This window comes from Rhinolophus sinicus, chromosome 8 (assembly GCF_057876585.1).
Source record: "Rhinolophus sinicus isolate RSI-liver-muscle chromosome 8, RSI-T2T, whole genome shotgun sequence".
Classification (NCBI taxonomy): Eukaryota; Metazoa; Chordata; class Mammalia; order Chiroptera; family Rhinolophidae; genus Rhinolophus; species Rhinolophus sinicus.
Window position 1 is genome coordinate 54,780,847 of NC_142508.1, and position 127,800 is coordinate 54,908,646.

General features: G+C 42.2%; 3 protein-coding genes across 9 annotated transcripts in view; 2 read left to right on the forward strand and 1 right to left on the reverse strand.

Annotated features, from left to right (window-relative positions):
- MPHOSPH6 (M-phase phosphoprotein 6) overlaps positions 1-12,095 on the forward strand; it is a 17,658-nt gene extending 5,563 nt beyond the window's left edge. The window contains exons 2-5 of the mRNA XM_019743738.3: positions 64-176; positions 8,081-8,171; positions 10,440-10,534; positions 11,353-12,095. Of these exons, the coding sequence (XP_019599297.1) occupies positions 64-176; positions 8,081-8,171; positions 10,440-10,534; positions 11,353-11,485 (432 nt within the window). The 3' untranslated portion in view covers positions 11,486-12,095. The remainder of the gene's footprint in view (positions 1-63; positions 177-8,080; positions 8,172-10,439; positions 10,535-11,352) is intronic.
- Positions 12,096-35,450: 23,355 nt separating this feature from the next.
- On the reverse strand, positions 35,451-85,217 carry HSD17B2 (hydroxysteroid 17-beta dehydrogenase 2). 2 transcript variants are annotated; one of them, XM_019743735.3, is made up of 5 exons: positions 84,769-85,217; positions 50,372-50,584; positions 44,834-45,019; positions 39,887-40,024; positions 35,451-35,899 (listed from the first exon to the last, which is right to left on the reverse strand). In XM_019743735.3, exons 1-5 carry the CDS (start codon positions 85,040-85,042, stop codon positions 35,526-35,528), a joined length of 1,185 nt encoding a protein of 394 aa, XP_019599294.2. In that variant the 5' UTR covers positions 85,043-85,217; the 3' UTR covers positions 35,451-35,525. The 2 variants fall into 2 exon arrangements, with proteins under 2 accessions (XP_019599294.2, XP_074170622.1); XM_074314521.2 differs by having other exon boundaries at positions 84,926-85,151.
- A 409-nt stretch (positions 85,218-85,626) lies between these two features.
- SDR42E1 (short chain dehydrogenase/reductase family 42E, member 1) lies at positions 85,627-118,149 on the forward strand. Of its 6 annotated transcripts, none has more exons than XM_019743724.3 (3): positions 85,627-85,645; positions 114,855-114,949; positions 115,501-118,149. In XM_019743724.3, exons 2-3 carry the CDS (start codon positions 114,882-114,884, stop codon positions 116,609-116,611), a joined length of 1,179 nt encoding a protein of 392 aa, XP_019599283.3. In that variant the 5' UTR covers positions 85,627-85,645; positions 114,855-114,881; the 3' UTR covers positions 116,612-118,149. The 6 variants fall into 6 exon arrangements, with proteins under 6 accessions (XP_019599283.3, XP_088656340.1, XP_019599282.3 ...); XM_019743723.3 differs by lacking the exon at positions 85,627-85,645 and adding an exon at positions 107,853-107,982; XM_019743728.3 differs by lacking the exon at positions 85,627-85,645 and adding an exon at positions 107,916-107,999.
- Positions 118,150-127,800: the final 9,651 nt, after the last annotated feature.

Here is a 127,800-nt window from a genome sequence, read left to right on the forward strand (position 1 = left end):
GTTTTCTTTAGCTCTTAAGTTGGGAAAATTAGTTGCTGACACTGATTTTGTTTGTTTTGACAGTTCATGCAAAGGGGACTGGACTCCGAAACCAAGAAACAACTAGAAGAGGAAGAAAAGAAAATCATTAGTGAAGAGCACTGGTACTTGGATTTGCCAGAGCTTAAAGAGAAGGAGTAGGTTGATTAGAAATTCTTTTGCTGACACTTTGGGCATTCAGAGGGAAATCCCTGTAAATGTGACTCATTCCAGTGTCCTAAAGCCCATGAAATAGCATCTGTTCGGTTTCTTGAGTTAGTTTTACCACTAGATTTCTTAAAATTATTAAACCTATAAGAGGTCTACTTGGATCTATACATTTTTACTGGCCGTCAGCCATCATTTATATGTTCTTTTTTTACATTGAATAAAGGAATCTAGCCCATATGTCTCTTGCAATAACTGGAGACCTTTATGCAAATCTGTAATGTACTCTCTATATTAAGTTCCAAAGATTACGTGTGTACTTCAAGCCTCTAACAGTTTTTTTTTTGTTGTTGTTTTTGTTTGTTTGTTTTTTAACAGAGTTCTTTATTAGGCTGAGCTTCTCAAAGGCAGGTCAAGAGCATTTTGTTTGTGTCTTTTCTTTTTTTTAAATGTTTACTATTAATGCCAATCATCTTAGCTAACATTTGTTGCATCTATAGTGTGTGCTAGGAACTGGTCTAAGCACTATACGTCTTAATTATTTAATCCTCATAGCAAACTTGAGAGCTGGCTACTATATTTCATCCATTTTATAGTTGAGGAAACGGAAGCTTAAGAGAGTAGCTTGCTCAGTCACCCAGCTCGTTGTTGCTAAGGCTGGGGTAATGCACTAGGTAGTTTCTCTCCTGCCTTTAAGCTTGGTTGATACTTGAGAAATAATTTTGAATAAAGAAGTGTTGGATTCACATCACCCATTAATTTATCTAAATTCTTCTGGAAGTTCGTGTCATTTCTTCTTGATGCTTTTCTTACCATAGTAAGCTCGGTGGAATGGTAGTTTTACTTAAACTTTGTCAAATGACTGAATGCTGCTTATTATCTTCAGGCACATTTATGTTTTTTCTTTTTGTTTTTAACATGTTACATTCCTTTGTTCACTTGACTAACGTCTGGATCTTTTGGGGAAGGTTAGATATCCTTCTCTAAAGATAGAAATATGTCGTACCAGCAGGGATGGAAAGAAAGGTGCTTTGTTTTCTGGGCTTGCTTCTCTTTGTACTTGCTTTCCTTTACTGCTTCTCTGAGGATGGAAGATACTCGTAAGGAAGGGGAAGATAATGCCAGAGATGGTTTTAATTTGGGAGCAGGGAGTGTAGAAAGGGGCCATTACTGGTAAGGAGCTGTAATTTAATTTTATGCCTTGACTAAGCTAGCACAAAGTAGCCCAGAGACCTGGTTACTTTTATTGATAGGCAGGACGATTTCTATCTTGTTTTCAGTATTCCCCTACCCCAATACAGCACATTATCCCCAGAACGATGACATTTAGATTCGTTTCATAGGAGATAAATGTCTCAGTTCTTTTGGGCTACTATAACAAAATACCACAGCCTGGGTAGCTTACACACAACAGAAATTTATTTCTCTCGGTTTTAGAGGCTGGATGTCTAAGATTAGGAGAATGTGCCTGAATTTAGATTCCCTCAGGGCGAGACAGTCCTGCAGCAAGTGTGGTGCTGGCTGAGCTAGATAGGGCCTGTGAGAGAGGACCCTACAGAGCAGTAGTTCTCAAAATTTGGGGCTCAAGGACCATTTACATTTTTTAAAATTACTTAGAAACCATAAAGAGCTTTTCTTTGTGTCATGTCAATATTTACTATGTAAGAAATTAAAACAAATTTTTTAAAATACTTAAATAAGAAACAACTGCACTCCTTAGCATAAATAACTCATTTTGCATGAAAAATAATTTCCAAGACAAAATAATATTAGGGAGAATAGTGGCATTGATTTACATTTTTGCAAATCTCTTTAATGTCTGGCTGACTAGAAGACAGCTGGAGTCTTTTAACTCCTACATTCCGCCTTGTAGCGTGTCATTTTGGTTGACCTATATAAAGTCCACCCTCACCCAGGTGATACAGTTAAAAAGGGAGGGGTGTTGTAATAGCTTTTTCAGATAATTCTTTGATGCTACTCCAAGACTCAGTAAGTTGTAGTTTCTTAAAAGTTACCTGAAGTGTGGAATCTGAAAACAATGAACTTTTCATAATCATTGGTCTACCTTATATTTTGAATAGATCTTTTGTTCATGCATAATTTCATAACATCATGTATTTCTCATTTGGAATATATTAGTTTAATGAGATATATAGATTTTTCAAATAACTCATTTCATTGTACAGTATCAAAAATCACATTCATTAATATCACCATGGGCTTCATCAGAAAAGCCTTTAAGTATTGGGAAGCTGTCAAGCCCAAAGTGACATATACAAGCTATTCAAAATTCTAATTTTTGCTTGGAAGTTTGAATTTTGTTATTGGGAACAAGTATTGTCAGTTGTTTCCCTTGAGGTGACAAGTTTACTTTATTCATTTTCAAGAAAATGTCTGCCAAATACTCAAGTCTGAATAAGCATAGTTAAGTGTACCAAGAAAAATGTAGCTAGTTTAACTCCCAACTTGATCACACAAGTGCATTTTCTCAAAACAGTCATCTTACCTCAGCAGTCACAAGTACCTTATATATACTTCCTATTTTGTGTAGGGAATATTTTATGAAGTGTAATCAAGGGCTGGAGATTAGTGACAAATTTTTACTGCTTAATCAAGCACATAATTATTGGCTTTTTTTTTTTTTTTTAACTGAAAGTCAACAGTGAACAATGCAATGACTGCTAGTACAGTCTGGTATCACTACATTAATTCATACTAAAATGCGATTTTACCCATAACCTCTTTTGCACACTGTACAAATGTCAACATAGTGAAAAAGACAATGTCTTAGTGTTATCGTGAAAGTAATTTTGACCTCCTACCATTATTACCTTCTCTCACACCTTTCCAGTCATAGAGGCCTCCTTTAGTCTAGAAATTCTGTCTCTCAGGCCACTTGCATTCCTACATTCGCCCCTCAGGGCCTTTACTTTTAACTAGTCCCTCAGGTGTTCTTCCCCTAGGTATGCTAATATCTTGTTCCTCACTGTTTTCTAGACTTTGCTCAAATGTCACCCCATCCAAGAGGCCTGCCTAGACCACACTTCATAAAGCAACCAAAGACAAATTCTTTAGATAAAAAGAATTTGTATGAGTTGGATAGAATTCTGTTTGCATGTCTCTTGGTTAAAGGTTGAAATTGCTGGATCATCAGGTTGGTGTATATTTAACTTTATGAGAAGCTTTCAGACCAATTTCCAAAGTAATTCTACCATTTTACACTTTCACTAAGGAAATGTAAGAATTCTGGTTGTTCTACACCCTTCCAATATTTGGTGTTCATCTTTTTTATTTTACCTATTCTCCTTATGGTTCTTAATTTGAATTTTCCTGGTGACTAATTTCCTGGTTACAAAATGCTTATGTGCTTATTAGCCATTTCCATATCTACCTTTGTGAAGTCCCTATTCAAATCTTTGGTCCATTTTTTTTCAATGATGTGGTTTTGTCTTTTTTTCTAACAGTCCGTATCACATATTTTCCCACTCCTCTATACATCTGTCATCTGTTTTATTTTTGATATATTTCACAGTAAGTAGCAGGCGTCAGTACATTTTTATCCCTTAACTAGAGTTCGATGTTTATATAGGATTTTTAATTTTCTTTTTAAAGTAGAGCTTACATACTTCTATACAGATAGAAGTTCTTTATATTCTGAATACAAATCCTTTGCCAGATGCATGTATTATGAATACTTTCTCCCAGTCTGTGACTTGCCTATTTATTTTCTGGGGTTTTTTGATGAGCAGTTATTAACTTTTTTTTCTTTTATAAAGGTAGTTCTTTCTAGATCCTGTTTAGTGAATCTTTGCCTGTACCTCGGTTGCAAATATATTCTCTGTGTTTTTGTCTAGAATTTTTGTTATATTAGCTTTTATATTTTTATATGTGATCTGTCTCTAATTTTTTGTGTATGGTGTAAGGTAGGAATTAAGGTTCATTTTTTTCTTTAGATAGACAGTGGTCCCAGTACCCTTTATTGAAAATACTACCTTTGACTCATGCATTGTTTTGATGCTCTGGTCAAAAATCAAAAGTCTAATTTTGGGCTTTATTCTGTTGCATTGATGTATTCCTCTATCCTGTTGGCTTGATGACTGGATTATAGTGAGTCTTGAAATCAGGTAGTGTAAGTTTTCCAATTTTATTCTTTTTCAAAATTGTTTTGCTAGCATACATCCTTTGCTTTCCCATATAAATATTAAAACCAGATTGTTAATTTCTCCCTACCATCCCCTTCCCCCACAAAAAAGTAGGACTTTAATTGGCATTGCACTGAATCTGTAGATCATTTGGAAAGAATTGATATCTTAACAAAAGTGTGCCTTCCAATCCATAAACACGATATATTTATTTATTTAGCTGTTATTTAATTTCTTTCAGCAGTGGTTTGTAGTTTTTGGTGTAGAGATTCTATATATATGTACCATTAAATACAGCTCTACATATTTCACATTTTTAAATCCTATTGTGGCCTTTTTCCCAAAAATTACTTGTTGTGTACGTAGAAATTGATGGTTATATGTTGACTTTGTGTTCTGTACCTGTGCTAAATTAACTCACTGACTCTAGTAGGTTTTTTTGTTTTGTTTAGTAGTTTTTTTGTTTTGTTTTGTTTCTGAAGATTCCTTAAGATTATCTACATATGTAATCATGTCACCTACAAAAAAAAGTTACACATTTTACTTTGTTTTCTTTCTTTATTTCATTGGCTAGGACCTCCAGTGCAGTGATGAGAATGAACAGCCTCAGATTGTTTCTGATCCTAGGGGAAAGCATAAACTTACACTATTTAGTATGAAATGCTGTGTGTTTTCACGGATGCCCTTTATCGGCATGAGAAAGTTTCCTTTCTCTTCCTAGTTTCTTGAGGAATTTCATGAATGATGTTGAGTTTTGTGAAATCATTTTTGATGAGATAATCATATGATTTTTCTTATTTCCTCTGTTAATGTGGAAATTATATTGATTTTTGAATGTCAAAACAACCTTTCATTTCTGAGACAAAACTGTTGGTATTTATTTGTAACATAATTTATTTTAATTTACTAATATTTAAATAGTGATTTTTGCATCAATATTCATAGAGGATGAATAGACTTCTTTAGTATATCTAGAACTATTCTGATTTCTTACTTCAGCTATTGCTTTTTTCTTCCTGTTCTAAAACTTCTGTTTGGTAATTTTTCATAGTTCCCATTTTTTAATTCAGGTTCCTATTTGTGTCTTCCTTACATTCATATTTTTCTTTAACTCCTTGAACAGATTTATAATAGCTGTTTTAAAGTTCTTTTCTACTAATTCTATCATCTTTCTTTTTGTATTGACTTGTTTTCCTTCTGTTAATGGGTCACATTTTTCTGCTTCCTTACATGTCTAGTAATTTTTAATTGTGTGTTACATATTGTGTTATATTGCTGAGCATCTGGATTTTGATGTTTTCCTTAATAAAGGGTTGAAATTTGTTCCATTAGGCAGTTAATTTACATGCCAATCAGCTTGAGCCCTGTTTTTGTTCGAGTAGCTTTTATAGCCTTTATCATAGAGCTAGAATAGCTGCACTCTTAAGGTGTGACCTTTCTGTTCATTGTCACAGGGTATTCAGCTTGGTCTCTCCACTCTGGGTAGACACAAGTCAAATATTTCCCTCCTCTGGGCAAGGTCTCGTCTTTGTGCAACATACAATTCCAGGGTAAATTTTGTTTCTCAGGTGTGGTGGACTGGAAAGTGGTCCCCAGATAATATCCAGGCTTTCATCCCTGGAATCTGTGTTACCTTATATGCCAAAATTGACTTTGCCAGTATGATTAATTTGAGGATCTTTAGACGGGGAAATTATTCTGGATTATCTGAGTGGGTCCTGAATGTAATTACATATATCCTTATAAAGGAAGGCAAAGAGAGATTTCATGCACACAGGGAAGGCAGAGTGACCATGGAGGGCAAAGACTAGAGTGATGCAATCACTATCCAGGGAATGCTGGCTGTCAGAAGCTGGAGAGGCAGGGAATGAATTCTCTCCTGGGGCCACTAGAGGGAGTGCAGCCCTGCCAACATCTGATTTTGGTCCAGTGAAAACGGATTTCAGACTTCCAGAATTATAAGAGCATAGATTTCTGTTGCTTTAATCCATCAATTCCGTGTTAATTTGTTACAGCAGCCCTAGGAAACTAATGCACCAGTTAATTCTTCTCCTCCTTGAAATCGTTATTTTTCCCTTGGCACTGTGGACTTACCCAGCTCATGTATAGCCTATTGCCATGTTTCCCTGAAAATAAGACCTAACTGGAACATAAGCCCTAGCATAATTTTTCTGGATGCTGGTAATATAAAATAAGCCCTAATACGGCTTTTGGAGCAAAAATGAATATAAGACCCAGTCTTATTTTAGGGGAAATGTGGTAGGGCTTATTTTATATTACAAGCATCCTGAAAAATCATGCCAGGGCTTGTTTTCTGGTTAGGTCTTATTTTGGGGGAAACACGGTATTCAGCCAAGGATTCAAAGGGACCTCATATTCATTTCTGGAATTCCTTTGTGCATCTCTCTTTCTCTGGTATCTTGACCCATATATTTTAGTCACCTCTGTAGCCCCAGACATCGATTTGTCCCTTCAGTTCAGTGAGACTGGGCTCTGTTTGAGCTCTCGCCCCCTGCTTCACAGTCTACAAATTGCATCCAGTCAGAAGGCGGGCATTCATGGGGCTCACTTCGTTTGGTTTTCTTCTCTCAGGAATCACAGCCCTATGCTTTGACTTGTTCACTGTTTCCTATTTTGTTCCATTCTCTAATTGGTTACAGTAGGAGGGGTAGTTTGGTACCAGTTACTCCCTTATGGCCAGGAGTGGATTAATCAGCTTTCTTTTTATTCATTATATAAGTATTTTATTTATTATCTGGCACCACTCTGTAGAATGTAACCTTCATGAGAGCAGAGGACCTCTTATTCACTGCTCTCTCTCCAGCTTCTAGAACTGCCTGGCATGCAGTTCGGTTTAATAAGTGTTTGCTGAGTGAGTAAATGAATGAGTGACTTTTGACAAGAAGCAGGGCCTACTTTCCACCAAGAAGCCATAAAGGCCAGGTATTTGCTTTCCTAGCATGCTTTATGTTTGATAGCAGGACTATAGTCAGGTATGCTTACCTGGGATTGGGGTCATAAACCGGTAACTCAGAGGAGAATCCCTTTTGGAGACCAAAGCATTCCACACCTGCATACTGTTTCCAGGGCCAGAGTAGTCTGCCTAATACCCTCTGTGGTGTCCTGTGTTTATCCCTCTCAGTAGCAGCAGTAGCGTCATTTTTATTAGTGTAGTTTTATAGCCTGGTATTACTTTTGGATCGACCACCTCTCCACCCTTATTTCTGCCCATTTTCCAGTTCTATTCATCCAGCTTTCCGAGTGATTCTGTGAGATACCCAGTAGACTTACAACGAATTCCTTCTCTGCTTAAGTCATCCAGGGTCAGTCGTCGTTCATAGCCAAGAGTTCCGACTAAGAAACTCTATTAAAGCCGCCCAGGACTCTGACTTCTGGGTATTTAATAAAAACTTGGTGGGGAGCATAAACGGCAAGGAAACTACTTCAAATTTGGAAAATTCAGGCTTATTATAAATAGTTTTGGTATCTACATTGTATAGGCATTTATGTACATTAAACGTAGTATTTAGAAGAGGCTGTGCCTCCAGACTGCAGCTCTTGTCTCCTAGTACCTTTGCTGGCCAAATTAGTCACTTTTTATTTCTAACCCTCGGTGAGAAATCTTACTGTGTTTTTACTTGATTCTACTGAGAATTGTAAGATCGATTTTTCATTTGAAATCTTGACTTATATTTGCTCTGCTTTGTTGCAAGTAGACATGCTATTAATACAGGTTCATTTTTCCCACTCAGGAGTTTCATAATAGAAGAGCAGAGTTTCCTGTTATGTGAAGATCTTCTCTATGGAAGAATGTCATTCAGAGGATTTAATCCTGAGGTTGAGGTATTAAATATAATTGCTTCAAATTTTTAAATTTTCCAATTGAATTCTTTCTGCTAATAATTGGGTTTAGGTTCCCGCCCCCCCCCACCAGGTACCATTTCTCCTCATTATATAGAAAATAACAAGCCTTGAAATATTGCCATAGCTATTTAAGGAAATCGCAGGCATTGCAGTCTAGTGTTATGGTAAAATTGAGTGGATAATTTAACAGCAGTATCCGCACCTGACAGTGCTATTGTCAGTGTTCGAATTTCAGCTCGGGTCTTTTACAGGAATGTCAGGATTTTATTCACATGAGGATGCTATTATGAAAAATTATTTCCTGGCATTTATAAATATACCTTTTCTAATGGAAAAATGTTACTTAAAAATTTAGTAGTTTGACTTTTTAAGGGATAGGTTTTAATCCAACCTTATAAATAGGTTTTTAAATGAATTCTTTGGGAAGTTTGTTTGAAAAGTAAACATTCGCCTTATAACTGAGCTATTTATTTGAATTTTCCTGCCTCAAGTTTATAAAGAAGCACAGGACTTCATTTAACAAATATTAGAACTCTGGCTGTGTATTAAAAGCCATCCAATCAGGTATGTGACCAACCAAATGGATTTTTGTGATATAAAGCATTAGTTGTATAGCTAACACGTAAAAGCCAGGGTTTCTTAGCCCTGGGCACTATTGACATGGAGCCAGATCATTCTTTGTGGTGGGTGCTGTCCTGTGCTTGTAGGACATCTAGCGGCATCCCTGGCCTCTGTCCTCTGCCCACTAGATGCTAGTTACATGCGTGCACACACACGTACATACACACACCAGTTGTGACAACCAAAAATGTCTCTGGACATTGCCAAAGGTCCCTCAGTGAGCAGAATCTCCTTGGTTGCAAACTATTTCTGGAAGGATGCCTGTGCAGGCCCACAGCAAACCAAGCTAAGTGCCACCGTTTACTTAAAGGTTTTTGGTTGGTTTCCTTTTTTTCCCCTTTTTGATATGATGATTAAGGTGTTCAATTTACTTTATACAAAATTGACACCAGAAGTGTTTATTTTTAATGTATATTCTCCTTGTTTGGGCCTGCATAAAGCTTTAGATTGGGAAGAGAGAGAACAGTGGGGCAAAGGGGAAAAAAGCGAAGATTGTGGTGTGTGATGGCCAGAGCCTGGGGCTGTGGGGAGACACGCACTCCAAAGTGTGTCTGGGACATGGGAAAAGGAGTTGCTATAGCCCTCAGTATTTGATGTGAGAGGTCACTGGAAAATGATTTAAATTACTGGCACTCTGTACCACTGAGTACATTCTCCCTGGGAAACTGTTGGCTTGCAGATCTGAGCTGTCGTAAAATGTCAGAACTAAGTTCAGTCAGTATGCCTGGGTATGAAAAAAAAATGATACCTACTTGAGAGTACTTATAAGCAGGATGTATTTAGAACACATTTAATATTGTATATATTTCTAGTGACACCTGGCATAAAATTTATTTGTTCAGTATTCTGTGCTTGTGGCACACCAGCCCTCTTGAGGCACTGGAAATGCAGTAGGGAACCCAAGTGTATACCCTCACAGAGCGTGCATTCCTGAAATTATTTTATTTTCACTCCTTTAAATGTGTAGCCTTTGATATAAATAAAGTATTACACTTTTTATATATATATATAAATCTGCCAGAGGGTAACTGTCAAGAAAAGGTTAATGTGAGAAAAAAAGTTGGAGGAGAAACCCATGGCACATGGATATCATGTTGGGATGCATTATCCACCCTTGTGTTTGGGGGTGAGACAGGTCCTCCCCATTGTTCCAGGGCCAGCCTTCCAGTTCTTCTATCCAGAAGATATTTGGTGCCCCCAGCACCACCACCAGCAAAAAATTGCATTGAAAATTACTCTTGACTATGGTACTTCTTCCATTTGACTCAAAGATTGGAGTTCGGAGGAAATCTGAAAGTTTACTTTTTCTTTCTCCCACTCACTAGAGTGTGTAGCAGTGTGCCTGCTTTACGTGTAAATAACTAATAAGATTTATTACCTTAAATACAGTTTGAATTCGTTAACAGGAGGTCTAATCTAATAGGGCTTTGCCTTAGTATTTGTTTAATTCAGAGCTGACTTATGTTAGCACATTGTGGAATTAAGTATTACAGAGAATCCCTTATAAATTTTGACTAGTCCTATAAATTCTGTGACTTCTGTTTCTCTACCTTCAAGTACATTTGACACCAGTTCCTTTCACAAGCCTTTTCCAGCCCTGATAGCCAGTGTTGGTGTATTTTCCAGAAATTAATGCTTCAGATGAATGCTAAGAACAAAGCAGAGGAAGTTGAAGATGAAACAGTGGAGCTCGACGTGTCAGATGAAGAAATGGCTAGAAGGTACCCATTACCTTGGAACAGCTTTGTCATCTGGGCCCAGCATGTCATCTGGGCCTTCACATGTGCTCTCCTCTTACCCCACGGTCTACCCGGCAGGAAGATGGCCATTTCTGCTTTCTCTACCATGGCCTGGGGGACCTTGATACCTGTCACAGGCTAGCAGTTGAGGGCTCATTTCTAGTGCTGCTTCCAATACATATTTCAAATATACATCTCAGTTTACTTAGGATAATCCAAAAATAAACAAGAGTGGAGAGTTTAATCATTCTTAGAGAAGCTCATAAACCAGACAGTTTATTTTAATTATAGTTTTGATTCTTCTCACTCTTTGTTGCATATTTGGTGATATTCTTTTTTTCTTTTTTTAATTTTTTTTATTGGGGAATTTTGAGGGACAGTGTGTTTCTCCAGGGCCCATCAGCTCCAAGTCGTTGTCCTTCAGTCTAGTTGTAGAGGGCGCAGCTCAGCTCCAAGTCCAGTAACCGTTTTCATCTTTAGTTGGAGGGGGCACAGCCCACCATCCCATGTGGGAATTGAACTGGCAACCTTGTTGAGAGCTCGCGCTCTAACCAACTGAGCAATCCGACTGCTACTCTGGAAGCTCAGCGGAAGCTCATTGTCTTCAGTCTAGTTGTGGAGGGCGCAGCTCACTGGCCCATGTGGGAATCAAACCGGCAACCCTGTTGTTCAGAGCTCATGCTCTAACCAACTGAGCCATCCAGCCACCCCATGTTGCATATTTGGTGATATTCTTGACAAGACTTAATTCCTACCTTTTTTATTTGAAATCAAATGTGTACTATCTGTCATCTTAACAGATACGAGACCTTGGTGGGGACAATTGGAAAAAAGTTTGCCAAGAAAAGAGACCGTGCCAATTATGAAGAAGATGAAAATGGAGACATAAAACCAGTGAAAGCAATGAAGACATTCTTAAAGCCCCAAGATTAAAATAGATGATGCCCTGAGATACGGCTCAGGGGTGCCTTCCTTGTGGGAGTTAATGTGTTTTGGAACTCATTCCCATGGTTTTGCTATAGTTGTTAATACTGTAATGTTTATTTGTAATGTTTATTGTAAAGAAATTTATAATTCTGGTAACATGCTGTTTTTGAAACAGATGTGTGATGGATGTTATACATCCTTTGCTTAGTGGTGTATAAAATTCATCAAGAATGGATTTTCAGTCCTTGATCTTCAAATGTACATAGGTACATAGTTTCTTCCTAAAGATTTTTTTGACCTCAGATTGTTTTTTAAATATATCTCTCTATTGACTGAACTTGAATTGACTCATAAATTAAGACCAGTGTTTAAATTGTTCTTGAGTATACAATTTATTAATCATGTCAAGCCGATTGGCACATACATTTTGGAGCCAAATATTATGACAGTTTATTATGTGTAAATTCATAAAGAACAAACATACCTTTCCAGCCTGAAATATTTGCATGCTTCTAAGAAAGTCATTGTCAGTTTGCGGAATTTATTTTCTTTTTGTATAAAGCCTTTACTTAATAAAAAAACAATTATTATTCTGTAATAAACATGTTTTCATATACTTTTTCTATTCTCTTATATTTTCAAATAATAATTTTAGTCTAGTTCCGTATTTATCCAAATAGTAAGAAAACAGCCGCTAATTTAGAATATGATGATATGTATGTATGTGTGTGTCTCTGTTTGGAGATATATACCTAGAACTTCTAAAAAAATACTGATTTCATTTCACTTTGTTCCTAGCAACTAAATGAGGTGTGTGTCTCCTCTCTCTGAATCTCCTTAGATTTTGATTGATCTGTGACCTCAACTCTCTGGTAAGTTACTGAAAGTCGTGAATTTGAAGTTCCTCTTGCTCTTTTTCATTTTGGAGGTGAGAACAATGCACCTTCCAACTCTCTACGTCCTGGGGCAGAAGCCAGAAGTTTTTCCCAGTGCTTTGCCAGCACCACAATCCAGGAATTTATGGCATGTCTTATTCATCCTCATGATATTCTGCACAGCATTACTTAATATAGACGATGCCATTTCGCTGTAAAAGAAATGGGACAGTGGGCTCGTGCCTCTGGAATTCACTGGCCTTAGCACACACCCCATCACAGGAGCAGCAGGCATCAGAGAATGGTGGAATGGTCTACTTAAGACTCAGTTATGGCCCTAAGTGAAATACAACACTGCATCTTACAAAATGTAATGTATGTTTTGAATCCATGACCACTCACTGGGGCTGTTGCTCTCATCATAGTCAGAATGTGTGGTCTGGAATCAAGCAGAGGTAGAGAGTAGCTCCCCTCACTGTTACACCCAATAACGCGTTCACAGATGTTTTGCTTCCTATCCCTCAGTTTTGAGCTCTGGAGGTCTGGGATACCCAAGGAGGAGTGCTCCCACCAGGGAACACAGCAGTGGTTCCATTAATAAAGAAATTGCAACAACCTGGTAATTTTACCACTAAACAGGCAAAGGAGTTTCTTCTCCTGGCCCATGCATGTGATCTTGGGAACAAAGGGGCATTGTGCTGTTCCTACACAATGGGTAATGGGGCAAGATGTGGAACCCACAGGCATCTTTTAGCACTTCTATGTCCAGTGACAAACTTTAATGGAAAACTACAACCACCTCAAAAAGGCAGGAAGATATAGACCCTTTAGGCAATGAAGTTTTGGGTCACCCTACAAGGTATGAAGCCTGAGCATCTGAGATCCCGTCTGAGGGAAGAGGAAACATGGAACATAAAGAGGAAGAATGAAGCTTATTAATTACATCCTTGTGATCAATTATAGAAACAAGTGACTGAGCAGTTAGGCGTATATTCTTCCTTGATGTATGTGTGCCCATTCCTTCTTTCTCCTCATTGCTCTTATTGTATACGGAATTTCAGTCTTGAAGTATTTAGTCTGGAGATACCAGAATATTCAGATGGATCTGGGACTCAATTCCAGTTAGTATAAGTAACATAGTCAGGGGATGAGTGAAGAGTGGGACTATCTCCCAGAAACATACGATGCTGGGACTTTTGTCTCCTCCTTTTGGAGAAAGGGTGAGAACGTTTTTTGCACAAAGGATGTTTGCGATCGTTAAGCAGAAATAGAGTTGTTTTTCTTGTTATGGGAAGTTTAAACATGTTTAGAAGTGTGTGCGTGTGGATGCTGAATGGCCCAAGGGGATGGACTGTAGCAGATACTAACCTGTTTCTCGGATTCAAACTCACCCTTTTATATCAGCTTTTGGTGCTGGGCTGGGGACTCAGCAAACCCCATTTCTCCTTTGCCACCTGGCTCCTTCTTGGGATCGGCCAGTGGAGGACCAGAGGGAGATGGCAAGACTAGAGGAGGAAGAAGGAACAGGTCCTTTCTGTCTGCTTCTCTGCTTACTGTTCTTGTCACCCCAAAACACCTCTTCACCCCAGCAGAGGCTGGTGTTTCAGTAACAGTCATTGATAGCATTCCGTGCTCCTTCCTCAGATATCTGCCGGGTCCCCTGGCCCATAGGACCCCCCACTCAGCTCAGACACCGGTATTAACCTTATCAGAGGTCGAGTTTCAGCTTTCTGGTCTCTCCAAGCTTCTAAAATTGAACAATTTCAACCTCTTCCCTAAGAGTGACAGCTTCCTGCGTGATATCCTAAATGTTCTCGTTTGGCTTTTTTAGTTCTTTAATCCCAATGAACAATTCTTTTTTAATTAATTAAGTGTATTGGGGTGACAAAATGAGGGTAAAAAAGATCAATGAACAATTCTTCATACTGAATTTGTTGAAATAAGGGTGGCTTTTATCTCTTGACTAGATTTTTCCTGATACAGACTCATCCCAAAGCATCTGTAAAATCACAGGTTTGGTGAGCTTGAAATGCTTTTTCTAATCAGCATTCAAGTTGACAGTTATTAAAGTAAAAATGTTCAGCCATGTACAACTTCCTGGAAGTTATCTGATGTAACCAGTAGTTACCACATTTTGGGAAACACTGCCCCCAGCACAGTAACACCCACTGACTTGGTTGCCACATCATTCATACTCATCTTTGTTGTCAAGTTACTGTCCTCTGGGGATTGTATCTTACCTTTTCATTTGCCCCTGTGCCTAGCAAGGAATGTGACCCATATTTAAGCTTTTAGCGAATGTTTCTTCAGTGAATAAATGATAGACGATTTGGAAACCAGTTGGCCTACAAAGCCTGTTTAAACCACAGTGCCATGGAAATGAAGACCAACAAAATGAGAAAACAGACTATTCAGTAAATGCTATATAGCAGGCGAGTCAGCCACCATCATTTGTCTTTTAGCAGAGACTCAAAGGTAGAGGCATGGAAAAGCCTTACTGTGAATAAAAAGGGACGTCTTCAGAGAATGCCTCGATTGGAGGCTGTTGGCGAGGCAAAGCTGTAGGTTGCTAACTAGAAGCAGGGTATCCTATGTGATTGGTTAGCGATGAATATTTGACTTTCTCTGGTTGGTCCTAAGTTGGAAGTGGGGACAAACATTAGGGAAACTGTCGGTTATTAATCAGATCTTTACCATATGGAGCCAATTGTTAAAGAAGTTACTGTTTAGCTTCCTAGATTGTTGCTAGAGGTAACCATCTGGCTTCCTCCAAGTCTGACATAGAGTCGGCTGGCTTCCTGAGTTTGTTGGAGAGAAAGGCGTTGGTTTCTTGGGCTGCTGCAGGTTATGGGTCAAAGTTGTTTTTATATATGGTCTGGCCATTGTCTGTACATTCAGTCTCTCAGTGCTCGTTTAGTTCTAATCACACTGTAAAATACAACAGTTTGACCATGTCTCTGTGGAAATATGCTCCTAATTTAAGAAGACTCCACTTGTGGGATCAAGGATGTTTGTGGCTCCAGCCCTTGTGCTGGAGACAGACACCTCAGCATTTAGTGCCTCAGAGACAAGGCCATCAAATCAGGCAATTGGAACCATTTGCTACCCCAGATCTTGGGGAGGAAAACTGACTACCGTTGGCGAATGGATATAAAATTCAATTTAACAGATAATTATCATTTCACTCATAGATATACAGCCACCCATTCACTGACATTTACGTTGGTTGATAAACCATCCAATTGGGCTATTTGGGGAGAGAGAGAAGATGTAGCTATAATAGTAGTTTCAAGAAAATCCCTAGAATCTTCCACTTTTTAAGATGACCTTTGTGAAGATACCAGTGTCTCCACTTGCCTGCCAACACACATTTTCCCACTCCTGGCCTCAGAGAATACACCGGTACCTTATCATTTGAGTCCAAGGTGTGTTGGCAGCTTCTTAAAGAGAGTCTTTCGTCAGGCATGCCTTCTCTTTGTAGGAATATCCTTCCATGAGCAGTTTATTAAAATTATTTGGTGATTCTGTGAGTTCTTATAAGCTATAAGCTTCTCACTACACAGTAAGTTCTAGTTTTGATTTTAATCATTGTGAAATCATTAACCCATAAATGTACCCTGTTTAGCTCTTTTTGGAGAAAGAAATCATTTGCACAGAAAGGATACCACTTTCCAAACCAACAGCTCAGTTTTACATCCTGAGTTTTCTTTCAACCTACGCAGATTTTGCTGTTTTCCATGTGGTGCTGTGTCGTCACTTGCCACAAGAAAAACAGATGCCCTGGGTTTCAGATGGTCATTGTAAAGCACCCCCTGGCCTGCTCTGTCCAAAATCACACTGTTCTCCATAAGGCATAGTTAATCTGGATGCTATCTCTTGGTAATATCTCTTCCATCAGCATTGAATGTGAGAAAATCCTGCCTTCCCGTGAGTCGCAGAGGTAACCCGATGTTGTTGCAAAATTGCAACAGGATCAAACGACCAGGTCATGATGACCATCGGACAAATATTGACACTGTGATTTCCAGTATCTTCTCTCTCTCCTCTACCACTCACGCAGGCTCTCACACCCACAATCCCCTCGCTGACTTCTGCCCTGACCATTGTCCCTGATGGTCACTTCCCCACTGTTACACTCATGTCAAATGGATTCTATCCTTGAACTTGACACTTCCCTGTTCCCACCTTGGACTCTCATTTAACCTCATTGGGATGGCCATAGTCAAAAATGGAGAATAACATAGCATCAAGTCTGCAGTTCAAAGCATAGACCAGGCATATGTTAGGAGGGTACTGTGCAAACCCACACTTGACCATTAGAGATTCTATCAGGTATTTAATCAAGAAGGGAACTGATAATGGTGGGACGAAGGTGTTACCTGGAGGAAAATAAAGCAAGGTGGAAGCAGTTGCTCTAATGGATGGGTCCCCAAAACAGTAACCACTCTGCTGTTCACGTTATGAAATGAGATCTGTCATTCAATGTCAGCCATGTACCAGGAACATTTCTGACATTATTCATTTAACTCAGCCAGGCAATAAATTATGGCCGAGGGTGTCAAGTATTGTCTCTATTTAACCCACGAAGAAACCGAGGCACAGAGACATTCAGTAACTCACCTAATGTCACACAAAACTGTTAAGTGATAGAGCGAGGATTTGAACCCAGATCTACTGACCTTAAATTCCATGTTCTTTCTCTTTTGTCACACTGTACAGGAAAGCAAAAGAATAGAATTGGGAAACAGCCCCATAAGACCCTAATTTTTTAGAAACAGAATCTTTCAGAATAACGTTGCCTTTTACATAAATTATCTTTTACAGATTATACAAGTTAAATTTACACTAGCAATCACTTTTTAACACAAATGATTAATATTGTAAATGGCTTATTCTCAATATTAGTAAACCCATATTAAGAAAGATTGTACATGTAAATCTATGGTAATAAAAATTGGGAAAACAATTAGTTGATGAATATTCACTGGGAATATAACCACATGACATCACATATTCACTTAGGTCATATTCTATAAAATAGTACCCAATTAAAGCAGAGATTATGCCTCAGTCTTCTTTATCTGGTTCGAACCCCAACTTCCTCGTGCAGAGCCTTGTAAAAAATAGGTGTTTAATAGATAATAGTGAATGAATGAAAATCCTGTTCCTAGTATTTACCCAAACTCACATAAAATTTTTTAATGACTCTCTCTGTGACTTTGTTTAATAAATATTGGACTCCTCAAGGATTTTGCAACTTGACTGTTTCGCAAGATAAGTTTATTTGCAGGCATACTCATAAATTCACAAACTCAAAATCTTCAGTTGTTCAAGTCTCCAGAGTAATGGAGTAGGATATTAGTATTTTCCCCCAGGAAGTCAGAATTATGAAATTCTTAGTTGGGGATGTACTGCTTCCTTCTGATTTAATCCAGGTATCTGATTCTACTGTCTTGTCAAGTGAAAGATGCAAAACATTTAAGGCTAGTTCTTCCTAGAAATTAACTCCAGGACCTGCTGCATCTGGTAAATCTGACTGGGGAAATTCTGAGGCAGATCATTAAAAGTGACAAATGGCTTCTTTCTGGCTGCCGATGGTAAAATACAAACAAGATAGAGAAAGTGCTGAAAGAACTATTTAGTTCTGTAACTGAATTCAGAGAAAATTTGAGGGCTCAGGGTGGTCTTCCTAGCAAGTAAAAGGTTCTCAAAGTAAGAAAATGCAAAGATCAAATCTGACGGTTTGTCAATAGAATTTGGTCTCAGGGTGAATTTGGAGGTAAATCCTCAAAATCTGGGATTCAGCTGTAAGACCATTTTCCCGTTTTGAGATGTCAGAAAGATTTAAGTGTGTGTCTCCTAGACCATCTTTGTCATATAAAAGAGATTCCAAGTATCTTAAGGGCATTGTCACTGAATTTGGAGGTACTTTGTTATGCAGCATTATATCCTGAAACACCAAGTTTAAGACGTTAGACAATCCTATGTGTACAAGGTGTGGAATCTCCATGTTTCTTTCATTTGCATTTTTCTGGCTACTATCAAGTTTGAGAAGCTTTTTTTTAATCCCTGTGAATCCCCTGTAAATTAGATGACAAGGTTTGGAAGGATGAGGGGCGGGGGGAGAAATCAGCTATATGGGATAAACTGCAGTGCAGATACTGCTGGAAAGAAATTTCAAGGGAAGAAAAGAATCCCAGAATGTTAGGTTGCTGGTTGACCCATCCTTATACAGGTTTGTGGTGCTACTGTAGCTGATTTCGGGAGACTTGTTCAATAGATCATGGCCTCTGCCCTTGGTTATGGGAACATTGGCATCTGGATTTCTAGAAATTACAATCCAAATCGCCAAATGTACAGTTCTGGGGTGGCTTCTATCATCTCTAGCAAAAGTGGCAGAAGCCTCGAGAGCCTCCAGCAGGAAAATAATGGAACAGGAAACCACTGAGTCAGAATCCTGCCTGGTTTTAAAAGACAGTGAGGCTGAAACTGTTTCTGCCCATGTTGAGACAGACACAGCTGGGTGCCAGCAGAGAGCTTCAAAACGCCCTGCAGGTCCCGTGGATTGGCAGTTAGCCATTCTTAAATCAGAAACTGGATATTTTCAATATGTATACCTGGGAGCAGAAGAGCAAAACAAAGAAATACTTGAAGTCTTCCTGAGTTCACTTCTCATAGTTGAAGAGATTACCAAAAACAAGGCCACTAATAGATGCCAACGATTTCAAAGGTGGGAGGAAACTAAGAAAAGCTCTCTCGTACATGTGAATTATGCACATTGGAAGCTTTTTGGCTTTAATACTAAAAGTGTTAGAATTTGTACTGTCTTAGTCCAAAAATTCTAATTCATATTGAATCAACTCAATCTAATGATTTGAATATGAGCTAACTCTTCATTTCCTTGATTAAGAATAAATACTTGTGCTCTCAAAAAAGAAAGAGGGGGGAGGAAAAATGGAAAACTCTTTCTTTACTGGACTTCCCTGAGAAGGGCCCAAGGAAGAGATCTGCTTCAAGATGAAGATTTTTAAAAGTAATTCTTTTAAAAGTTTGGGACCAAATCTTTACCATATAGGTATCTTTTATTTTGACAGCCTCTCAACTAGTAAAATGCATTACTGTTTTTAGTCAGTACTGAGGTATAATTTACATATGATAAGATTCACTTATTTTAATTCTACGGTTTGATGAATTTTGACAATTGTATTCACTTGGGTAACCATTACCACAATGAAGGTATGCAGTGTTTCCATCCATCCTAGAAATTTCCTCCAGCTTCTCGAGTCAATTCCCAACCTCCTGTCTAAGGCAACCACTGACCTGTTTCTTTTACATTACATTAGTTTTGCTTGTTTTAAAATATCATATAAATGGAATCTTACAGTACATTTTTTTTTGTACCCAGTTTCTTTTGCTCAGTGTAATGTTTTGAGATTTATCTATATTGTTGCCTGTTTCAGTAGTTTGATCCTTTTGAACTGATTTATGCTAAATCACTCTTAGTTCAAAGAAACTAATGTAGCCTAGCTCACTCTTTATTTTCTTGCTAAAGAATAAACAGAAAAGTAAAGAAAGGAAAAGAAAGAAATGCACCAGTACCCCTGAAACCTCTGAACCTGCAGAATTGATCCATTTATTTTGACAAATCTATCTTTGTCTAGAATCGTTCCCTGCCCTATCCTGATTCCCACACTCTCCTACAGGCTTCGGTTCTAGATAAAGACAGTAAGAGGGGAATCTAAAATGGATGGAAAAGACGGAAATAACAAGTATTCATTGTAATGCCAGACTCGCCTGCAGCAGCAGGGACTGTAACCTGTCTCACTAATCCTCTTATTATAAATTTTTATTGTTGACATTCTGACTGGCCACCACCTTGCAGAAGCACTGACCGAATGGAGGGAATTAATGTGGAGAACAAGTAGGTCTGAGTAGTGTAAGGAGCGGACTGCTGCAGAAGCTCTTTCTGCTCTGCCCATTTTCTTAGGTCTTACCATTCCGTGTACTGCAGCCGACTATCAACTGCCAGAATCCACATCTCTGTGCCAAAGCCTTTTTCCAAATTTGTGGAAGAGCATTCTGCCTGGGCACAGCACCCTGGAAGTGCCAGAGACTTAACTTCTTCTGGAAGCAGCCCTCAAGCAATCACTGATCAGAGTTGGTATCAAAACACCCCATCATCACTCAGCAGGGATGTTTGGAGGTGTGTGTGCATAACAGTACTTCAGAGAATTTTCCCAGGAATTGGGCTCCAGTGGACCTCAGTGCTAACTTGCTGGATAAGGCAGCTTATTGGCTGCTTTCCTTTCCCCTCACTACCCTCCATGTTTTTCCTGCACCTCCAAAATACACTGCTTGCACTTGAATCCTCACCTCAGGGTCTGCTTCTGGGGAACTTAAGATAGTAACTCAGAACCAGGCATTTGAACAATTTTTATTGACAATGGAAGAATAGACAGACAGATGAAGAGTAGATAGATGATGGATGGATGGATGGATGGATGGATGGATGGATGGATGGATGGATAGATAGATAGATGGTAGATCAATAGAAGCATGGATGGATGGATGATGGATGGATGGATAATTAATACATAAAATCAAGAAAAGAATCATTTGAAAGGAGAAAGATCAGAGACATCTTTATCTGGAAATTTTATATTGATTAAATTCAAATTTTCTTATTGAAAGTTTAAAAATCACAAATTGGTTTTATTTTTTTTTTCAAAGATTTTTATTGTGGAAAATTTCAAACCTTTATAAAAGTAGATAGACTAGTATCATAAATTTCTATGTCCCCATTTTCCAATCTTCAACAATTATCTATTTATAGCTATTTTGTTAATACTTCCACTCACTTTCCCCACTCTATATTATTTTGAATCGAATTCCAGATATCATACCATTTCATCTGAAAATATTTTAGTGTGCATGTCTAAAAAGATAAGGGCTTTTAAAATAATTGTTATCACATGTAAAGTAATTAAAATTTCTTAATGCCGTGAAATAGCTAATCAGTGTTGAATTTTCCAATTATGTAATAAATGTCACTTTTTAAATAGTTTGTTGTTTAAATTGAGATCCAAATAAGGTCGCTACATTGTTACTGCTTGATGTTCCTTTTAAGTCTCTTTTAATCTACAGGTTCCCCACTCCATCTCCCTCTTTTTCTTGCAACGCATTTGTTGAATAATTGCTTGATACATTGTAATTTAACAAAACATGACTAAATCTAATGTAAATTACATTTTTGCTTCCTTTGAGTCATGCAATTTATAACCCAGGGGTAAGCCAGTGCTTTGACACGATTTCTTCTTTTCTGCAGACTAATGTTGAAAACTTTTATTTATGTTGTGGGAGGCATTCTCAAAATGTAAATGCTTGGAGGCTGTGGAAACAGACATATGTATATGAAAGTAAAATCAGAACTTTCAGAAGCTGGATAAGTAGAGAGAATGAGAAAGCCAACGATAAATGCCAAATTACTTTTTGAGTCTGGAAATTGATCATGTCACTTTGCTTAAAATGTTTCTTTGGTTTTCCACTACACTGAGAATAATACTCGAGACTAAACAGATGCAGACTATTTCCAAGTTTAAAAACGTATAACCAAGCCTAAAAACATGAGATAAAATGTCCCAGTAGCTACCAGGGGAACTTAGCCACAGTAATAAGCGAAAATCAAAAGTGTGTGGCGTGGGAATGTAAATGGTACAGATACTTTGGAAGACAGTTTGGCAGTTTCTTACAAAATTAAACATACTTTTACCATCTGATCCAGCAATTGCGTTCCTTGGTATTTACCCAAAGGAGTTGAAAACTTATTTCCACATAAAAATCTGCACACGGATGTTTATAGCAGCTTGTTCGTAATTGCCAAAACTTGGAAGCAATCAAGATGTCCTTTAGTAGGTGAATGGATAAACTGTGGTATATCCAGACAATGGAATAGTATTCGGTGCTAAAAAGAAATGAGCTATCAAGCCATGAAAAGACATGGAAGAAACTTAAACGCATATCACCAACGAAACCTATCTGAAAAGGCTACATACTGTATGATTCCAACTGTATGACATTCTGGAAAAGGCAAAACTGTGGAGACAGTAAATAGATCAGTGGCTTCCAGGGGTTGGAGGGAGTAGGGAAGAAGACAGAATAGACGCAGCTCAGGAGATTTTTAGGGCAGTGAAAATACACTGTGTAATACTACAATGATAGACACATATCATTATATACTTGTCCAAAACCAAGAGTGAACACTAAGGTAAACTGTAGAATTTGGGTGATTATGACATGTCAATGTAAGTTCATCAACTGCAACAAACGTACTACTATTTTGTGGAATGTTGATAGTGGGGGAAGCTGTGTATATGTGGGGACAAAAGTTATATGGGACATCTCTGTCCTTCCCCCTCAATTTTGCTGTGAACCTAAAAGTGCTCTAAAAATGTGGCTCAGGTGTGAATCTAAACAAGATAAATCCTTTGGGAGCTAGGTCTTGAACTCAAGTTTAGAAATGGAATTACTCTTGATAGTTCACTTGAGTATAGAACGCTGGATTGAGATTTGTTTTCACAAACCCAGAGATCAAGAGCTGTTATCCCTCCCTAAAAGAAGTACTGAAGAATGGATTTAAGAAAGTAAAGACAAGGTTATGTCATGAGCGAAAAATTAATGAAGACAGAAATCAGCAAAAATTGGTTGGAAAATCTGAATATACATTGATTGTAAATCATTAATTATTTAGAAAATTTAAGTATGCATTGATTATAATCAAATTATCTGGTTTTCAAAATAATGTGACATGGAAAAAATAACACGGAAGATGGGAAGGAAGCATTTTGAGGGAAATTAAATTGTGCTAATATCATCTTATTCAAGAGGAGACTAGTAATACACATTTATTTAGATATTATTTCTTAAACTATAACATTAAGTGCACATATTAAAATTTTGAGTAACCATTAAAGGAATTGAAATAGAATATGGCTAAGTTAAAAATAGGAGGTCAAAAAAACACAACTCTTCCGATAAGAGACAGAAAAAGAGAAATGAACAAGAATCATATGGTATTGGCATAGGATAGACAAAAAGACACATGGAATAGAAGAGAGTCCAGAAATAGACTAATATCTATCTGGTCAGTCTTTTTTTTTTTCTTCTTTTTACAAAGGTGTCACAGCAATTCAGTGGGAAAGTCAACTGTGATGCAAGGACAACCGAATATCCATGTGGAAAAAAGTGAACCTTGATCCTTAATCCCACCAGTGTGGACTACACAAGTGTATTCATTTCTCAAAGCTCATGTGCTTACGGTGTATTAGAAATGATTATGTCTCATTCCTACTTAACCTTTGTTCTCACCCTAAATGTTACCCCCTCAGAGAGGTTCTCCATAACCCCTCTGTACTGTCAGCACCTTCAGCATCCTGGATGGTACTGACTTCAACCTGAAAGAGGTAAAAGGTTATCTGGCCAAGATTCTTCATCCCCCCTGCTCTACCACCCACCTCCATCCCCCATGTTCACTGGCTCTGCTTTCCTCGTTGAGCCTCTTCCCCGATAGGTTTACCCCATTCCCTCCCACCACCTCCAGCACCTTGCTCCCTCTGTTTCCTCCTTACCTCCCACCCCATCTCCGCATCTTCTTCCACTGGAAATGCTTGCCAGGCTGCCTCCTGCAAGATGTTGAGGCTAGCAAGGCAAGAGGTAAATAGTAACCACTCTTGGTTGTTAGTTTGAACTTTGAGACCCCAAATTTTCCCTGCTTTCTGGGTGTTTAATCAGAGTCTGTGTAGTTATTCAGTACCTGACGAATTGCTGCACAAGATCCAAAATCATTCCTGTGCCCCTAGAGCAGAAAGCTTTGCAGGGAAGTGGAATCAAAGCTAGATGACTATCTTCTTTCCCTCCAGCTGCTACTTGTTTATTCCCTTCAGTCTGATGCTAGCTTAGGCCTTGCAGGATTCATCCTAAGGAGGGGATGACAGAAACTGTCCTTGGAGATCATAAAGACTCAGCAAGGCTGACATGCATGGTTGCACAAGTTGTGCATTTCGAAATATACCCTACTAAGGCAGATAGAGGGGCCTGAAATCCAGCCTTCAGCCCCCTTACCAAGCCATTTACCCTTGGGACTGTGTCTGTCTGGCTGGCAATTAGCAAAATTGTTTACTAATCTGCAAAAGTACCACTAGCATCTACCCTGAAACTTAGCCTGGGGAAGACAGGAAGGGACACTGGCTTTGGCTGGATTCAGAATTCCTGTAGCAAAATGGCCTTGTTTTACATGTTTTCCTGAGCAGGTCTGAACGAAGGCGGCCTACAGACATGAGCCGGTTTTCAACGAGGCCCATTATCTGATGTTTAGTACAGCTAAACCACGTACTAAAATCATCCACAGCCCCTGCCCAGCAAGTTGCATCTATCCGCTCAACTTTGGCCAGAGCTTCCCTCACTCCCTCCCGGGCCTCTGCCACCTGGCCTGTGCCAGGCATTTCAAAACCAATTACCAGATCAAATGGATTCTACCACTTGTCACCTCAGACCAGACCTGTGATTCAGGGCCTGTGGACCTGGGTGCTGAGCCCCTACGTTGGGGCTGACTTTACAATCAGGCCCAGGCAGAACTGTGAGCACCCATAGGTGTTAAATGGGGATTGGAGTCATTTCTCAAGAGTCTAGGAGCAGCACACGCCTGCGTTGGAGTGAGTTAAGCACCCTGGCATGTCAGGCAGTTATTCAAGGAGAGCTGTTATCTTTCTTACACCTCCAGGGGCTGGTTGCCAAGGTGTTCCATCTGTTACTGGGTTCTTTTCAGAAGAGCCAGCAGTGGTTGGTTTAGGGGAGCCCTTTGTGATAGGAGAGCCCTCTGGGCACTCACACTTAATAGCACTGACCACACGTTTCCATCAAACAACTATTTATGGAGTTGCTGCCTGTTTGTCTTCCCCATGATACTGTCAATTCCCAGGAGAACAGGGATCCTTTTGTTTTGTCCCCAGATGTGTCCCCCAGTGACAAGCATCATACCTGGCACAAGGTAGGAGCTTCAGAAAAACCTGCTGAGTAGGAGTTGGTGGGTGAGAGATGAAAGAGAAAACCTGAAGCTTGGGGTGGAAACAGGACTCCCTCCTTTGAGCAGTGTGGACTGGGTCTGGCTTGGCATTTGTACCCCCGAGGCGGACCAAAGACAGAGTGGAAAGGAATCACAAAGCAGAAACGTTTGAGCTCCAGTTGGGGTGTGCAGGATATATAATACATGAAATGCGTCTTCCCTTAAAGTCTACTTTGTCTGGCATTGTACATCTTTACTAACTTACTTTTGACCAGTGTTTTCCATGGCAAATCTTTTTCTGTGTTCCTGACTTCAATCTTAGGATGTTGCTCTTGTTGCCACGGTCTCATTTTCAATGTCTTTGTGGAGACTGACCCTCAGAAGTCTGAGGTCAAGTCTTGGTACATTCCTGTCTAGTACACAGTGAGTGATTTCACTCTTAAGTATTATAACAATGAAGCAGAAGTCACAGGATGCGAAGACAGAGATGTCACATGTTCCACTTTCCCGTACTGCATGCAAAGCACAATGCCAGGTATTACCTGCTCGGCTTCTAGCCTCTGCCTCCGTGTGCTTTCCTTATGTTTTCCTTCAACTGTCCATTCACAGCTTTCCTGAGAGGGAAAATGCTCTGTCCCTTCTAATCATTTCACTCAGGACAGAAATGAAAGACTCGTGATGACACTGAATTAGTGTTCCTTTACCTTATTTGAAACACTGATGAACCATCAATATCCCAATACTGCATAGAAATATAAATATCAAGTGTCATTTTCAAGCAGGAAATTTTGCTGACAATTTGAACACTGCATCATTATAAGAAATAACGGTTCAGCAAAGGACATTGGACACACAGTTACGTCTTTGCTCTGACTGCAGATGTATGTGCCTTTACGAGACGAAACACATAGGCCTGAGCTCTATCACCTAGGAAACTTGTTCTAGAATAGTAGCAGAAGTCTCCAACAGCTTCCACTGGACTTCAATAAAGCTTGGTACATAATAGGTGCCACTGGATGCCTTGGAATGAATGAAGCATGATTGCTTCTCCTCCTCCGTTCTAATCTTCCCATTTCTCTTGATAACAACAGGTCCATGTACTGGATGGAAGGATCATACACTCTGTAAGGTCACGAGCAGCACCCAACATAATCCCCTTATAGCTCCTCACCTATTTAACACAGAACTCTCTGCACCTGATATAATCAAAACTACTGATCAGTGTGAGAGAAAGGGCTCTGAAGCCATGTAGCTTGTCTGTGAAACCCTGACTTAGAAAGAGCAAATGAACATCCATGTAGGATGGGAAAAAATAGCTTTCTTTGAACTCTCGCCTTCCTTCAGTGAGAGGTGATATTTCTCTAGTTCTTTCCTCGTGGCTAAGCCAGAGGTTTGACTTAGTCGCTGGAATGGCATCCACTAGCCATGGGAGAAGCTGTCTGGAACTTCTACACCAAGCCATCGTCATCATCGAGGGCTAGACAAGTCAATTCCTGTCATGCACCAGTTCTCATCAACTAGTAACAGCTATAGGAGTACATGGAGCACAATGCATAAAAAGCATCTAAGCCTTTATCTAGGTTTGGTGGAAAAGATTTTCTGATTGCTTATCAATCCATACCTTGGTTATCGTTATGAAAAAAAATCATCTAAAACTTGGAAATAAGGCAACAGTATATCTGTGGTCTTCTTAATATCATGCCCAGAGCATTGTCTAAAAGTCTACCTCAGGACAACCTGACTCTAAGGAAGTGTGACCTTGCTTGACTTACAACTTACATATTGACTAGGGACCTAGCTCTATAAGAACAGGTATTAATTTGGAGAAAACCTATAGGGTGAAATTAGGAGACACGGTCTGATCAGTAGAGAAGATAGACCTAAAGATTATGAGTGTATTGTTCTGTGGAATCTTAACCAGATTTGTATCTAATTTAGCAATCTAATTCTAGCATCCTTTTATGATTTTAAGACCACTATATTGTACATCATCTTCTCATACCCTATCTGAGGCCAGCTTTACCATCCTGCTGGTTCTCCAATTAATACGTTAAATAAAACTTTGATGCATGCACATTGTGTATTTGTTTTAGGTTTTAACGTCTTCTGAAAATGATTCCTTGACGTGTGGGAGGAGGAGGGAGGTGGAGTGGAAGTCATGAGTTTTGCATTCCTGGCCAGGAGCCCAGAGAAGGAGACGGGTTTGAGGATATTGCCTACCCAGGCTTGCGTTCTGCAGCTCATCCCAGGCTCTCCATCTGCCAGGGAACCAGCTCTGTCGGTAGAGATATTCATACGTGTTATTAGTGGCCTGCTGGGGCCACAAGGTTATCTAGTTATGAGAGAGATCATGTTGCCTTTCAACACCATTAATGACTTAATGAAATCCCACTGATGTTATGTAAGACAGTGACATATCATGTCAAGCCCAGCTCAGAGAAGTCAGCAGGAATGAAACTTGCAGTATGGAGTAATAACTAACGTTTATCATGTGCCTACTATTTACCAGGTAAGTTCGAAGTACTTAACAAAGACTACATTATGGAGTATGATGGCCACTCTATGAGCGAGGCACCATTAATCACCATCCTCTCCATGACAGATGAAGGGACTGAGGCATGAGGTAAAAGGAACTTCTCATAGCTCATCAGTGGCAGAACGGAGATTTGAACACTAGAACAATATATGCTCTTAACCCTACACAATTTGCTCCTTTCACACATTAGAAGTTAAACAGCTCAGCTTATAAAGCTCAACTCTTGGGATGATGAAAAAGGTCTGGAAATGGAGAGTGGTGATGGTTGTACAACTTGTGAATGTTCTTAATGCCACTGAATTATACACTTAAAATGGTCAAAATGGTAAATTTCGTTAAGTATATTTTACCACAATTAGAAAAACAAAACCCAGTTCTACTACATAGTAGACATGTGTCTTTATGACGATAGTACGCACGTCATGAGGTTGCTGTAAGAATTTAATTGGTAAATCCAAGGAAATTGCTCAGCAGAGTTTCTGGCACATAGGAAGCCATAGATGATTGTTAGCTTAAGAGAAGGGGGAAAAAAGACAATAGGGATTATTATCAGGAAGAGTAGGAGGCATGAACTTCATTGTGTGTCTCTGAAAGACTCCCCTGTGCTCTACTGGGTGGAAGAAGCATTAGCCAACCAGCAGTGAAAGCTCCCATTTGGATTAGGGTGTTCCTTCTGTCCTGGTTGCAAAGATTCAGAGCTCCACTGGCCTTTTCACTGTCCAACCTCAACCTAGAAAGGACACACCAATGTGACCTTCTCTCTGTAGCGAATGTGCTCAGATACAAAAAAGAAGAAAACAACGGTCACTCCTATGCGTATGGGGCCCTTATTCAATGCCAGGCATTATAACTAAATCCTTTGCATTGCTATCCTATTTCATGATGACAACAACTTTATGAGATCAGCATTAGCATAGCCCCTGTTTTTAGAGTAGAAAAAAACAAACAAACAAACCCTAGGATGCAGAGAAGTTGAAACACTTGCTGAAGGTTGCCCAACTCCTGAACAACAGACTCAAATTTGAACCCCCGTCTATACATCTTCCTTCCAGCTGCTATAACAAATGACCATAGGCTGGGTTGCTTAAACCACAAGCATATACTTCGCAAAGTGCTGGCGTCTGGCAAATCCAAGATCAAGGTTCTGGCAGATCTGATGTCTGGTGAGGGCCTGCTTCCTGGTTTGCAGATGGCCATCTTCTCCTATCCTCACATGGGAGAGAGAGAAAAGCAAGCACTCTCCTTTCTCTTCTTATAGGGACACTAGACCCATCACAAAGGTGCCACCTTCATAATCTAATGACCTCCCAATGATGTTCCTAATACCATCACACTGGGGGTTAGGATTTCAACATATAAATCTGGGGTTGGGGGAGGAACACATTCAGTCCATAACACTGTGAAACTCCAAAATGCCCCTATCATATCATACAACCTTGCTGCTCTGCCACCAAGAATGTGACATGTTTAGAGTGATAGTAACCAGAATTCAAAACACAAAACAAAAACAAAACACTATACAGGGGGAGAGGAAAGTAGTCCTTTGATCTTAAAATAGGGAGAGACTAGAAGAATCCCCCAGGTTCTTTTCATGAGCCTCCCTGGAATAGTATCCCCTTGACCACCTCTCTCCCTTTCATCTCTCCCAACCTGCCCAAAATCTTAATCTCACCCCTTACAGTAGAGCCCACAGCCTTCGCTCTGGGGAAGGCCACTTCAGGATCTGGGGTTATGAAGATGTTTCTCAGTAGAAATCAAAAACAGGAGATTGGAACCCAGAGCCTGTCTGAGGCCCCATCCTACTGTGTCCCTGCAGATGGGGAAGAGTCCGAGACAGAGCAAAGAGATGGAGAGAGTGACTGGGATGGTGCACAAGGGGAAACACACACACCAGCTCTTTTTGTAGAGGGTGCTTCCTTCTGGGAGACAAATACCCTGAGGACCATGCAGATGTGGGGCTGCGTGTTGGGAGTAAGCCCTTGAAAACTCTACGGTGATGATTATGAGGTAAATCAGAATGCTCGTGATTGCAAGTAACAGAAACTGAGTTCTGGTTGTCTTTTAACAACATGGGAGTTATTCGATGTGTGTATGTGTGTTTCACATGATCAAGGCAAGGCTAGAACAGGCTTGAAAAATTGGGGGGCCAAGTGTCTCCAAAGGGCCAAGAATCAGGAAACACAACAACTGTCATTTGTGGGACACCACCACCAGTACTCTTTATATCCCTCAATCAACATTCCATATCCTGGGAAGGTCATATGTTTTTCTTTGATGTCCAGGTTCTAGAGGCCAAGATGCTGAAAGAGGCAGGATTAAGATGTCTGGCTTCTGTAGTGGAAGGAAAAACATTGCTTTCCACCAAGATCTCACTCCTAGGGAATGATTTCCAAATAGGAAGGTAAGTGGATGCTGAACAGCACCCACCCCACACCTCCCCCTTTACAAACTCCACCCTTACAATGGCAATGACACATATAGGCCTAGCCTTCTTCTGATTTTTCTGTCCTGTTTGGCTATTCCCCATGAGCTGTCAAGATGAAAGTGTGAGTTTTGAGTTCATCAATGACAATTTCTTGTATGAACATTTAAGTCTTACCTAAAAATCCTACCTAGAACAAAGAATAGCAGAGCATGTTTCAAGTTAGGACCCTCTCTATATAGAATCAATTCAGCATGGATGGTCAGTAGAGAGAGCACAGGGCAATGCCCAAGAGAGAAAACCTCATTGTATCCAGCCATGAATCACTGCCTATTATCAAAATAGGAGGAAGAATAGAAAGTGGAGCTAAAACAAAGATATCTCTGTGGTAAAATTACCGGGGAAATTACCTGGTGGCCAGAACACCCTCATAGGGATGGAATGACCTGAGAAGAATAAATAATTTGCTTGTTGACCTTCCTGTTTCCCATGGCTGGGATTGTTATGTTAGTCACCTCCATATTTTGCAATATGGTAAATAAGTTCTGTGATGATTCAGGACAGGATTGTATAATGCTAGACTCAGTGTACTTTACGCAGCTGTCCCAGCCAAGCATGATTCCAACAGTCTAGAATTGTCAGTAATCAGCTGAAATCTTTGGTTTCCACTATGAGGCTCAGCAACGATTTTTGTTTCTCCTTGTTCCAGAGGGACCATGCTCACAGACTTTGGGGATAAAAACCCAAAAGAAATTTCAACTGAAAAATTGCTTTTCTACAGGAGAGGGCTACTGAATGATAATATCACCCACCCTAATCTTTTCGTCTTTAGTCTCATCTCTTTCTTTCTCCCCTAGGACATTACTGCCTTCCCTATTTTTTTCTGTCAAGCATTATTTTATTCCTCGTTCGTCACTGAACCCTTCCCTAGAGTCTGTACTTGTCAGGAACTAATTCTATGGTAAAAGATAGAAACCCAACTTGAAATAGCTTAAAAGAAAGGTATCGGTTCACACAACTCAGAAATCAATGCAAATGGTAGCTCTGCAGGTATAGCTAGACCAAGGGGCTCAAGCTATGTCATCAAACCTTGATTTTTCCTCATCATTCTACTCCATGTTCCTCTATCCTGGCTCTATTTTCTACCTGACTCTCCTCTTCGTGGGCTCTAGGAGCTTCAGTTTAACATGGATGTAACAGCAGGAATGGATACCCTTTTTCTCCCAGTGCCCATTAGCAATACTTCCTTCATTGGGAGACATGATTGGCTCTTCTTGGGTCATGTGCCTACACCTGAACCAATCATTGGAGCCAATGGTATATGTTGATGAGCCAGCCTGGGTCACGTGTGCACCCCTATGGTGGAGAGATAGGGTGCCTTGAATGACGGTCTTACCAAAATCCTCCAAAAAGGAATGCTGGGCAGGCATAAAAGTAAACAAACTCAGACTACAAACATTGTTAGATCTCCCTGTCTTCAACCTTAAAATTGAAGGTTTGAAGAGACCTCAGTGCCCAGTCTCTCCTTCTTCCTTTTGCTGCTTGTTTCTCAATGTGGAATTCTGAGTTGGGTATTGAGCTGGGACTCAGAAACACCCATTTAGTCCTGCCATGGCTACACATACATCTGAGACCCCAGAGAGAAATACTGGCTTACAGGACAAATCAGTAGACAAATACTTTATTTTGAGCCACTCCGGAGATGCCAGTGGTCCTGAGTGGACCACTATGAGTTGGACAGGAGGTACCACCACCCAGCTGTTTGCATGGAATTGCTCTAGCTCTTCTTCAGAATTACACCATCCGGAATGGCATTCTAAAACATGGTCTTTATCACTAGTGGAATGAAACCGATGAAATTTAATGTTCCATTCAAATAAAATAGTAAAGCTTATTTGTAGGCCTTTATTGGCCCCCTGTTTAATAAAAGAAATGACATTTTCACTGAGTGCTTTTTCTAATTTTTCCCTCTTGCCTGGGACTGCCATGAGAATGGTCCACTTTCCTCTTGCCAGCAGTGGGAAAATACAGAAGAGGAAGAGATAAAGGGTAGTGGGGTAGGGTTTGGCATGGGATTTACATGGGATATTATGTGGCCAGGTATTAAACGTACCTTGCAACCTTCCCTTGAGCAGAAGAGCAGGACTGGGGGGAATGAGATACTTTTTGCCAGGAGTCTTGTTGTTGAATCTCCTGTTCACCATCCCTTCTCCCAATAATTCAATAAATTGTGGTCATAATGGGGGCTTCCCTCTGCCATTAGTTCTTCCTGGTTTCTAAACCAGTGGCATCAACTACTGTACAGACATTGTCAAGGCATGGTGGTGTTATGTATGTAATACTTGTCTCTTCTTTTCTGAGGTATTGTGCTAAAAATGAACTATATTGGAATGCTGCTTAATTCTTTCAGGTAACTTAGCCTCTTCTAATTTAAAATAGGGTCTTCCAGATGAACGTGCAGTGGAATTCCAGATTCTCACCCCCACCCCCTTTTCCTTGACCTTTTCCTCAGAATCTGAGTTCCTAGGGCCTGGTGTATTTCCCCGGCTCCAGGGAAGCGGCACTGTCTCTTCTTCACCGGCCTCCAGTTGGATTTCTCATCCTCACTTCAGCCCCCAGCTCAAGGCTGTCCCCCTGGTAGCCTCTGCTATAGCGTTGTCCCACCCACTCCCCAGGGACCCGGGCTTTTCCTTCCTACCCCGTTACCCCTGCTCTTTCCCTGAGACTCATCAACTTTTCCATACCTCCCCACTCCCACCCAAACCCAAGGGAGTCATGATGGGAGTGGCGGTAAGATGTTGTCGGTCTTTCTCTGGCTAAAACAAGCCACCCTGTGGTTTCTTTCCCTCCGAGGTAAACTGAAGATAGCGTGGAAGCTCTCCTGCAGGAAACCAGTTGGCAGCTTCTCTGATACGGGATTCTCAGACCCACCTAGGTTTCCAGGCAGCACCTTTTCCCCATGCCTCACAGTTTTCAACCCCTGGGAGGCTGCAGAACAGAAAGTAGGCCCCACACTCAGGTCTCAGCCTGATGTCGCCAGCTCTCCCCCACTGTCCTCAAAGAGCTCCCTCACCCTCCTGCGGCCTCACCACGTACCCCACAGGCTGCTTACTCTCTGCCTTAGAGCGGTGGTTCACAGACTTGACTGTGCAGCACCTGGAGAGCTCATTCCGACACAAGCGGCTGGGCCCACCCCGAGAATTTCCGATTCATTAGGTGAGGTCAGTAGAATAATGGTCCCTAGCAATGATAAGGGCACACAAGTTCCAAGAACCTGTGACTATGGAACCTCATACGGTAAAAGGGACTTTGTAGATGTGATTAAATTAAGGATATTGAGATGGGGAGATTATCCTGGATTATCTGGGTGGGCCAATGTCATCACAAGTGTTTTTATAAAAGGGAGGGGGTAGAGTCAGAGTCAGAGAAGGAGAGGAGGCAATGGAAGCAGAGGTCGGATGGAATGAGGCCGCCAAGAGCAAAGGAATGTGGGAGGACTTTGGAAGCTGGAAAAGGCAAGAAATGAATTCCCCCTTAGAGCCTCCAGAAGGAACACAGCTCTGCTGACAACTCGATTTTAGCCCAGTGAGATCCATTTCAGAATTCTGAACTCCCAAACTATAAAATAATAATGTTTATTATTTTATCTGTATATTGTGTTGAGTGGCTGAGTTGTTAGTAACAGGTTGCTGCAGCCATAGGAACCTGAAAGGCGAGTGGGTTGGCTCCTGAGAACCTGTATTTCTAATAGGTTCTCAGGTGAGGCGGTAGCTGCTGGTGTAGGGACCACGCTTAGAGAACCACTGGCTTATAGTGAAGCACACAATCCTCAGTCTTCCTCCAAACTCTGGACTGCAGGTTAGACACACTCTGCCCGCTCCATGTCTGAACTGTGGAAATGGAATTGCTGGCCTTGCCAACTCAAAAAGTGCCTGTTGTGGAAATCAATGGTTTTACTTGATTTTTTTTTTTCCTTTCTGGTCTGCCCTAAAGCAATGGTGGAGAACCACTGGGTGGCTGGCATGACCAGACATTAAAAATGCATTGTATTAATAACTTCCTAACTAGTATCTCACTCTATCGTTGTTTATTATTTTCTTTGGGGGACAATTACAGACCGTTGTCAGTTTATCTACTTGCCCCATATCTCCATGAAGTTGGGAAACAGAAAAAGGACCTGCACGTTCCAGAAAGGAAATGAGACAAAGGGAGGGTTGCAATGAGCAAGATGAGTGGACCTCTGCTTCCCTTATGTCAGGTTGATATTTTTTCTAATTCCTTTTATGCCCCCTCTGTTCACGAGTTCCTCCGCCCCTTTTGCCTATCCCAGGTGAACCTGGCAACACCTCCCTTAGTATCTGATATTGCTCTCTTCAGCCAGGGTTCTCCTGGTAATGAGGCTGGCTTTCCATCCTGGGAGAATGGCTTTCCATCCTGGGATGCTTATCATGGAGGTGATAGGGATGGTTACTATGGATACCAAACCAGCCAGTCATTCGACATTCCCTGTCATTTGACATTCCCTGGGTCTGCCAAAAGGCCTCTGAGACCTTCCTTGAGATGAGAGACCTCATCCTATTATCTCCAGGGCTCCTGGTAGGTAGAGGAAGGGAGAGGAGGTACACAGAGTGCTGATTACGTACACTACATCCAATACCTTGGATGCAGTTGTTATGTCAGGACATCAGTGCACAGTTAGAAAGAGTCCATTTGATTGTGGTCCTTACTATTTTCTCCTCCTCTTCTCCCTTCCTTCTTTCATTTTTTTCTCTTCATCTCTCTTTCACGCCCTTCTCTCCTGGCAGGCAATGGCGTCCAACCTGGATTTCTGTTCTAGCTCTGCCTTTTGCTAGCTGTGTGGCAGTGAACTAGGAACTTAACTTCTCTGATCCTTAATTCCCTTACCCATTAGGTAGGGGTGAAGACACCTACCTTGGTTCTCGGATGAGAACTAGATGAGAGAATATCTAAAATGTATCTGATGCAGAGTAGGAACTCAAGCAAAGCTCTCCGTGGTGGTCATTTCTACCCTCTAGTATTCTCACCGCTAGGTCCCAACAGAGTTCACAAGAAATGCAAGGTAGGAAACCACAAATTTAATGAGAAACTCAGTTTTCCCTTTCATGCCAAAACTATAGCATTCCCCACTTATTTGCCTACATGGCCTTCTTCTTCCAGGTAGGCATGCTTAGTGCTTTCGGCAGGCTACTTCCAAAGCAGAGTTTTCTTCTATAAATTTTCTTGCTAAAATAATCAACTATGCCAGTCGGGCTATAGGAAACGAAGCAGAGCCACAGGTACGTGCCTGAACCCGGCGTGTAAAAGGCAAAGGGCCTCTTCGCAGAGATGGCGTGCCGGACATCCAGGAGCACGGGGCACACATCCGGGTTGGCATATTTGTGCGTCATGCTGACGAAGTTCCGTTGCTCAAGGATATAGTCCTGGCCGTAGTCCTCCAGCACGTCAGGGGTGAGGTGGTCCAGGATGTCCTTCTCCAGCTTGTTCCACATTTCACTAGAGCCTACGATATCTGGGAGGCGACAGGAAAGGGAGGCTCAGATGGCAGGAAGTCCCAAACAGGCACGACTGCCCCCTAACAGGGAAACAGGCCCTTGTGAATTGGCTTCTGTTGGGAACGATGGGCATTCCAAACACATTTTAATATATGTGTTTGATGATGGTATTATATATATATATATATATATATATATATATATATATATATATATATATATATATATATATAAATATGTGTGTGTGTATATATATACATATATATATTTTACTGAAAAGTGCACAGGTGACTGGGTTTCCACAACCAAATGCTCATGTAACCAGCAACCAGATCAAGAAAAGGACAAACCAGACTCGAAGACTCCTCTTTCAGCCCCCTTCCCAGGAGCTCACTGTCCCAATTAATGAAATAGAGTAGTTTTGCCTGGCTTTGGACATTATATGAATGGAATCATACATTACGTTGAGAGACTCATCCATGTTATTGCGTGGTCATTCTCATCGTTTTCTGTTATGTGAATATGCCATCAATTACTTATCCACTACACTGTGATGGCCATTTGGGTTGTTTTCAATTTGGGGCTCTTAGAAATAACGTTGTCACAAACATTCCAGTACATATCTTTCATGACTGTTATATACAATGTGAAATATAATGCATGCACTACAATATATGTTATATATAAACTATGTATATACATAATGTGAAAAATAAGTAAATAATAAGATGTATATGTTTTTAAAATTAATCTTCTCTGAGGTAATTTAGTTGTGTGTGTCTTTCTACATTTCCTCCTTGTTCATGCAAACATATATACACATAGAGGGCTTTGGTTTAATTCTATCTTACCAGGAACAAACCAAAAAAAAACCCAAAAAGGATCGTACTATATGTATTTTCCAGGAGTTTGCTTGTTTGTTTGTTTGTTTGTTTTTGCTTTGTAATAAACCACAGGCCTATCTCCTGGTCAGTGGCTATAGATTGAAACCAGAGTAGCAGAATTTTCCATTAAACAGCTTTTAGTCAACCATATCTCTATCAAAGGATTTTCCAGTGGTTCCTAGTTTCCACCATTTTAAGTGGTTCTACCATAAACCATCATGCACAATATATCCTTTTGTATTTCGGCATTTACTTCTATAGGTTCCAGTCCCCAAAGTATGGGTGCCTGGTCAAAAGGCACATGCATTTTGAATTTTAATAGCTACCAGATTCTTTCCAGAAAGATTGTAGCAACCCACACTCCCTCCTGCAAAGTATGTGATTGCTTGGGGATCGCTGTGGGGATGAGATTGTTTGCTTGCGAGCTTGCGTGACTCCCCAATATCAAGACCACAGGGGAGCCTCACTGTAAAATACATGCCAGTGAAATCCAATTATACTCATGGGAATGCAAACAGAGTTCCAGTGGCTCGTTTCTTTTCATGAAGGCACAACACTCTATTTAAAGAAATGATTGCCCTGACAATTACTCTGGAGGGTTCTGGGTCATGAAAAACATGTTTACACGAACTATTATTGTTCTTACAACTACCTCTCCCAGTCTCTTTCACAGGCTAGAAAATTCCTTTCCCTCACCACTTGCTCTTTAAACACCTCATGGACTATCTAACCACTCCGTGGGTACCCTGTCTAGAGTCTCCAAAGCTCCCTTTATTGCTGACAAAGCCACCAGCCCTTTGTCAACCTTCATCTGCCACTTTTGACACACACCTACCCATCCCCTGCCACTTTGGGGCTACACACAATGAAATTGTTAAGACTACCTTGATCCGAAGCCCATCTCTGCCTCATGTTGCTTCATATCAGCTCTGTGGCTTAGGAAATTTCTTAACTCCTCTGAAACTCAGTTTTTTCCCTGCAAAATGGAATTAGTGCGATGCCTACCTCAGAGGTGAGGATTCAGTGAGATTGTGTATGCGAAGTGCTTAAGAACTGCTCAGTATGTAATATGTTTTAGCTATTGTTATTGCAGAGCACCAGAAAATCTGGTGCAACTCCTTGAATGTCTTCAGATGCTCTTTGTGCCTCTGAAGATTCCTGTTCTTGTCCTCCACTTCAAGCATCATTTTCCAAACTTGAGTCCTCAGCCCTACTTTGTCTAGCCTCTTGCCTTAAAAGAACCCATCAGATATCAGCTTTAAACTGAGGGCAGTCTGGTATGAAATAAAGACTCCAGGCACTGCACCTAGGGAGCTGGTTTCAAATTCCCCAGCACCGCGGTGTGCCAGATACCCGTACTGGGTTGTACATTACCCCCCCACACACCCTCACTGTCCTCACCTAGCAAATGATATCAATGAAATCTACCCCTCAGGGCTCTAGTACAGATTAAGACTCACGTGGAAAGGATGGGAGTATAAATTAGAGCAACATTTTAGAAAACAGTTTGGTATTATCCAGTGACATTAAAGATAATTAAACTCGATAATCCAGTCATTCCGCTCCTGGGTAGGTATGGTAGGAAAAATCATGTACACATACACCACAGCACATGTGCCAGGAAGTTCATAACTGAATTCTTCATAATTTTCCAAAAGTGACCTGAATAACCCCTCAACAGTAGAAAATTTGTGGCATATTCACAAAATACTATACAGCAGTAAAAATGAATGAACCTCAACTACACACAACAGAGACGAATTTGGGAAACATCATGTTGAGTGAAAGAAGCCAGACACCAAAGAATGCACACATGTTGATTCCATTCAAAAACCAGTACAGCCAAACTCGATTGCTTGGGGATGCGTGTATGGATGTAACACTGTGAAGAAAAGCAAATATAAATAAATGATTATTACAAAAAGGGAGAGAGTGGGTCATGCGTTGGGAGAGGACCGTATAGAGGCTTCTGGGTGCCGGAAGTGCTTTCTTTTTTTGATTTGGATGTTCAGTACATGAGTTTTTATTATAATTTGTTCAACTATGTGTGTATATAGTATATTTCTCAACTACAAAATAAATAAGATCCACAACATCAGGACAGAACGTATGGACAGCAGCTAGTGTCTGAGAAGAGCAGCTCTCCCTAAACGTTAGCTATGCCAATTTCAGAGAATCCTCGAAACTATAACTTAACTGCAGAATCCAGGCACTGCTCCTAGGGAGCAGAGTGGTTCTTTGGTCCAAATGGCGCCACATCTCGGTGTTGGAAGTTTTCTTTGTCTGTGTCACTAAACCCTCAATTCTCCAGTCAAGTTCAAAATCAAATCTGTCATTCCCCGCTTTCCACGAGCTCTCAGTCAGCTTTCTTCTTTGTGTCATGTCTTCTCTCCCAGCCTCTCAGTCTGTCAAATTTGGCATTATCTTGGACCCACTGAATTCTCCTCCCTATCCAGGGGGTCCCCACGGTGGGAACCCCTCTCAGGGCTTCATCTCTCTATTCCTACTCCCCTGGTCCAGCCTCTCAACCTGGGTGGCCCAAGTCTCTTTCTCTCTGTCTTCCCCCTAGAATAGGCCTTTCACCCAGTCCTGCTCCTCCTGGCTAACAGTCAAACCTCTAGGGTTTATTTTTTAGTATGTTAGCAATCCCTCCCAGTTTGTGGTCTTTTATTAGACAGGCTTTTTTTTACATCTTCACTTGAATCACCAATTAAAGGTTTAATGGCCCAGAACTAAGGATTGAGCCATAGGGGTGGCCATCTGCCCAGAATTCAGAAATTCAGGGAGAGGAGAGGAGAGGATGGCCATCTCCCCGGGGGGGGGGGGGGGTAGGAAGAAAAGAGGTAGGTCATATTCTTCAGAGGGGAGGAGGTGGTGTTTGAAAAATACATGACATCAAAACATGACAAAATACGTGACATAATTCCTTTGTGGAAGGATGCAGGGTCATAACCATATATGGAAGAACTTGGCACTTGCCCCTCTGTTCTTAAAAGAGGCCCACCCATCCCAACCCTCTTGGCTGGTTGACTTCTGAGGGGTTCAGTTTGAGCAGAACAAAGGACCTTTAGCATCTCTTCCAGGATGAACATTGCAAGGCCCTTCGGCTCAGATACCCACTTGTTCTGAAGCCTCCGGGCTGGATGACGGAGACTTTAACTCCCCATTTAGAAAGCTCTTGTCTCATGACCGCCGAAAACATCGTCAGAGCCGCCTTGGATGAGCCATAGGCTGCCAGCTTTACCATTGGGACCCCTCCTATGGAAGTAATGGGAGAGAAAAAAAATCAGGTCTGATGTTTTCAATTGTTCATCCACGCAGTATTTAAACAGCACCTACCACATGCCAAGAACAGATATCAGTGGTGACTAAGGCATACAAGGACCCTCTATTGTCAGGTGAGTGCATATTCTTGGTCACCACTATTTGTCTGGCTTCTTTCCTTCTGCCTTCATGGCTGCTCCATCATATCTGGTCTAGGGACCAAACCAAGGGTAAGGTTCGATCTCTGCCAGCTTGTAAGCTAAATGTGATGTAGGTGGATAAAGAGCACTTGCCTCAGCCTCTGACCTTCTTGTTCAGCCAGCCGACATTCTGAGGTTCCCAGTAGACATATCTTCCCGTGGTAAGGGGTGAGGTGGGGAGGGGGCACTGTTCAGCTCATTACAACAAAGAGCAAAACATTCCATGGAACCATGGGGCGTCTCTGAAAGAGTGTGTGAGAAAGGACTTATTCTAGGAGGGCCAGTTAGGGCTGAGAAAAGACGCTCTTTATCCCACCTAAGTCACATTTAGCTTAGAAGCTAGGTGAGATTGAGAGGGTGGGTGCAGAATGTTTTTCTTATTGTGTGAAATGCATATAACATAAAATTCACCATTTAACAATTTTAAGGTGTACAATTCAATGGCACGTAGTACATTCACAATGTTGTGTAACCATCCCCACTGTCTAATTCTATGTTTTCAGTACCCCAAAAGGAAATCCCATGCCCATTAAGCAGTCACTTCTCGTTCCCTCTACCCTCAACTCCTGCTTTCTATCTCTACGTGTTTGCCTATTTGGGACATTCTATATAAATAGGATTGTCCAATATGTGGCCTTTTGTGTTTGGCTTCTGTCACTTACCATAATCTTTTCAAGGTTCATCTATTCTGTAGCATATATCAGTGCTTCTCTCCTATTTATGGAATACCATTCCATTCTATGGATAGATGACATTTTGTTCATAAATTCACCAGTTGATGGACATTTGAGTTGTTTCCACCTCTGCCTAATCTGAATAAACATACTATAAACATCCATATTTAAACACTTGTTTTCTGTTCTCCTGAGTATATACTTAGGAGTAGGATTGCTGGATCATGTGGTAACTCTATGTTTCACTTATTGAGGAACCCCAAATGTTTTCCGCAGAGGCTGCCCCATTTAACATTCTTACTAGCAATTGAGAAAAGTTCCAATTTCTGCACACTCTTGCCCTCAAGTGCTGTTTTCTGGTTTTTTTATTATAGCCATCCTCGTGGGTAGGAAATGTTATCTCATTGTAGTTTTGATTTCCTGCAGTTGTTTTTAAATAGTCCTCTTGGTGATGCTAAAACACCTGAAGTTTGAAAAAAATTGTCCAGGGACGAGTTGCATCCACTTAGGAACTAGTTATAAAAATGCAGAATCTTAGCCCCTCCCCCCTCAGACCAAATTTAATCAAAATCTACATTTTAACAAAGATCCCAGGTGACCACTACACACATTAGTGTTTGAGAAGCACCAGTGTAAGAGACAGCCTTAAATTGCTAACATTTCCTAATCTTCATTTAAACACTAGAATTAGAGTCTATGGTTTTGGGGGGGCTTTGCCACTGTTTGCCTAGTATGTCCTTGCTTGATAGTTTGCAAAAGTGAGAGGAATGCAGAACTTAGAGTAAAACTGATGGACTGGGTTACCAACCCTGGCTCCAGCGCTTACCAGCTGGATGATGCTGGGCTGGAGTGTGCTTGATATAGAAAAGGAATAAATACCCACATCCTTCCTGCAGACCTTATTGAATTAAGAATTACGTGACTTTAGGCATGTAAGCATCTAACACAACTTCGCCCAGAGAAAGTTGCTCAGTCTCGTTATACTCTCTTCCCCTTGGCCTACACTAGCCCTGGCTATTGCGTGAGAGTTTCAGGAAAGTAACTCAGATCTGGCTTCCTCTCAGATCACGGAGCATCTAAGGGACCAGCTGAATGATTAGCCAGATGATTCCCTACAGCCAGCTCAGCAAGGAAATGTCCAGCAATGACCCCACCGTAAACTTCTCTAGACTAAGACCCAGCTCAAAGTGGAACCATGAACTTGGCTGGATACCTATAATTTATAGACTTGTTACAATCTCCAAGGCCACTTACTTTGGTGTAAAGTAATTGTAATGCATTTTAACCAGTAACTATGCTAAGCACTCACACCACACAATACATTTACATCTACAGCCCATACCAGAGGTTCTCAACTGGGGGCAATTTGGGGTGACTCACCCCCTAACACACACACAATGGACACATGGCAATGTCTGAAGATTTGTCAACCCTGGGGGTGGGTGCTACTTACATCTAGTGGGGTAAGAACACAGATGCTGCTAAACGTCCCACAATGTATCAGACAGCTGCCCCACACAAAAAATTAGCCTTCCCCCCAAACATCAATAATGCTGAGGCTGTGAAACACTGCCTTAGGCTCAGGTGCTGGGTCATCCTATCATTAACAGATGATAAAATTGACACGTAGGCAAGTGAGGTGACCTGCCCCAGATTACTCAGCTGCTTAATAGAAGAAGAGGATTCAAATCACAGCTGGCTCAAAATTGCTGAGGCCTGAACCGTTCTGTAAGGTTTTGTTTTTTTTTCAACCATTCTATTCAAGCTGAGCTTGCAGCTGTATACAGGTTTGACTCTGTAATTTCTTAAGAGGAAACTGGCCAGGAAAAAGTTTTTAGATCTCTCAACATAAAGATTTTTCACCCGCTCTTTGTACAACCTATCAAAAAGTTGCCTCTCAATTCCTCTGATCCTTGGTTAAATATTTATCTAACCACCCTGCCAGGATTTGGGTTAAAGAGCTATTTCATTTCTGTGGGAGGGAGAATAAGTATGACTATAACAGAGAAAATTCTACCAAAGAAGGTAGGGTCAAATCTAAAAGCAGTGACCTGTTAGGGGTTAGTGTGTGACAGGGAACAGCAGGATGGATGGTAACTTAGGGTCACAATCAGGGGTGACGATACCAGCACTTGGCAGGATAAAAAGCTACAGGTAGATATATACAGCCAGCCCCTTCCCAAATGTCATGGCAGATGGCTTTTGAGTCTCTAACTCACGCTATGCCAAGTGTGACTGATGATTAAACACGTGCCATTTCCTCTCTCACACAGCCCTAAGAAGAAGCAATTACTATGATCCCCAGGGTATAAAGAGGAAGCTACAACTCAGGGGTCCAGGACTTTGTCGTAGGTCACTCAACTGTCAGTGGCAGGGCGGCTGGTGGCTCAGTTGGTTAGAGCGCGAGCTCTCAAAACAAGGTTGCAGGTTCAATTCCTGCGTGGAATGGTGGGTTGCGCCCCCTGCAACTAAGATTGAAAAACAGTGACTGGACTTGGAGCTGAGCTGCGCCCTCCACAGCTAGATTGAAGGACAACTACTTGATGCTGATGGGCCCTGGAGAAACACACTGTTCCCCAATAAAAATAAAAAAAATTGAAAAAAAAGAAAAAGGAAAAATATGTCAGTGGTAAAGACAGGATCAAAACCTGGGCAGTTTATCTCCACTCCGCTTGGCTGCCTTCCTCTCCTTTTTGAAACCTTATTTTATCTGCATAACTACATGATGTCTTTTTCACTCTTTCTGTTTCTTGTTCCTTTTTTTAGGGATAGGAGGTGTGGGAGAGGAGGATGTATATTAAAAATGCAGTTCACTCTTCTGTGCATCTCCTAGAGAAGAATTTAAAAAAAACATGTTTCTACCCTAACCTAATCCTTACAAGAGCAAGGCAGGAGGGTCAGCGTCAAGGAGAGATTGGAAAATGAAGGAAGGGGCCATGAGCCAAGGAATGCAGGTGCCTTCCAGTAGCTGAAAAAGTCAGGGGAACTAATTCTCCCTTAGAGACTTTGGAAGGAATGCAGTCCTGCAGACACCTTGATGCTAGCCCAGCGAGACCTCTGATCTGTAAAATAAATTTGTATTGTTTAGCCACTAAATTTGTGATTATTTGTCATAGCAGCATAGGTGTAAACTAATACACCTGGGGTGAGGGTGCATCTACCCTCCCTCCCTGCTTTTCATCCTCCCCCATGCAACCTGCAAAACAAAACGAACAAATAAACAAACTGTTTGGGCTGACCTTAATACCTAGCATTGGCGGTCCATATCTAGGCTCACTCTGCCCGCCAGCTTTCCAAGCACTCCTAGAGGACATCTTTTGTCACGTGAATGTGATGTCACATACATAAGCATTGTTTATGAAAGGAAGACTGTTAAACCCTTGACTGAAGTTGTTGACTATTGATTGAAATGGAGAGAGGTGTATTTTCAAATAACATGCCTGGACCCAGTTGCCCTGAGATTGCAAAATAATGGGAATGATTTTATGGGAAAATACTCAGAGCAGCCAACTGAGACAAAGCAGTCTCTGACAATGCCAACAGTGTGGAAACATTTGCCCACTCATCTTACAGGGAGAAAAAGAGTCTGCTGAGTTTGGGAAGGTTGAAAACAGATTACCTGCAATGCTGACATTAACCATTTGTAGGATTTCCTGTCCTCTCTATACGAGGAAGCTTGTGCGTGGACAGTCACATTGCAAAGATATGCAACACCCTTAAATCCTCAGTAATGAATAGATGAGTTAGAAGAGTTCACACATGAAAAGATTTGAAAAGCAGAGAAAGCTTTGATTGTGTTAAGAACAACAGTAAACATACAATTTGACTAATCTTGACCCAGCCCTGTTTGAGCGTGTCCTGCTTTCCTGTTCAGCCCACAGAGAATGCAGCGAGCCGTGTCTTGCACGCCAGGGAAAAGACCAACTTACCCACCATGCTGCTGATATTCACCAGCCTCCCCCTGGATTTCCTAAGAAGAGGCAAAAATGCCTTTGTGACTTCCACGGCCCCGAAGAAGTTCACCGCCATGCATCGTTTGTATTCTGTCATGGGAATGAGCTCCCCATCAGCGGGTAAGCCAAGGATCCCAGCATTGTTGACCACAGCCCACAGTCCTGAGAACAGGAAAGAACGCTTTTAAGTCTGGGTAAGGCTGGAGAGCAGGACGATTTTTTAACACTTCACGTTCTGGAGATTTAGGACCTAGGCAGATCACTTAAAATCTCTAACCTCAGTCTTGAATACCTATAACTACCTACTTAAGGGGTTGTGTGGGGAGGACATTTGTGAACTATTAAGCAGTGCTTTTTTGGAGGTATTTTCTTTTGCTTCAAAGCCCTTTCCTACATCCAGGCAGCTAGAGATTTGCTACATCTGGAGAGAGATGACACATCAAGAGGAAGGGTAGTAAGCGTCTACCTTATGTTTCTTTCTCTAAGGAATGTGTAAAGACCATATAATATCTTTAACACAATGCAGGATGACATAAGAGCCTGCCTTCCCTTTTCCTTAGACTAGAAGAATTCCTAATCCAGGGAAACAGGAAAACTAGAGCACAAGGGCCAAGAACTACCGTGTTTCCCTAAGAATAAGACCTAGCCGGACACTCAGCTCTAATGCATCTTTTGGAGCAAAAATTAATATAAGACTCGGTCTTATATTATAATACATTATATAAGACCCAGTATCATATTATATTGTATTATATTATATTATATTAACCTGGTCCTTATATTATATTATATTATATTATATTATATTATATTATATTATATTATACCTGGTCTTATATTATAGTAAAATAAGACCAGGTTTTATATTAATTTTTGCTCCAAAAGACACATTAGAGCTGATTGTCCAGCTAGGTCTTATTTTCGGGGAAACACGATAAGAAGATTGCTGAGTCCAGACTCCTATTTTTTCCCCAACCAGCCTGATCCCCTTGATCAGAATCACCAGGAGGGCTTGTTCAAACACAGATTGCTGGGCCCCCCTCCAGAGAATCTGATTTGTGACGTCTGGGGCGGGGCCTGAGAATCTGCATTTCTAACAAGTTTCTGGGTGATGCCGAAGGCTGTTCGGGACATACTTGGAGAACCACTGTCCCCACATAGTGGTTTGAACCTTGACTGAACAATAGGATCACCTGGGGGGCTTTTTAGAACCCCAGTACCCAAGTTATACCTCAACCAATTAGATCAGGAACTCTGGGGTGGGGGAGAGAGAGGAACTTGGCATTGGTAGTTTGTAAAATCCCCCAGGTGATTCCCGTGTCCAAGCAAGCTTGGGATCCCCTGCCATAAATAGTAGGAAAGAGGCAACACTAAAACTCCAGATGTTTCCGGGGTGAGGGATCTGGAACAGAGGTGAGAGAACTGGGTCTTCTTTATCTGGGAAAAACAGAGGTGACAGGACCTGGGGTGTGTTGAGCTAGACAGACCGGAAGCAAATTCTCCGAGTCCCCCATGCCTCAGCGTGATTTAGAACAGCGGTTCTCAAGTGTGGAACTTGTTAGACAGGCCACTTCTGGAGCCCTACGTCAGACCCGCTGGATCAGAAACTGGCGATCAGAAACTGTTGAAGCTCAGCATCTGATACAACCTGCCCTCGAGGTGTGAGAAGCTGTGGTATGTGCAGGAGAGGAATAAGCCTCGGTGCTGGCTGAGGCACCGAAATGGCAGGAGGAGGCACCAGCCCTAGCAGTGCGTTTCTGATGGCATCAAGAATATAGGTAGCAGCCAACCTGTGTGAGGAGTACGAGGAGCGCTGGGCATCTCCACAGGCGCCAGCATGAAGCACTGACAGTCCAAGACGAAGTGTCCCATCCCCAGGAATTTAGATGCTTCCCCGGAGAAATGAGATAAAGCGCAAGATGACAGAAATGGGCTTGGCCACGTGGCAGAAAGATGGCTCAAAATAGAAATTGAGTTCCGTTATGGAAAATAAAGTTATGATTTCTTGCACACCTGAGTTGGTGGTCTGACATTTACACACAGTAATGATTGGGCACATACAGCGAGAGGGTGCCTAGCACATAGTAAGGCTCGACAGCTAACATGAGGATGGTGATGGGAGAAGAGGATGCCTCCACTAGCATCTCCAAATGAGGGTTTTAATTCACTCAGCCTGATGCACACCTTTAACCTGTCAACACGCAGACGGCAGCTTGAGAATGCCCCTAGAACAGCAGTAGGCAAACATTTTCTATAAAAGGCCAGATAGTAAATATTTTAGCATGGCAGGTCATACTATCTCTCAACTCTGCTATTCTTGTGTGAGAGCAGCCAGACTGTCAGTGAATGGGCTTGGCTGTGCTACAATAAAACCTGACGCATGGACGTTGACATTTCAGTTCCATATAATTTACATGTGTCAAAAGAAATCCTTCTTCTTCTGATTTCTTTTAACCATTTAAAAATGTAAAAAAATATCCTTAGCTCACAGGCTGTACAAAAACAGCTGGCAGAGCTATATCATAGTCTTTAAATGACAAAGTTAAAGAGCTAGACAACAGATTAGTGATTGCCAGCGGTTAGGCATGAGAATATGGTTCTAAAAAGGTAGCATGAGAGAGGCTGATGGTGATGAAACAGTTCTGTGTTTTGATTGTGTTGATTTTTGCACAAAGCTACATGTTATAAAATTGCAGAGCTGCGCACACACACACACACACACACACACACACACACACACTTGCATGCATAGACGGTAAAATCTGAATAAACTCTATGGACTATATCAATGCCAAGTTCCTGGTTTTGCTATTGTACTATAGTTATGCAAGCTGTTAATAGTGAGGGAGACGGGGCGAAAGGTACACAGGATCTCCCCGTACCGTTCTTTCCACGTTCCTGTCAATCTGCAATTATTTAAAAATAAAGCATTTGAAAAAAACAGGCAAGGTCATGGTTTGGCAACTCCTGCCACAGAATGCTAAGCTGGATCCAGACACGCCCGAAGCCACCTGGACTTTTCGGTTACATGAGCAAATACATTCCCTTCATGCTTTAGCAATTTTGAATTGGGTTGGGCCACTTGCATCTGAAAGAATCTTGATGGAAACGTGGTTTTAGTTGTCAAGGAACCTAGTGGTAAGCAGTGGGGGATGAACAGATATTTATAATCATGCAGCAACACAGGTACGAGTGAGTGGCCTGAAGACCAAGTGAATGATTCACGAATTACCAGGAAGGTCATGCAAGAGATGTTATGTTTGAGCCAGGTCTCCTGTGGGAATAGAGTCTGCAGCTGGATGAAGCAAGAGTCTTGGAGAAAGGGAGAGAGACAAGAAGGAAATTTTGGCAAGAGGAGGCTGGATAGGCAACGATATGAACTAGAACATTCTATTCTGGAAACCATTCAGAATGTACTGAGTGGATCATCAAGTATTGCAGATTAAGGGTTTGGCAGAGGCCATTCTCCTGAAAGGCCTTCAAATCCTTGCTTAGATTTGATTTGATAGTGGATAAGAGAATCACTGAACCATTTAATGAGACAAAGCAAAACATATACCACAGGCCTGGCTCATGGGGGGAACCCAAGATGTGGAGGCACTGTATGTCAAAGGGTTGTTCGGAGATGGACCACATTGGAAGATGTGCGCGTTATGAAGATCACGCTCCATTTGGAAAGTAATGGGGAAGGTAAAGCCCAGATGCAAGGAGGCCATTGTGGGAACCCAGATGGAAGAGGGGGTCCTGCTCTAAGCCATAGCTGCCTGGAGATGATAGGAAGGGGCTGGGATGATAAAGATCTAGGACGTAGAATTGACAGGACTCAGAACCAAAAGGACGCACGGATCAAGGGTAGCTGCAGGTCTAAGTGACCCCCAGGTTGCCTGCTTGAATGACGGATCAGGTGGCAGTGCCAGCATCTGAGCCCGTGGGGTGCAGGAGGGTAAACTGATTTGCAAACTGGCTGCAGAGGAAAGTAAAATGAGGTTGGTTTTTAACAAATCGAGATAGGATGTTGATAACCGTATATCCATATAGTTCTGGATGTTGAGAAGAGGGCTAGGTGGATAATACAGATTTGGAAGTTACTTAAATCACTGTTGCTTAAATCTCAGTGTTTCTCAACTCTAGCAGAGCAGTAGCATCGCCTGGGGGGGCTTTAAAATATACTGATACCTGGACCCCCCTAAAGAGGATCTTATTTACAGCTGACATGCCCAGCAAAAGGCAGGCAACCGTACGGGCCTTATTCTTGAAGGATTAGCTGAGTTAGTGTATGTACATACTGATATAATTGGTTGCGGGTGGGGTGCCCAGGATGGATGGGAATCACGGGTGTGTGACCTGTGCAGTCACACGGGGTCCAGTGCTCCTGAAGGACCTCACGCTTGGGTCAATTCTCTGCTGGCACTATCTTAAAGTCTTAATCATTTCTTTAAATAAGGAGCCCCACATAGTTTTCATTTTATACTGGGCCTCCGTACTTAGGTAGCCCACCCTAGGCCCAAGCATAGGTGTTTTCAAACACTCCCCAGGTGAGAATTCTTGGTATAGGGAGAGAATAGTATAGAAACAAGAAGTAGAAAGTTTGGGGCTGGAGCCTCAGTAACATTCACATCTATGGGCGAGGGTGGAGGGCGGTAGAAGAGGTTCACACAGGAGAAGCAGACAGAATGATCGGAGAACAAGGAGGGCAACAGGGGGCTGGCCACCCCAAAGCCAAGGCAGGACAGGTGATTGCCACATTTTAAAACACTGCAAAGAAGTTAAGAGCTGGGTGTTTGGGATAATACTCATTAGCTTGGCCAGACCCGTTAGAGAGGCATGGTGAGAGCCAAAATGGAATTGAAGGTGAAGAAGTGAAAACGGGGGGCAGCAGGGTTCCAAAGAGCTTGGCCATGAAAGAAGGGAAGCGAAAGGGCAGGGGCTGAGGGAGGACAGTGATTACTAAGCTTTTTTTTTTTTTTTTTAAGTCTAATGCATGTTAATATTGGTGGCAGGAAAGAAATGAGGAGGGAGTGGTGGGGGCGATCATTACAGGGATAAAGAATTCTGTAAAACTCATAGACACAGACAATAGTTTAGTGGTTGCCAGAGGGTAAGGGGGGCGGGGGGTGGGGGGTGGGAGATGAGGGTAAGGGGGATCGAATATATGGTGATGGAAGGAGAACTGACTCTGGGTGATGAACACACAATGGGATTTATAGATGATGTAATACAGAATTGTACACCTGAAATCTATGTAATTTTACTAACAATTGTCACCCCAATAAATTTAATAAAAAAAAAAAAAGAATTCTGTAAGTTCTGTGAGGATGGATCATGCCTGACTTATTCCTAACGTCTTCATGTCTATGAGAGGCCGCAACACATGGCAGGTGCTCAGTACAGGTGTTGAGGTGCAGTCAGCTGCCAGAACGGACTACAGCGCAATGGTAAGTAGAGGCTCGACCCCATGACGGGCCTGGGCAAGGAGGTGGCGGCAATAGAGGGTGCAATGGCTGACGGCCGTACCTCTGTTCTGCACCTTTTGCACCACTGTGCTGTACGCATCTTTTATCTGCTGGGGGTCAGTGATGTCCATCTGCAGCACGGAGAGACGTGTGGAGCAAGTTCTTCGCAATTCCTCTGCTCCTGATCCCTTTTCATTCAGAACTCCGGCAAACACTGTGAAGCCCAGCTGGTCCAGATACTTGGACAAAGCATGGCCAATCCCGGAATCGCCACCTGCAAGGGGTCAAGGCAAGACAAAGTGGGCTCAAGCCAAGAGGGCAGGAGAAATTATTTAATAAGGAAACACTGCATGGTGGTACACTCTGGAAAGAGCGGGTCTTGAGGAAGTTTCTTGATTTGCAAAGTGAAAAATGCGCAGAGAAGCCACAACAGACCAATTTCTCTGTATTAAAAAAAAGGGGGAGATGAGGGAGAATTTGGGGTGGAACCATACATGAAAGGGGAAACACTGATGGGGTGGGGGGATGGTCCAGGAGTGACTGGTGGCCAAAGAATTTAGGAGAGAATAAAATCTCTCCTTACTAAATCTGGATTTGTTTTTTATTTGACAGTGAATGAATAAAGCCAAAGTTCACAGGAGGACATTTGCTTGTACTTACTCGTGAGAAAGGGTAGCATAAAGGCCTGGCCCCACCATGCCTACCTGTGCAACCCAGATTAGGTTATTTAACCGCTCTGTGCCTCAACTTCATCATCTATAAAATGGGCCTAATGGTGGTACCTACATCAGTTAATATTTGTGACATGCTTCACAGTGCCTGTCCCAAGTAACTATTACATAAGTCTTTTTCTTTTTTCGTTTTCTTAACAAAACTATGTCATCCCTCCTGATTTTCAGGTCTTTACATGCACAATATTGGTAGATGGGTAGTTTGACTCTACTGACAGCTAAACACCTTGGTTACGACTCAGACTGCCTGATTCCGCCTCTTCCATGTCTGAGCCTTGGGAACTATTACATATAATTGTGTGGAACCTCCATTGCATCTGGTAAGTGGGGGTATAAAATTATCTCCTTCCTAGGCTGACCTTGGAAGTCAACAAGACAGAGGATGTTTTGCACAAGGCCCAGCATGTTATACACGGCTATTATCAGACATCATTGTGGCTCTAACCCAGATATCATTTCTGATTTACAATGTTAGAGATCAGGCAGTGCTGGCCCTAGTGTTGTAAGGCTGTGAGTTTATACAGGGGTCAGAGGACCTCAGGAAAGTATATGGCTGGCGAGGCACTCCCTGCCAAGATAGGATAACCCTTGTGTACTCCAGAAACCCAAAGACGAGGCTGGGGCCTTCATGAAAAAACTAAGGGTTCCTTCAGTTACCCAATAGTAGCCTCTGAAAATGATCATACCTAGTACAAATTGAGTGTTCATCAAGTGCCAGCCAGCCTCATACATATTAACTTAATGAAATCCTCCAATACACCCTGGGAGGTAAGTCATTTTACTATTTGAGGGGGAAACTGAGATACAGAAGGATTAAGTCATTTAGCTGGGACACAGTAGAGGTTGGAAACCACGCAGGGCTTGGGATATAAACATCTACAGTATGAAATATTCATTTCTTCCAGAGCACAGGGCTTAGCACGTAGTAGGTGGTCAATAAAAAGCATGTGTTGACTAAATGGGCATTTAGGAGGGCACTGGAATGTGAATTCCTTAAGAACAGAGAGTCCTGTGTCACTAGTATTGTGGGTACCTGACTCAAAGAAATGCTCAACAGACGTTTGTTGAGTTGGATGCCTACCCCAATAGCAGAGTGGGGGAAATGCTGGGGTTGGTTTTAAGTTATGCTCTTTGAGATCATTCTTTCTCTAGTGGCCTGGAAACCCATCAACTTGGAGCAAGCAAGGAAGACTAGAGTCGCATTTGTGCAAGATTGGAATGAATTTGAAATAGTGATTTATTCTAAAAGTATTAATAAAGTCTCAAGTTATGTGCAAAACGGAAACAACGTAAATCACTTTAACTCAAAAGAGTTAAGAATTGTAGTTTCAAAACTGTTCTAACTGTAAGTAGATTTCTGCTGTTGCCACATGGGGGCGCCATATTAGCTGGTAAACATAAATCTATCCTATCATTTCTTGGGTCAAGTCTTAAACTAGGCAAGTTGTGAATAATTTGAGTTTAGGAGTTCTTCAGGGTCAGGTTCCTTGAGTGAAACACCCCATGTTGTTAAGATAAGACTGCGCGTGTTCTTGAACACAAGTTGGATGCTACATTCAGAAAGAGGGATGAAGGGGGGAAAGTCTGCAAGCCTTTAAATGGTTTCTAGTCATTATTAAAACATCATATAAGTAAAAAAAAAAAGAAGAAGAAGAAGAAAAGAAAACAAACTTTAAGATCAGCAGTGGGATAAGTAAAAGAAGAAATTACCTGTAACTTCACCAATCTAGCATAACTTTTACACTTTTTTTTGTTTTTTCTTCTAGTCTTTTTTCTATACACTGCTCTTTAATAATTACAGTTATAGCACATATAACTTGACAACTAATTTTAAATTAATATTATATAAACCAGTTTTACATGTTCTACATAGTCTTCAAAACCATAAACCATAATGTTTCACTACTCGATAAAATTCTCCCTATTAAAAAATGCAGCAGAGAAAAATGGTGAGAGCCTGGATTCTGGAGCCAGGGCACGTAGGTTCAAATCTTGACTCTGCCACTTATCAGCTGTGTGACTTTGGCCAATCACTTAACCTCTCTACATGTCAGTTTCCTCATCTGTAAAGTGGAGTGATACTAGGAACTGCCTCATAGGGTTGTTAGCGGATTAAATGATTTAATATGTTTAAGTAATTGGAAGAGGGCCTGGCATATGGCGGTCACTATTCAAGTGTTCGTTAAATAAGTGGAAACTTTTTAAACATTCTTTCATTGGCTACTTCTAGTTCCTGGAACCAAAAGGGTTTTCAGTTCAGCGTTTATCTCAGAAGGTCATCACAGCTATTCTAACCACAGTGATGAATCAGCCAAGGACCCTGGCTCTTCTTTCTGCCAGCAGTCCCATCTCTCTCAGACCCTGTCCCTAAAGCTCCTCTATGTCCCCACTTTGTCAATAAAGCCTTTGACCAATAGCTGCTTAAGGCAGAGCTCCTCGGCGGGTGGGTATCTTCAGAAGTACCAAGGCCCTTTCTCATACTGGCATTTTACTTCTAACAGTGACATGAACAAACACAAATTGAAGACCTTCTCTGTATCAATAGCAGAACACACTCTGAATATGTGTTTGGCTTGGCCCACACAGTGTGTTTTGTAAAAATTTAAACAAATACTTCAAATCAGATGATTTCACCTAAAAACCCAAGTCCGTGGTTTTTCTTGATTAACCGGGAGATGGGCCAACTCCAGGCCTGCATTCCTACAATTCCTCTGAGTTGAAGTTGAGGACCTCAGTGGCTGCCTCCTTATATGGGCCATTCTCTCAGTTAGAACAAGGCTCAGTGCTCCATCATGTGCACACATTTCCACTGCCAGCATTGCTTAATAATGTGACCAGGATGTGGTCAAGATGACGGAGTAGGTAAATTCGTGTTTGCCTCCCCTGACCACCTCAAAATTACAACTAAGCTACAGAACAACCATCGTTGAGAATTACCTGAAGTCTAGCTGAACAGAAGTCCTGCAACTAAGGACATACAGAAGAAGCCTCATGAAGACTGGTGAGAGGGACAAAGACACAGAACAGGCTGGTCCCACACCTGTGTGTGACCATTAAAAATCAGGAGGGATATCTCAGCTATGCAGGTTCCCCCTGAGGAGCAAGGGGTCCTGGTCCCACACCAGGCTCCCCAGCCCAGGGTTCTCGAGCTGGGAAGAGGAATCCCCACCAGTGGAGACTGTGGCTGAGTGAGACGGAGGGTGGCTCGAGTCCCAATGTTTCTCTTAAAGGGCCCATGCTGGGGCTTACATGCTGACAAACTCACTCACTCTGAACTCCAGCACTGGGGCAGCAGCTCAAAAGGTGCCAGGGACATACAGGGAGGAACTAAGTTATCTGGCTTCCAGGCAAGAGCTGGAGGGGCAGCTTTCTCCCCAGAATTGTTGGCAGAAGCCATTAGCCCTGTCTCAGTGTGCAGACACAGGTGACCATCTTATCTGAGTCTCCATCAACCTGGCTGACACCTTTCCCCTAGCTTTGGCAATTGTCTGAGACCTCGCCCCACCCAACTTCCAAGCCCACCCAAGCCTCTCAGTGGCTTTTCTATACAAATGGCCTGTTTCTAAATCTCTCAAAGGTTCACAAACCCCAAACAAGTAGCATCTGGCTTCAGCTTGCCCCATACCACTTGCTGAGCAGCCCCAAGCCCAGCATTGGTGGCAGCTCGCCTTGGTTTGAGGCTTGGCCTCTCCTGGGCACCTCCAAGCCCAGTGCGAATAGCAGCCATCTGCGGAATGCTTTGTGGCTCATGCCAGGTGACCCCAGGCAGGTCACAGGCTGCGGCTGAACTTTGCCTGGGTCAGGGCCCCTCCTGAGCACCAGCTGGCCTCCTCCGCAGATGACACACTCAAAGGACAGTCTGGGAAGGCACCGGAGCCCTGCAAAAGCAACTCCTGCACCATAGGGTCAGCCGCTTCACTGTAGTCATGGCCAGTCTTCACAACCAATGAGGGCAAGGGTCAGTCCCTCCCATTGATGTGAAAACAGCAACCAAGTCTCAGCTACAACCGGAGGGCACTCATGACCCACAGAAGGGACACCCCTGGAGCACCTGGCTCATGTAACCAGGGGACTGTGCCACTGGGCCTCATAGCACACCTACTACATAAGGTGATTCTACTAAAGCAGGGAGACATAGCAGCTCTACCTAATACATAGAAACAAACACAGGCAGGCAGCCAAAATGGCAAGACAAAGAAAGAAACATGTCCCAAATGAAAGAACAGAACAAAGCTCCAGAATAAGAACTAAACAAAATGGAGACAAGCAATCTACCAGACTCAAGAGTTCAAAACACTGTTGATTAGGATGCTTGATGATCTCAGGGAGAACTTCAACCAAGAGATAGGAAACATAAAAATGGAGATAGAAAACAGGAAAAGAAACCAGTCAGAAAAGAAGAATACAATAACTGAAATGCAGAATACATTAGAGGGAATCAACAGTAGATTAGATGAGGCAGAGGATAAAATCAGCAATTTAGAAGATAAGGCAGCAGAACAAACAATCAGAATAGCAAAAAGAAAAAATTTTAAAAAATGAGGATAGCTTAGGGGCCTCTGGGACATCAAGCATACCAACATTTGTGTCATAAGCCCAGGTAGTGAGAGTCCCAAACAAGATACACCCAAAGAGGTCCATGCCAAGACACGTCATAATTAAAATGCCACAGGTTAAAGACAAAGAAAGACTCTTAAAAGTAGCAAGAGAAAAGCAGTTAGTTTCCTACATGGGAGCTCCCATAGGACTGTCAGCTGATTTCTCAACAGAAAATTTCCAGGCCAGAAGGGATTAGCATGAGATATTCAAAGTGATGAAAACCAAGATTACTCCACCCAGCAAAGCTATAATTTAGAATCAAAGGACAGATAAAGAGCTTCCCAGATAAGAAAAAGCTAAAGGAGTTCATCACCACCAAACCAGTATTTCGAGGAATGTTAGAGAGACTTCTTTAAGACAAAAAATGATTAAAAATATGAATAATAAAATGGCAATAACTACATATCTAATAACAAAATTACTTTCAATGTAAATGGATTAAATGTTCCAATCAAAAGATAGGGTGGCTGAATGGATAAGAAAGCAAAACCCTTACATATGCTGCCTACAAGAGACTCACTTCAGATTGAAAGACACACACAGACTGAAAGTAAAGGGATGGAAAAAGATATTTCATGAAAATGGCAACAACAGGAAAAATCTAGAGTAGCAAAACTTATACCAGACAAAATAGACTTTAAAACAAAGGCTATAACAAGAGACAAAGAAGGACCCAGTGATCTCACTTCTGGGTATTTATCCGGAGAAACCCAAAACACTACTTTGAAGGGACATGGTCATCCATATATTCATTGCAGCATTATTTGCAATAGTCGAGATATGGAGGTAACCTGGGTGTCCATCAATGGATGAATGGCTAAAGAAGAGGTGGTACATGTGTACAATAGGATATTACTCAGCCATAAAAGAATGAAATGTTGACATAAATGGACCTAGAGGGTATTGTGCTGAGTCAAGAAAGTCAAACAGAGAAAGAAAAATGCCATATGATTTCACTTATAAGTGGAATCTAAAGAACAAAATAGACAAACAAATAAACTCATTACAGAGAACATTTAATGGTTGCCAGATGGGAGGGCATTGGGGGGGCAGGGGGGCGTTGAAAAAGGTGTAGGGATTAAGAAGTACAAATCTGTAGTTACAAAACGGTGATGGACATATAATGTATAGCAAAAGGAATATAGTCAATAATATTATATGTGGAACCTAGAGAACAGGATAAACGAACAAACAAAACAGATGTAAGCTCATAGATACAGAGAACATTTTAATGATTGCTGGACTGGGGAGACGTTGGTGGGATGGTGAAGACGGGAAGGAGGTGAAGAGGAACAAACTGGTAGTTACAAAATAGTCATCGGGATGTAGAGAGTATAACATGGAAAATATAGTCAGTAGTATTTTAATAACTGCATAGTGTCAGACGAGTACTGGATTAATTGAGGTGATCACTTCATAACTTATATCTATGTCTAATCACTGTGTTGTACACCTGAAACTAACATAATATTGTATGTCAACTGTAATTGAAAAAAATTTTTAACTATATATGTAAAAAAGAGTATATAACTAAAATAACTTTAAAATAATATTATAAAGGTGTGTACAGTAGTTAGTTCATAAAAATATTGTTATGGCTTCTGTTCTCATTCTAAATAAGTATTCACTTTTCATACCTGAAAAAAATAATAATAATGTGTCCTGCCACACTTCTGTAGCCTTTGAGCCCAAGAACCTTGATATACATTGTCCCATTCACACATGTTCTCTAGGTCGAAAGCTGTTTGTCTGGAAACCTGTAAAAAACTAAGGAGGAAAGGACTTTCCCCTCCATTCTTTAAGATACAAGCGATCCATCAGCTTGCCACCCTCATGTTGACACTGCCTGTTCCCTATAAAGTAGATTAAGACGTGATCAAAGGGTAGATAAATAAGACTCAAGTGCACTTACGACTTCCCTGAGGGCCATGCAAGGTTCAACTCCTAATTCTGGAAGAGCAAAATACTTGACAATTGTAGCACCAACAACCCATCTACCTTGCCCGTGGCACTCTAAAAGGATAGTAACTGTTGGGTGGTGAGGCCCTGGGGAAAAAATCTTTATGTCAATTTTTTAATGAAAATAAATGCATTTTTCCTGGAATACAATCTCTAATTCTCCCATACTATTGTTATTCCTATAGTCAGATAGGCAACTGAGATGTTAAACACTTGTTCAAGGCTACCCAGCTGGGATGTGCTCGGGTCAGCTCTCAAACCCAGATTTGCTCTTTATAAAGCATGTTCTTTTACTGCTATGAGTTACTGTCTCCTTGAGCACCTGGACAGGGGAAGAGGGATGTAAAAAGTGGGGACACCAATGATGGGAGCGGTCTTCCAGAGAGGGGTTCCCATCACTGATGCCAGCTCCCTCCACAGAGAAAGGACTCCCATCACCTATGCAACAGCATAAACTACTTACAGCTGCTCTTCCAGAAGGGAAAATGCAATGGTATCGTTCTCAGTGGTGCATGAGGAAACAACTCCTAGCCTTGCTGCAAAATAGGCAACCAATCAGAGTAGCCCTGGGGGGTCTGAGCACGTGGCTGGATTCCCAGACCACAGTCCAGTCCTCATGGCTCTCCTGAACTCCGCCTGCTGCCACCCCAAACTCAAGCAGAACTCATCACCAATTGCCCCCCGTTGCTTCACCTTCTGGAATTCCTTATTCTCCTAAATGGCATCACCCTCCTTCCAGTTACCCAGGGTCAACGTCTTCTCTGCCAGCGCTCACCTCCATTCAGTACCTATACTTTCCATACCAAGATTTTGGCATCTATCTCCATACCTCCTCTTCTGCTCCTTACTGAAAAAAGAAAAGAAAAAAAAACCAAAAAAAAAAAAACCAGCCAACTCTTCTAAGCTCAGCCTGCCCTCAGATCACCACCAAGCTGGGGCTATACATACTCAAGAGCAACAGAAAATAAAACCATAATTGTCCCAAATTTCGTGTTACACCTGCTGAGAGTATTCCAGTTAAGCAACAGTAGGTGTAACTCTTGAAACTGACATCCCGAGATTGTTGCTGATGGGGATTATTGTGCAGTCAGCTGGGATGGCCAGGATTTCAGAAATCCTCTGCCAAGACCAGAGGCCAGTATCCAGACAAAGGTGGAAAAACTCTTGGCAGAACTTAGGGGACTCAGCCAGGACTTCCTAGCCCCATTTCCTCTACAGTGTCTTTGCAGAGACTCAGAGAATACTTTTTTTAAAAAAAATCTATCAAATACCCACCTCCTTAAAAAAAGAAAGAAAATAAGAAGTCTATCCAACCGTTGATATCTATGACCATAAAAAAAGGTGGTGCTCTGGCTTTCCCTAAATGCCACTTTTAACTTCTTCCTGCCTCTCTTCACATTCATCCATCCATCCATTCATTCATTCATTCATTCATTCATTCATTCATGGGTCACTGTGTTAGGTCCTAGAAATATCCCCATAAAAGAGAGACATCACCCCACTTTTATGAAGTTGACTGCCTAGGACACAAGTTCTCAATCCTGAACACCACCAAAATCCCTGGGACACTCCAAAAAATGTCCATGCCCAGGCCCCACCTCCAGAGAGTCTTATTTAGTTGGTTTGGATGGAGCCAAGTACTGGCAGCAATTTCTAACGCTCTCTAGGTGGTTCCAGCATGCAGCCAGGGTTGAGAAATATTGATCTAAGGCAGGGATCTCAACCAGGAGTGACTTTGCCCCCCGGGATATTTGGCAATGTTTGGAGACTCAGAGAATGTTATTGGCATCCAGGGGGTAAATGCCAGGGCTGTTGCTCAACATCCTGCAGCGCATAGGGCAGCCCGCACCACGAAGAGTTCTCTGACCCCAAATGGCAACAGTGCGGAGGCTGAGCAAGCCCAGTCTATGGGAAAGACAGGCCTTAGTTAAATCATTACAATACAGAGCGAGGAATGTTACAAATAGGAAAGTTCTAAGAATCACAGGCCATAGAGAACTCAAGTCTCCTCCTTTAGTGAGCACTCCGTGGAGAAGAATGCAGGCAGCAAAGAGGAGGAACTAAGTCACCCACATCAGGGCAAGGACTCTACTGGGATACCTAGTTCACTCTTCTATATCCCCTGTGCCTGAGACAGTGCTGAGCGCATTGTAGTGGCTCACTAAATACTTGCCGAATGACAAAGTGATCGGCTGATTGAATGAAAGTATCATACATAGTCCAGCCACCATCCTCTTCCCTGTTATCTTGCACTACACTGGTTTCCTGAAGTCACTTCCCCTTCCTGGAGCCTGCCTACCCTGCCCTGCCATCTGTCCGGCCCACAGTGCCTGATTCCGCATCTCAAGGGAGATCTCAAAGTCTACTTTTCTTCTGCTTCACAGCCTCAGAGGTTTTCCCCTCCCTTAAACTAAACTTCAAGTTCTTTTAACCGGCATCAAAGGCTGCACGATCTGATTCTAATCTGCGTTTCTGGAAGCATCTTCCATTGTCCCACTTGTATCCTGAATGCCACACATCCTCATGCTCGAACTTTCCTTTGTTCTTCCTTACCCACATCTTTGATCACATCGGACTTTTTGCTATTCCTTACCAATTCAATTTTTTAAAAACTATTTTCTACAAAAGAGCAGAGGATTGTATCCTGGACTATGTACCCACCTTCCGTCTACAAGAATTACCAACATTTTGTTTCTTCTATGTCCTCCCCACACACTTTCTCTTTGTCTTGTATTTTAAAGCAAATCCCACACTTAATTTCATGTTACCCATAAGTCTATAAATAGGTCAGTATACACCACTAAGAGACAAGGACTTTTTAAACTTAACTATATTGTCATTAGAAACCTGGTAAGATGAACCATTTTTGTTCAATGTCATTGAATACCCAGCACGTATTCACATTTCCCTGCTTATTTAAAAAATGTCTTCTTACAGTTGGTTTGACTCAAGGTACAAATAAAGTTCACATATCACATTTGGTTTTCATGTCTCTTAAGCCTCATTTATTCTATACAATTCTATTCTCCCCCCTGTTTTATGCCAATTACTTGTTGAAGATACTGAGGCATTTGCCCTTTAGATCATGCCCACATGCTGAATTTGTTGAATTGCTTCCTTGTGCTGGCGACCTTCTCCTCTGTCCTTTGTATTTTCGGTAAAGTTAAATCTATAGACTTAGTTAGATTTAATTTTTTTTCTTTTTAAGATGTCCTGGTACACCGTGCTGGGTGCCTTCTGCTGTACCATGTCAGGAGATGCAAGGCTGAGGTATGTCCCACTTTTAGTGATGCCAATTGATCAGTGTATTCAATATAAAGTTCCCCATCAACCTTTCACATGAGGTTTAGCCTATGTTACTGACATTAATAATTGTGGCCTCCATTCATATTTCATTCAAGATTTACAAGTAATGGTTTTTCTACTTCTAATATTTCCTTTGCATCTATTAGCCAAAATTGTGGAAACTGACAAAAAATTTAAACTGCACTCATTAGCACCGTAATTAGTAGTAATATTGTAATTATTTTGAACTGTCCCATGTACGTCAAGAATAAAGCAAATGAAGTATTATGTTAATGGCATTGGGAACCAAGATTTTTAGCCTAAAATAAAAGAGATACAAGTCTAAAATCAAACAAGTAAAAGTCTTGTCATCTTAAATTTGAATTAAATGTATCAATGTGAATGCGTGATTTATTTTCTTCTTTTCAAACATCACATATTCCCTAGTTCTGTGCCTAGAAGCAATGACCATCCCCCAAATTCATATGTTGAAACCCTACTCCCAATGTAATGGCATCAGGAGCTGGGTCCTTTAGGAGATGATTAGGTCGTGAGTATAGGGCCTCACCAATGGGATTAATGCCCTTATAAGAAGGGCCTATTGAGGCTTGCCCTGAGAATACAAGAGAAACCTGCAGTAAGCAACCTGGAAAGAGGGCTTGCTCTCTCCCACCAGCACTGGACTGTGCTGGCACCAGAACTGTAAGAAATACATTTCTGTTGTTTATAAGCTATCCAACTTATGGTATTTTGTTACAGCAACCTGAGCTGATAAAGACAAATTTTAAGGTGTCAATTGTTTAACAATTAGCTCCCCACATGTCTGAATATTCATCAATTTACTCTCTAGAGCCTGTACAAGCTGACTCCAGCACCACCAGAAATACACGGCAGCTTAAGGAAACATACAGATGGTTATCAGGAACCTAGAAAAGATGCACCTCGGGAAGGAAAAAGAATATTTTACTTGGTGCCTAGACTGTGCCAAGTGGCTCATATCAGCAGTATCGGTACTGATTTATTTCCTACCTCAGGACCTTTGCACATATAATACCTCATCTTTTCTTTGCCTTGCTAGCTCATTCTCATCCTCCAGGCCTTAGCTTAAATGTCGTGGACCATTGTGTTTAAAGTAGATGTCCCCTACCTCCCAGGGTGAACATCCCTGTGACGTACCACCCAGACTCCCTTCTAGGAAGGACTTGCCCCAGGTTCTGTGAATGCTGTCAGCTGACATCCTTCAGAAGTCAGCTCCTCTGGGGATTGTCTCAGCTACAGGTCCACATTCCCGAATGTGGTCCACATCCAATATCTGATCAGTGCAGGAGCACACAGGCCTATCCATTTCAGCCCAACTTGGGAGAAATCAGACGGTCATTCCCATCCTCGAGCTCCCCTGGCATTGGCCATCCTGCTTCCTTTTCTTCCTTTTCTCCCTTCCATCGGTGCATATCCTAGGGCCCTCCTTCCTTAACAAACATCTTGCATGGTCAACTCTGCCTCAGAATCCTTTTCCCACCGGATCCAACCTGCACCATTCCCCATCCCAAATCTTAGACTGCATTATTTTTTATCTCAGCCTTTTGGTTGTTTCTTCAATTCAAAAGTATTGTATTTGTTAATTGAATTGCTTTTTTCTTATTTCCCTAGTGGAATATAAAGCGGTGATTTATGCTCAGAGAATGTTTGTACTTCTATCCCTATGCTATCAACAACAGTGCTTGACTTGTATTAGGTATTCAATAAATTTTCAAAGTAAATTAAATTCTCAAACCATAGCCAATGGTGCACTGATGGGCCACAAACAGGTAACATTCAGATCCTTTATTAATGACCATATTCGTCCATTCATTTTTTGACATGCATCTAACTTATTACAGGTTTCCCAAATTTATATTCACAGATGAAACTGGAGTACACAGATGACTCTGATTTATTCAGCATTCTACTGAGAGTGGATTCCCATGAAAAATTTGCATTGGCATATGGCAACCAACACAAAACAAGGCTGGTGTGGGAATGGGTGGAGTACGTACATGCTAATGAATTTTGTCCCATGCAAGGTAACTAAGTCCCAAAAGTTTGAGAGCCTTATGTTTATATGTGTTACCTCAGTTCATGCCTAAGATCTCAAGGTAAAGTGGGTCTTTTTTAAAAAATAGATTTTAATTATTTAAAGCAGTTTTAGATTTACAGAAAAATTGGAAAGACAGTATAGTTTCCCTATGTGCCGCATAAAATTTCCCGTTATTAACGTCTTACATTAGTATGCTATATTTCCTACAATTAATGAACCAATATTGATACATTATTATTAACCAAATTCCATACTTTCTTATTTTTTACTTAATGAGTTTTTCCATTTCAGAATTCCATCCAGGATCCCACATTACATTTAGTCATCGTGTCTCCTTAGGTTCCTCTTGGCTGTGACAGTTTCTCAGACTTTTCCTTATTTTTGATGTCTTTGATCATTTTAAAGAGTACTGTTCGGGTGCATTTTAGGATGCCCCTCTGCTGAAATTTGTCTGATATCTTTCTTTTGATTAGACTGAGTTGTGTGTTTGGGGGAGGAGATCACAGAGGTACAGTGCCATTTTCATCACATCATTATTAAGAGTATATAGTATCAACATGATTTATAACTGTTGATGCTGCCCTTGATTACTTGGATGAAGTGATGTGGGATTTCTCCGCTGCAAAGTTCTTCTCCCCTCACCCCCCAAACCATACTCTTGAGAAAGAAGTCTCTATGCATAGCTCACGTTTAAGGAGTGAGAAGTTACCTTCTCCTGTAGAATGGAGTATCTACATGAATTATTTGGAATTCTTCACATGGAAGCTTTGTCTCCTCGCCTTCATTTATTAATTTATTCAATTATTTATTTCTATCACTGTGGACTCATGGATATTAATTTTATACTTTGGGTTATAGATAATCCAATACTACTTTATTTTACTGCTCAAATTGTTCCAGCTTTGGCCATTGGGAGCTCTTTCAGTTGGCTCCTATGAAAGTAGTGCATCTTTGTATTCCCATCTTACAGATGAGGAAAATGAGCTTCAAAGAATATAATGTTTCCACCATCAATCAACTAACAAGAGGAGAGGTGCAATTAGCATCATAAGATTCTAAGGCACACATTTGGGTTTTTTGAGTTTTTTTCCCTATTCACCATGTTCCATCTGAATATAGTCAATCTTTGTAAATCAATAACTAGGGTATATATTGCCTGTTGGTTATTTAAGGCAATAACAGTTTTGAGATGATCAATCTGCTATGTACATTATAGAAAACTCCTTTAGGTATTTCTTTACTGATTATAGTGTATGCCTCAATGAATTTTCACAGAGAGAACCCACTCACGCAACCAGCACCCAGATTAAGGCACAATATTACCAGTTCACCAGAAATCTCCCTTGGGCTCCCCTATAGTCACCCCCACCCCACAGGCTACCACTATCCTAACTTCTAACAGCATAGATCAATTTTGCCTAATTTGTATTTTAATTAAATGAAATCATACATGAATCCTTTTTGAGGCTATATTCTTTTGATCACACTCCTCTGTTTTCATGTGTTTCGGTTAGTGGAATTTTTTTAAAGCTTCCAACCATATATTTCACAAGAAAGGTTACAAGCAAAGTAACACTTGTAAAAACATGTTAAGCAACTACATAAAAAAAGTGCATACTACCACATAAAAAGTAAATTTACTTAAGATTAACGTAACACAAAGATATGAAAACCACCCTGAGGTGTAATTAAATTGCCTCATTATCCCAAGGTGGCTCAGTTCTTCCTCCCTATCATTATCTAGAGTTTCATCTACAAAGGCTGCCTTCATAATGTCTCTGTGGGTCTTTTTCACAGGAAAGGTGGTTTCTGACTGACAGGATGTCATTCCTGCCAACACACAGCCAAAAACTCACTCGGCTCCTTCAAACATATAGTGGTGCAAGATGCGACCTGCCAACTTTGAGTAAAATTATTGCCCAGAAATTCAAGAGATCTCTGATTTACAGAAGTTCTCTATTTTCTGTTTCATTAACAATCACCACCTAGTGTTTAAGAATCTGACATCGTCCCTTTCAACAGGGATGGCGAATCCTTGACACTCTTGCCACCACACGCTTCTAATGCCACCATGAACACTGTTCAATCAAAGCATTCTCTCCCTCAGAACCTACTTGCCCCAACACTCCTAACCAACCAGAGATGGCACAAGGGAGGAAATCTATCTGCCATCCCACTCACACACAAAACATTGTGTTATTTTCTGGTAGGATCCGGGCTTTCATTGTATTGTTTTCTACTGAGATTCAGGCTTCTAATTTCTCCTCCATCTTTACCACATATGTCCCCCACTCGTGAACCTACTCTGGCTCCCACTAGTCTGATAAGTAATGGATGAAGTACCCACCTGGGTTTCAAGTATCTCTCTAATTTGTTCATACCAACCAAGCCCAACTTCAGGACCTACTTTTTATTCCAGTCGGGCTGGTTTCTTCAGTATCTCACACAATTCTGCTTTTTCCATCCTGTTCCTGCCTATCCTTCTAATAATCATATATTTATTCATCGATTCATTCTTTTAACAGCTATCTATTAAGTGCTTGCTATGTACTGTTATAAAGTCTTCTAGATCATGGAAGTACAGCAGTACAGAAAACCACCCAAGTGCCTGTCCCATGGCATTTACGTTGAAGAGGGAGATGGGATACATTCAAAAAACAAACAAACAAATGCACATGGTGTCCAGTGGTGATGCAGCAGAATAGTGATGGGGAGGAGAATGATGTGTTCTGCATGGAGATCAGGGAAAGCAACTCTGAGCAAGGAGCAGCCAGCAGATATTCCAGGGAGGCTGCTCCGGGCATAGGAAAGAGCAGGTGCAAAGGCTCTTAGACAGAGACATGATTGTTAGAGGAAGAACAAGGCGACCAGAGCAGAGTAAGTGAGGAAGAAAACAATAGGAGGTGAATCAGAGCAGTAGTTCAAGGCTAGTTCACGTGGGGCCTTTAAGCACGTGGTTCTCAGCTAGGGCAGCTTCCCCCCTCCCCCAGGGGACAGCTAACAAGGTCTGAGACACTTTTGGTTGTCATGAGTTGGATGGTGCTACTGGCCTGTACTACGTAGAGTCTAAAGACTACAAGACACAGGACAGCCCCACAAGAAGGAAGCATCTGACCCCGATGTCAACAGAGCCAAGCAAGGTTGAGAAACCCCGCTTTAAACCACAAGGAAGACCGTGGCTTTTGTTCTAAGTGTTATGAGATATCATTAGAAAGTTTTAAACAAAGGAGGGACAAGAACTGACTGAGATTTTAAAAGGATCACTTTAGTTACTATGTAGTAAATCATAATTTGAATAATGAGAGTGATATAAAAAGCTACCATTGATAGTTGAGACACTGTACTAAATACCTTACCCAAGATATCTTGGTATTTTTCTTCATTGTTCCTACCACTACCTGATATTATATTATAATTGGTCTATGAATTTCTAAATCTTTGTCTCTTTCAGTAGAATGTAAACTCAATGAAGGCAAGAATTTTGCTTTGTGTCCTGTTGAATCTCCAGCACCTAGGACAGGGTCTGGCATACACTGGGTACTCTGTATTTGTTGAATAAATAAACAGGTCCAAGGGTCAATCTGTTTATTTCACAGACACGAGGACTGAGTTTTAGTATTTGTTGCCTGAACCATGGCTATGAGCAAATCTATATTTTGTGGCCATTACCAGGAGAACAATCTCCAAGTTTGGTGATAGTCCCCAGAAAAGAAATTTCCCAGTGGATGATAGTCTAGGTGAGTTGTCTAAGTAGCTATTGCTACACTTTGCTAATTTTTGACATCCAGCTCTATTTATTCATTGGCTCACTCACCAATAAGTTTTTATTGAGCTCATATTATGTGCCAGGCACTGTGTTACATACTTGGGATATACTGGCGAGGAAGATAGATGTGATTTCCATCTGTATTTGTCAGCTCAGGCCACCATAACAAAATACCACAGGCTGGATGGCTTACACAACAGAAATCCATTCTCCCACAATTCTGGAGGCCAGAAATCAGAGACCACGATGCCAGCATGGACACGTTCTGGTGAGAGCAAGCTTCCTGGCCTACAGGAAGAGAGCTCACTGCAGGCCTCATCACTGTGTCCTCACATGGCAGAGAGAGGAGAGAAAGAGAGTTCTCTGGTATCTCTTCATATTAGGAAACTGATCCCATCACGAGGGCCCAATCTTCATGACCTCAGCTAAACCTAATCACTTCCCATGCACCCCATCTCCAAATACCATCACATTTGGGGGTTAGGGCTTTAACATATGAATTTGTGGGGAACACAATTCTGTCCATAGCACCATCCTTACCAAGTTTACAGTCCAGTCTGGAATACAGACAGCACATGCACCATATAAAAAAGAAAATCATGAGCTGTGATAAGTGCTACAAGGAAACAAAAATGAGTGTTGGGATGAATAACTCAGGTGGAAGGGAGGGACCTGCCTTGAGGAGGCAGATCATGGAAGACTTCTCTAAGGAAGTAACAAACAAGTCATCAAAAATTTAGTATCATGAAAAATTCCTCATTAATATCTTTTATGCTGATTACGTGTTGAAATAATACTTCAGGTATGTTGCATTAAAATATATTATTCAAATTAATTTTATCTGTTTCTTTTTTGCTTTTTCAAAGGTGACGATTAGAAAATTTTAAATGACTTATGTGGCTCATGTTATATTACTATTGGACAGCACTGCCATATACCATTCCCTCCCACTAAAGACTCTAATGGGGAAGGAGAAAGGGTGACACCCCAAAGAGATGAGTAGGGGTGGGAAAGGAAAGCCACATGTCATGAGGCTGAGAAGTCAAGTGGTGGAAATGACTAAGTGACATTTTAAGAACAGGGCAGTTTCATAATGGTTACGGGTTTCTTTGGGGGGCGATGAAAATGTAGAATTAAGATAGTGGTGACAGTGGCATGGCCTTATGAATATACTAAAAACCACTGAATTGTATACTTTAAAGGGTGAATTTCATGGTATGTGAATTACAGCTCAATAAAAAAGTAAGATATAAAAAAAAGAATTGGGCAGTCTAAAATCTAAAGTGTCTGCTATAACAGAAGACCCTGGAATATTTTCTAGAAAGCTTACTACTTCCAACTCATCCGTATGCATAGCTTGTGTGTGTGTGTGTGTGTGTGTTGTGTGTGTGTGTGTGTGTGTTGAGGGTGAGTTATTAAGAAAAGGGGGCTCTTACATGTTTTGACTAAAAGCAGGGTAAACAAAGAGTTCACTTTCACTAGAAATCAGAATCAAGGTGACCTGGAAAAAGATGAGCTTGGGAATTTGCAAACATTTTGTGGAAGATATGGATGGACCTCTCCCAGGAACTCAAGCAGATGATATCTTGACCTAACAGGGCAGGGTGACTCTCCCTGATAGCTGAGTCACTTAGATTATCAGGAACCACAGATCAATTAAATAAAAACATAAAACTTCTACCTATGATTATGTGTCCTAGCTTAGAACCTCCCTTGCATGATGCAAAGGGGATACTGTGACCATTGGACAGGCTCCATGTCTACCATGTGTTGGTTCCCTAGCAGCAAGCTGAGATGAAGCTTTCTCCCCAGGGCCAATAGTACACAAGGTCAAGTTTTCTCTGTGCGCAATCTCAGAGTTGATTTAGAACATCTTTAGAAGCCAGATGTAACCAAAATACCTCATTCAGGGCCGGCCCGATGGCTCAGGTGGTTGGAGCTCCATGCTCCTAACTCCAAAGGCTGCCATTTTGATTCCCACATGGGCCAGGGGGCTCTCAACCACAAGGTTCCCAGTTCGATTTCTGGAGTCCCGCAAGGGATGGTGGGCAGCGCCCCCTGCAACTAAGATTGAACACAGGACCTTGAGCTGAGCTGCCGCTGAGCTCCCAGATGGTTCAGTTGGTTGGAGAGCATCCTCTCAACAATAAGGTTGCCGGTTTGACTCCCACAAGGGATGGTGGGCTGTGCCCCCTGCAACTAGCAATGACAACTGGACCGGAAGCTGAGCTGCACCCTCCACAACTAAGATTGAAAGGACAACAACTTGACTTGGAAAAAAGTCCTGGAAGTACACACTGTTCCCCAATAAAGTCCTATTCCCCTTCCCCAACAAAAAAAAAAAAAAAAAAATACCTCATTCATTAGTTTACTCAGCTTCTCTCTACCCTATACTGGGCTGGGTGCTCGGAGTAGAATGGTGACTAAGGTGGACCCAGTCTCTGCCCTCAGCAGGTTTACAGTCTGGTGGGGAACTCTGCGTCCATGGCTGGCTCTATGGACTGCTGCAATCCTGCTAAATTTATCATTCTGTTATGCGGGTATTTGTTGTCTCAGTTTGCAATCTCTGTCATTGTCATTTTTAACTCAGGAAAATAAAAAAAGAATGGTAAATGACATCAATGATCTCTTATCCCCTCTGTAGACGCTGCACATGGGTGTGTCAGTCTTAACCAGTTTGGAACGTGTGCTTCTTCCAAATCTCCCCTGCTCTTAATGTTTTTGGCTTGGCTTCTTTTCTATGCAGGCCAGGTCACTAACTCCCTGACTTGCACGGGGGCGTTGTGGGCTCCTGCTGAATTCTGCACCAGCCACACAGCCAAAGCCTGTGCTGGGAGGAAAAGAAATTCTTCGAAATCTCTTTTAGTTAATGTGTTACAACTAGATGCAACACGAGCAGAACACCAAGAAGCATAAGTCATGACCAAGAGCTGTCATTTAGCAAAATGTTTATTTAATTGGGAAATAACAGTAGAACGAACATTTCTTGGAAGTATAGTGGACATCTGTTGTTTTTACTGCTATATATGGCAGTATTCCCTAGAGCAAAGAAATGGCAAATTGGCTAATTGAAAGAAAATTCAATAAAGGGTGTGGGAAGAGTCAAAAGACAGTGGGGATCTCTTTTCCTAGGCCTGAGGGGGCAAGGGAAGGGATTTATTACTGGAATCTGGAGAGAATGAGCTATAGCCTTTAGGCAAGGGAGTTAAGCAGTGCACGGTGACCCTGCTGGAAGGGAGTCAGGGGGCGTAATCTGATGTCACGATTCCCCCTTCCTCCAGCCTGTAGCCCATGCGCCCATTGGCTGAGCTTGGCCTCCAGGATAGAGAGCAGAGTGGGGAAGATGGATGGAGAAGGGTGGATGCAGGGTAAATTTGCCTGTAGCCAGCACATCTGCTCAACATCTATCTCCTCTTTTTCTGGTAACAGGACCCTACGTTGGTGTGGGGAATGTTATAAGTTGAATTATGTCCCCTCCAAAAAAGATATGTTGACGTCCCAACCCCAGTACCTCAAAATGCGACCTTATGGGGGTTGTTGCAGATGGAATTAGTTAAGAGGAGGTCATATGGAAGTAAGGTCAGCCCTTAATCCAGTATGACTGGTGTCCTTATAAGAAGAGAGAAACTTGAACACAAATATATTGGGAAGACAGCCATGTGAAGATGGAGGCAGAGATTAGAGGTATGCTGCCACAAGCCAAGGATCATCTGGGGCCACCAGAAGCTGGAAATGACAAGAAAGGATCCTCCCCTGGAAGCTTCGGAGGGAGTGATGCCCAGCTGACACCTTGATTTTGGACTTCTGGCTTCAGAACTGTGAAACCACTTAAAACAATTGTCTGTTGTTTTAAGCCACCCAGCTTTAGGTGTTTTGGTACAACAATGCTAGGACACTGGAGAGGGAGCCACCCCTTCCCTAGCACATGTGGTCTTGGTTGAACTGTCCAACCTACCCAGGCTGGCGGGGAAGAATTCCTGTTTCCTGGAATGTGGATTTTGAGCATGAAAATGGAGAGATGGACAAGACCTAGAGTCAGATGTCAGTGATGCCCCTTACTGGCCTAGTGGACTGGGATGGGGGCTAACCTCTTCTTGAGGATTTCTGAGCACGTAGGACACCTCACGGGGGTACCTCCTGAGAGAGCTTGGGTGGTGAGCAAACTGGAACTCATTGGCAAGTCTACTCACAAGAACTCTGTGCTAGAACCATTTTGGAGATAGGTAGGTTTCCTTCTGTGGCGGAGGAGGAAAAGGGAAGCATTCCTGCCCACACTCAGTTTCCTGGGTTTAAGAGACAGTTGGACAATATCGAATTCATTATTCCCCAAGCCTGGAGAAGACAGAGAAAACAGAGACTAAGATGACCCTGGCCTAGCATCCCCATGTTCTGCAAGAAGCCAGAATATCCACCTGAACGTTGGGCCACCACACAGAGGGACACGGCCTTGCCAATCTCATGACCCACTAAGGAGGGACATGAGATTGGTCATTTTTCCAAGGGACCAGCCCCACAAAAATGATCCCAGCTGACCAGACATGGCTCTATCATTAAAGCACAGATACAACTTGACCCTTGGTCACACTGCACAGAGGTCATTGGGTGAGCATCTGCGATTTGCTTGGCAGCAAATAAGGCACTGAGAGTATGGTGTTGATTCCTGTCCTTGATGATGGTGAGCTGCACCAGCTTCCAAGGGCACAGGAAGGAGTATCACAATCACCTGGGGTCTGGGAGAGAGCAGGGAGGACTACACAGCTAATCAGAGACTCAAGGATAGTATCCCCATTTTGCAGATGACTAAACTGATGCTGTTAATTAAGATGTTAATTAAGCTGTCTCAGGTCATGGAGAGCTAGGAAGCCAGAACTTGCTGACTCCAAAGTCCATGCCATGCTTTCTGCTATACTAGGTCATCTTTCACCCTAAGAGGACAGCTCTGCATGCCCCACAGTCCCAACTTGCTCATGCATTTGTTCATGCATGTGTGCATTTGTTCAACACATGTTCATTGAGTACCTACTGCGCACCAGCAGCTGTGTTAGATGCTGGTAATACAGAAACAGTCCAGGAAGTTTAGTGGTGTCTGGGGGCAAAGAACTTACTAGATAAATAAATGTATATTTAATTTCAAGGTGAGGAAAGTGCTATGAAAGAGGCAAAGAAGATATGCAGATTGAGGATAACAGCTGAAGACTTAAAATCTGGACACCAGGAAACACCTACTCAGGAAGGTAATATCTGAACCAGTAGTTGTTTCAACTGGCCAGTTATGTTGCCACCATATGACATTTGGCACTGCCTGGACATTTTTTGGTTGTCACAGTTCGGGGGGCTAGGGTGCCATAAGCATCTAATAAGTAGAGGCCATGTTTACTGGTAAACATCCTACAATGCACAGAACAGTCCCGACAACAAAGAATTTTCTGGCCTAAAACGTTAATTGTGCCAAGACTGAGAAACCCTGATTTAAACTAAGATATGAAGGTGAAGAAACTAGTCCTGTAAAGGGGCTCCACCTACTTCCAAGCATTCCAGGTGAAAAGAATGACATATGCTGAGGCTGTAATACCAGGAAAGGGTGTAAGATGAGAGGGACCAGATTTTGCAGGGCCTCAGGTCTTGGGCAAAAGTTTGGGTTTTTGTTGTCTACAGTAGAAAGTCAAACCAGAGAGGCCCGCTGTCATGCCAGGTCTCATGCGGGGTCTCTGATCCCGCTCCCCACACATATGCAGGACATGGTGAGGCCAAAAAGGAACACCAACGGAACCATGGATAGGTGGTTCATACCACTATATTATCACTGGTGGCTGGGTTGGAGACACAGGAAGCAGGAGCCACACAATCTGCAACCTGCCATTTGCTCCTCTGCCAACCAACCAACCAACATAGCCACGGCAGTTATATCAGTGGCTAATGGCTAACCGGTAACGGCTGATGGCCACCTAGTCACAGCTGATGGCTATCTACTACCCGAGGCAGAACCTTTCCACATGAGGCCGAGAGCCTGGAAACTGCTCTCTGGGACTCTGTCCCCACACCTGCTCTGGCTACCCTCCAGAGAATGTGTTAGAGTGTCAAGAGTGAAATCCCAGAGGCCGAGAATAGCCCAGGAAGAAATGGCGGCAGCTTTGAGTAGAGCAGAGGCAGTGGAGGGCAGCAGTGGGTGTATCAAGATGGATTCTGTAAGTAGCCATTACAGCACATAGGGGGAGGAGGAGAAAGAGGGATTAAGGCGGCTCTCAGGATTCTGGTCTTCACAGAGCGCCAGGTAGTGTGGGGAAGATATGGGGAAGATGGAGCGAGGGCCAGGTAGGCGAGGGTCCCAAGTAAAGAGCTGCGATTCAGACATGTAAAGTCTGAGGCAGCCAATAGAATTGGGTGCATAGGAATTGAAGAGGAATTGCTCATGCAAGACATTGAGCTATGGTTCATTCTCATTGTAGGGCTATGCATTAGTTTCACCAGGGAAGGGGGCACTCTAATGAAACACCAACGCCCAGGTCACATGCCTTAGAGCAGGTAAACTCAAGCTCTGACAGCAGGGATCCAAGCATCAGTATGTATTAAAATTCCACAGATTTCTGGCACAGGGATTGTCGATGTCCACCAGACATGAGGCACTGCCCCAAGGCACAGACCTCTGTGTGCATTGCAGCCCACAGTCGGCTGAGTAGCCTCCCCTCTGTGCATTACCAACAGAACTCTCTCTAGTTCGTGTCTATTTAAAATTCTGTCTCTGCTTTTCCAGCGGTTGGCTGAATTCTACCTGTCAAAACAATGAACTGCTCAGAGTCTTGGGTGCTCTTGTGTTACTTGCAGTGCCGGATCTTTTGTTCTGAAACTCTCTTGTTTATAGCAGTATCAGTCTCCTGGTGAAGCCCCAGGGCTTCTCCATCACGTCCATCCCTTTGGAGACAGAATAGTTGCAACCGCCTTTGTGAACTTTCTTTCCGAACAACTCCCAGCGCTCTGTACTCAAAGCAGAAGAAAATACGTTTCACACCTGTTCTAGTCTTTAAGTTCCAGTTCAATACCCATGAATTATTCTCATTGGGCATCCATCATGTGACATGCTTTGTACCTGCCACTTGGGGATACCATGATCACTGAGAATGATATGGACCCTGATCTCGAGCACTCACACTAGGGTATCTCAACCTCAGCGCTATTGACATTTGAGATGAGGGGCCGTCCTGTGCATTGTAGGATGTTTAGCAGCATGCCTGTCTTCTACCCACTAGATGCCAGTAGCATGGTTCTGTGCCCGCCCCCCACCCCAGTTTTGACAACCAAAAACATCTTCAGACATTGCTAAAAAGCCCCCTGGGAAGCAAAATTGCCCCTGGTCAAGAAACACCACTTTAGGAGGAAGAAGATATTAAACAAATACTCATGAAGGTTGATTAACGGTGATGAAAGGGGCATAAAAAGAGAGATCTAATTTAACTTGGCTGGAACAAAGAAAAAAGAGCTCATAATGGAGACTACTTGTTCCAGCCCAGAAAATAGCTGGTATTATTTCCATCGTGATGCTCTCTGATTATTTTAATGTCTTTTGTCTTCTCCAATTTCCTTCCATACTACTCACTGATTGTGTACTATGCAGCCAGGCACAGTGTTAAGAATTTGGCATGCCTTATTTCATTTATTCTCATAACTATCCTATAACCATAACTGGCACCACAAACCATTGAAGATTTGCTATATAAGTAAATTACCTTTTTCAACCAATAGCGTTGCATATTAGTGTTGTAAACTAAATAGAATAAGAACGGAGTCACCCACGGCTTCTACTTTTTCTTTGTTCCTTAGACAACAGCCTTTTACTTCATCAGTTACCACAGTCCTTTTGGCACTGTCAGTGTCTTCTGATTTCATTTCATTAGTTCCAGTCAGGTTTGTATCACTCATAACGAGATAGTACACTATGTTAAATCTGAGTCAACATCTCAAAGGAATGTCAAGAAACTGAAAATGGTCCAGAGGACGCTGAGTAGAATGGCAAAAGTTCTGGAAGCCAGACCATGGGAGGTACAGTAAAAGGAATGAGAAAATATAGTGCAAAGCAGATGTGGCTATAATATGATACAGTCTTCACACTTTTCAATGGCTATCATGCAAAAAGAGTGCTTAAATTAGATTATGTAACTTCTAATGGAAGAATTGTTGTACTGATGGATGTTTAAGGAAGGCATATTTTGGGCCATTATAAGGAAAATATTTATAACTGTTAGCATGGTATAAAAATAGAATGATTTCTCTGAAGAGGTACTGAGCTTTTTTTTATTCAAACAACCCCAGTAGATGAAATGGATGATCCTGAAAAGGGCATTCAAGCATTGGGAGATGGTTAGTTGAAATAAAGTTCAGCTATGACTTATGTAAACCCAAAAGTGGCAGAATGAGATGCTCTTTCCCCCTCACCACTTTTCCCCCCAATATCATAACGGACCTGTAACAAGTAGAGTGGGTCAGGGGAGATTCCTTGCACGTGGCCAGACTCTGCCTAGGGAACAGGATGCAGTGAGACCCTAACCCCCTACATTGTTGTCCCTACAATGATGCTCCCCTAAGAAGACTAATTGGTTTATCTGTATGTCAACACACACTTCCTGTGGCTTATTCCAGAAGCTTCTCTCAAACTTGAAGTGGGAAAAATTGTTTGTGTTGGGTGGGAGAATTCTCAGGAAGTGTCTCCCTCCATCTCATATTCCAGGGCCTGTTACAATCATGCTCGCTCTCCTTCTCTTTCCAGAGCTGGGGCGGGGGGGGGAAGAGGGTGAGGGGAGAGGGATCCTATTTTAGCAACCTCATCTTTTGACTATCTTGTCACAACCCTCATGCTGCCATGGTTGGCTAAGAATGAAAGTTACCATCTACAGTTGGCCCTTTGTGTGTTGTCTGATTCCATCCTGGCAACAATCCCAGTGAGGTCAGTAATATACTTATCTCCATTTTATAGAGAAGGAAACTGAGGTTCAGACAGGTTAATTAACTTGTCCTAGGTCAGAAAGCTATTAAGTGGCAAAGCCCGAGCTGGTAGCCAGATCAGTCATTGTCTGAAGTGTGTGGTCTTAACCCCTGCCCTCTACTTCCCACCCTGAATGACAGTGACCAGAGCTACACTTAGATAGACATCCATTATGGCTTTGTTTCAAGAGAGGAACAGAGTTTTGATTTTGTTTCTAATCCCCTTCTTGATGCCCAGGTTTAGTTTGACTCTGAAGGCCACGGGACCTCAGTAGATACGCATCTTTAAAAAATAGGATTCATTGAAACTCGGATCCCTCTCCAGTGTTTCAACTGACCTATCAGAGCCTTTTGTCCATACAAGTAGAATTTGGGTTCTATTCTATCTAAGACCGTGTCGGGCATTCTGTCAAATTATAAAGCATCTGGCCCAGTCCCTGGACCTTGAGTCCTCTGTACACAAAGGGCATTCAACACAATGTTCATCATGGCTTCTGTTCTTGAGTTTTAGAATTGTTTTTCAGTGGACATGTACCTTTTCAATGTCCTGTTTATGGCACAAAGTCCATGGGAGTTGGCTGAGCACAGAGGAAGGATCTTTAGACGTGAGCCAGTGGGCAAGGGGGAGTCGGGGATTACCAGAGTATTGCATGTAGTGAATCCTGTGTTAAAGAGGAGATGCTGTTTTGTGACAGTGGTGGATGAGATGAAAGCCCCAGGGGGTCCCTCGATCATCCAAACCAAACAAGTTCCCCCATTCTACTCCATCTCTGCACTAGACTTCCTCATGCCCCCTACTTACTTCACCCCATCTTGTCTTCTTTGGCACCTGGATTTACTAATTTTTCTCTTTCCTAGTCATCTGTTTATCTCCATTTGGTTCAGTACAACAAAACTGTCTGAACCATCCAGCTATTAACTTCATGTCTCTTGCTTTACTTCAGACCCTTTGCCCATGCCATGTCCTATCACATACGATGCACTTATGTGGTGGAAAGTTCACAAACTTAATTGTCGAACCTCATATATTGACAACCTATGATCGAGTCTAATCCCTGATTCTGAGGGCCCAGCATTGAACGAAAAAATTGGAAGGCAGGGGATGGGATGAAGGAGCAACATCTGTGAAGGGTTCATCTTTAGAAGCATACATAGGGCATTCCAAAATCATGGGGTGATCAAGGTTCAAATACTGACCTAAACAAATGGACGTGGCAGTTTGGGCCTTGAGGGTGTAGACAAGGATACACTTTTATCATTTTTTGAGGTAAGAACTTGTTTGTATTAGGGGTCCTGCTGAAAACTTTGGGTTTTACCTTCCTGGCAGCTCTTGACTTCAAAGGTAGTAATATCTTTTTTAAGTATAATACTTGGATAGCATACAACTTTTTTGAATAGCTGATAGGTATCTAGAACTTTCCTGGGAATTTGGGGGAAATATACAATGTGACCTCCATTGTCAAGGATCTTTGCACTCGAGAAATTTGGACTTTATAGAGATGAGGGGCTATAGAAGGATTTTATAAACAGGGGCATGTGGATGGATTAGCTTTATATTTTAGAAAAGCATTCTTCTGGCTACAGAGTAAGGGTGGAGAAATGAGAGGCAGGGATAACAACCAAGACACTGTTACAATAGTCCAAATGAGACACTAGGAAGCTTTGAACAAAGGAAGTAGCATCAGGAATAAAAAGGAAGGGAGAGAATCAAGACGTAGGGAAAGGTCATTGAGTTATGAAGAAATGTCTGGTTGGGTGAGGCAGTGAAAGAGAATAGTCAAGGGTAACTCTCAAGTTTTTGATTTGGGCTAATTAAGATAAGGATTCAGAAATGGCTATGAAATCTCTGACTTGGGCAGATGGGTTGGATGATGTAAGTGCCATCAACAGAGAAGAGAATACGGGACTGATGGCAGGATTTAGGGGAAAGTCAGAGAGTGCAGTCTGTGATGTGTGGACCCTGGGACACTCAGAAAGCAATGGCTATGTGATCCAGAGTGCAGGAAACAAGTCTGGGCAAGGTGTAGAGGTTGACCATCCCCAGAATACAGATGTCAAGGGATGCCATCCATGGAAATGAGAGGACTGCGGTAGGGCACGAAAACTGTAAATAGGTCCTAAAGGAAAGCACAGGGAAATTTGGGGTATAAGGAATGCTGGCATTCAGGGGGGTAGACAGAGGAAGATGAACCCATGAAGAAATTACCAACAAAGAATAAAAAGAACTTGCAGAAAATGGCTGATGTAAAGAAGTGGAAGCAGGGGTGGGAAAGAGGTGGAATAGACAGAGTTAGGGAAAAGGTGAGAACCCGAGAAGTTAAGAAAGAGGATTAGGTGATAGGATAAGATTATTTTAAAATATGCCAAGTTTAAAGTTTCAGTCTAAAATCCTGAAAATATGAATCAGGAAGTCAAAAGAGTGTCAGGTACACAAAACTACATAGAATCCATGTTACCACAGGAGCAGGTAGGACTTAAATGGTAAAGAATGTGGCAAGATAAGTGAGCTAAGGACAGAGCCACAGGGGCCACCTTGGGGGAGGGGGAGGGAAAAGAACCTGGAAAGTCAAGGGACAGAGAATGCATGGAATTGCTGTATTCTAGAAGGCAACAGAGGCCATGTCAAGAAGACATGGAGTGGAAATCAAACTCTGGTGACTAGAAGGGCACGAGTCACCCTTAGGAGAGCAATTTAAGCAGCCTGCTGGGAGCCAGAGGATGCTCTGTTTGTGCCACATCCTGGGTATGCAGAAGCACACTTAGAACCAAGTCATCACAAAGCCCTGTTCACAGCAAGCCAACAATTCATGGCAGAACAATGGGGCCTCTAGAGCTCAGTTGTGTCACTCTGTCCTTTCTACACTGGTGACTCCAGCAAAAAGAACTAAGCAAGTGAGCAGATTGAGACAATCCCATTGCATCCAGCCAAGGACCACAAAAAGGGGAGGAAATGTCACCAGCTTGGTTCGTTTACTCATGGCTCATTCATTCATTCATTAACACTGTATTGGGCCTAATGTGCTCAGAGACTGAGAAGGGGGACATGGTCATAAAGGAGAGCCGGTCCTTGCCTTCATACTGCTTGCAACGTATAAGGGGGAAGGGGCTTTCATTCCATGAGAATTTCCCCCAACCAAAACACCTCGTCAAGAATGCCTAAGAAAAGCACTACTCAAACTTTTACAAAATTACCCAGGTTAACAAGACCTTTTCATGCTTCTCTGTAGAGGGCGAAGGTAAAGCTTAAAGTGAATTATAAAAGGATATGTACACATGTAAAAAATTCTGATAGACTGGATTATAGGCTCACAGCAGACTGTAATGATTCTTTATTACATACTTCAAGGACTTCTTCCCTTGCACCGTTAACCATCACTTTGTTGCTGTGTTTCTCCCATCTTTTGCTCCAAACTAACCAAGGTCTAGTTCTCTATTTCCATCTGTCAATGGCTTTCCGCCTGCACTGCCCCCTCTCACTGCCCTTAAATTCAAACCTAAATTCAAACTTGTGAGTTGGACTCTCAAATCTTCGCCCTTTTCAAACATCCCTATCCCTGCCATTGGTCCCTTCATTTTATCTTTTCTCACCTGCATCTCTTGCATCCAATCAATTGCCAAGGTCTGTATCAAGCAGAGTCTTGTGAGCATAATAGATGTTCAATATTTACTTGCCAATTGAGTGGACACATTTTATATCCTGGACACTTTTATAGGCTACTAGTAACCATGGCTATAACACTGATAATGACAGTGGTTAAGAGCATGGCTTTGAGTGGTAGATGGGTTTGATCTGGGGTTAGTGATTGGACATATAGTTCCCTTAATCACTAGATGTATGTTATTAGAATTGTGAGAATCAGATATAAAATGTATGTAAAGCTCTGAGCCCAGAGATGTTATTTCTCTCAGTGCTGTAGCCCACTGTCAATGTTCACCATTTCAACAATCTAGTGTTAAATCCAAAGGAGCCCAAATCCCAAGCTGATGCCAATAGTAGTCAATTTTAGAACCTTAACTGGACTATTTAATAAGTCCCAGAAGGAGTCACCAACCACTTATGACCTTTTGTTTAGAGCATAATATAAAGACCTCCACATAAAATAGATCCTTCTTTCCCTGCCTGATCCATCCTCCACTGTACCCAGTTTCAAAAATTCCAATTAAAAATTATTCAACTCAGCGGAATACAGCATTAAGAATAGAGACAGTGGAAATGTAATGGCTCTGTGAGATGTCAGAGGGATAGTGGATGGGGAAGGGGGGTTCACACAGTGTGAGGGATATAAAAGATAAACGTCTAAGTATTACTTTATCTTGTGCACCTGAAACTAATTTAAAAAAAATAAAAATTATTCAACTCAAGTTTTAAAACCAATTAGCCTGGAAGACCTTACTTTTCCTCTAGAAAGCTACTTTTTAATTCAAGGAGACCCCTCCTTTGTCAAGCTTTCCCCTTTCCTCTACACTGGAGCTGTGTCCACCCCTGAGCTCCATGGCTTTTGGGGACTCCTCCTGGAGGTGCCCTCTGTAGCCCATTGCACGGCTATACATAGTTAGGTATGGCCGTATCTCTTCCATTGGACTGTGATGCCCTCCAAGTTGAGGCCCTGCTCACAGTAGATGCTAAATCGGTAGTTAACACACAAGATGGGTAAGAAAGACTGGAGGGGCCAGAATGAAAGAGCTGAGGGCAGCAAACCAAAGTGAACTTTGCATCCTCTAACAAGCTCAAAGGGTAGGCAGAAGTATAACACACATCCTCAGAGGAGGAGGGAGTAACCCCCGTGAATGTGGACCAAGGTCAAGGACAACAAGGAACTTTGATCCCATCACTTGACAACATAACAACTGCATGGTCTTTAATTTCCTTCCCCCATTGCTTCTGGACAATGCATGGCATGTACTGAGGACTCAATAAACAGCTGTTGAATGAATAAATGTATGTTTGTTTTCTCCATTTCTTTGTCAGCCTTTTTTCCTCTTTGTTCTCTTTTTGTCCTCCCTAACCCCACTCCCCAACCTTTCCCCTCACCATCCCAGTACACAAAGATCACATTTCCCTCTCTCTCTCTCTTTCTCCCTCCCATTCTCCCTTCTTCCTCCTTCCCTCCCTGTCTCTCATCCACTAATTCCATGTATAAGAGTGTGTGTGTGTGTGTGTGTGTGTGTGTGTGATGATGATGATGATGATGATTTCCAGTGTACAGAGAAGAAAACAAAAGTTCAAAAGCCCAAAACTGGGTACCAAAGATCTCACAGCTAGGAAGAGGTTGTAGTGGATAATGTCATGCTGCCCTAGATCCCTTAGTCCTTTTGGTGCACTCTAAGCCATAGAGTGCTTCACTCCCAACAGCCATTCCCTGTGACTTTGTCTGAGGGTTTGTCCAGGAAGCTGGAGCTCACTTAGCCAGTGGCCAAGGAGAGCCAGAAGTGCCTGGAATTTAAGTCTTCCCTTCTCCCCAACGCTGAGAGGGGTGGGGCTCATAGCCCATAACTAACGATTGACAGGAGTGAGGGCATAAAGACTGCAGCTCCCTGGTGGGCAATGGAGACAGCTCCCATGTGTGACCCCTACTGCCGCCAGCGATTAAGCCAACGTGACCCTCAGCGGACTTCCCTTGGTGTTGCACCCTGTGTAGCCTCCGCCCCTTCCCGGTCTATCTTTCCTACTCTAGGCCCCGTGTTCCTTGGAAACTTTCCCAATAAATCTCACTCACACTGTAGGGGTCCCTAAAATGATCTCCCTAAAATGTACCACTTTGGCATGGGAACTATTTTGAGCTGAAGGTAATCAAGACCCTGAAGGCTCACGAGAAACTTTTCCTTTAAAGAATTTAAATGAGGGGCCTTGGCCATACATTATAAGAATTGTCACCAGAAATAATTTTTTATGACCTCTCTATAGGATAGGGAAAGCTACTTAGTACTGAACATCTACCCTTCTTATCGTCCTGCAAGGACCTTACTCCCCTCTGAAGCCCCGAAAGCACCTTACGTCACCCTTAGCTCAGAATGCCATATATACTTCATTGTAATTTTCTGTCCCTGAACCTCTCATATGTGGGGGGTTCCCATATATGTGCATGTAATTAAATTTGGTTATTTTCTCTTGTAAATCTGTCTCTTGTAGATTTGATCGTTAGACCAACCAACAGAACCTTGAGGGTAGAAGAAAGTTTCTTCCTCCTCCACAACACAAATCCTCATCAAGCCTGCCTCTGGAGAACCGCGCCTAAGACAACGTAAATACAGGATTCAAACTCAAGCCTGTCAGACTTCAAAGCTGTTTTCCACTAAATTGTGGTTGAGATTCTATTGCAGTCACGCAGGCCTGCTCTTCATTAATTTTATCGTCATTTTAAAAATGGAAGGGTCCCTGTAGCTTCAGGTACTTTGAAGACAAATGTGTTCAGACACTCTATGCTTATTTCGTCTTCTTACTATAATCGCACGCATATGTTTCTGAGACAAAACAAGATAAACTAAGTGACTCAGAAAAAACCTTATTTTTTTTAACTTGTCCTTGTAATTCTCCTATACGTGGGTCCATAACTAGACACTAAAATGGACTTTACTCTTTTAATGTGATCCCTTTTAAAATATTTTTATTGTATAAGTAATATAAGTAATATTAGAGAAATTCTAGGGAAAACATCTAGGGGGGAAAAGAGCCAAGTACCCTAATCGAATCATTCACAAATGATTTCCTTCCAGTGTTTGTTTTTTGTGTGTGTGTGGTTTTTTTTTTTTGGTTTTTTTTAATTCATGTGACATGGTTGCAGTCTTGCTCAAACACCTGCATCTCCTGCATGTTTTCCTTTAGCTTAGTTTTCCATGGTGTAACACAGTCCTGTGGTTGTCATTTTTAATGGTTGCTCATTCTTCCACCTGGGGCATATACTGTAATTTGTCACCTTTTTAACGGTTTTTGATATTTCACTATTTTAAATAAGATTGTGCTGAACAACTTTGTGTTTTGTTTGACATCTACCCCTTTTCCATATTTCAGATTATTTCTTTAAGAGAAATTCCCATATCTTGAATTATCAAATAAAGGAATGATATTTATGACCTTTGATATACATTGCCACATTTCTCCCAGTCCCCCCCACACACTAAAATGTGTACCAATTAATAACATAAGCCAACCTGACACAAAGGTTATTCCAAGTCATGGTGACTTATGTTTTTTGAGTTTTGATCTAACTAAATGAATTCATTTTAAATCTCTCCACTTAGTACAAAGGTCTTGAAACTTCTAGAATTACACTGAACCTATGGCATTCCTCATTAAAATGACAAAGAACATGACAGGGACATTTTACTTACCCTAAAACGTATGTCATTCCTTTCTTAATTCTAAGCTTTCGCTGAGGGATTAGTCATTGGGCTTGCGTTGCCTAACGGAATCAGTCATTTTACGTACCACTAAACACAAGCCAGGACATTTCAGTGGCTGATGTGGGCTAACTGACTTAGGTCAGTAATTTGAGAGCATTTCTGCTTGCTTACATCTGCAGAAGTAGAGGGTGAAGAATACTGACAAGATAAATAAGCAAGAGAGGATTCTTGTTTTCTCAGTTACCTGGAAGTTTGCCTGAGCTTTCCTAAGGTTTAGTATTCTTATTTACTAGCCTTAGAAGTGTTGCTCCCTGAAATGGATTGCCCAGGAATACTTGGACCTCCGGGAGATCATGTCACATTAGTTGAAACCATGGCATTGTTTTTCCGGGTTTTTTTCTAACATGCTTAATTGTCCTGGCTTTTCTCACAAGTGGAAAAGTACTGAACATAAATTCAACCTGGAATTATTCTGAAAACCATTTGTACTTGCTACTACACACAGAACAGAAAGACGTAGACCGCTATTACAGCTTTTCACCCAGCCCACCCAGAGAATTCTAGTAAAAAAGTAGAAAACCCAGCCAGTCTTTTAGCTGCATGATTCCAAGTGCTATGAGACATTCATGTAGGTCAACATTCCATTGATCAACTGAGTTTATTTTTTACCTTTGAACTGTTTGTTTTTTGTTTTTTTTTTCTGGTTGTTTTTGAAGAACTTTGTTTTCCATAGCACTTCTAAACTCATGTGCCAACTTGCATTTCATTTTAAGAGAGAATTTCATTGTTGGATTAAAGTAAAAGGCAAAATAGATAAGACACTTTCCAGTCTATTTCTCCATGAATTGAGAAAATCCCTGATTTGCTTCCATCCACACCCCATGCTTGCTTTCACCCCTAACAGGTTGTAGCCACTGGGTGTGGGGTAATGACATGCCAGCAAATAATTCTGCAGCTGATGTCCTTACGTTGGCAGAATTTACTAGGTTAGGATAATACTGGATAATCCTAATTAAAGCCCAATCCAAGCTCAAACTTCACAACCAAACAAACCAGTTTAACAAACCACAGGAATTTAATTTGGCCTCACACTTGCAGCGGAAAAAGAAACACAACAGAAGCAAAAAAAGCTGGCAGCTCAGCTAACAAGCAGTCGCCTTCTGGACTCACTGCCAGCTTGATCCAATTAAGGAACGTTAGGGGTCTAATGACAGATATGAAGACAAAGGTTCAAATGAGACACAAGTTTCTGGACAACAGCCAGGCAAACTGCAAAGTTTCTAAACCTAGTGAGTCCCTTCAATATTTAAAAAACACAGAAAAGTACAAAGATAACCTGGCTTTATAAGCTTCCTTGCATATTTAGGGAATAAGAGCCAAGGTCTAGAATACAGCCAAAAATTAATCCCAGAACAAAATTCCATTTAAACCCAGGGGACTGGATATAAGGAAACACATGAAATACTGCAGGTTTGCTTATGAGTATTTATCCTGGGAGATCAACAAAGTCACAGCTTAGATCCACTTCACCTTCCCCGTTCCTCTCACATGCACCTCCTAAAGAAAACAAACCAAAGCAATGTCATGAAAACCACTTGGGGGGGGGAGGGTTACATTTTACTCCATGCCAAGTGTTGAATTTTTAAACCAAATTTGAAAAAGTCCGGCTGAGGCAAAGCAAGTGCCAGATTCTGCCCTGAATGAGAATCGCAGCGCCGTCCACTTACCTGTGATTAGCACTGCCTTTTGATCCACAGGTAACAATTCTTGACCAGATAAGTAAATATACACGAGAAAACATGACAAGGAGAAGAGAATCAAGCCCCAGAAGAGGGACAGGCTGAGCAGGTAAGCCCCGCCACAGAAGCCTGCCAGGCAGAATACCTTTCTCCCCACCTGCCCTGGTCTCTTCTTGAATTTGTAAAGAACCAGTCCTCCTAGCGCTGCTGTGACAGCCAGGCAGAGCCATGCTGTCTCAGAGAAGATAGTGCTCATTCTCATAAACTCCGCTGCACCTTTTTGTGCTCAGGGCAAGTGGGCAAAGGCTGGCTGGAAGCAGCCTGGGTTATATGAACGGAGAGGCAAAAAGGGAGAGGTGGTGGGGGGAAACAGCCTCAGCACGCTTTGAATGAGCCTGGATTAATCACTCTCACATGGGCACATATTTCCTAGTGGTAATGTAAACCAGCGTGCAGTAAGATATAAATACCAAAGCACTTCCTATTTGATTGCTCCCCCCACACCCACGGCGCACGTGACACATACGTATTCTCATCCACAACAAACATGCATTAGTTTTTTAACGACCTCTGGAGAGATAACTAGTTGGATAATTATTGACAGATTCAATCTGAGCTGTAAATTACAACATCTCCAGCTAGTAGGAAAACATGCTTCTCCTTTAGGAGTCTACTATATGTCTGTGTCCAGTACTTGTTCTGACGTGTGTGTGTGTGTGTGTGTGTGTGTGTGTGTGTGTGTGTGTATAAATCCAGGCAACTGGTGAGGTTTGGAAGATTGACTCTGGAAGGGGAAGGCATCACTGATTTTGTCTCTGTCCGTAGGATTCCTGCCACCTTCTTTCTACCTGAGCCAGGTTAAAGGGTAAGTGGAGAGGGAATATAGAAGAAGAGAAAGAGATTTATGGCAGATGTAGTGCTTTGGTCTTGTCAGAAAAGAGAGATGCCAGGGTGAGATAACGGCCATAACACAACTAATAATGGCCCATATCTATTGGTACTTTTCTGTGCCATGTTTAGCTACTGATCCATTCATTCTCTGCATTGAAACCCTATTCTCTGCCAATCTCTGCTCCAGGCACTGGCACACAACAGTCAATATGCTTGGTCTCTTTGAATACCTTAGGATGGTACGTTCTATTATTGTAGTAATTTTACAGGTGAGAACACTGAGGCACAGAGAGGTTAAGAGACTTGCCCAAGATCCCGTGACAGTGGAGTCCAGCAGCCTTGTTTCAGAGCTTTATGCTGTTAACCATTCTATTCTACTGCCTATCTTAGGCAAAACATAAAAGACAATCAGAATGGTATGTACTAGTGCTTCCTTACCTTAGCCTCCTTTGAACCTTAGGGAACACTTCAAGGTGGATATTATTACACTCACTTTAGAAAGAGGAAAATGGAGGCTGGGAGAGGATAAGTAATGAATCTGGACCCACACCCATGATTTACTAAAAGCCAGGACTTAGAGAGCTGTAACTACCAGCGACACTGTGGCTGTAACTACCAGCAACAAGCTGACTGTCCCAAGAGGGCGCCAAACCACCTGGGTTTACAGCATGCCCCGTGTTTGTGCCCAGCACCTGGCAGGGAGGGATGGAGAACTCCAACAAAGGCGGGCCGCTGCCGTATCTGGAGTTCTCACTTTGAGGTCAGATTATCTATATTCAAATCCAATCTTAGCTCTGCCACTGACTAACTAGGTTGTCCTGGGTGGGTACTTCACCTCCCTAGACTCCCAACCCCTCAGCTGTAAAATAATAAAAATACCATGAGAAAGCACTTAACACATCCTGCCTGGAACACCAGAAGGAGCTTCATAACTGCCAGCAATTTGTTTTTTGGGTGTTTTTTGTTGTTTTTTTTCAGACAGAACAGGCTCTCTGGCTGGACTAATAACCAAATGAACATAAGACAGAGTAACCGGAAAAAAATAACCAAATTTCATTACGTATATACGAGTACACATGGGTGTTCTATAAAAATATGAGCCTCTAGGGCAAATCGGGAAGTTAAGTCTTAGAGGCCATCTTGAGTTAAGAAGGAGGGTTGTTGTCTGGGACTTCAAAAGGGAGAAAGGCAATTCACATGGAGATGGAAAAGCAAATGTTTGGTAAATAAATGTTTGCTGGGCCATCTTTAACAATGGGACACAGAGAGGACTTTGGGTTCCTCCTGGCCTGTCACACAGCAGTTCCTATTAAACTACAGTTATCTACGATAGCAGGCTCCTTTCCTGAAGCAGGTCCCCTGCCTAAATTTTTTTGGGCAATTAGGGCAAAGGTCAAGGGTTTTTCCTGAGTCTTTTGTTTCTTGAAAATCACAAGCTTAAAATAATCAATATCCCCAAAAAGCATATTTTGGCGTGGCACACTCTGCTTCCCTTCTCAGGAAGAGCGAGAAGAGTAAAATAAAGCGCCCAAATGGAATGTTGACTTGTCCCCAAATGTGGCTGAACTTAGCACGAATTGAGGAGGAGGGGAGAGGACTGCAATGACTGCAATGGAGGAGGCAGGATTACGGGAGAAATGTAAGCAAACAATGATGTAAGAAGGTAGATAGTGCTTTGAACTGGGCGTTGGGAAGCTGTCTCTGGCCTCAGAGGAGCCTTTGGTGAGTCACTCTTTGGCCAGCTCAGCTGTGAAGGGAGCCCACCTGGGCTCAGGGCTATCTCAAGACCCAAAGGGGGGTGGGGGGGGCTGGGTGTGAAACATACTGTTCTGTGGGACTACGAGGGGTGATGACAAAGTCATTTAAGGGGTCTCGCATGGGGCCATGGCACCTCTTGTCTGCCCTCCCAGCTTCGTGAACAGTTGAGGTGGGGAGATGTTGCCAGCTCCAGGCCAGAAAGCTTAGGGAGAAGGGTCTAGAATTCCCCTTGGCTAGCCCTGAGATCTCCCTCTCCCCTACAAACCTCATTTACTCCTGTCAGCCATGAGTACACCTGTCGCAGGTGCAGGTACCTCTCTCAGGCTATTGGCCTCACCAGCCAGGAAGATTCAGATAAGGTAGACCAGGTCTCAGATAGCTTTCCAGGTAAAGATACAGGATAGTTACTGCCCTATGTGGGGGCCTCAGCACTTTGTCAGTGGCTCTGACCCTGCAGCTGGAGTCAAACACTCATGGTGGGTTTTCTGATGGGCCCACACCACCAGAGATGAAAAAAATCTCCTGGTGGCAGCCCACATTGCTTCCTAGCTGCTCAGTTCTGGGGCTCCCAAGGAGAGAGCAAACGCTGCTGTGAAGTGGAAGTCTAGGTAAGGATGGTCCTTGCCCTCTGATGGGGAAGGAGGTACACAGTATTAAGAGGGTGAGCTTTACAGCCTCACAGAACTGAGTTCGAATCTTGACTTTGCCACTTACTAGCTGTGAAGCATTGAACAAGTTACCTGCCCTTCCTGAGCCTCAGTTTCCTCCCCACCCTAAAGGAAGCCCGGTGCCCTGGCATTGTTTCTAAAAGTGATCGGCATAATTCTTGCCTTATGTCTGGCAGGACGATAGCCACATTTCTCATTGTTAGGAGTATTCACTGCCTCAAGAGGGCTAAGGCCCTTTTCTCCTGGGCAGAGGGAGAGGTTCTTGCCAGCTTCCTCCTCACTCATTTCTTCATTCAGTTCATCACATCCCCCTTCCCCTGGCCATCCTTCACACATCTGCTTGAATGTCAGCACCTCATCACCCAACCTGAATATCTTCTGTCACCACACCCTATTCATTCCCTTCGCTGCGCTTAGCTCAATGCATAATTCTGTACTCTCTACATTTTTAGGGTTTTCCTGTCTCCCCTACTAGACTACGAACTTCACGAAGGCAAGAATTGTATCTGTTTTGTTGTTGTTTTTTGTGTGCTATACACCAAATGCCTAGTGCCTGGCACATTCCATGTACTTAATTAACATTTGTTGAATAAATATGGGAAGGAGAAGGTCTCTAATGAGTGCCTTGTAGGTGGCAGGTTTTGGCCAGACAAGGAGGAATTCAGCAGTGAATAAATGGACCCAATTCCTGATCTTGGGGAGCTCTCAGGAGTAACTGCCACAGGAGCAGTGACTAGTGTGGGTGGGTGGGGGTGGAAAGGAAGGTTTTTTTCCTTTCCACAAAGATGGAGTTGCAGAATTCCTAGGTGAGAATTAGCCCAACACCTTCTGAGCCCCATATGTTTGCATTCCTTTGACTGAGAACTTCAGGGTCCTGGTCCTAGAGTAGCAGCTCTGCCTCTGAATGAAGACTTAATTCAGAAGTCTGAATTGAGTTGTGTCTCCTTGTTGTCCCCATCGTTTTGTCCAAGAGCTACCTTCAGCCATCCCTCTTTGGCCAGTGTCCCTTTGCTGGTTCTTAGATTTTCAAGGGGAAGGAGCCAATCGGATCAATTCATTCTTGCTAATGATGCCAGTGGGTCAGTGTGGTGCTTCCTTCCTTTTTGAAGGTACCTTTTGAAGACAAAATATCTTATCCAAAAGAGAGGATTTCCCAACCTGGGGGGGAATAAAAGCTGAGAATGCTAGAATGTATACTTTCTTAGAATCAGTGACTCTTGAGTTTAGAAGGGAATTTGAAGAAGTAATTTCCTATCTAAAATGGGGATTCTCTCTGTAACCTCTCCACCAAATGGTCATCTTGTCCACTGTCAGGACAAGTGGACTTTCCAGTTCAGGACAGCCTAAGGTATCAGAAAGCTCTCTTCTAGACAGAGCTTGATTGTGGCATTTGTCTTTCCTTACACACCTGGAGTCACACAGACCAGATCTAGCCCCAATTTCCTTCAGATATTTGAGGACTGCTATCATGCCTTACCTTCTCCAGGATATGGTTCTAGGTTCTCTCAATTGCCACATATGTATGGTAGAACGATTTCTCTGGTGCTAAGTGCCTGAAACAGTCACCTTTTTAAGTGTTCAAACATTTTTTAAAAATCACTGTGTTGCAATAACTGAAGAACATCTTGCTATGGTGAGTGTAGCAAGGTGATGGAATAATTCACCAAGTAGAGAATGACCATATGTTGATGTCAGGATGACCTAAACTTTAAGATGTGGACAGGGCAGTACAAGTCATAACAGATCATTTCAGGGACATCCAGTATTTCTGGTAACACAGGTTTTGTTAGTGTTTTCAAGATTTGGGGTGATGACTAGTGTTTTAAATGTTAAATTATAATTGTGCAAATGTTACATATGTCATTTCAAACAGTGTGGTGGGGAGGGGAGCCAGGAGAAAACACCTAGAAGTTAGAGTTGGATTAAGTCGTTTTTCTGTCATTGAAACATTGTGGGGTAAAGATGTTTCAACTCTACAATTATCAGGCAGAGGGAGATTCCAAACAGGTCAGATCTCATTTATTGTATGTAGAGTTTCAATAATCCTTAGTGTGGACAAAAAAGAGGTTCTATGAAAAGTAACCTCACAGGGTGATCTGATCATAAATTCCTAACTGGTCATGGTGAGTAGTCATGCCCAGGCACACAGCGTTTTAGAAAAAGGCTTATCTTTGCCGTAAGCAAGCCCTGCCCATTGTGCATCTAGGTTAACACACCTTTGAAGTAAGTAGTAACCACTCCCAAGAGAGCCCATAATCTTATTAACTATCCTGTAATCCAATCCCCTGCTTTGCTTTCCTCCACCTTCATGTAATCTTCCTTACATTCCTTCCTTAATTCCAAATGCATAAAAGAAACTGCAAATTGTCATTCTCGGGAGCATTTGAGATCTTGTGTCCCAACAACTGTCATCAGTTGGGGCTCAAATAAACTCATAAAGATTTCCTACAGGTTTGGATGTTCATACGTTGATATAAGCAGCCTGGCCCTTCTTAGAATGGGATTCAATTACTTATATCTCTCCTAGAAAGGCTGGGCCCAGAACAAAAAACTATATATATATATATATATATATGTATGTATGTATGTATGTATGTATGTATGTATGTATGTGTATGGATATGGATATGGATATGTATATATGTATATATATGTATTTTCCATCCCCATCTCTTCTCAGCACTCACCATAGCAAGGGGCAATAACCACACCAAGAATGGAAAAGTCAATCACACACACATACACGCATACATGCAGAAACATGCACTCTCCTTTCTTTAAATTAAACAATTATGTTTAAGCACAGATTATGAGGTTGCTCTCTTCCTGTCAAGGAGTTTTGTAATCTCAGGAAGATTTAAATACTCCTCTACAACGCTGATGCTTTACGTATACACAGATAAATGACCTGAATATTCCCAAGTCTTTGGCTTTCCAGGACTTTTCTTCTCTCTCCTAAGGCTGCAGGCCTAATGCCTCACGCAGAACATCTACATTACCTTGGAGGATTTGGGGGGATTTACATTTCTCCTAAAACTTTTTCTGCTTCCAGCGGGTCCAGAGAGTTCTGGCTCCCAGCAGCAATTCAGTTCCCTTGCGCCCTAGCAATTCCCTTCAGGCTGCTGCTTAGGACTCTGAGCTCAGAACCTGTTCTGTACCCAACTGAGCCACCACCAGGTTGGCCACAGCACAGGGCTAAGTTGGGACGGGCTGCACTTCCCTTAGCGGCCCTGCCCCACAGTTTCCCACAGCCCCAGGGAGACAAGGCTTTTGTGTATAACAGAATTTTGCTAAAAGCTGGGAGGCAGCAGGGGGAGGGGCACCAAAGGGGGCTGTACAAGGAACACCAAGAGCATGGATTGCTCACCTCCCTGCTCATTGAGGCCCCTTGGCCCTGCCAGCCCCTGGAGAGATTTCTCAGGCTGACCCTCTCTCCTGGGACTCTGCAGTCTGCTCATTTGCAAATTTTTTAAACCATGGACCCTTTTGTGCAAATGAATTAAAGCAGGCTGATAAAGCAAAGGCAAGTTTAGCTGTCCTGGGGGAAGCTGAGGTGAGGGCAGGCAACCACCATGCTGGGCTTTTCCATCATGACTGCGGCAGCCCCGGGGTACCTGGACACAAGAGCAGATAATCATTGATGTATCTCAACTTGCAGTGAGGAACCTGAGGAACAGAGAGGGGACGGTACTTGACCAGACTCATAAGGGCAATGAGCATCCGAATTCGGTGTATCACTTGGGCTCTTGCTGTGCGTGTATCTATGGGGGTAGGTGCATGTATGTGTGCATGTGCACATGTGTATTCATGTATGTGTGCAGATGTGTATGTATATGACTCTGTGTGTGTGCATTGTACATGTGAAAAGCTGATGCGGTTCTATCCTTGCTTCATTACAGCTCTCATGTCCTGCTGTTCGGCATCTCCTTAAGCTCTGTCGTCTGTGAACTGGAGATAACAGTAATATGTCCCTCATTGTGTTCTTAGGGGGGAGTATGTGAGCTCAGTAAAAAAGGTATAAAGACTTTAGTTGTTGTTGTTTGTTTGTTGAGGGAAAGGAAAGTAATTTTGTCCTGAAGTGAGGCTGGTTGTTGCAGAATGGGAAAGAGGGAAAAACAGGGCAAAATCTGAATGTAAAAAGAAAGTTGTAAAAGTTTTGTGGAAAGGTATCTTGAGAAAAGAAATTTTGTGTGGTTAAGCTAAATAAGATTGGAATCAATTTAATTATGTACATGAATTTAAATATCAAAAGTAAGCTGATGCAAAATTAGAGTCTTTCTTGGGACCTGGAAATGGCTTTAGGGTGTTCCAGGAGGCCCCTGGAATACCTCAAATGATTTGTTTTCTCTCCCTCTAAATGAGAAGTATTAGGTTGGTGCAAAGGTAATTGTGGTTTAAAAGGTTATAATTGCAAAAACCGCAATTACTTTTGCACTAACCTAATATTACACTAATTATGCTTGTTTGGTGTATTGAAATGACATGGGGAGGGGCATTGTCAAATATAATGACTTTGAGTTGTTGTTTTTTTCTTATGTTGTATTTGTGTAAGTACAGGTGTTCAAAAAATAATGTGAAAATCGTGGAAATCTGAGCTATCCTGACATAAAAACTGCCATTAAAATATGGCATAGGTAGATAAAGTCCATTCTGTTTCTGCAAAAATGACCCCTCATTGCCAGACTTTTGCCATCCTGATATCCCTGTAACATGGCAACAGTCTGCTCCCGAATCAGAGAAATTAAGGTGGGTAAACAATGGCTGTAAATGAAATAAATCATCAGGGCTGTGGGAAAGCCAAGATGGCCACTTGGTTCTTACAGGCGCCCTGACAAACCCCATATTTCCATTTTTGCATTCCTTCATTCACATAGTGCGTGGAAGCTGGACTTCATTCAACTGCCACTTCGTATGGGTTGTTAACATGTTCTTGTTCTTGTAGGTCTATTTTCTGGATGAGTTGAAACATTTCCTTGTCTCAAGGCTGATGCCCTCACAGTGACAAAGAAACTGTTAGGAAATGTGTGTCCCACTTGGGGTATACCTTCCAAGTGCTCCCTCAAGGCTATTTACCTAGCCTCACCACATGCCATGGGACAGTGGCTAAGGACCTGTCACTGTTTTCCTTCCCAACCTCTGTGGAATGGCCTCTTTATACCGATGACATAATGCTGACCTGTGAAGATGTGTCTCTGCTACAGAAAACCTTGCAGGCTTTCCTGGACCACCTACAGCAGAGAGCACGGGCAGTGAAGCTACAGGAAATTCAAGGTCCAGTCACCACAGTCAAGTGTTTGGGAGTCATACGACTGTCACAGACAAAGTACAAGCCTACCCCATACCACGTAATATAAAAGAAGCACAGGCTTTCTAGGAATTCTGGGGTACTGGTGAACTTTCATAGCCCCTGTAGCACAATGCTTTTGCTCATTTTATCACCTAGTTAAGAAGGGATATATATGTGCCCGAGGGGCTCCACAATAGGCTGCCTTCAAGAATGCTGGTTAAACAGATTATAACTTTTGGAATCCCAGGTGGGAATGCCGTTTGAATTAGATGTTTCAGTTTCCCCGGAAGGCCTGGGCTGTGCATTATGACACAAAAAAAAAAAAAAAAAAAAAAAAAAAAAGGAGAGTACGTATCCCTTGGCTTTTGGTCCCAACCGTAAAAGAGGGCAAGAGCTCAGGTACATCCTGACAGAACAGCGAGTATTGGCAGTGTATGCGGTGCTCCTGCAGGTGGAGGGAGGCTCTTAGTAAAGAACTGCCAGTTACAGTAAGAGCTTCACTTCCCATTATGGGGGGATGACAACATGCTCCACTCACCGGCCTCTGCCACAGCTCCTGGAATACCTCTGCTGGTTAAATAGCATGCCTGTTTACCATAGGGGAGTACTACCCCCAAATGCTCCTGCTCCTATCCCTGGCTCCTATCCCTCCAACCTGCAAAACAGAAATAGGGGAAACTCTGGCTTGGGCCTGATGCCTCTAGCGATCGAGAGCCACCGATAGCTCTAACCAGGGCAGTCCACCTACTTGCATAAGAGTTGCCATTCAACCATCCACTGATACTATCTGGATGGAAACAAGAGTAAGTCACAGTCGCCATGGGCTGAGTTAAGAGTGGTCTGGTTGATAATCACACATAAACCTTTAGCAACTGACCCGTCAGTGGATGCTGCGAGTTGGGTATATTAAAAAAGTGGGCACCGTAGTGCCTGGGTAGGACAGCAACAGAGCCAAGGAGGATGTGCTAGAGCTTGAGCTAAGGGCAGTGCCTCTAGAGCCAACAATGGTTAAAGTCTGTCTATCTATTCACCAAAGATCCTGACCGGTAAGGGACTAGAAAAGTTCAGTACTATGTCTGGATAACCCCATCAAACAGATAGTGACTGGGGGTCACATTTCAAAGGATTTGATATACAAGAGTGGACAAAAGAACATGATATGGAATGGAGGTCCCTCCTCCCCTATAACCCACAATCAGTTGGGCTGGTGGGACACATAAGTGGGGTTCTTCAGCCACAGATAAAATTGCTAAATTGAAAACCTACCTTGGCCAGGTGGACAAAGGTGTTTCCCAAGCATTACTACATTGAAATGACCAACCAGTGGGACCTATTGCCACATATGCCAGCTTAGGATCTCAGACTGAGACCCCCAACATGGTAAAGGTGTGGAAAACGAAGGACATGGCAATGGCCTGATGCTTGCTATGGACCAGTGAGCTATAATAATAATGATGGCACCAACCAAGCTCTATTGTCCCTGGAACAGGGGCCATTTACTGGAATCTGCAATGGGACATTCCACCAGGATGGGTCGGATACATCATGCCCCTGAATGGGGTGAAACTGCTCAGTCTCAAGTGGGACCCTGTCATCCTAATGCAGTTGGGACCCATGGAGACGTACTATACGTGGATTGGTACACGCACCATTGAAAGAAAGGAGAAAGTAGGGGTCCTAGTCTGGCATAGTCCTTTCCCATTCACCTCCTCACACCAGAAATCACCACTTCCCCTGGCCAACATGTATGGTTTACACAGCCTGGCCAGATTCCCAAGGCCATGGCTATATTAACATCTGAAGATAAGGGACCAAGTGTCATTCTCATAAGAGAAGACCTCCCAATTCAGTAACACATATAAAACCTCAAGTAAATGCCCTCTGTGATCAAACCCCAAACCTAGGCAACCTATTAGCACACTGGTTCAAATCCTGGGGGCATGATGAAAAAAAGTTACTAATACTTGGATGGCTTCTACTAATTTCTCTTTTTTCTTACATGTGTCTGTATTATTGCTGTGAACTCTATCTCCAATGCAGTTATTTGGTGACTAAGTGAGTAACCTCCCTGCTACTGAAACCCCTCGCTGACCACTCAGGACACCTCGTGGAAAAGGGGGACGTGTGAGGTTGTTAAGAGCTGGTCATGAGAGGTGAAATGTAGAGGAAAGACTATTCCATGACATGACCACCACCTGAGCACTGCCAGACCTGCCAGCTAGATCCGGGGCACAACAGAGATCGCTTCTCCTAAATTCCCTCAGAGACTATCTTATGGATGCCTCCCTTATGCCCAACAGTGTGCTGGTTTGTGCCAGTTCCTGGAACAGGCTATTGCCCCACCCCAGGCAAAGATGATAAGCACCTCATATGTAAGTTCCCTTTATGAACTCTTAATGTAATGATACAGTTATTAGCTTCTTCCCCCGGTCTCTCGGGTCTGGGAAATTTTTCCCAACACCATGTATCCAAATATTTCTGTCTTTCTCCTTATTCCACCTTTTAAATGTCTTTAAACTAGTCTACATTTCCTGTCTCCGCTTCCTTTCCTCACTCTTGGAAAGGACCAGAGTATGACAATTCTACCTTGAATGGAGGTGAGTGATGGCATGGATGCCCTGCTCTCTAGACTGAAAGTTTTGCCAGCTCCTTGCTGCAGCAGAAAGGGGGCCATGCATCTCTTTCCATGTCTGTCAGCCAAGCCAGAGCAACCATTCCATCAAGGCCACAATAACAATAGGTCGTCTGGAAGCAATACTTAAATGTGGTCTAGAGACAGTGCCCAGTTTTCCCTGGTCCCTGGTGAGATGATGGCCATCAGTAGAACAGCATGCTGCATTTTTATAAGATTGAATTCATTTAACTCAAAGGAGTATCTTCGGAGATTATAGCCGTCCTCTCTATTTGGCATTAAAATATCTTCATTTATGAAATGGGGGTGATAAGATATCACAGTTTAGTTGTTTGTTTATTTGTTTGTTTGTTTTTCTGTCTTGATTCCCTTAAAAAATTACAAAAATTACAAGTTGGCAAGCTACACACTTCCCCAAATTTTGGTCTGAAATCTACCAGTGTTCAAAATACAAAAACATGGGAGCCCCACTCACAGAACATGGTGGATATGAGTTAGAAAAATCTTGGGTGGAAAGCCAACTCTGCTACTTACATGATTGTGTGGACTGCCCTCGCTGCTTGAAGCTACGGTTTTCTCATCAATAGTGGGATAATAATTCATACCTCATATTGGTTATAAAGATAATCTATGGAAATGGCTGGCAGAGTTTTCAATGGCAGTCTTTATTACAAGAATTTTTGGGGTCTCATTGAAAACTCTTGCAATGTAATTCTTTCAGTTTTTGTCCCTTCTTCTTAAGAGTTACAAATTGAGAAATAGGAGCTGAAGGCAACCAATGCACAATTTGGCATGGCTTCTCTCCTGTAGTCATAGTTCCCAGGCTGAAGGTTCACAGAAGGAAATACACTTGCATCTGTATCTCCAGAAGGGAGATTAAATCTAGGATGAGTCTATTACAAAGAAGACATTTCAAAATTTGAGCACACAGCTGAATACCAAAAGTAAATTACACCATAAGCCAGATGTTCCAGGAACTTCTTTTCCATTTTTTTTTCTTTTTTTTCCTGAAGGAAAAGTTTTAGTTCATAAAGAAAACAATGAGCAGAAATTGCTATCACAAAATTATTCATCATTATTTAAAATGAGCCCATTTGAAAATAATCAAAGATGTGCAGAATGATTTATAGAGAAAGTTGTTCATTTCAGTGTTATTTATCATATATAAAACATAGACACATTCTAAATGGCTTACCATAAAGGATTTGTTATATAAATGACAGTACTTTCATTTGATGGACTGCCATACCACCATTAAAAATCATGTTGTTGAAGAAAAGTTAATAACTTGAAAGAGTGTTCACAATATTTTTGAGTAAGGAGAGAAAGTTACAAAATAGAATATGCATTGTAATCATATTTTACATCCAAGATATGAGCTGGAACTTCCTGTACTTTGGCAATCAGGTTAAGATTGTCTCAAATTCCCAATCCTATGGCCTGGGGACATTAAAGCTTTCCCAAGATTTCTTCATGATCCTAGGGACCTACCTTCTCACAGTTTCTTCTGCCTCTTGTCAGTTACCACTTCTGTCTCTCATTCTGAACTCTGTGTAACTCAACCTCTCCTTTCTGTTTGCAAAACAAAATTTATCACAGTAAAGTCAACTTTGTCAAAGTTCCTCCTACCTTTAGTGGTTTGGGGGTTGGGATGGAAGAGATGGAACAGATGGAAGAAGCATTTATATCACTGTAGAGAGGGGAATAGTGGCCCCCAAAAGACATGTCCATGTCCTAACTCCATGAACCTGTGAATATGACGTTATTTGGGGGAGGGGCTGGGGAAGAGTATTTGGAGATGTAATTAAGTTAAGGATCTCTAGATGAGATCATCCTGGATTAGGATGGACCCTAAATCTAACAACAGATATCCTTCTAAGAGATAAAAGAGAAGACACCAGAGGGAAACTTGGGGTAAACTATGTGAAGATGGAGGCAGAGATTGGAATTATGATAACTCAGCCAAGGAAAACCTGAAGCCACTAGTAGCTGGAAGAGGCAAGGGAAGACCTTCCCCAAGAAACTTCAGAAGGAGCATGGCCTTGCCACACCCTAATTTCAGACTTCTGTCCTCCAGAATTATAAGATACTACGTTTCTGTTGTTTCAGCCACCAAGTTTGTGGTAATTTTGTTATGGCAGTCCTAGGAAACTAACGCAATCTCCAAAATGCATATAACAGTAAAGGGAAATCTACTTGCTAACAAGGTCCTTTGTCTCCTCCCGTCACCACCACTGTGGAATTTCACCAACCTTATAGATGCTTCCTTGCGCTTCTCTTACTCTCTCTTTAACCCCCTCCTCTTCCTCCTTCCCTTACTGTTCTATGGACTCTAACTTTTATTCCCTCCATCCTACAGAGTTATCAGCGCACAGCTCACTCTAGCTCCTATTCCTCAACTTACATGTTATAAATTTATTCCACCCACAATCTTCCCCATCTCAGTGAGGGCAACTTCATCCTTCTACTAGAACAACATACAAGCATTGGACTCCCCTGCTCTTGGACTCAACTTACATCCAACCCATCCAAGAAATCTTGCTGCCTCTACCTTCAGAATATATTCACTACTTGACCGCTCCACTGCTACTAACCTTGTGCAAGTTACCATTCCTTTCTACCTGGATGACAGCAACAGCCTCGTATTAGTAGGTCCCTCTGATTCCACCCTTGTCTCCCTACAGTCCATTGTCAACCTAGCACCAAAGAAATCCTTTTATAAACTCAGTCCTATCATATCACCCATTTGCTAAAAACTCAGCAAACGCTCCCCATCTCACGCAGAGTAAAAGCCAAAATTCTTAAATGGCTCCAAGGCTAGATGATCTGGCCTCCATAGCTCTAGGACCACATCCCAGGTTTCTATCACCTCATTCATTCCATTCTAGTCACAAGGACCTCCTAGCCACTCCTCAAACACATGGGTACACATCTGCTCTGACTTTCCCCTTGGAACACTTGTCCACCTGCCCAGCTCCCTGGCCTCCTGCAATTCCTTGCTCCAAGATCCCCTGCCCAATGCATCCTGCCCCCATTTCCTTCCTCATTAATGTGCTCTAATTTTTTCCATAATAATAATCTAAGTAACAAATTCATGGCAATGACAACAAACTCCACAATCAATCAATCAATCTACCTACCAAAAATGAAACAGTTGCCAGAAAGTTTCTGTTATATTTATGTGAACTGAAATATGAAGTCTTTTTTTTTTCTAATGGCTAAATCATTAAATATAATTTGAGGCATATAACTCAAAAACTATTCGAATACTTTGATCTGGCTGATTGATTTGACAATATGGAATGACTTGGTCAATGATATGATGAATATTTTCCAAAACTTGCATGAGGTGTAGCTTCAGTTATGTCGTTGTTTTAAAATATATTTAGGACACACTATCATATTAAAGGATTTTAGCAAAAATATGGCATTCGTATTGAAATTAACACTATTTTGATTTACCCACCTCTGAATACACCTAATTAAACAAGATGCCTCTGAGTGAAAGAATAATAGCCACCCCACAGAGCCACTGCTGATAGAAAGGAAACCATTCCTCATTCCCAAGACCCTAGGGCCCATGTTGTACCTTTTACGCCCACACCCTCCCCTACATTGTCTCATTCATGTCCTCTTGCCTAAGGCTCTCTCTTGGTTTCATCTTGTTCCACAGGACTTAGGGGAGTGGTATCTTTGGACCTTGAAGTGCAGGAAGGGAGTGAAAAGGCAGTGCTTGGTCTGGCCTCAGGATGGATTGTCTAAGAGATGATCAAAGCTTGCAGACTGCCAAGATTAACTTGCTGATGCTCTGCATTATTATTCTGGTTAGAAGGCCATCAGGAAAACAGAGTGAAAGCAGAAGGAATCGAAAAAGAAACAATGAATCCAAGAGACTCTGCTAGGCAAATTAAACGAATCTGAGAATGAAGGAAAAGAAGGGAGGCGTCAAAAGGTACGTACGGCCAATGCCACATATTGCTGGAGATAAGGAATCCCCTTGTGGACATGAGATTAAGATCAACGGACCATCCCCATAAATAAATCCCAGTGGCAAGTGTATATATGTTTTGGAGTCATCAGCTCAGTGGTCAGAGTTGAAACCAAGAAAACGGAAGAGTTTTTTTAGGTGACGGGTGTACACTATAGACAAAAAGAAGGCTGAAGGTGGAATCTTGGGTTTTACCCAGTTAGGAGCTGGCAAGAAAAGAAAAGGGAGCCAAAGAAAGAAAATGGAGAGGAGAGCTGAAGTGAAAGGAGAACAAGGAGAGGAAGGAAAAAGAGGAGAGGGGAGGCAGCGCAGAGCATAAATAGGCAAGTGTTAGTTAAAGAAGAAGGGATTCTACAGGAAAAACTGATTCTGTCAGTGACAGAAATTCAAATACCATCTTTCCCCCAAAATAAGACCTAACCAGAAAATAAGCCCTAGCATGATGTTTAGATGAGACATCCCCTGAAAATAAGCCCTAATGCGTCTTTTGGAGCAAAACTTAATATAAGACCCGGTCTTATTTTCGGGGAAACACGGTAGCTAGCAACTAGTGAGGAAATGTTCTTTGCAAAGAGGAAAATCTAAACAAATGGTAAGTTTTAATTTGTCTTACATACTGAATCTCTAGTGAAACATCTGTGCAAGAATTGCAATTAGTACCATGTAAGGAACTCCTAGCATTTGCAGCACTGCCTTTAGTTTTGTAGATGCATCTGAATAGTATATACATTGCTTTTCAAGAAATACCACCTAAATGTTCCTTACAAACAAGGATGGAGAAGTAAAAGGAGTTTCAGCTCTGTACCATGCACCACCTATTTATATTACATCGTACTTCCACAGTCTCTGAGGGAGGGAAACATTGGGGTATGCTGTGGGCTAGGTAAACACCCACTAAATATTGATACACGCATAATTCAAATGACTAAAATAATCCCAGCATAAATTACCCTTGCAGTTAGAGGAGAGACAACATGGAGTAAGCTGATCATGAAAATTAATACAAGTCAACTCTCAAATTTTAATGTAGTTAATTGAACACCACTTATTATTCAAACATCACTTTCTCTCCTGGCTTTTACCTTTCCCTCCTTTCCCTGAGTAAGAGGAAGGTAAGAGGATAGCCCCATGGGCAAAGCCGTCACATCGAGATGGTGGAGCCAGAGAATTATGTTTATTTTTCTAAGGCAGTGGCTTCTCAACTTTTACCCACATTGATTTTACCATCTATGACACACTTCTGTGGGCATATCCAGGGTAACAGGCCTTCCTGTCCCCTCCCACTCAAACAACATTGAAATTACAATGACATCAGTGTAGGTGTAACTTTTTTTGATGTAGTTTTGTTGAGCTATAATTCACATATCACAAAATTCACCCATTTGAAGTCAATGGTTTTTAGTATTTACAGAGTCATGCAACCATGACCACATTTTGTTATCCCAAAAAGTAATCCTATATTCATTAGCAGTCACTCCTCCCTACCTCATTTCACCTCGAACCCCCTAGCCACTCGCAACCACCAATCTGCTTTCAATCTCTATGGATTTGCCTATTCGGGACATTTCATATAAATGAAATCATGTAATACGTGGTTTTAGTGATGGGCTTCTGAAACTGGCTAGTAAAATATGTGCACATTGTTTACTAGGCTTATCCATTGTAGCATGTATCAGTACCTCATTTCTTTTTATGGCTGAATAACAGTCCACTTGTATGGACAGATCACACTTTGCTGATCTGTACAGTCATCGATGGAGATTTGGGTTGTTTCTTCTTCAGAGATATGATGAGTAACGCTGCTATAAACTATCCCTGTACAAGTTTTGCTCATGTACTCTTGAACTTGATCTCTAACAAGAGCAGCTGACACTGGCCACAGGGTGTCTGTAGGGGAACACAGGCATTGTCTTATTTCATCATTTCAGGAATCCTCTGTGCGGAGTCAGGGTTCAAATACTTATTGCTTTGACTCCAAAGTCCATGCTTCTAATCTCCTTGCTATACTTCCTCTAAGTCTAAAAATTAAAAAGTTAAATCATTCATTACTTTAAGTAGATGACTATACCATAGGTAAGACATTAGTTATGACACCTCCTAGCTGATCGTAACACATCCTATTTGAAAACCACCACCCCTGAAAAGGTGGCTCCCTGGAGAAATTATAATCAGGGGCAGAAGGAGGCCCCTAAAACTGCATCAGGACAATGCTTTCAGATGGTGCAGTTCCGCCAAACCAAAGCAGGGCTCTAAAGAAGCTCCAGAAGCAGTCAAGAGGGTTACTCTGAGAATGAGGATATGTCAGGAACAGGGTGAAATGTGGGAATCTGGATCATGCCTTCTTCCTCCTAGAGACTTCTTCCATCTTGCTGTGGTCCACTGGACAGTCCCAACACATGGACAAGATCTTTCCTTCAGATGAATGAATCTGAGCACTATACAGAATGGTATCTCCTTTTCCCTCCCAGCACAGACATAGCCAGTACCTCTTCACTCCTCAGACATGTGACATCAGTCCTGACTCTATGCTTTTGCCTGTTATTTCTTCCACCAAAATGTCCCTTTCTTCTCGTCTTTCTGAGCAAACCCCTGCACATTTTTTAGGACTCATGTCACAAGCCACTTCCTCAATAAACACATTTCAGTATCTTCTGCCTTTAAATACATCATTCTTTCTTGGCACAGGGCGTTTAACTATCTTGTATTGGTATAAAATCTAACCTGCTCTAAAAAAGCAAACCCTTCAATTACAGTGGCTTGCTACACAAACTTGTGCATGTGATAAAATTGAAAAGAACTACATACACAAAACACACACACAAATGAGTACATGTAAAACTGGGAAAATCTGAATATGACCTGTGAATTGTACCAGTGTCAGTATCTTGGTTGTGATATTATTACACTATAGTTTTGCCAAATGTTACATGTGAATCTAGAATTCTCCTAATAAAAATTTCAATTAAGACGTATAGTATCATAAATAAGTAATAGTACAGGTAATCTAGATTGGTGAGACTAGTGAGACAGCTCTACCCCACAAGGTCATTCAGGGATCGAGGTTCCTTTTATCTTGTTGCTCCAACATCCCTTAGGGTACCATCCTCAACTGAAGTGTTGAAGCTGAGTCAATGACCAAGTTGAGTTTTAGTCCATGGGAGTGGAGAAAAGCAGGCAAGAAATTTCCTTTTAAGTATGTGATGCAGAAATTGCACATATCACTTTCACACAAATTGTATTGGAAAAAACTCAGCCACCTAGGCACATCCAGCTTCTGAGGAGGCTAGTAAATGTAGTTTTTATTTTAGATAGTCATGTGTTAATAAAACATTGTTATTATGGAAGAAGAGAAAAATGCATTTGGGGTAAAAACTAGCAGTCTTCCACAAAGCACACACTGATTTTGCTGGTTGGTGAACTGTGTTCTTTGGTTATGTGCCAAAAATCCATTTGTTGGGGAAAACCACATCTGACGTATTATATAATAATCTTTCTCTGTCCAATGGTTGGGTGGGACTGAATCCGATCTGTGGTAAGCTGAACAATGGCCCCAAAGATATCCATGTCATAATTAGTTGAATCTGTGACTGTTACCTTCCATGTCAAAAAGGACTTTGCAGGTGTGATTAAGTTAAGGTTCCTGAGATAGGATATTTATTCTGGATTATCTGTGTGGGCTCTAAATGTAATTATAAGTATCCTTATAAGAGGGAGGCAAAGGAAGATTAAATTATAGAGGAGGGAGAAGGCCATGTGACAACAATGGAGCAAAGAGAGATTTGGAGCTGCTATATTATTGACTTTGAAGATGGAGGAAGGGGCCATAAGACAGGACTGCAAAGAATGTAGCTCATAAGCTGCAAAAGACAAGGAAACAAATTCTCTAGAGCCTCCAGAAGGAAACAGACCTGCCAACACCTTGACTTTAGCCAAGTGAAATTGATTTCAGATTTATAGCCTCCAGAACTTTAAGAGAATAATGTGTGTGGTTTTAAGCCATCAAGTTTGTGGTAATTTGTTACAGCAGCTATAGGAGACTAATTTGACATCTCAGGGTGAATAATACTCCAGTCCCAGTCAGTTGAAATATACCATCTCCCAGCTACAGTGAATGGTTAAGAAATTATCACATGACCCATGACTATCCAATCAGAGTCTTCCTTAGGACTTGTGATGAAAATAAAAGAAAAACAGTCTTTCTCAAAGATCCAAGGTATTAGGAAGTTGTTGTCTTTGATGACCAGTGAATCCCATCTGCTGCCACAGGAAGATTACCAGCTAAAACAGTAGTAGGGGGAAGCTGAGAGATGTAGAGACAGAGCTCCGATGATATTTGAGGCCCTGAAGCTAGATCCACCTTCTGAGCTTCCTGTTACAGGAGCCAATCATTCCTACCTATATCAGGATGGATTTCTATGATTTGCAACCGAAAGAGATCTAATTAACATAGTTGGTATCCACACTCTTCAATCTCTGAAAACAGTAAAGAATAAAAGTGTTAAAGATAAGCTTTACTATCTCAGGAGGTCATTGGTGTCCTTCTAAGAAAGCTCTAAATGCTTGACCCTTAAACAGAGATCCTGTGGCCAAGACACACAAAGTAACATTTAGTTTTAATTGGCACCATTTAAACATTTAGTGTAATCAGTACTGAGAGAGGCATAGGTAATAATAATGAGCTATTTCCAAGTTTTTAAAAGGAAAAAGAAAAACTATTGACTCAAATAAGATGTTTGATAATTCTGAATGTGTGCAATGAATGCTTATAAAAGAAAGTTAAGATGATTAATTGTTGAATAAATAAAATATAAACATTCATTTTATTACTTGGAGAGTTCTTTAATATATAAAGGGGGAAATTTATCAAATGCATTGAAAGTGATAAATGTTAGTTTCCCTTTCTTAAAAAGAAAATCAATTCTTGAAACCATTAACCACCAATTCAAAGTAACTGTACGTTTTCTATTTGTTTCTCCCTTTTAATTTTTTTTCATCTGTGGAAGAAAATAGATGTATCCAGGAGATAGAGCAGCATAATGGAAGGAGCATGGAGTGTAGAGGAAATTGGAGTCAGAAGCCTTGACTTTTAATCTTAACTCTGTCAATTACTAGTTCTATAACCTTGGGTAGTCACTTAACCTCACTTGGCTTCCAGGTGTGACAAGAAATCTCTTACCCATCTCAGAGAGTTGTAGTGGTAAACACCTTTAAGGGCACTATCTCTCAGCCTTAACTGTGCATGGGAATTCCCTGTGAAATTCCAACTTTTGTTAGAATTTTTGCAGACTCTTGCTAGGTTTGGAGTGGGACCTGAGAGCTGCATTTCTGAAAAGCTCTTAGGTGCTGTTGATGCCGTTTCACACTTTTGAATAGCAAGCTTTTAGGGTGTCTTCCAAGCTCACAATGATTGCTCTTCTCTAGAAACTGCCTTACTTTATAGCAGTGGGCTGTTAATAGTTGTCCTTCTACCCCATTGCCATGGATGACTATAGTAAAGGTGATTTCTGATGCAGCCTGGACCAAAAGAAGGTCTCACCTGCAAATCTGGTTTTGAACAAAGACAGCCAGAGATGTGACATTTATTCACTTCCTCATTCATTCAGCAATTCTTTTTAAATTCTCTCTATGTCAGACACTATGATAGACAGTGGATATACACCAGTCAATAAAGCAGGTCTCTGCCCTGACAGTGCGTTAGCAATGAACAGGATCCCTTTAGATGGACTAAGTGCTGTGAAAGGATTGGAGGATTTCAAAAGTTGCAGACACCTGATTAAAATAGGGGTGTTGGGGAAAGCCTAGTTCTTGCTTCCCTTTCTGCAGAAACCTCAGAGGCCACATGTTGAAGACAATGGCATAACAAATGAAACAAGACTGGGTCCCTGTGTGATTGTGTGGAGGAGAGCCGCTTTCCCTGCTTCCCTGCGGACTGAATTTGACTACAATATGAGTGAGAAATAAACTTTTATCGTACTAAACCACCGAGATGTCAGAGTTTATCTATTATAGAAGCTAGCTATAAATACATTTACTGCTTACTGTAAATACATAGTCACCTGTTTCTGAGACTCTAAAAATTGCTCTTTTTTCACTTAAATTAACTAGAGCTACTCTCTACTACTTGAAACCCAAAGAACCTTATGGATACAATTTCTGTAAGGATCCAATGAGCTAATAGGTGTGAAAGTACTTTGTGAGGAATAAGGGTACACCTATGAAGAATTATGACTGTAAATTGATTTTTTTGTAAAGTACCCACTGTCTGGATATATTAATGGGGGAAAGAAACTAAACAAGCATTGACCTATAAACTCACACTGCAGTCATTTCTTTCTCTGGTCATTTCTATCGTGATTTCTTGTTCAGACCTTTACAAAATCAACTTTACTAAATTGCAGTGAAAACTAAGGAAGTAATTATAAAGTTTGTAATTTTCCTTTAAAACGTGCTTATTTTTTAAAAGAGTCCTGGGTGGCACAAGAATATTAACATAGAAATTTGCCATACTTATTCTCATGTGCTATCAACTTGCCCTAGATCTGGGCATCCCTGAGGGGGATCTGAAGTCCCCAAGGGAAATCTGTCTTCTCTACTACATCCTCAGAGGAGTCTTTTCTTCTTTGGCTACTGGTCCCAGGAGCATGTAGCTGGTCTCCCAGCCCCCTCACTATCTTTCCTCTTCACTTCTTCTAATCTTTGTGCATTTTGGGCAGCAAAGGTAAAGCTGTTCCTTAAGACTACTTGGTACAATCACATCTCAGTCTCCTACAATTTATAGCTGGATCACAGTTGACGACAAGACAGGTGGACAAGGCCAGTTCTGGAGACTTAGCTTTCTTCACCTGGTCTTCATTAATGTTTGGATCCCAGGGCTTGAGGTTGTTCTTGTGACTTTATGTTGCTAGTGGAAACTTAGCAGGAAATGACATACTTCATATGAGGTTCTATGAGTCTGAATGTGGCAAGAGCAGCACATGAAGTCAAAATCTTCATCCTGTGAGCCTCCAAAATGAAATCCTCCCCAGCCAGGGGTCAGTCCGTGTGTGTGTGTGTGTGTGTGTGTGTGTGTGTGTGTGTACACAGAGCCTACACCTCTCCATAGAACCAGATTCCTGATGAGCAGACACAAGATGGGCCTCTCAGGGAGACCTTTGAATACGGATGCCAACCTTCCTTTTTACATGACTTTTAGTCTTTGGTTCCAGCAACAAATGTTAGTCTTCGCCTCATTGCCTGCTCAGTGACCAGAAGAAGCAGAATTGGAAAAAATAGTGAAAATCAGGGACACAGGAAAACATATGGATACACATAAATGTGGAAACTCAGAGATAAATAGAGACTTTACAAGCTACAAGGAGACTTTAAAATATTCAGGAGTGTCATGAAGCCTCATCCTTCCATCCATTCATCTATCCAGGCAATACTGACTGAGCTGAGCCCCTCCTATTTATCAGGTACTGTGCTCAGCATTAGGGGGTACACAAAGATGGAGGTGGAAGTCTAAAGGCAGACACTGGAGGTGGGAATAGCAGTAGTCCTGACTGTAAGGACTCCCACGAAGTTGCAATACAGGCAGGGACTGGGCACATGGGGGAGATTCATAAAGTGAACCTGCTGCCTCAGCACAGGTGAGGGTGGATGAGAAACCTGCACATCATAGAGATGCCAACACCTCCGGGCTTCCTAGAGAGGCCAGGAAGTGGCTCCAGGAGGCCGGTCAGATGGCTCAGGAGGTGCCAAACAGGGGTGGCACCGGGCGCTGTGGTCCGGGCCTCCCTGTTCTGTGCAGTTGTACGCCCGTGTGCCTGGGCCAGGGTAGAGAGGGCCGCCCCTGCGCGGGGACCTGGGCGGAGCTTGCAGGAGCGCGGCAGCTCCAACGAGCGTCAGGGCAGCTGAAGGTGACCCCGCCTGTACCTGCGCGGGGTGGCAGCCCAGGTGGGACGAGCTCAGTCAGCGGCAGGTGGTTCGCAGCGCCGAAGTGAGTAACCGACACAGGTGACGGGAAAACCCTCCCCTTTCGGTTCTTTCGGATTCTAAGGAGCCAGGCTTTCTAGCTTGGCTTTCTAATAAGTCGCGAAGGCCTGAAACAATACCTCGCTGCTGGGTGGTTTTGTTTGTTTTTTTGTTTTTTTCCCCCTTGATTTTGTTCAGACTGCAGGCCGCCAGCTCAGAGCTTTCAATGGCATCTGTATCTAGCTACACTTGATTCACAGCTTTTATTTTCATCTCACTTTTTTTGGAACGATTACCTTTCTGACAAATGATTCTGGTCTCCCATTTAAAGTGGCAATGTAAGGTTCCCATTTAAAATGGATGTTTTTCTTGTAAAAAGGTAAGTAGATCTAAATAAAACATAATAGGTAACTCATAGTACCAGAGGTACCAGGTGTGAGAGAAATTGTGAAGGTGGGTAAGTGAACAATACTGCATTGTCCCAACCCAGCTGGGGAGTCCTACATGATAGGTCCACCGGGAAAGGAACGCGCATGGTCTGGTAAATTAAGTAAGTTTTTATTGTAAGAGAGCAAGAGTTTATCGGGCTGAGCAAAGACAGCTACAGCCCAGGCTGCATGTCTAAAGGAGACTTGCAGCCCCGAAGGAGGGGGTGAGGAGGGTTTTATAGGGGCGGTGTTGACAAGGTAGCATTGTTTGAACAGAAAATGTTAACCAGTAGCCTGCAAACCAGTAGCTGGTAGGCTTGCATTTTCTGTTATCGCAAGTTTGGCTCTGTCTGCAGGTGCAGGCCAACAGACATTTTGTTGTTTTCTTGCAGATGTGGCTGTATGTATAAGTTAAGGTCTCTGAGACCTAACATTCAGGGACCTACACTAAGTCAAGGTCTCTAACTTTCAGAGACCTTACACTACAGACCTCACTTCAAGCCCTGGGTTTAACTTGCTGCTTGTGGCCTGCATCACCGTGGATCAGTTTCTTTCTTGCTTTTTCTTCCTTGCTTTCTTTGATTTGTTTTTTCCTTCCAGCTTTATTGAGATATAATTAGCATATAACGTGGTGAAATTTTAAGGTGTACGCAGTGATGATTTGATACATGTATCAACTGTGAAATGATAACCACAATAAGGTTAGTTAGCATGTCCATCACTTCACATAACTAGAATTTTTGTGTGTGGCGAGAACTTGAAAGATCTCTTTTAGCAACTTTCAAGCATGTAATACAGTATCGTTAACTGTAGTCACTGATGCTGAATATTATAACTGGAAGTTTGTTCCCTTTGACCAGCATCTCGTCATCCCCTCACCCCACCCCACCCCACCCCATTCTAACCATCATTCTACTGTTTCTATGAGTTCAGCTTTTTTTAGATTCCACATGTAATTGAAATAGTATTTGTCTTTCTCTGTCTGACTTTTTTCACTTAGCATAATGCCATCAAGGTCTATTCGTGTTGTCACAAATGGAAGGATTGCCTTCTTTTTATGGCTGAATAATATTCCATTGTGTATATATTTACTACATCTTGTTTATCCATTCATCTGTTGCTGGACACTTAGGTTGTTTCCATGTCTTGGCTATTGTGAATAATGCTGCAATGAATATGGGGGTACAGATATCTTTTTGAGGTAGTGATTTCATTTACTTCAGATGTATATTAATATATGCAAGTTTCTTCACCTCTGACCCTTGGTCCTCATATCTGAAAAGCTGAGGATAATAATAACAACCTGACAAGATTGTCCTGAGGCTTCAGTGGTAAATCTTTAAAGCCTTTAAAGCTCCTAGCCCATAAAAAATAATAAATCTAGCTATAGTTGCTATTTTCATTTTAGCGAGGAGGAAACAGGATCAGAGAGGTTCAGTGCCTTGCGCAGGGTCACACAGGGAATTGGTGAGAGAGCCAAGTCTAGGACCCATATTTTCTGATTTCAAACATAGGAAGCTTAACCCCGCAACCCTACTACCTCTACCTCATGGGACAAGATGGGGCACCTCCTCCCTGCCCCTCTGGGAATTGGAGAGACCACTATGAGGTCGCTGGATACGTTAGCTATGAAAGCCTCCACAGGAGTCAGGTCAGTAAATTTGGGATTAACAAATTAGTACTTGTCTCAGAGGGTTATTAGGAGCATCAGAGGAAATAATTCATGGAAAGGGCTTAGCATAATGCCTGGTATACTGTAAGTGCTTAATAAATGGCAGCTGATGTTATTTGGATATGTTGAAGTGGCAGACATGCTGAGCTAGCGAGGGGAAGTACACGTGTAATACTCCTTGCAGATACAGCAGAAAGGGGCATTTGAAAAGGTTGCAGAGTACTCATTCCATTTGAATTTACAATCTGCCAGATACTTCTTGTCCCTGTAGATATTCCTGGAGAAATGGCCTATGCTCACAGGCAGTTTATATCATAGTTTGGGAAGCAGATGGGAAATACCAGTTATAAAATTTTATAATTACTTTTGTCATAAGCATCGTGAAGAATTGCAAGGAGGTTTTGTGCAATAGTTGGGTAAAAGGAGTTTAAGTGGGGAGCTGGACAAGAAGATTAGATAAGGTGGCAAAAATTAGACAGCTGCTCTGCCATCTTTAGTTATATTGAAAACAATGTGCACAATTACCCCTCTCTGTCATGAGCATATCGACTTTCCACTTGGTGATATGCCCTTAGTTAATTTTCTCCCCAAATGCATTTGGCCTTTTTGGTTTTACACCTCACATCCCTTTTACCTGTATCAGGGTTATTCTCCTTATCGTCTGTAACTACTTCATCGTTACTGCTTTGCCTGCTTTATATTAAATACAAAAATATTCAGATCGCGCATGGAATTTGAACAGCACCGTTTTTAAGCCCTCTAGCCCCACTGTGTTTTCCTCCTCTCGATATAGCAAGAACACAGTTACCTTTTGCCTCCAGTCAGTAAGTACTCAGGCAGTCATTTAAAACACGCCATCGTAGGATTAAACGACCTGGAGATATTTTTCTCTCCCTTAAAGTAAATACAGTAAATTTTAACTTTTATGAAAGCAGTCTTCAGTTCTCCTCTGTGTTTCATACTCCAGTGGCACTAGATTTGTATATTGCATTATAATACCACAGGGCTAGTCCCATCATCACGTTGAACTCATGGGATGAAGAAACTGTGTGCACAGTCTAAGGTTCTTATTACTAATCCTTAGCATTTAATTAGTTCTTTGTAAATCTAAAGCACTCCTACTCATTTTTATGAGTTTCTTCTCATCACTTCCCCATGAGATGTCAACTTTATTACCCTCACTTTATCTTCGTATTATCAAGAGGTCAGGCAGGTTTTAAATTTCATTTTTTCCTGTTTGTAATTAAGATTCCCTTTTCTTGATCATGTATTTAACTTTAACCTGTTTCCACTGAAACGTCTGCTCGGATCAGATGTGACCCTTCCCACTGACCTAGAGGAAAGCAATTACTGAACAAAGCCGCATTTTAGAGGAGCCGTAAAGCAATTGCAATTATAAAGGGCAGTCTGAGTGCCCAGGCCTAGAAGGAATCAGATGGAAACAAATTAATAAGACAGAAGCCATAAAGTGTATAAAAAATGAGGCAGCTGATTGGAAAAACAAAAAAACAAAAAGCGTGTATACTCTCTTTATCCCTGGCTTAGTGTTTACGGGAATTTCTTGTGATTTTTCTGTGAAATGTGTTCGCTGCAGTTTTTCTATGCTGATTTTAGGGAGGAGGCGGCTCCTGTGAAGTACCATTAATGACTGATAATCTACAATCTATGAAGGTTTTACCGACCTGGTAGATAGGCTTGTTTTCCTTGGTGTTTGTCCTGATAAATCATTAATATTTCCTTATTCACCTTTCTCTTCTGACCGTCCTGATCAGGTCAGTTATCTAAGCTCTTGCCTCATATCATCCTGGAATTAGCTGGAAGGTAATGAGGAGTAGCATGAATAGGCCCGCCAGGTACTCTGGAAGCATTAATCATTTGAACTTGTACGTCCCCAGCTTGATTGATGTGCACAAGAGCCATGAATGGCCTGTGGCCTTGAGACTGGACTGCAATGTGCAGTTTTAAAAACAAAGCATAATTAGAGTTGAGGAATAAATTCTGTTGGAATTTTCTTAATTGGACTCTCTGAGGCCTCATCCGTTTCTGAACCCTTCCAGTGGAATCCCTGTGGCGCGACGAAGAATGTCTTAAAACTTTGTTCTCTGGTATTATAGTAATCAAAACTCTATGAACCTGGCAGAACATTTCTAAAACCTGTGCGTGCTTTTTCAGTTTGTGGCAACACCTTCCTCAAACTTGTGGACACCGCTTGCTGCCATGTCGTTGAGTTGCTTCCCGCTCTCGTCCTAATCTCAGTGTAGCCCACTGACATTTTATCCTCGCCGGTAGCCCAGATCCTCGTCACTCCTTACCTAGACTCTTGCCGGTTTCCAGGCTCTCCCTCCTGCAGGGAAAGTGTGATCTTTGGCAAGGGCCAAAGTGACGATGCCATTCTGTAAACCTCCAAGGGCTTTCTGTTGTCTGTAGAATGGAATCCAGACTCCCCCGAAGGAGACTCAAAGCTGTCACCAGCTGACCCCAGGCTGTCCTGCCCCAAGTCGACAGCCGCTCCCTTTGGCTTCCGTTGGTACGCCAGCCACAGCAGACTTGCCATATTAGCTGCCCTATACCAGCCTTCCCTGTTACCATTCCACTAATTTATGAGGCTCCCAGCCTGTAGTAACCCTATGCCTCATCTCAGCTTGCCTAGATCTCCCTCGTGTTCCAGTACAGCTCTCATGCTTACTCTTTGACAAAGTCTTCACTGATCAGACCTTCAGGATCGATTTCTGCTCCCCCCCCACCCACCTTAGTGCTCCCACAGCACCTTGTTTGTACCGGCATTATTACACCAATCTTGTTTTCTCCTTTTCGCCTTGGACTTTAGATATTTGCAAAAGGCTCTCTCCTTCATCGTAAGCTCCAGGATGCAGCTGTCTTATTTAGCTTCATGTCCTTTTCACTCCAGAACTTTATAGGAGATAAATTAAAGTGACAGTGTTAATTGGCATATGTAACAATGACTCTTAGCTCCTGTAGGGCCCTGCATGTGTGCCCACCATAATTTTACTAAGTTGGATGTATCTCCGTGTTCAAAATCATCCATAAATTCTACACCTACTTGTTGAGCGTCTACTGTGTTCTAGGTTCCAGGGGGGACATGCCAGTGAAAAAGGCCAAAGGACTCAATTCTCATGGTACTTGACGTTCTATTGGAAGGAGATCAATAGTAATTTTAGATAGTGAAATGTGCCATGAAAAGAACAAAGCAGCATTTACGGTACAGGAGAACTGTTTTAGGTGAGGCGATCAGAGAAGCCTGTCTAAGTTGAGTAAGTGACACTTGAACAGACCCAAATATTGAGAAAGATGCAGCCAGACAGTGATCATAAGATCACTGTTAGGTAAATTAAAGAGATGCTGGTACGTTATTCTTCATGACTTTTCTTGGAAGCATAGCTGTGGCAATTGCTTAGTCAAACCTTTGGAATCCATCAGGCATCCTCCCCCCATTCTGCTCAATGTTCCTAATATTTCTCACTCTTCCCTTCCTGCGTACCCTCAAGCCACGGAGACAGTCATTTGCTGAATCTTGTCTTCAGCTGGCACACCTACTGATTTCTGCATGGATGATCTGGTTAGCTTTCCTGGCAATCTGACCTACGTAGTACACTTCTCCAGGAGAATTTGTCAAACTTTTTGTAACCCTGTGCTTTTGAGAGACCTCATCATGCTATGTGGGAGTATAAAAGAATAATCGAATCCCCAAACTCTGGAGCTTGAAGAAAAGGAAATTCAAGAAATGACATCCATGGGGCACCCATATCATGCCAGGCAGTTTGCTAGGCATGCTTTATACACTATCCTGTTCGGTCTTCAGAAGCCTGTGAGCTTATTGTCAACTCCACGTTTTAGAGGCAGCAACAGGCTCACAGGGATTGAGTTGTCCAGGTGACGTTGGTCACTTGCAGTCTCCCTGCCTAACCACTCCTATGAATGTCTCCACAGACTTGAGTGAGGGAGCATGTGCATTCCCAGTGCATTTGAGGACCTGTGTGCTTCCTGCTCCATTTCTTTTTAAGTGGGAAGAGCTGAGTCACCCACTCTTTCCTTGTTTTGTCTTGTTCTTGAGAGAATAGGGTCTTGGAACCTTGAGAAAAAATTATAGATATTTTTATAAGATGTAATTTATAGCATAATCATTATTATTATTTTGGCATAGAAGAGGAGGGACAGAGAAGGGTGACCCCCATACGCATTGAGCACATGCAGTATTTGCAAGATTTCCTGGAGGTGGGGAATGGGGCTTGCTGTATCGAAGGAAACTTTTGCCCCCCAACTTTTTTTTTTTTCCCGTATATAGGGTTACCAGAACACCAGTATTAAACTATGTTGCCGTGTGAACTTGAAACAAAAGATGTTGGAAATTTGCTTTAGAGTTCTGTCCTTGATTTTTCTGATGCATGGGGGAAAATGCCTCTGCTTACCAAAGTTGAATGAATTCTTTTCAGCAAGGCTCTAATTTTTCCCAAGGATTAAGAATAATGCCTTACATTTGGAGAGTGCTTTGTGGTTTCCAAAGCACTCCCAGGTAATTATCTTATTTAACCTTCATATCCACCTTGCCCGGGAGGCAGGGCAGATGTTGCTGTCGTCATATTACAGAGGAAGAAATTTGAAGTCCAAAAGTGAAAGGGGAGGAGACGTTGGCTAACATCACACAGTTATGATGAGAACCTAGGTCTTAGCTTTTCTTTCTGTTAGAGGATACTGCCTTTTTGTTTTTGTTAACCCAAATTAAGGACAGTCACGTTTGCATTTGGAGTAGTAACTGGGTTGCATATTTATTTCTTACAGGTCCAGTTATCCTTTTGTCTGTCACATATGGACTCCCAAAAATCTCCGAAGGAAAGTGTCCTCATTACAGGAGGAGGTGGCTATTTTGGTTTCCGGTCAGCGCATCTATAAAATATGTCCCTAGAATTATTTTACTGGTAGTTGCTGGAAAAAGTATCTTTCAACTCTGACATTAATACAGTATAGACTTTTACTTGTTTGTATAGTGTTAAGCCAAGAATGAACTATTTTGTCCACTGCTCAGATACTGAAATTGAGAACTGCGGATATATTCCAAGTTAAGAAAAAAAGCCATTGATTCTGGGAGGGGAGATATGCACATCACCAAAAACAATTTAAAATAATAGTGGTTCTTTCAAAGTTATTCATCAGTATTCCAAAGAATGGATGGTGGGTCCAAGAACAGAGAGACAAAGTGTACCACATAGATGCCACTGTCTTTGAAGATAAAAGCCTCTCTCATGTAATTTAAGTAAATGCGGGGATTCTCATTTTTGAATATTTGCATAAGTAAGACTTGCCCCAATGAACACATAAAGCGAGGGACTCAGGATAAGCTGTGAAGACTTGGTCGGTTATTTTACATACTTTTCCTAGGCATAGCTTAACAGTGATTTCATCTAACTGTTACTCTTTTTCACTTCAGCCTAGGCTGTGCTCTGAAGCAGAAGGGAGTCCACGTGATTCTGTTTGACATCAGCAGCCCTTCTGAAAGCATTCCAGAAGGAATCAAGTTTATTCGTGGAGACATTCGCCACCTCTCTGATGTAGAGAAAGCCTTCCAGGATGTGGATGTCACGTGTGTGTTCCACATTGCCTCTTATGGTATGTCAGGGCGGGAGCAACTGAATCCACACCTGATCGAAGAAGTCAATGTGGGGGGCACAGACCATATCCTCCAGGCTTGCAGGAGGAGAGGGGTGCCAAGATTAGTTTACACTAGCACTTTCAATGTCGTCTTCGGAGGTCAAGTTATCCGAAATGGAGACGAATCTCTGCCTTACCTACCTCTTCACCTCCATCCCGACCACTACTCTCGGACCAAATCGATTGCAGAGAAGAAGGTGCTGGAGGCCAATGGTACAGCCCTGGAAAGAAGTGATGGGGTCTTGAGAACTTGTGCTCTGAGGCCAGCTGGCATCTATGGGCCTGGGGAACAACGGCACCTTCCCAGGATAGTGAGCTACATCGAGAGGGGCCTGTTCAAGTTTGTGTTCGGGGATCCCAGGAGCCTGGTTGAATTTGTCCATGTGGATAACCTGGTTCAAGCTCACATTCTGGCCTCAGAGGCCCTGAAAGCGGACAGGGGCCACATTGCTTCTGGGCAGCCCTACTTCATCTCAGATGGCAGACCCGTGAACAACTTTGAGTTCTTTCGGCCTCTGGTTGAAGGCCTGGGCTACCGGTTCCCATCCATTCGGCTGCCCTTGACCCTTATCTACTGCTTCGCTTTCCTAACAGAGATGGCCCACTTTGTTTTGGGTCGACTCTACAACTTCCAGCCCTTCCTCACCCGCGCAGAAGTTTACAAAACTGGTGTCACACATTACTTCAGCCTAGAGAAGGCCAAGAAAGAGCTAGGCTATGAGGCTCAGCCATTTGACCTCCACGAAGTAGTAGAGTGGTTTAAAGCCCGTGGTCATGGCCGACGTCCTGGGAGTCGTGATTCTGAGCGTCTTGTTTGGGATGGGCTGTTAGTCGTACTCTTGGTTATGGTGGTTCTCACATGGCTGTCTTCTGTGATTCTGTCACTGTGAACGAGGTACTAAAACTAAGGAGCCGATCACGCTTGCTGAGATGGTTTTCAAGAAACACGAGTTTTAAAATATAGGTAGGTAGATAGATAGATAGATAGATAGATAGATAGATAGATAGATAGATCGATCTGGTGCCAAATTTTGGCTCTTCAAATTGCTACTCAAGAATAGATTCTTGGATTAAGTCTTCATTTCTTACCTCCTTGCACTAATCCTAATGGGAGAATAAAGAAGCAAAGATAAATTTGAAATTTGGCTTCTTATGTGTCCTCTTTCTTTAGATGGGTGCAGTAGAAGTCATTTTGTAGTCATAGACCTAAACTTAGTTAGACTGGAAATGTCTTCCCTGAATTTCTCAGAAGCCAAAAACATACTTATTTCTGTTCCATACACTACATCTACTTAAAATGGACTAAAACGCACACTGATAGGGACATGGCAAAATGCTAACAGGCTTGAAAATGTGTGAAAAACACCAAATTGGGCCAGATCCCTACAGACCAACCCTCTGAGGAGCTGGTGGCTGTTGTAGGGGAGGCATTAGCTATTTACTGCATAAGTTTTGAGAATTAGTTTTTGCCCTTTGTGTTATAAGGGCATTACCTGTGTGACCACATGCTAATGTTTGATGTTTAAACAAATAGACCTTTATCTGACCTTACAGGATTCTTTGGAGGATTAAATTAGACATGGTTATAAAGTGCCACTCAGCACACTTAAGCCATTATTTTTATTAATATTGTTATTACACATTCCTTATGAGTGTTTTCTTCCTTTGGGGTATTCTGTTTAGAGGGGGCTGCTGCTGCTAACCTTTCTGGAATGCCTTCGTGGTGTGCCCTCAAAGTCTGTAACAAATGTGTTTGAATATACTCAGTGTTTGTAAAGTTTTGGTGTCTGAGGATAGACTGAAGTTTAAGAAACAGCTATAAGTCTGATGATTAAGGAAGAGGACCAAGCCATGACACCATTCGTAATTAAAAAATGAAGCATAACTGTAAACTAATAGACTGGTTTTCTTACTGGAAGAATTTTTGGTTCTCTGAAGGCCATTTCCAATGAGGAATGTTTTGAACAAGGGCATTGTCCAGCCATCCACGGGGATTGCCTTGGAAGACATTCAAGTTGTTGCATAGGAACCAAAGTGGAAAGAAGACAGAATCTTGACCCATTCCATGATTCCAGCTACAGAAAGGATAGTATTAAAACATGGTAAAATAGCATAGATTGCCCTGGAAAGTAATGTTACAGTTGTTCGGAGAGTCTTGGTGGAAGAAGGATGCCAGACGAACAACCCCTCCTGAGTGCTGCTTGGATGTTTTAGAAAAAGTGCTCAACTTGATACCAGAAGAACTGCAACCATGAATAGTTTGTGTGACCTTATCCAAGTGACTGAAGCCTCTTATGCTTTAGTTCCCTCATTTGGGACATGGGAATGACTGTATTTGCCCTTTCTATTAACCCACCTCACACAGTTTGTTGGAAGCATAAAATAAGACGTGGTGAAAATATTTTTAATGTATAAATTGCAACATTAATGTGGTGGTAGTATTGTTTTTGGTAAAATATTTTTGGAGTCTTATAAGATGCTTTTGCCTTTTAGTCCATGGGGAACTTCTATAAGTACCTGCAGCTATCTAACACACCAGGTGCTATGGGGCAGGTTTCTCTGCCCTTGACAGACTTACAGTCTCGTAATGACATGGTGTGTCCATACGAAAAGGTCACTCATAGGCCAGATAAGTACAGTAAAAGATTCATCCATTGCCACTGAGAGGTATCGTGGGCTTTCAAAGCATGTTTTTAATGAAGTCCTTCAAAAGAATGATAGCTACCGTGTTTTCCCTGAAAATAAGACCTAGCCAGACCATCAGCTCTAATCCATCTTTTTAATTTTTGCTCCAAAAGGTGCATTAGAGCAGATCGTCCGGGTAGGTCTTATTTTCGGGGAAACACGGTGCGTCTCAGTTTTCTCAAACCAAGTATACTGTGCATGGCGGGGTTTGGCTTGTTTTTGTTTTCCACCATCAAGATATCTCAATGAAATTCAGCATTGATATATGGGCTTCATTGCCATCCAGGTCTGAGACATTTGGCCATTCCACAACATTCGACAATTGTCCACTCTCCCTTTGAAAAAATAGTTCATTTACTTTTCATGAACTTGCACTCTTCCGGCCTTTTTCCTGTTATGTATTATCTATTGCTACATAACAAATTACCCCCAACACATATCATCTTAAAGCAATAAACATTAATCACCTTTTAGCGTGTATGGGTCAGGTATGTGGATACAGCTTTACTGGGGAGCTCGTGCTTAGTTACGGTCTTCCATGCGAGTCGCCTTGTGGCATTGGCTGGTGCAGCCGTCATCTGACAGCTTGACCGAAGCTGGAGGATCCACTTCAAGGATGGCTCATCTACATGACTGTTGGCAGGAAACCTCAGTTCCACATCTGCCTGTGGGCATCTCTGTAAAACTGAATGTCCTTGTGACATGGCAACTGGTTCCCCCCAGAGCAGGTGATCCAAGAGAGCAAGGTGGAAGCTGCAATGGCTTTCATGACTTATCTTCAAAAGTCACACTCTGTCTCTCCACAGTATACTTGTTACACAGGTCAGTCCCATTTAGTGTGGGAGGGAATTACCCGAAAGTGTGAATACCAAAAGGTGGAGAATATTGGGGGCCATCTTGGAGTCTGGGCTCTGGGCTCTACCCTCTGAGTGATGCTCCTTGTCCATGAAAGGTAGCCCACGTTTACAGCTACATAGTTGCCTCAGCCTGCTTCTACCCAGTAGCCTTTTGGGGGTCCAAAGCCTCTTTACATTTTATACTGTAACTCTCAGTCCAAGCTGATAGTGTCATTATGAATATAATTCTTTTGAACACTTTATGTGTCCCCTATGGGGACAGTTCACTCCATTAGGCAAAAGACACCCCCACAAATTTCTTTGAGATAAGCCCTTCTCTACCTCGGGTTTTGCTCAGGCTGCTGAGGGACAATACTCTGAGATCCTCGCTGAGGTTCTATCTTAGGTCTCTGAGGCCTTAAAAGGTTTTATAGTCACAACCTCAGTCATGCACTATCTCCTCTTTCAGTATCAGATTGGCTACTCAGGTTAGTCCTATTCCATGTGGGAGGAGACCACACAAACATCAGTACCAGGAGGTAGGGATCATTAGAGGCCACGTTGGAGTCTGCTACCATCAGACAGACTCCTGCATCTCATCAGTTCTCTTATCTCCTCCACTCCCATTTTAAATGGTAGATTTCTTCAGTGCTCAGAGCTGGGCCCTCTTCTAATACCATGCTTTCTCCTTAAGTGATCTTGTCCAACCCCCTGGCTTTAATGTCCATCTCTATTCCAAAACTATGCTGCTACATTTATAGTTCTAGCCCAGACCATTTTTCTGAGTTCCAGACCCATCTACCTCTGCATCCCCACCTGGATATTTCACATGTACCTTCCAGGCAACATCCAAAATGGAAATTCAGAGTCCCTCGAAATTCTTACAGGCTTTCGTTCCTTAGTAAATGTCACCAGTATCCATTGAATTTCACACACACACACACACGCCTTTTTTTTTTTTTTTAGTGTAGAAGGTTTATTTCATGTCTCAGCTTCAGTCTCTTCTTGCAGAGGGCTTCCATGATGCCAACAATTTAGGTTTGGTCCTCCTGCTCCAAGCTCTTAGAGCGCTCTGTTTTTCTTGTACAGCCTTTATCACGACTATAATAGTCTGTAATTGTCTAATGCCTGTGAGCTCCATGAGGGCAGCGACTTTGTCTTGCTTCCTACTGAATCCCTAATGCTTAGCACAAAACAGGAGCTCAGGAGGTACTTGTTGAATGAATGTTATCTTTTCCCCTTTTTAAATACTTTTTTGTTTCTAATGTACTGTTTCTAATCTGTTGAAGCCTGGGAAAAATAGCCAACATAGTAGAATTGTGTGTAAACTAAGTCATGACTAGATGGGGCGTAGATCAGGGCGAGGGCTCCAAGTCCTCCCCAAGCTGGGGGTGAGGGCCTCAGCAAGCACTTCCCAGCCCACAGGCCGCAATGACCTTCGCTTTCTCTGGCCAGACTTCCTGGACTCAGCCAGGTCCTCTCAGGGCACTGCCACTCCCTCTGGGCACAATAAGTGAGGCCATTCCGCATGTGACATGGTGGAAGATTAGGTGTCGTAAGATGTTCAGAGAACGGGGAGGGATGTGGGCAGAGTGGAAGTTTATCTTTCCTTCCACTCTGTGGAGGAAAAGCTCCCTCCACATCTCAGCTGAAAATGGACCACTTGAATCAATTCAGTTTATTACCTGAAAGCTAACTCCTTTCCTTTCTATGGCCAAGAGATACTGCAGTTAAGGAATTCCATTAGCTTCAGGGTTCCCAGCTGCCCTCACCTACCCTCACGCTTGGATTGAATTCCAAAACCTACGTCAAACTATGAGACGACGCTCATGCTTGTGCATGTGGGGACCCTCCTACACACCTGGGCATAAGCCACCCAGCACCGCCACCCCAAGGTGGGCTGTCACGCAGGGCGGCCTGCGGGGTCTCTGGTCCCGCTCCCCACATAAGAACGCAGGACATGGTGAGGCCAAAAAGGAACACCCACGGAGCCATAGATAGGGGAGTCATACCACTATATTCTCGCTGGTGGCTGGGTTGGAGACACAGGAGGCAGGAGCCACACTATCCGCAACCCGCCATCCACTTTTCTCTGCCAAACAATCTCACTTGCTAGCAATTCGCTTCTCTGCAATCTGCAATCCACACTCCGCCGCTTGCTAGCTCAGCCACTATCCTCTCACTGGTTACAGCTGACGGCCATCCAATCACAGCTGATGACCATTTACTACCTGAGCCAGCACCTTTCCACGTGAGGCCGAGAGCCTGGAAACTGCTCTCCTGGCTCTGTCCCCACATGGGCAGTTATCCATTAGCCTGTTGGAGGATCACTTCATTGGACAAAGAGCCTTGTAGCGGAACACAGGTAATGCCCAAACTGCACACACCTGAAAAAAAAAGAGGTGCCAGGCAGGCCTGTTAAAATACTTGATTCCCTTACTGCTGTTCTGGTCCTGGGTGGCAGAGGTGCTACATTAGGAACAGTGGCAGTTCCTGGAGGCCAAATGACTAATTCTGGCTCCATATTACCTAGGCTATACTATTTCTCAAGCTTACGGAATGGATTCTCTTCAAGAAAATTTTTTGTTTTTATACTATGTATCAGTGAAATCATATAGTTCTCTACTTTTCCTATCTGACTGTCGTGCGGGGAGTCATGTGGGGTCTCTGCTCCCGCTCCCTGAACAAGAACGCAGGATATGGTGAGGCCAAAAAGGAACACCCACAGAGCCATAGGTAGGGGAGTCATACTAATATATTCTCTCTGGCGGCACTATAGTCTCACTGGAGGCTGGATCCACACTGTCCGCAAACCGCCATCCTAACTGCAATCCGCGCTTGCCAGCCACCATCTTCTTGCTAGCCCCCATTTTTTTTGCTAGCGTAGCCACAGCAGTTATATTAGTGGCCAATGGCTCACTGGTTACAGCTGATGGCCAACTAGCCACAGTTGATGGCCATCCAATCACAGTTGATGGCCATTTACTACCTGAGCCAACACCTTTCTATGTGAGGCCAAGAGCCTGGAAACTGCTTTCTGGGGCTCTGTCCCCACACTGACTTATTTTGCTTAGCATTATAATCTCAAGATCCTGAAATCTATGTAACTTTACTAACAATTGTCACCACAATAAACTTTAATTAAAAAAAGAAAAGATTTTATTTTCTTCAGTCACCTAATGTGGTGATTATAAGAAAGCCAGTATTGCTTTGTCATAGATTTAATAAGTTTACCAACAATTATTGGGGCATCTCCTACCTTGTATTCCTTTCCAAATCCCCAGCAGCTCACCTAGCCTTACAGACAGGTGTAGCCTGCAGAATTCTACTCCCAGGCGGGACCCAGCTGCGTACCCTGGAGCTAACGCCTTCCCCTCACCCCTCTTGCCCCGTTAGCTTGCTTTCGCAGCCAACACCAGCAGTTAGTATCTTATTAAAATTGTCACTGTTTTCCAGCATTCCTTTCTTTAGAGTGACAACCCACTCCCCTTTTTCACGAGAGAAACCCATCCCCAGCACTTCCAGGGGGCTGACCTTCACCGGCAAGGCCTGGCCAATCAGAAGACCACTGCCTTTCTGATTGCAGTTAATGGGACAAGTTGGGCCAATCAGCGTCCTCTTCTCAACTTTTCTCTGGGGGCTGTGTGGAGTAAGTTCTTTCTGCTCTGGTTGCTTCATGGGGAGGTTAGGCTTTGGTGCTGCCATGGTCTCTCCTACGCCAAAGGAGAGACCAAACTCTGATAATGTTTGGGCTCCAAGCCCCAGCCATGAGTGAAGTATAGCAGAACTAAGAAATGGAGAGAGAGCAGGTCCTTGAAGACACCACTGGGCCTTTGCCACCCAGCCATGCCCAAGGCTCACTTCGCACTGGATCACCCTGTCACGTGAGTCTCGGTATATTTTCTTTTCTGCTTAAAGCATTTTGAGTTTGATTTTTCTCCATAAATTGGTCTTTGCTTACATTTCACTCCTGGGCACAGGTGACCATACTCCGTGGTTTCCAAAGGTACTCACTCTGCGTTCACCTGCGTGCCCTCTTCCTTCAAAAGGACTCTCTTTTAGCCCCTGGGGAACTGAACATTTGCCGGTGTTCTTCCAGAACTGGACTAATTTCCTTTACTTGAATCATGTATATTCGGGATTGACCTACCTTTTAGCAGTCTAATTTAAACTCGTCTGTTCTATGATAAGAAAATTGTTTGACAAAGTGATTTGTTCCCCAGAATTTTGGTGCCTCGTGAGGGACTGTGGGGGCAGAGCCCCAGAAAGCAGTTTCCAGGCTCTCGGCCTCACATAGACAGGTGCTGGCTCAGGTAGTAAATGGCCATCAACTGTGATGGGATGGCCATCAGCTGTGGCTAGTTGGCCGTCAGCTGTAACCAGTGAGCCATTGGCCACTAATATAACTGCTGTGGCTACGCTAGCAGAGAGAGAGGAGAAGGATGGGGGCCTAGCAAGAAGATGGCGGCTGGGCTGGCAAGCGTTGGATGGCGGTTTGCGGACAGTGTGGATCCAGCCTCCAGTGAGAGTATAGTGCCGCCAGAGAGAATATAGTGGTATGACTCCCCCATCTATGGCTCCGTGGGTGTTCCTTTTTGGCCTCACCATATCCTGCGTTATGTGGGGAGCGGGAGCAGAGACCCTGCAGGCCACCCCGCACGACAGGGACCGTGTCTGTTTTGTCAGCTTCTATATCCAGAGAATATAGAACAGTCCTTTCATCTGCCCAATAAGAGTTTGTTGATTGACTGAATGCATTTATCAGCCAGGTAATTTCATCTGACATTACAACTCTGATATCCTAGTTATCTCTTCCTTTAAGCTCCTGAATCCCAGTCCTACCTGTAAAAAAGGCACACTGGAGGCCTAAGGTGAAAGAGAGAGAGACAGAGAGGGAGGGAAGGGAGGGAAGGGAGGGGAGGGAGGGGAGGGAGGGAGGGAGGGAGGGAGGGAGAGAGAGAGAGAGAGAGAGAGAGAGAGAGAGAGAGAGAGAGAGGCCAGTATTTAATACAGTATTATTAACTATAGTCCTCATGCTGTATATTAGAGCTCTAGATTTATTTCAGGTGCACTCATTACAAAAGAGGTACTATGGGAGGAGAAATGTTAATTAGCTTGACTGTAATTAGCTTTCACTTTCTATATGTATATCAAGTCATCATGTTGTACACCTTAAATGTATACAATTTTTATTTAAAAAAGAAAATGTATTCCAGTGGCGTGATGTCATGCAGAATAGCAGAGGGGGAAACTCTAGGAGTCAGTCCTTACCAAAACAACCAGTAAACTGGGGGTGGGGGGGATAAAATGATCAGAACCGACAGTTTGGGCACTCTTGATATTATGTCTCCTTTACCACAATACAAAATATGTCTGCAGACGCCAAACTCTTCCCCTGGCGGTTCTGATTCAGAAGGTCTGTGCTGGCTGGGAATCCTCACTCCAGGTGTTTCTTATCTTCCCACAAGGAGGTGAAATGCTGCCAGATACCAAACATGTGCTCCCTTAGCAATTGCTACGTGAGAGGCACCTGAATTCTCCATTGCTCTCCCCTTCCCAACGCTTTGCCATAGGAGGTGCTCAGCACACCTTTGCTGAATGAATGCATGGGGCAATGGGACCCACAAAAGGACCTCTCTGCTCCTTCCTACAGGCCTAGTTGTTGTTTGTTGACTGACAAGCAGTGCCCAGCCCACTTGGAACCTGCTTCCTTTGACCAATGGGTTCCTGTTGTGGCCCATCCAGTCGGGCCTGGTACCAATCTTTTAGCCATTTGCTATAGAAAAATCTAACCTGGCCAGACCACGCAGTATCTCTAAATTGGGCAAATCCATATGATGTGACGCTTCTGTATTTTAGAACTCATGCACACCATGAAAGATAGCCTTTGTCATTGAACTGAAGTAATGATGACTGAGGAGAAATCTAACTCAAGAAATGACACACAGCAAAGTGACCTGAGCAAGTCTCTTTCAGCCAACAAACAAGGGATTTATCTGCAGTAATTTGCAATGTTTATTTTTAACAGAGCTGGTTGAGCCATGCAAGTAATTTCAAAATTCTGCTTTACTAATACATAGGATTTTAATCCTGGCAAATATTTTAGATGTCTTTTCCCCCCAGTCCTCCAGGGAAGCCTATTACAGATATTAAAGTAAAATACTATCTTACCAATATATATTTTTAAATTTTGTTATAAGAATAAATCGCCTCGTGCTCCTAACCATCCCTAAGAGCTAGTGTCCTGAATAGGGAATATGGGTCTGAAATGCTCCCCAGCTTTAAAGAGGAATGGTTTGCTATGTTGCTGGGGTAACTACAAAACCCCCACTGAGTTGTGGTCAAGTCCCTGCCATTGGGATTTTGCTTCTGGATCTGTTCAACATTGGGATAACGGTAGATATTTACCTGTCACCCTCATTGACTAAATTACTCAAAGACAATCATTCTTAATAGTTAATTGCTACTGTTTTTTCAGTGTTTGCATACTATGTGTAAGGCTATTTCTTAAGCTCATTTAGTTCTCTCAATGACTTTAAGATGTAGGTACGTATATTTCCAGTTTACATGTAAGGAAATGGATGTGTAAGGAGGTAGAGAATCTTGCTCAAAGTCACCCCAAATCACTAAGCTAGGAAGTGGCAAAGCTTGGATTTGAGCCAAGTCCACTTGAATCCAGACACCAAACTCTTGATTACCATGTCTGAGGTGACTGTATGGTTTTAGCACAATACTATTCAAGACCAAACATCACCCAAACTGCATTTGCAATTGAACTATTTTATTTATTTGTTGCAAAACAACCGTGTAATTGTATGTAGTGACTTTTGCTGCACAAACTCATAAGTTACACCAAGAAGCAAAGCAATATTTTGCCATGTGAATGTGTGTGTGGTAGGGCTTTTGTGTGCGTGTGTATGTGTAAGTACGTTAATCTACTACAATTCTACGTATTTAAAGTAAGGAGTATGGCATGTTAGAGCCCTAATAACCCATCGGACATCCTCCAAGAACAGTTGATTTGCTTTTGTACCTAATCACATACTGACATTGGTCATATTGCACATGTCTTAGTCTCCCCCCAAGTTGGCATCCTAAAGAAGGATCTTGAGAGGAGAGCCCATGTGTTATTCAGTTGATTGATAGTTGCCTCCCTTTCAGTCTCTTGCATCATTCTGGGCATGGAACATGGGCTGAATAAAAAAAATAAGCCAAATAAAAATGCAAAATCCAACTTGTAGAGATACCCTTAGTTGTTTAAATTCTCCCACAGAAAGGTGGACTTTTTCGAAACACTTCAGAAATTTCTCTAAGCACTGGGAAGACCTTAGACCTCTGGTCCAAGTGGAAAAGAATTCTTTGTGCTCATGGCCCTTCTATGCTCAAGGGACTTGTGCCTTTGCTTGCACTTCCTTAGGCAGGATCTGTCTCTTCTTTGCCATCTCTTATTTGCAATTTGACTTCAGGCAAATTCGTCTCATCTGTAAAGTGGAGATAATGGTTTCCCTATTCATCTCACGGGGGAGCGTGTGTGGATAAAATGACATGAAGGCCTTTTGGTAACCTGCAGAGAACTAATGCACGTAGATCCTTAATTAATGGTAGTTCTGCAGGGAGCTGAAGGGTTTGGAGGAGAAGCTAGTGTGTACAGGAAGAGATATAAGACATGCTATTTGGGTTTGAGGGATTCAAGAGGAAAGCTCAGTAATTAGCAATGTCAGACTGGAGTTTAAATGAAAACTGGATGTTTAGATAGTGATGGTAGTAATGAAAACATTTCATTGAGTCACTGCTATGTAACAGGTGCTAGTTTGTTTACTGTGGTTTTAGATACCTCATTTCAATGATGTTTGAGCTCTAAACTGAAAAATGTGTTATTTTTGAAGTTGCAGAGTATATTACACCATACTATAGAAAAAAATGGTAATCTTTGCCACTCTCCTCTAATTTTTGAGGTATTTAAACACTCACAATGGTGTTGTGAGTTGGTTTGAAACTGCAATGGACTGAAACGCCAACTCAAAATGACATACTCATCCATATCTGTCAAGCTCTTAATTCTATACACTCAGAATTCTTCTCTTTAGTTTTAAAAGGACCTGTACAAATAATGCACGAATACATTTTCCTTGTAAAAAGTTGAAACACTGCAGATAAAACCAAAGAACGCTTTTACCCACGTGGTTTATGTATATATTTGGTTTATGTATATATTTGCATAGAAAATAGGGCTGAAGTGTGTGTTTTTCCCTATACTATTTTCCCCCCCAGTTCCTTCTGCTACTTGTGTTTCTCACTAAACACTACATCATGATGATCTACCAGTATTAGTACCTATATAGGTAGATATTTGTATATTAGTATTCCTTATTAGCCGACATAGGTATGCAGGTATATAAATATGGTGACTGTATGTCTCAGTTTGCCCAGGACCATTTCAATTTTATGTCTGTAGTCCCATCCTAATTTTTCATAGTGTCCCCTTTCACTTTCAAATGCACTGCATTTTGCATAAGTTGTATAGTCACCTTATTATAGAAGATATTAAAATGATATAA

What these genes read in the sequence shown, in the direction of transcription:
- HSD17B2 (XM_019743735.3), bottom strand. Translation starts at nt 85,042, where the DNA reads ATGAGAATGAGCACTATCTTCTCTGAGACAGCATGGCTCTGCCTGGCT. An exon ending in AAAGGCAGTGCTAATCACAG is followed by an intron (nt 50,585 to 84,768) that starts GTAAGTGGACGG and finishes GACCCCTTGCAG; the next exon opens with GTGGCGATTCCGGGATTGGC. An exon ending in GAATATCAGCAGCATGGTGG is followed by an intron (nt 40,025 to 44,833) that starts GTAAGTTGGTCT and finishes TTACTTCCATAG; the next exon opens with GAGGGGTCCCAATGGTAAAG.
- SDR42E1 (XM_088800214.1), top strand. Translation starts at nt 107,726, where the DNA reads ATGGCTCAGGAGGTGCCAAACAGGGGTGGCACCGGGCGCTGTGGTCCG. An exon ending in AGGTGGTTCGCAGCGCCGAA is followed by an intron (nt 107,983 to 115,500) that starts GTGAGTAACCGA and finishes TTTTCACTTCAG; the next exon opens with CCTAGGCTGTGCTCTGAAGC.